The 105,187-nt window shown below is 47.3% G+C and overlaps 6 protein-coding genes across 15 annotated transcripts in view; 4 read left to right on the forward strand and 2 right to left on the reverse strand.

Moving 5' to 3' along the window:
• The window catches only part of Ikzf3 (IKAROS family zinc finger 3), a 77,431-nt gene extending 68,404 nt beyond the window's left edge, over positions 1–9,027 (reverse strand). For both annotated transcript variants that reach the window (XM_048366215.1, XM_048366213.1), the window contains exon 1: positions 8,672–9,027. In XM_048366215.1, the coding sequence (XP_048222172.1) occupies positions 8,672–8,678 (7 nt within the window). In that variant the 5' untranslated portion in view covers positions 8,679–9,027. The remainder of the gene's footprint in view (positions 1–8,671) is intronic.
• A 5,065-nt stretch (positions 9,028–14,092) lies between these two features.
• Positions 14,093–27,882, forward strand: Zpbp2 (zona pellucida binding protein 2). 8 transcript variants are annotated; one of them, XR_007213756.1, is made up of 9 exons: positions 14,111–14,296; positions 14,410–14,475; positions 15,907–16,032; positions 17,923–18,084; positions 18,927–19,145; positions 21,284–21,366; positions 23,014–23,194; positions 24,388–24,545; positions 25,427–25,772. XR_007213756.1 is itself a non-coding variant. In XM_048366237.1 (9 exons), the coding sequence occupies exons 1-9, from the start codon at positions 14,248–14,250 to the stop codon at positions 27,770–27,772; spliced, it is 981 nt and encodes a 326-aa protein (XP_048222194.1). In that variant the 5' UTR covers positions 14,111–14,247; the 3' UTR covers positions 27,773–27,882. The 8 variants fall into 8 exon arrangements, 7 of the variants coding, with proteins under 7 accessions (XP_048222195.1, XP_048222194.1, XP_048222193.1 ...); XM_048366237.1 differs by lacking the exon at positions 25,427–25,772 and adding an exon at positions 27,760–27,882 and having other exon boundaries at positions 24,388–24,469; XM_048366238.1 differs by lacking the exon at positions 25,427–25,772 and having other exon boundaries at positions 14,093–14,125; positions 24,388–25,083.
• A 10,261-nt stretch (positions 27,883–38,143) lies between these two features.
• On the reverse strand, positions 38,144–44,300 carry Ormdl3 (ORMDL sphingolipid biosynthesis regulator 3). Its single transcript, XM_048366413.1, has 4 exons — positions 44,169–44,300; positions 40,112–40,311; positions 39,263–39,414; positions 38,144–38,863 (listed from the first exon to the last, which is right to left on the reverse strand). Exons 2-4 carry the CDS (start codon positions 40,283–40,285, stop codon positions 38,728–38,730), a joined length of 462 nt encoding a protein of 153 aa, XP_048222370.1. The 5' UTR covers positions 40,286–40,311; positions 44,169–44,300; the 3' UTR covers positions 38,144–38,727.
• Positions 44,301–57,117: 12,817 nt separating this feature from the next.
• On the forward strand, positions 57,118–58,358 carry Lrrc3c (leucine rich repeat containing 3C). Its single transcript, XM_048366686.1, has 2 exons — positions 57,118–57,147; positions 57,557–58,358. The coding sequence occupies exon 2, from the start codon at positions 57,594–57,596 to the stop codon at positions 58,356–58,358; it is 765 nt and encodes a 254-aa protein (XP_048222643.1). The 5' UTR covers positions 57,118–57,147; positions 57,557–57,593.
• Positions 58,359–71,030: 12,672 nt separating this feature from the next.
• Positions 71,031–80,042, forward strand: Gsdma (gasdermin A). Its single transcript, XM_048366243.1, has 11 exons — positions 71,031–71,244; positions 71,608–71,788; positions 73,946–74,111; positions 74,955–75,051; positions 75,850–75,897; positions 76,347–76,373; positions 76,882–76,902; positions 77,456–77,610; positions 78,014–78,128; positions 78,949–79,022; positions 79,800–80,042. Exons 1-11 carry the CDS (start codon positions 71,031–71,033, stop codon positions 80,040–80,042), a joined length of 1,341 nt encoding a protein of 446 aa, XP_048222200.1.
• A 4,216-nt stretch (positions 80,043–84,258) lies between these two features.
• On the forward strand, positions 84,259–98,970 carry Psmd3 (proteasome 26S subunit, non-ATPase 3). Of its 2 annotated transcripts, none has more exons than XM_048365862.1 (13): positions 84,259–84,648; positions 88,568–88,758; positions 88,849–88,986; positions 91,364–91,500; positions 93,209–93,399; positions 93,534–93,637; positions 95,566–95,680; positions 95,764–95,883; positions 96,000–96,103; positions 96,305–96,460; positions 97,353–97,403; positions 97,543–98,581; positions 98,753–98,970. In XM_048365862.1, the coding sequence occupies exons 1-12, from the start codon at positions 84,435–84,437 to the stop codon at positions 97,618–97,620; spliced, it is 1,599 nt and encodes a 532-aa protein (XP_048221819.1). In that variant the 5' UTR covers positions 84,259–84,434; the 3' UTR covers positions 97,621–98,581; positions 98,753–98,970. The 2 variants fall into 2 exon arrangements, with proteins under 2 accessions (XP_048221819.1, XP_048221820.1); XM_048365863.1 differs by having other exon boundaries at positions 84,266–84,648; positions 97,543–98,365.
• The last annotated feature ends 6,217 nt before the right edge of the window (positions 98,971–105,187 follow it).

Genomic DNA, 105,187 nt, shown 5'->3' on the forward strand with positions numbered 1-105,187 from the left:
TGCCTACTATAAAATTAAATTTATATGGAATTCCAGAACAAGTAAAATAAATTAATGATAATAGAAGTCTGTATAGTGTTTAACTGGGGGACAAAGGAATATTGACCATTAAATGAGCACAAGGAAACTTCTTTCTGTTTTGTCTGAGACTGGAATTCGAACTTGGTATCTGATACGTATAGGTCTTTGGCAAGGACCTGAGCCATGCCTTCAACCCCAAAAGGAAACTTTTTAAAGTGATACAAATTATACTTATCTTGATCTGGAAGGCCATATATATGTAAAACAGAATCAAGTTACATACATAATGCATGTACTTTATAATATATGCTACTACTTAATATTCTTTTAGAAGTCTAATGAACACACAGCCTCAAATATTTAGATTTCTAAACCTTAGAAATATAATTATATCAGCATCTTCCCCCTTTGAAGAAAATATAAAATGTCAAGCATTTTTCATGGCTTTGCTACAGACCCTTTATTATATATACACTATCCACCCACCAAATGCTCCATGAAGCTTAAATTGCTCCCCTACTGTGGACATTAATTTACAGATTATTTGGATGTGGCTTGAATGTCTCCACAGGACCATGTGTTAGCAGCTTGGTTCTCAGGGTGGTGGGATTGGGAGATTGATGGAACCATTAAGAGGTAGGGCCTAGTAGAAGGTTCTTAAATCACCAAGGACACTGCCCTAAAAAAGGATTCATTTGGCTTCCATGGAATACCTAGGTTATGAAAGGAGAAGACCCACCCCCACTCTTTCTGGCTGGAGGCACGACCACTTGTTCTTAGCAATGCCATGCACCACTCTCACCACAGCTGCCTAATCCTGAACTCTAAACCTCTAAAACAATGAGTGAAATAAACTTTTCTTCCTTAAAAAAAATTTGTCTATTGTTCAAATTTTTTATTGTTCAAACTGGATTCAAACTTGGTATCTGACATTTTTGCTCATTGGCAGGTGCCCTGCCACCTGAGCCATGCCTCCAACCCCAACCTTTTTTCTTCTTAAGTAGCTTTTTGTGTGGCAGTGCCACAAAACTGACTATACCCCAACCACATATGAAGCTATTTCTGTGATAGTTAATTTTCAAACCACCCCTGAAAATTGGGATGTCAAATCTGTTTTAATTTAGATCTTTTTTTTTTTCTTTTTTCTTTTTGCCAGTCCTGGGGCTTGAACTCAATGCCTGAGCACTGTCCCTGGCTTCTTTTTGCTCAAGGCTAGCACTCTACCACTTGAGCCACAGCGCCTCTTCTGGCCATTTTCTATCTATGTGGTGCTGAGAATCAAACCCAGGGCTTCACATATATGATGGAAGCACTCTACCACTAGGCCATATCACTAGCCCATTCATTTTTACTCTTTTTTTTTCAATAAACTTAAGATTCAGATTGTGCAAATGTTACTCATCTATAGAAAAAAAAATCATCTTAATCCACCTTTGCCTCCAGCAGTACCTGCACTGATTTCTTTATTTCATAGCCAAAGTTCTGGAAAAACTGGCCTATTGTCAACATTCCTACTTCCTCTATTCCCATTTCTACTTTAACTACTTCAATTGAGTTTCTTTCCCTATTACTCCCCAGAAACCCTCTTTGACAGGATTACTAGCAAATTTCATGTGGCCAAAGTCAGCTCACCCTTTTTAACCCCATTTTCTTAGCTACATTCAACATAACTAGCCACCCACTCCTTCGTGAGTATGCTCCTCCCCTGAATTCTGTATCAGTTTCTGTACCGGTACTGGAATTTTCACATAAACTTGTTCAGGCTAAGTGCTGGTGGCTCACACCTGAATACTAGCTATCCAGGAGGCTAAGACCTGAGGGTTGCAGTTCAAAGCCAGCCTGGTCAGGAAAGCCTGTGAGACTTTCTTTTTAAATTTTTTAAATTAAATTAAATTTATTTATTTGCCAGTCCTGGGGCTTGAACTCAGGGCCTGAGCATTCTCCCTGGCTTCTTTTTACTCAAGGCTAGCACACTGCCACTTGAGCCACAGTGCCACTTCTGGCCTTTTCTATATATGTGGTGCTGAGGAATCAAACCCAGGGCTTCATGTATACAAGGCAAGCACTCTTACCACTAGGCCATACTCCCAGCCCCCTCTTTTTAAATTTTTTAATTTACTTTTTACTGTTACTATAAAGGTGATGTACAGAGGGGTTACAGTTACCTAAGTCAAGTAAAGAGTACATTTCTTTTTTAGAAATGCAAAACTACCAAAAAAGCCAGAAGTGGAGCTGTGGCTCAAATGGTAGAATGCTAGCCTCGAACAAAAGAAGCTCAAGGACAGCACCAACGCCCTGAGTTCAAGACCCAGTACTGGCACACACACAAATATATAGATATATACATATATCTATAAATTTATTCAATTGTTAATTGTTAATTCATATAAATTAAATTTCGCTATTTTTAAAAATGCATTAGGTCCCTGAGGTATATTATAATGGCCATCTATGGGGTCCTCTCAGAAACTACAAATGACTTTCATTGAATTGTGTTTGGCTTGGTACATGTGCTTGCCTGTGAATTCTAGTCCCCTAACACCACTAATTCACAGTTGAGAAGAAGTACACACACACACTCACACACACACGCATGCACACACAAATCTTTCTAGGAACTATTATATTACAAATTATCATGTATTATGTTCTTCCAAGGCAATCTGCAAAGGCTCCAAAAACAGCTGGTCACATTCGTAAATGTCAAGGGTCTATTTTATATTGATGTCTTGCTTTTCAAGTTTACAACTTTTATTGCTAGGATGTATGAAAAGTGCTAAAATGCTATTTCATGCTAATTTTTTCATCTACTCACCAAGATATTCTCCTTCATTCTAGGAGGTTTTGTTTTTACAATAGCAAGCAGAAGTAAATGGGTTAGGATGGTCAAGGGACTCTTGTGTCCTACAGCAATGATTCACAAATCAAAGAGGTAGAGAACCAGTCATGGGTATAATTTCTCTTTCCTGACCCCTCTGAGTCCATCAGGACAAAATCGCTTTAGATGAGTATTTCTTGTGAGTTAATGGCCTATTTCTCAACTTTGGTGTAGCCTGACATCCACAACACCAAAATGGAGTTATAAAACTTTATCTAGGCTGGGATGTAACTCAGGGGCACTTGCCTAGAAAGTACAACATCTTGGGTTGTACTGGGGGGGGAGGGGACAAAAAATAACAAAAAAAAACCTTTATCTACTCTGTACATCCCCTTCATAAAATTTTTCAAAATTTACCTTTAAAAAGTTGTTTAGGGGGCTGGGAGTATGACCTAGTGGTAAAGTGCTCGCCTTGTATACATGAAGCCCTGGGTTCGATCCCTCAACCACATATATAGAAAAAGACAGAAGTGGTGCTGTGGTCCAAGTGGTAGAGTGCTAGCCTTGAGCAAAAAGAAGCCAGGGACAGTGCTCAGGCCCTGAGTTCAAGCCCCAGGACTGGCAAAAAAAAAAAGTTGTTTAGCTGTAGAGATCATGGCTTTAATTTCTACAGCTGTATTGCCTGCTGGTATCAGTAGTTTTGAGCTGTGTGTGTGTGTGTGTGTGTGTCCGCGCGTGCCAGTCCTGAGGCTTGAACTCAGGACCTTGGTGCTGCCCCTGAGCTTTTTAATTTTTTTTGCTCAAAGCTAGTGCTCTACCACTTGAGCCATAGCTCCACTTCTGGCTATTTTGGTAGTTTATTGGAGATAAGAGTCTCACGGACTTTCCTGCCCAGGCTGGCTTTGAACCATGACCCTTAGATCTCAGCCTCCTGAGTAGCCAGGATTACAGGCGTGCGGTGCCTGGTGGAGCCTTTTTATTTTTTTTTAAGGCATTTTGTCTTTTCAAATAAAATCTTAGATGTATTACTGTATATAAAACAGGTAAAGGGGCATCTTAGTAATCTATAATAATATTAAATATTACTGAGGTGTGGCTCAAGTGGCAGAGAACCAAGTGAGCAAGCCAGAGACTTTGAATTCATACCCCAGTACCACCTTTTCTTTTTGAAATAGGTAATATACTAAAAAGTCAAACAATGAGAATAGGAAGATTGTTTTAGTAGACAAAAACTTGAACCTAGTGTTAATTCTAGATTTAAAAAATTCAGCTTTATCCATCAGTTTCCACACATTAATCATTTCTGAATTTTGTCTTATTTGCAAATGTGGAAAACAGAAGATAATACATATAAAACACTCTTGCCATTTACGAGTGCTTCACCTTATTACTTCAGATTTTTTTATTTTGCAGTGTTGAGAATTTGGGGTGTTTTGTTTTTGTTTTTTTGGCTTTATAAATGCTAGGCAAGTGTTCCACTGAGCTCACAATGAGTTTTAATTAAACAAGACATTTTGGGGGGGAAAAAAAGAAAGATAAGTAATCGATTTGAAAGTTGAATCACTAAAAATACTTAACATTCATCTTCTTTACTTTTGAACATGAAAATCAAGCTGGGGCTGGGCACTGGTTGCTCGTAGCTACAATCTTAGCTATTCAGGAGGCTGAGATTTGAGGATCGAGGTTTGAAGATAGCCTAGGCAGGAAATTCCATGAGACTCTCATATGTAATTAACTACCAAAAGGCTATAAGTACAACTGTGGCTCAGTGGTAGAGTACTAGCCTTGAGAAAAAAGAAAAGCTCAAGGACAGGGCCCAGGCCCTGAGTTCAATCCTCAGGGCCGGCATACACATACACAAAACAAGACAAGCAAAGACCCTCTAACCTCTGCTCTCCAAAGCCTAAAGACCAGAGAAGGAATAAATACCAAATCAATAAATAGTTTTCCCTTGGTGCAGCTAACACATGCATACAGGTGCATGTGCATGCACACACACACACACACACACACACACACACACACGGAAAAACAGAAAACTAAAACAGGTGGGCACCAGCTGGAGAAGGGAGGACTAAAAAAGTAGGCGAATAAGTATGAATATGGTCCATATAGTTTATTCTCATAGATGAAAAAAAAAGAACCATGAAACCTGCTGAAATTTTAAGTAGGGGCAAGTGATAGAGAAGGTGAGAATGCATTGATGCATTGTATACATGTGTGGAAATGTCCCAGTAGGAACCCCCTCCCCTTATACAACAATGGATGCTAATAAAATAAATGAATATGTATCCACAAAAATAGAACCTCTTCCCCTGGGTGAGGGAGGTGAGGGACTCGGAAGGGGTCACCATCATAGAGTACTAGGAAGAGGTCATCAGTAGAGATTTGGTAGCCATGATGCGTGCCTGAGTGGAGTCCTGAAAGATCAACATGCAACCAACAGTGCATATGGTGAAAAATGTTAGCAGAGATATGGAAGTGTGAAGTAGCTTGGTAGACTACAGGAGGTGTGAACAGAAACTTTAACAAACTATTTTCTACCCCAGCACCTCATGGCCTTTCTGTGCCCATAGTTCCCTAAAACGCTGCCATTTCAACGCCCATACACTCACAACGGAGGGCAAGAAAACACCACCTGGAAGTTAAATCTGTTCATCTCAACCATCCAGAACATAGAAAAGGGCCTGGAAATTAAAAATAGCTACCCCAGGCATGTGCAAAAGTTGATATCAAGAAAAGAAGTTGGGCACCACTGGCTCACGCCTGTAATCCTAGCTACTCAGGAGGCTGAGATCTGAGGATTGTGATTTGAAGCCATCCCAGGCAGGAAACTCCGTGAGACTCTTGTCTCCAATAAATTCTCAAAAAAAAAAAAAGTAGGAAATGGCACTTTGGCTCAAGTAGTAGAGTGCTCACCATGAGCAAAAGAAGCTCAGGACCAGAGTTCAAGCCCCAGGACTTGAACACACACACACATACACACACATACACACACACACACTAACTGGGAATATTTAGTGTAGAGCATTCAGCTCTGCACAGTTTAAAATAACCCATAAGAATAAACTAAAGAACAATATATTACCTAATCATCTTAATTGTGACCCACAGAGACAAAGGATTACTGAAAATGAAGGTATCTGCTCTATACCTAGTTTATAAAGCAAGAGGCTACTCAAACTGTTAAAGACTGTATATTAAATGAGAAATCTGCTACTATCTGTGACATTCGATATTGTGAACCATCTAATTTCTCAATCATACCTGTTAAAGTGACATTAATATAGCACAAAAAAGAAAATTTACTGGTGTGATCTTTGGATAGCAAATGTTTTAGGTCACTGTGAGAAAAGACAAAAGTTATAGCTTTTGATACTCTTCGTGAATGAAAATTACAATAAATTAAAAATGTTTTTATATTACTGAAAGAATGACTGTCCCTAGTCTTACATTTTACAATAAATTAGTATGTTGGTTCAACCACCAAATTAGGCAAGGATATAAATGCCTCACCTCATACATTACTGAAAGAGGTGTATTTTACAGGTCAAATCTCTATGCTAGAATGAGATGAAAATATCAAGATGTTATTAAGTATTTTAAGTGTGGAAAATATGAGTTGGAGGTGACTACAATGAACTTTTTATATATTTTTTATTTTACTGTATCCAGGACTTAGTGCTAGAATTACCAAGCCCAACATTAAGCTCTTATTTTTCATTGTGATCATTAAGTTTTTGCATGAAGCACACTATATACCATCCACCATTCTGGATCTACGAATCTCAATATAATTACCTAAACTCATAACTTTTAAAATTATTGACCTATATTCTGTCCCTTTTAAAGTCTATAAATTCCTCACTCCTTCCCTCTTCAGAGTCTTTATGAGTCTTATCTAAAAGTCTATTAGGACACACCATAAAAGACTTTATTTAGTTTAGTTTATTTTGCCTTGGATAAATGAATTTGGCAATATTTATAGTTTCTATGGATTTATATGACTGTATGTTATTTTGATAAATGATGTGCTTAAAACTAAGAAAAATAGTGCTAGAGTTGATTTATAACTTCACAAAGGTAAATTAATTATTTGTAATAATTAAAGCATGAGAGCTTTTGAAAAAAATAATTTTCCCACACCCCAACCTTTTAAAACTGTTCTTAGCCAATAAAAACTTATAGGTGTTAAGAATTATACTTCATAAGCCGTTATTTAAATATCCAAAAGGTGATTTTTTAAATATCAGCATATATTAATTGTACAAAGGAGTTTCATTCTGACATTTCCATAGGTGTGTAAAATGTACTTGGATAAAATAAAATGCAAACTTTTTAAAGTTTTTTTAACCCTGATAATTATAACACAAAAGACATAGAGAATTTTCCACACGAGAAACTACTTGAAGCATTATTCAATAATGTCCATTTAAAAGTTTCTACTCAGAACAATGAAACCTGCTGAAATTGTTTTAAGAAGTAAGATACAGGACAGTGGTAGGGTGCGGTAGATCAGGATACGCTGTACGCTGTGTAGAAATGTCACAATGAAACCCCTTACAACTAATGTATGATCACTTTTTAAAACTTTCTATTTGCTAAGTATGCACTACTGTTCGTTGAATTATCATTTAGCACTTAGAAGAAAAAATACTTACAGGGGTTAAGGCAGTGCAAAACAAAAAAAGTAAGCATGACCATGTACAAACTGAGGGTTTAAGATTGCACTGCTACATTTATATAGTGCAACGAAACTACCACTTTTGTCCATGAGCCAAAGTACTTAATCATGTTTCCATTAACTCTAGAACTAAAGATATCAAAGCTCAAGCAAGGTTCACTGTCAATGGGGAGATCCTGAGATTATTGTGAGGAAAATACCCAGTATTTTCATAATATTTGTCGACTTTACATTTTAGTTAAGCATCACTGCCCAGTTTTTTAGTATTTATATATATATATATAGTATATATAGTACATATAGTATATACTATATATGTATATACTATTCTCAAATTCTGTTATTCTAAATTGTACCTCCTCCTCGAAGTTGAGATACAGCTGCCATTTTCAAAATTTTAGAAACACTTCTCGAAAAACACGATGGAAGTCCCGCAGCGGTTGGGAAATGGTAGTGAACCCAAGGAAGTACATAACTCCCCCAAATTGTGTGCAGCAAGGAGAGTTTCATAGACGTCCTAAATTAAGTCGAATGCAGCCCTGAACTTGCATCTGATTATCTGCTCAGTTAAGAGCAGATGGGAGTTTCAAGGTCACCGGACCTGGCCATCAGTGTAAAGCGTGCCTCTGGGCTAGGACAGTGTTTGCCCCTTGGAAGAAAGGCCAGGGGGTGGGGGGCAAGTTACCTTCCCTTCCGAGCAAGCCACTCCGGCTCCTCTCCTTCCAGAGGCCCCGAATGAGAAAAAAAACAAAAACGGCCTTGCCCAAGCACGGCTGGATTCCCACCTGCGGCCAACTCCGGGGCGCCCCACACGCGCCCTTCCTTCCCCGGCAGACTTAGGGCTCGAGCTCCCCGAACCCGCGAGGGCTGACGAACCGCCCTCAAGAACGAAAACCGCGGACACAAGCGATCCCTTTGGCCGGGTTGGGAAAGGAGGTGTGTTGAGAAAACGACCCGCCGAAATACTTTTTCTTCTTCTTCTTCTTCTTCTTTTCTTTTTTACTTTTGACAGAAGAAATAGACAGAAGCAAAACGATAGCCGCAGGAGGAAGCCCGGCGGCGCGCACCGCTGGAGCTTCCCCGAGACCATCCCCCCTACCCCACCCCACCCCACCCCACCCCCGGGGGGCTGCAGGAGGCTCACCCACCTTCCATGTCCACGCCGGGCTGCCGCGCTGGGCTGGAGCTGCAGCTCAGGCTCCCCGGCCGCTCCACGTGCTCCGGCCCCGTGGTTGCCGGAGATTCCCGGGGCGGGGAGTCCCGGGGTCCCGTGGCGCGCGTCGGAGCAGCGGGCGCCCTGCCGGTGCGCGAGGTTACAGCGGCGCTGGCTGGCGGAGGCTTTAAAGGACGCGGGTTGGGCACCTTCAGCCCCTTTTCTGGTCACACCGGAGGAACCCCCAAAGCATGGAAACGGTGCATCAGTAACTGCCTCGGGGTGTCTATTTTAGGAGACTAACGGGTGAACGAGGGCCGGGATCCCGTGGCGGGGGGGGGGGGGGGGGGGGCGGGATGGGATCTGCATCCACCGCGCGCCCTGGGCGAGCCCGAGCTCCAAGCCAGTGGTCTTGCTTGTGAAAAGCCTGGAACTTTGGGTGTGAGTTGGGGATGGTAGTAGCTATGAATACCATTAATGAGAATTCGCTTCGCTGCAAGTGTGGCTTTGGGGGTGTGGGAAGGTGTGGGGTGGGCAGGGTTCCTTTTTCTTCTTCGGATCTTCACTTCACAGGCATCCAAGTTCTTGGTCCGAGTTTTCAGGAAGAAAAATATACTTGGTGCAGAAGCGTTTGGGGGAAACTTTATAATCAAATCCAATTTTGTAGTTTGGGGGAGCAACTCTCTTGTGGGTTGATTGGTTTGCCACGACTCACAAAGTACAATTCGATGTGCTTTCTTTTAAATAGGACACCTTACTATATATATATATATATGAAGTATTGGAAAAGTAAATAAAGAAAGTGGAGGTTGGAGGGAGTAGTTAAGCCAAGAGAAAAATGGTGGTCCATAGAGATGAACCAGTCAACATCCCCCATCCAACACCCTACTTGACTGGACTGTAGGAAGGAGAAAGGATAAATACTACCATTTTTAAAAGCAGAATTTCTCTTCACACTGAAGAATTAAGACACTTTATTCTGTTGAGTCCTTCCAATGTGTTAAGAAGACAATCCATATACAGTTCCACTGGCATCTTTGTTACAACACTGTATCTTTAGTGTATAGAAATATATTTGCGACTTAAGGTTGAGGGCTAAAGAAACTCATACCTAATAGCAAAAGTATACACACTGTAATTTTATTAATTTTGGTTTTTAAATAGCACTTTGGTGTAGGTTGCTGTATTATACATATGTAACATATATGTATGTCATTATGTACATGACATCTCATCTAATGATATATCTAATGATGTAATATGTGTAGATATGTACATATCTAATACATTTATATACACAAATATATAAAGTGACTGACTTGCACTGGCTTTGCTTTAAGATCACATCACAGTAGCATTTCTATAGCTGCATGAGATAGAGTTCCTAGGATAATATGTTTCAGAGAAATACTCTAAACATTGGCTTTAATTTTAGTACTGAAAGAGGAAATTTGTTGTTTGTTAGTTTCTAAAAGCAAAAATAGCACATCAAATGCAGCGGAAGAGGAACTATAAGCTTTCACAGGGATAGTGAGGATGAATCGTTAATTGGTTATTTTAAAAAGTTATAAAGAAGCTGGACACTGGTGGCTCATGCTTGTAATCCTAGATACTCAGGAGGCTGAGATCTGAGGATCGCACTTTAAAGTAGTCGGGACAAACAAGTCTATAAGACTCTTATCTATGACTAACCACCAAAAAGCTGGAAGTGGAGCTGTAGTTCAAGTGGTAGAGTGCTAGCCTTGACTGAAAAAAGCTCCGAGGCAACACCCAGACCCTGAGTTCCAACTTCAAGACTCACATACACGCAGTTACAAAGAAACTTTATCTTCCATTACCGTGTTTATATATATAACAGTGGAATGTGTTACTACACTATACTTAGTTTACTTAGTCCAATACTTACTATTCCACACTGCACAGAGAAACTCCCAATTAGATAAAAAGTAGATGGGTAAGCCAGACACAGGTGGCTCACGCCTAGCTACTCAGAAGTCTGAGATCTGAGGATCATAGTTTGAAGCCAGCTCTGGCAGGGAAGTCCATGAGACACTTATCTCCAAATAACCACCAGAAAACTGTGGAGCACTACAGTGCTCAAACTGGTAGAGCGCGGGCTGGGGATATAGCCTAGTGGCAAGAGGGCCCTAGGTTTGATTCCCCAGCACCACATATACAGAAAACGGCCAGAAGCGGCGCTGTGGCTCAAGTGGCAGAGTGCTAGCCTTGAGCGGGAAGAAGCCAGGGACAGTGCTCAGGCCCTGAGTCCAAGGCCCAGGACTGGCCAAAAAAAAAAAAAAAAAACTGGTAGAGCGCTAGCCTTGAGCACACAGAGCTCAGGAACAGCACCCAGGCCCAGAGTTCAAGCTCTGTGACCACCACCAACAACAAAAAGCAAATGAGTAAAATGTTGTTTTTTGTTGTTTTTTTCCTGGTGGTCAATAGGAGATAAGAGTCTCTCAGACTTCAGCCTCCTGAGTAGATAGGATTAAAGGCATGAGCCACCGGCGCCAGCTAAAATAATTTTTGTAGCTACCCCATGTGAAAAGAGATGCTATATAAATCCCCACTCTTTAAGTGTAGGTTGTATAGAATTATATAATTATGTTTATAGTATTTTTCCAAGGAATATAGTATGAAAGAGGAGAGGAAGTAACTATAGTAGACAAACCTGACAAACACTACTACAGCCTGGTGATCATGGTTAAAATCAATGATGATAAGGCAAGTTTCAGTGTATATACCCTTGATAAGATGTAATGAGAATGTCACTGTATCTCTGAGGCATTCTTCTTTAAAAAATGCTTAAGCTAAGCTTTGATAATCCACCCCTATTCAGGAAGCTGAGATCAGGGAGATCTCAGTTTGAAGCTAGCTCAGCCATAAAATTCAAGAGACTGCTTCTCAACCATTAAAAAGCTGGGTTCAGCCAGGCACTGGTGGCTCATGCCTCTAATCCTAGCTACTCAGGTGGCTGAGATCTGAGGATCACAGTTCAAAGTCAACCTGGGCAGAAAAGTCCGTGAGACTCTTTTCTCCAACAAACTACTCAGAAAAAGCCAGAAGTGGCACTGTGGCTCAAGTTATAGAGCACTAGGCCTTGAGCAAAAGAAACTCAGGGACAGCGCCCAGGCCCTCTATTCAAATGCCAGGACTAAGGAAAAAAACAAAAAAAAAGCTGGGTTCAGTGGCGTGGCATTTCCCTGTCATCACAGTTACATGGGAAGCTAAGATAGGAAAGATAGAGGTTCCGAGACAGTCCCCGCAGAAAAAGTTTGTGAAATCCTATCACAGTGGTAGAAACTGAGTTTAATGTTACGCACTTGTTGTCATCCGGGCTACTGAGGAAACATAAATGAGGGGATTTTGCAGTCCAGGTGTAGGCTTGGGCAAAAATAGAGACCCTACCTCAGCTAGTTCCCAAAAGAGACTGGAGGCAAGGCTCATCTGTAAAGCACCATTCTAATAAGCACAAGACCTAAGTTAAACACCAGTACAACAAACAACAAGAAGAACAAAAATCCTATTTAATGAGAAGAAAAATATCAGACAAGTTCCAATAGAGAGGCTTTCTACAAAATACTTAACTACTTAAGGCTAGGTCAAGATCATCAAAAATAAGAAAAATCTGAGAAATTGTCACACCCAACAGAAATCTAGACAAACACAACTGAATATAATGTGGGATCGTAGAGGGGATCCTAGTGCAGATAAACTAAGGCAAAGTCTAAAGAAACCTAAACAAGTATGTACTTTAATGTGTCAAAATTGGTTAATTATGAGAAACAGTACTAATGTAAAGCTGGGCGCTGGTGGCTCATGTCTGTAATTATAGCTACTCAGAAAGCTGAGATCTGAGAATCATAGTTCAAAGCCAGGCTGGGCAGGAAAGGCCTGTGAGACTCTTATCTCCAACGAACTACCAGGAAACTGGAGGTGGTGCTGTGGTTCAAAGTGGTAGAGCACTAGCCTTGAACAGAAGAGCTCAGGGACAGCACCCCAGGCCCCAAAGTCAAGCCTCATGACTGACAACGGAAATAATAATAGTAGTGTAACATGTTAATATACTAATGTAAGATGCTAATAATGGGAAAAATTATTGGGAGTAGGAGGTATGAGAGAATCCCATACTATTTTTGCACTTTTCTGTGAGTGTAAGACTTCTAAAATGCGAAGTTTATTTTTAAAGAGTGGGTATTTTCAAACAATCTACTCATGTGGTTGAGATTCATAAGGATCAATTACTTTACAATAACTAGGAAGTCAATAACACACTGTGGATGTATAATGAACTTTTATTAAAACTGGAAAGACAAACATCAAAAATGTAAGGGAATGTCTGTTTGTCTTCATTATTTATCATCACCCTAAGGAGGCAACAGTTGAGACTAAACCCTGAATCTAGACATAATAACTGACACTGGGTGGATCTGACTCACTGAATCACATTTCATGCTTATGCTATACAAGTAAAATTAACAATGACTAAAACTGAAATTACTGACAAAAGCTGCTCCTGGACCATCTGAGATATTCTAAATACTGACTCGGCTCAAAGGAAATAAAACTGAAAACTCTTGATGTCACCCAAAATAACCATTTCGCACCCTATCTGAACTTAGGGCTCTCTACCTAGGCAGCCTACTCAAAACCACTACTGGGGTTGGTGTCCCAATGCTAAGAAATAGATAATATAGAAGAACTTTCAGGCAACCAAATCCGTAGCCTGAAGAAGCAACCATGAAACAAACGTAGGGCAGGCTCTCTTATGGACCCCCAGATGCATTCAGCATGCACCCCAGGGAAAGAAAGCAGATGCTGAGGTCTTCTGACCTTTCAGTGAGGCCCAGGGAGGAGAGGTTTTCCCCATCACCCCATACTCCAGGCTGAAAAATAGGTTCTCTTGTGTGGGGAAGGCCTGGAGGCGCCTCGCTGGAGCACAAGGTGGCTCTTCGGGGTCTTGGTGTTGTGGACAGAAGAATGCACTTCGGCCCAAGCCGAGCGTGAGTGTGAAACTGATGGAGCGCAGCTCCAGAGTTCAAGGGAAGACACCCAAGAGAGAATTCCCAGGCGACCTTCTCACAGGCTTCTCACTTCCTCAGCTCTTTAGGTGATGCATCCCTCTAGCCACCCAAGGCCATCACCGGCCTTCTGGAAACTTACAAGGCCCTCTCGCCGAATACAATCCCCGGATGCACTGGGTTCCATTAATTAGTCTTCTCCCCTTCCACACGACTCACCGAGTCCCGGCCTCACTCAGTAAGCGCGGGAAAAGTGGCGCCCGACGCGAGGCTCCCAGGCAGGGTCGCCCGACACTGGCGCGCGTGCGCCAGGGGGCGGGGCTCTGGCCGCGCTCTCGCCCCGCCCCGCCCCGCCCCGCCCGCGAGGCGGGAGCACGCGCGCACGCGCTCTGTGGCGAGCCGCCCCAGCGGTAGCCGCGGAAGGACGGGTAGGGGACCCTGGCGGTTTGCTCCGCTCTGTGGAGGAGCGATGGGGAGGCGTTGGGCTAGGGCTGAGGTAGGAAGGAACCCAGCCGTCGACGCCTCCTTCGACATTAGCCCCTGAGCCGTGATGCGAGCGTGGGTCCTACTCTTCGCGGTGCTCTGCTCCCTCTCAAGAGGTGGGGCTGGGCCCCTCGGCCCGCCCGAGGGCCCCTGTCCCGCCGCCGCCTCCGCTTCGCCCCGTCCCGCCTCCTCTTCTAACTAAAATGTCCATGGTTTCTTTCCTCCGCAGTCGGATCGCTACGTTCTTCTTTGCTCAATAAGAAAGGCTGTGTTTATGGTATAGTAGGACACCCAGGTAATGAGAGCTCTTCACCCCGCGAGGCCTAGCGTGCGACCTGGGGGGCGGGGTGCTGGGTTGGGAGCAGGCCTGCCCTGGGCATCTGTACTCTGCCCTGGTCACCTGCTCTGCCCTGGTCATCCGTACTCTGCCCTAGTCACCTGCTCCGCCCTGGGCATCTGTACTCTGCCCTAGTCACCTGCTCCGCCCTGGGCATCTGTACTCTGCCCTGGGCAGCTACGCTCTGCTCTGGGCATCTACTCTGCAGTTCTGAAAGGTTGAAGGACTCTATCCTTAACAGCCACACCAGCCTTAGCTATGGCACATTGCTTAGAGCTACACAACTCTTTAGGGAGACCAGATTCAACACAAATCTCTTCCTGAAGTTGTGCTGTTTTGCAACCTCCCCCACTCCAATCCTTGAGCTTGAACTCTGGGTCTTTGCACTCAAGGCTAGCACTTTTACCACTTGAGCCACAGCTCCACTTTCGGCTATTTTACTGGTTAATGGAAGATAAGAATCTCACGGACTTTACTGCTCAGGCTGGCTTCAAACCACCCTCCTCATTTCTCAGCCTTCTGAGTAGCTAGGATTATAGGCCTGAGCCACCCACTCCTTTGGTATCCATTATAGGAGTAATTTCCAGAGCCGGAAGTCTGTTAGAAAGCCTCTTATCTCTCCTCGTATTTGTGGGATCTACTGTAGAGTTACACACTCGTTAAGGTTGAGCTCAAATGTTATTCACTGTATTCGAACTTACCCCATATTCCTTTAGAAAAGCAAGTCACCTGGCTACTTTTAAGTGAGCTACTTCATGGTATTTATGTTTGGAACATCTGTATTTGAACCCTATCTCCCTTATCTGTGCCATCACTATACCAACAAGTTGGAGAATAGTGTCTTTTTTATATTCACAACCTGGCACTCAGTGGCCTTTGAAATAATCTTATGGAACTACACCAGTTCCAAGCATACTATGACTACTGCTACCAAATCTGAATCCCAATAGGTAATTGCAGAACTCTTTCCTAGCATAAGGCACTTAGGCTTAGTTACTATTACCAACAAAGAGAATTTACAGTGTTGGAAGCCAGGTCAGGAATTATCCCCTCCTTTCCGTTAGGGGTAATGGTTATAGTTAAAATAGTTTTGTAATCAAAACTTTTTCCCTGGTCTCTGATTCCGTTGTCCCTTCAGAAAATATGATTAGAGTTCCAAATTAGATGACTAAATGTGTACATTTTAACTACACTATGTGAAAAAATTGCAATTGAGAGTAATAAGGATGACTTTGCTAGTCATTTTCTAAAAGAGGGTTAGCAAAATGTTTAGATTATAATTTTTTAAATACTGAAATCCAAAACTAGTACCCTGGGGACAAAATAATACAATTGTATTTCCTGATTTTGCTATGTCATTTAGTTACACATTATTTTATTTTGTCATAGTGAAAATATATGTAAAATTACGCCAGAATAGCCCATTCCTCGTCTGTATGGATTTTAGTCGTGCCAATAAAGAAACAGTGGACCCCAACTACTTATGGATTGGGCCTAATGAAAAGGCATTAACAGGTAGATTATTTGACATTCTTCTTTTTCTTTGGTGTGTGTGCCTGTCTCTGTGTGTGAGTGAGTGTGTTTTGAGGCAAGATCTTGATACGTAGCCCAGAGTGACTTATAACTCCACCTGGAACTTGAAATCCTGCCTCTGCCTTTCAAGTGCTGGCATGTATATGTTCTTTTTGGGGGGTTGTTTGTTTTTTTGACCAGTCCTGGGCCTTGAACTCAGAGACTGAGCACTGTCCCTGAGCTTTTTTGCTCAAGGTTAGCACTCTACCACTTGAGCCTCAGTGCCACTTCCATTTTGTTTTTTGTTTTGGGGTGGGGTTTGTTTTTTTTTTTTTTTGGCCAGTCCTGGGGCTTGGACTCAGGGCCTGAGCACTGTCCCTGGCTTTTTGCTCAAGGCTAGCACTCTGCCACTTGAGCCACAACACCACTTCTGTCCTTTTTTATATATGTGGTGCTGAGGAATCGAACCCAGGGCTTCATGTATATGAGGCAAGCATCTTGCCACCAAGCCATATTCCCAGCCCCCCCCCCCTTTTTTTCTATTTATGTGGTACTGAGGAATCAAACCCAGGGCTTATGCATGAAAGGCAAGCACTCTACCACTAAGCCACATTCGTCCCCCCAGGTAGTCATTTTTGAAAGGGAGAAATTAAATTTTTAACTATGATTTTTATTATTCTACACTTAAATGTTACACGTTAGTTTGTGCCTTATGCACTATTTATGCCAACACTGGAACAGTGGGTTTTTTTTATTTGTTTGTTTGTTTGGGTTTGTTTTTTGCCAGTCCTGGGGCTTGGACTCAGGGCCTGAGCACTGTCCCTGGCTTCTTTTTGCTCAAGGCTAGCGCTCTGCCATGTGAGCCACAGCATCACTTCCGGCCTTTTTTCTATACATGTGGTGCTGAGGAATGGAACCCAGGGCTTCATGTACATGAGGCAAGCACTCTTGCCACTAGGCCATATTCCCAGCCCGGAACAGTGGTTTTTATGTGTTTTAATTGCAGTGATAGAAATGGAACCCGAGCTCATGTAGGCAATTGCTTTACCATTGAGCTATATACCTCCTCTAAAACAGTCATTTTTGTATTGTACTTTTTTTTTTTTTTTTTTTTTGGCCAGTCCTGGGGCTTGGACTCAGGGCCTGAGCACTGTCCCTGGCTTCTTTGTGCTCAAGGCTAGCACTCTGCCACTTGAGCCACAGCACCACTTCTGGCCGTTTTCTGTATATGTGGTGCTGGGGAATTGAACCCAGGGCCTCATGTATACGAGGCAAGCACTCTTGCCACTAGGCCTTATCCCCAGCCCCTGTATTGTACTTTTGTAAGGAAAGGTATTGGGGTTTAAACTCAGGGCCTCACTTTTGCCACACCTCCAGCCCCCCCTTTTTTTTGCACTGATTATTTTGAAATAGGGTCTCATTTTTTGACCAGGCCTGCACCTTGACCAAGATACTGCTATTTTAGGCCTCTTGCCTAGAATAACAGACATAAGGCACTGTGCCCAGCTCAGAAATTTTTTTTATAAAACTTTAAAAAAGTATCCTTGTGGCACCAGTAATATGAAATATTTAATATATAATTTTTGTGGTGTTAGAATGCCTTGGGTTTGAGCATTATTGATTTCTGTGAAGAAATAATATCTAATTTACTGAGTTACTGGTTATACAATTTGGAACTAAGTAGCAAGAAATGAATCAAAGAAAACATGTATAAATTTCAAAGGTGTACCTATCAGGATTTTTCATAGAGTAAGAGGATAGAATGAATATTTTGTTAGATTCTTGGAGGGAACATATTTTTTCAAAGTTGGTGTTTATTTGTAACCCCATTTCCTGAATAATGCTTGCATTATTATTTGTTAAACAACCATATAATTTACTACTTCCACCTAGGAAATAATCGAATAAGTGTAACAAACACAGGACAGCTGATGGTGAAAGATTTTCTAGAAGCTTTGTCTGGACTTTACTCATGCACTCTTTCTTACAAGAGCATCAAAGCAGAAACTCAAGAAGAAACTATTGTAAAGAAGAGATATGATTTTATGGTCTTTGGTAAGAATACAAGCACATTATTAATTTATACATTTAGCCTGAGTCAGAGTTAAGTATAAGGTTTCCTCCTTTAGTAAAAATGAGTCTATTATAGGTAATCACTATCACATAAGTATTTTGATTAGGCAAACTCTTAACATCAAGATAAATGCATATTGAATGCCCTTTTTTCAAGTTTTCATTTCCCACTGCCTTTGTATGTAAACACAAACTATCACAATTCTGACAGGTAATTTAAAACTGATACTTGATTTTACAAAATCAAATTAATGATTCTTTCACTGGTGTGAGCTGACAGTAGTAACATTTTCTGTGAATTAAGAAGTTCCTCCAGGGCTGGGGATATAGCCTAGTGGCAAGAGTGCCTGCCTCGCATACACGAGGCCCTAGGTTTGATTCCCCAGCACCACATATACAGAAAACGGCCAGAAGCGGCGCTGTGGCTCAAGTGGCAGAGTGCTAGCCTTGAGCGGGAAGAAGCCAGGGACAGTGCTCAGGCTCTGAGTCCAAGGCCCAAGACTGGCCAAAAAAAAAAAAAAAAAAAAAAAGAAGTTCCTCCAAATATTCGTATTTTTTTCTTGGTACTGTTAACTTATCATATAACCAATCCATAGAACCATTTTCCTCTTCTAAGTAAATAAAATATCAGATGAAAATAACATTTTTATTAAGTTTTGAAAATATTTTATGAAGACAATTTAATGAACCATTTTATTAAATAAATTCCTGCTGATTTGCACAATTAGTGAGATTTAATATTACAGGGTTTGGGGTTTTTTAATTCTTTGGTAGAAGAAATTAATGCTAGCCACATTTGTTTTTATTTTCATCTTTTTTCAAAGCTTATAGGGAACCTGATTATTCATATCAGATGGCTTTGCGTTTCACCACAAAGTCTTGTATAGGAAGATTTAATGACCTGCTTTTTAAAGTGCTAAAGAAAATCTTGGATAATTTAATCTCTGATTTGTCATGCCATATCATAGAACCATCATATAAATGCCATCTTGTTAAAGTTCCAGACCGTGGCCTCATAAATGAGCTATTTATAGCCTTTCAAGGTAAAAAAATTAATATTATTTTATGAGTTTAGGCCTCAACTCTGATAGATTACAAAATTAATTATCATATAAACATGAGCTATCTTATAAGTAATAAGTTGTAAATGTTTGTTAAGCAGTAAAGTATATTGTTGTCTAGTTCTGGTTTTAAAAACTAACATGCTTCTGGGTACCAGATGCTCAAGCCTGTAATCCTAGCTTCTCAGGAAGCTGATATTTCAGGTTTATTGTTCAAAGCCTGCGTAAGCAAGAAAAGTCCAGGAGCCTCTTATCTTGAATTAATCACCAAAAAGCTGAACATGGATCTGTGGCTCAAGTAGTAGAGCACCAGTCTTGAGTGGAAAAAGCTCAGGGACAATGCCCAGGCCCCGAGTTCAAGCCCAGTACCGGAAAAAAAAAATAAAATAAATAAAAATCAACATACTAAGCCCAGTATGGGGAGGGGAGGCAAGCCTGTAATTTTAGGGAGGGGGAAGGAGGTAAAGGAAGGAAAATTCATGACTCAGTTCACCTAATCTGGAGCATCAGGAGTGAAGGGGAGCCTGGTGCTGGGCCGGGTCATGGGGTCCAATGGAGGAAGGCAGGCTGGGTGGGAGCCACGTGTTTCCTTGGGGGCTGATTTTTGAACAGAGGAGGGACTATAAGGTATGCCAGTGCTTCTCTTTATTCAGATACCTCCCCAGCTGCACTGGCAGCCTATACGCTTTTGGGTGGGGCAGAAGGTGGCACTGCCCATATCTGCACTGCCACATTCAAGGACCAGAGGACTTGGGGACACAGAGGGTCTGATACTTGTCTCAAAAATCAACTCAGATCCAGGAATATGGCTTACTCTTATAATCCTTGCTCCTTAGGAGGCAGAAATGAGGGAATCACTGAAGCCAGCCTAGGCAAAAAGTTTGAAAGACTCCATCTCAACCAATGGCTAGGCATAGTGGAATGAGCCTGTTATCCCAGCTATGGAGGAATAACAGGACTGGGCACTGTGGCTGGTGTGGTCATAAAGCAAGACCCTACCTCCAAAATAACCAGTGCAGGGCCGGGATTGTAGCTTAGTGATAGAGTGCTTGCCTTGCATGCCTGAAGCCCGGGTTTGATTCCTCAGCACCACATGAACAGAAAAGGCTGGAAGTGGTGCTGTGGCTCAAGTGGTAGAATGTTAGCCTTGAGGAAAAAAAAAAAAAAAAAGCCAGGGACAGTGCTCAGGCCATGAGTCCAAGCCCCAGGACTGACAATCGGCCAATCAATAAATAAATCAATAGTAGCCAGTGCACAAAGGGGCTGGATGTGTGGCTTCAGTGGCAAAGCACCTGCCTAGCAAGCATGAAGCCTTGGATTCTAATCCCCAGCACCACCACCAATAATAATAAAAATAACATACTAATTGTTTGCTTTCAAGTACATATAGCTACTTATTTAGAAGTCAGTATCATTTATGAATATATCCTTTAACCATGCAGCTAATATTCCACTTTTTTTTTTTTTTTTTTTGCCAGTCCTAGGGCCACTTGGGGCCCTAGCACTGTCCTTGGCTTCTTTTTGCTCAAGGCTAGCACTCTGCCACTTCTGGCCATTTTCCATATATGTGGTGCTGGGGAATTGAACCCAATGCTTCATGTATATGAGGCAAGCACTTTTTGCCACTAGGCCATATCCCCAGCCCCACTTACAACTTCTTATAGAATTTTAAATGGTTTATTTGAGAATTTACAGACAGAAATAACCAAACCCAGTTTGCTTCCATTTTAAAGAGTTGTAGACGCTGTTCCAGCTCCCGATTCTGGGCTGCACGCATGCGGGCGGTTCCAGCTCCGGAGTCTGAGCCCTGATCCGGCACACGTGGTCGGCAGTTTCGGCTCCCGAGTCCGGGCTGCGACCAAGGCCGGTTGGTTCACTTTTTACTTCCCCAATAAATCTGTCTTTTTGTCAAAAAAAAAAAAGAGTTGTAATTACTTCCATTAACCCCAAGATGGAGTAAATTCACATGTATAAATTATTCTGATTGTGTACCTTCATTTACTATTAGGATTAGTATTTAGATTCAGTGTATATATGAATGCATACTGAATAAAGCTTTATTGAACTTTTGAGAACTTTTAAAAATCCTTTTGTGAACCTATTATGTTTTCAACCTCTAGTTAATCCTTTTGCACCCGGGTGGAAAAATGCATGCAATGTGTCTGTTGACTGTGAAGATATCACGAACCATAATGTCCTCCAGGTGAGAATCTCATTGTAAGTGCCAAATACAATAAAACTTTTTATAAATGTTTGGAAATACTTTATTTCAATAATTAAAATTTTCTTTCTTCACAAACTGTCTCTATGTTGTGACTGTTTGTCAACAATAAAAGCCATTTCTAAAGAATAAATTTCAATTTCTCTTTGTGTGTGTGTGTATGTGCCAATATTGTGGCTTGAATTCAGGGCTTTCTCTCTGGCTCAGCTTCTTTACTCATAGCTGGTAGTCTTTTGGAGCCACACCTCCAGGCCAGCTTTTTGCTGGTTAATTTGCTGTTTAGTTGGAGATAGAGTCCCATGGATTTTTCTGCCCAGGCTGGCTTCAAACCACAATCCTCAGATCTCAGCCTCCTGAATAGCTAGTATTACAGGTGTGAACCACTGACACCCAGTTTAAATTAAATGTGTAAGTTACATATATCCCTTAAGTATATGTACATATATATTGTTTATATATGTTGTGAAATTACTGGCTATTTTAGTCCATAGCCATACCATCTCGAACACACCCAATTCTCATCTAATCTCAGAAGCTAAGCAGGGTTGGGCCTGGTTAGTTATTGAATGGGAAATTGCTGGCTATCTTAAAATGTATTATTTTGTAGTAGTACATCTGCAGTATTATATAGAGCTCCCCAGATTAATATGTATTCTATTTATAACAGAATGACGGAACCCTGGTCTTTGTGTCCCATGTGATGATTAAACAGCAGCCTGAAGAACAACCTCACAACCATTTCATCCTAGGTTAAACCAATAGTTCTTCAAAATTATATCTATCCTAATAATAACAGCTGCTCTCTCCTCTGCCCTCTTCACTGGCTAAGTAAATAGTCTTGAAAAATCCCTTTATGCTTCTAGTCTTGTTCCTGAGCCCATACCTTTATAATCTATACCTTTAAAGCCATACCATGTTATACAATGGCTTATTGAAAGTACAATTTGATGTTATTATTAAATCTCTGAAAGTAAGGCAAAATTCATGCATGATTAGTTTTTAATGGTGATTGAAGGCTTCCATTTTATTTGTTTCTCTTTTTCTTGACGATTTGTGATATATGCCTATAATCCCAGCTCTTAGAAGGCTGAGGCAGGAAGATCACAAATACTGAATAAAGGTAGTGAGACCCCATCTCCAAACCAATAAAATGCTAGAGGTGTGACTCAATGTGATAGAGTACTTGCCTACCAAGCCTAAAGCCCTGAGTTCAGACCCCAGTACTGCAAAAAAAAAAAAAAAAAAAAAAGGGTTGGAAGTATAGCCCAAGTGGTAGAGTCTATGTCTAACAACCATGAAGCCCTGGGTTCAAATTCCACTTGGGCAAGTAATAGTAATATTTAACTCCAGTTAAATAGATAGCTCCAGTTATCTACAATATGGAATAGACATAAATAATTGAAACATTTTATTTGATTTTTTTCCTTAACCATTTTACATATGTATTGACAGTTGATAAGTTCAAGGCTAGACTAGGTTTAGCCTAATTTTTTGTATTAATATGCAACTGCTAGAGAATTATGTATACAGCATGGCAGGTTTTCACTATATTTCATTGCCTCTGACAAAGGAGATAGAATTTGTTTCATAGTTTAGTAATCATATTTTTCTCTGGTATTTAAATCTTAGGCAAGAGATCGGATAGAAGAATTTTTTCGGAGCCAAGCATATGTCTTATACCACCAATTTAATAGAAGTATACCCGCTATGCATTTTGTGGACCATAGCTTTCAGGTTGCACGTATGGATAGCTGTCGACCAGGCTTTGGAAAAAATGAAGGCCTACATAGCAACTGTGCTAGCTGTTGTGGTAATTATCAAATATAAAAACCTAGGTTATATAACCAATAATCTTCTTACTGATTTATTCTATGAAATATATTTTGCTAAAGATGTAACAAAATTCTAAGCTCAAATACTACAATTATCTTATTGTATATTTATTCTTAGTAAAGTACACTCTTGTATTATAAAACATTCTTGGGCTAGGAATATGGCTTAGTGGTAGAGTTCTTGCCTCACATCCATGAAGCCCTGGGTTCGATTCCTCAGCACCACATAAACAGAAAAGGCTAGAAGGGGTGCTGTGGCTCAAGTGGTAGAGTGCTAGCCTTGAGCAAAAGAAGCCAGGGACAGTTCAAGCCCCAGGACTGGCAAAAAAAAAAAAAAAAAAAAAAAAAAAAAACACAAAAAAACAACCTTATAGTGTTCTACTTAAGGTTAAGCTTCTGTACTATGAAGGAAAACAGAATGGTCCTACTTATAAAACATCAAGATGAGGAAATAAGTACTAGAAAACTGGAAATATGTGTCACTATAGAAGAGATGTCAAAAAGCTATTTCTAACATATGTATGTATGTGGGTGTGTATGTATTAGAGGTTTTAGGGTTTGAACTCAGGGCTTCAGTCTAACTAGGCAGGCATTCTACCACTTCAGCCAATTCTTTTTTTTTTTTTTTTTTTTTTTGGCCAGTCCTTGGACTCAGGGCCTAAGCACTGTCCCTGGCTTCTTCCCGCTCAAGGCTAGCACTCTGCCACCTGAGCCACAGCGCCGCCTCTGGCCGTTTTCTGTATATGTGGTGCTGGGGAATCGAACCTAGGGCCTCGGGTATACCAAGGCAGGCACTCTTGCCACTAGGCTATATCCCCAGGCCCCCTGGCTTCTTTTTTGCTCAAGGCTAGCACTCTGCCACTTGAGCCACAGCGCCACTTCTGGCCGTTTTCTGTACATGCGGTACTGGGGAATCAAACCCAGGGCTTCATGTATTCAAGGCAAGCACTCTTGCCACTAGGCCATATTCCCAGCCCCACTTCAGCCAGTTCTTATTCTTACCTTTAAGGGTCATCAAATTATAAGGCTTAAAATTCATAAATAATCTTCTACAACTTAGTTGGTTTAACAGGTGTAGGTAAGGGTATAGAAATGGTATGATATTGAAGACATTAATAATATGAGGTGCTTCTAAATTATAATAATCTTCTCCATGTGTTTTCCTTTGCAGTGGTTTGTAGCCCTGGGACTTTTAGTCCCGATGTTGATGTAACGTGTCAGATTTGCATTTCTGTCCATACCTATGGAGCTAAATCTTGCCCATAAACAACAGACAAAACTCCGCAGTGTGAAGACTAGAGGTGAAAGCATTGCTACCTGCTTGTGGAGGTAGGAGACATAAGATGACTCAGTCACATCCTAGAGCAACACAGATAACTCCATAAAATAGAACCAGTAAGACCAAAACATTGGAAAGCAAACATTTTAGAAAGTTCTAAAAACCTTGTTGACATGGCAACAGTTAAATGCTAAGAAAGCATTTGACCCAATATCTCCAGTGTACAAAGGAAAGTTTTAAGTATTGGTGGATGATTTTTACTGAAATATGTTTTATTGTACACAAACTGAATCTTGCTTTGTACCTAAGACTATATTAAGGTCAAGAAGAGTATAGCAAAGCATACTATAATAAAAAGTTTCTATTTTCCATATGTTAATCTGTTTGAAATCACTCTTATGTAAAGTTATGTATATTACCTTTGTAATTAGACTCAAAAATATCTAGTCCCTGTGCTTTTATTTTTAAATAAAAGAATTATGTTTTTTAGTATAGGCTTAGATTTACAGAGTAATCAAGCAGGTAATACATAGGATTGTATGCAGTTGTCCTATATCTTCATCCTTCCCTCGTTTTCCCCTAGTGTGAACAAACGTACAACATTTGTTTTTTTGTTTTTTTTTTTTGGCCAGTCCTGGGCTTGGAGTCAGGGCCTGAGCACTGTCCCTGGCTTCTTTTTGCTCAAGGCTAGCACTCTGCCACTTGAGCCACAGCGACACTTCTGGCCATTTTCTGTATATGTGGTGCTGGGGAATTGAACCCAGGGCCTCATGTATACAAGGCAAGCACTCTTGCCACTAGGCCATATCCCCAGCCCCAAACATACAACATTTGATGTGGCACATTTGTCACAATTAATGAACCATTACTGATACATTATTATTAACTACAGTCCAAGGTCTACATTAAAGTTTTACTCTTTGTGTTTTAGGTATTGGCAAATGCATAATGACATGTCAGCCATTACAGTTTCATACAGAATAGACTCACCACCCTAAAACTCTATCTCACATATTCATCCTTCCCTCCAAGTCCCAGTCCCTGGTTTCCACTGTCTCCATAGTTTTGCCTTTTTCAAAATGTCATAGTTTAATTATAAAGTTTGTAGACTTTGCAGATTGGCTTCTTTCACTTAGCAAATATACCTTTCAGGTTTCTGTATGTCTTTCCATGACTTTAGTAGCTTATTATATCCTAGTGTGTTTATCCACTCACTCATTACAGAAATTTTGGTTACTTCCCATCTTGGGCAACTATGAATAAAGCTGCTGTGAACATTTGTGTGCAGGTTTCTGTGTGAATATAAGTTTTTAGCTGAACTGGATTAATACCTAGGAATGTGATTACTCAGTCATATAGCCTGCCAGACTATTTCCCAAAGTGGTTTGCCATTTTTGCATTACCAACATCAGTGAGTAAGTGTCCTTGTTCCTCCTTTCCAGCATCTGGTACTGACAGGTGTTATATTTGGGCCATTCTAATATGGGAATAGTGGTATTTCACTGTTGCTTTAATTTCCAAGTTCCCCAATGACATCTAATATTGAGCATCTTCCCATATGGCTAATTGTGGTTCTAAGATATATACAGATATATTTATACATATATGTGTATATATATATGAAAATCACAATAAGAGGATAAGTAATCCAATTTAAAACACAAATTCTAAAGACACGTCGCTAAAAAAGATACACAGGTGGCAATGAAAAGATGCTCAATATTAGATGTCATTAGGGAATTTGGAAATAAAGCAACAGTGAAATACCACTATTCCCATATTAGAATGCCCCAAATATAAAACCTGTCAGTACCAAATGCTGGAGAGGAGGAACAAGGATACTTCAGGAAGTTATAGAGTTTTGTACTTTTTATTTAGTTCTTAGTGGGGGTTTTTGTTTTTGTTTTTTGGGGGTGTGGCAGAGATAGTCTCACTCAAGCTGAGCTGTAACTTCCTGTGTAGCCCAAGCTCATCCCAAACTCAGTCCTCCCGCCCCCACCCCCCAACCTCCTGAGTACAGGTGTGTACTACCACACCTGCCTGGTAGGGTGTTCTCAACTAAATTCCAAGTGTTCATTGTGGGCTTATAGAGAAACAATGAGCTTTTATGTATATTAATCACATATCCTATAACCTAGCTAGAATTACATATTAGTTCCAGAAATTCTTGTAAGTTCTTTGGGATTTTCTTTTCTTTTTTTTTTTTTTTTTTTTTTTTGCCAGTCCTGGGCCTTGGACTCAGGGCCTGAGCACTGTCCCTGGCTTCTTCCCGCTCAAGGCTAGCACTCTACCACCTGAGCCACAGCGCCCCTTCTGGCCGTTTTCCATATATGTGGTGCTAGGGAATCGAACCGAGAGCTTCATGCATAGGAGGCAAGCACTCTTGCCACTAGGCCATATTCCCAGCCCCTCTTTGGAATTTTCTACATAAGCAATCGTGTCATCTATAAAAAATGTCATTCTTCTCAATCTGTATATATTTTCTTACTGTATTAGCTAGATATCTTCTTAGTCCTTGTACAGTGTTGAACAAGAGAAATGAAAGAAGACACCCATGCCTTATATTCCAGATCTTAAAAGGGTCACATCCAGAATCTTGCTATTAAGTGCACGTGTGATGCGGGTCCTGGAGCTTGAACTCAGGGCCTGGGCACTATCCTTGAGCCTCTTTGTACTCAAGGCTAGCATTCCATCACTTGGGCCACAGTGCCACTTCCAGCTTTTTCTGAATAGTTTATTGGAGATAGGAGTCTCATGGACTTTCTTACCTGGGCTGGCTTTGAACCACAATCGTCGGATCTCAGCATCCCGTGTAGCTAGGATTGCAGGCATGAGCCACTGGTACTCAGCTGAGTCACACATTTTTGACTGCCTTTCATAAACATTTTCTAACTAAAAATTATAGTAGTGTTCATAGGTGTTCTAATGAAATTAAACATAATATTGCTGTAGATAGACTTTTCTCAGGAAACAACTTTTAAATATTTGTTTCTTTCTCACTTAATATCTTTACAAAGATTTCTACTTGGGTTGTAGCTGCTGAACCATGAAACAAAAAAAAAATCATTCTTTCTAACTAAAAAACTATCTGTACTTTACAAAACACAAATATCTGTTATACAAGAAAAAGGTTTGCTTTTACAAAACAATGGCAGTAGCATACTTAGTTCAGATGATAGATTTAGTATAATTTTACTGTCCATATTGAAATGTTACTGAAGTAAAAGAAAATCTCCAGAGCCAGATACTGATCTTAGGCACTAAATCTTGCCCATAAACAACAGACAAAACTCAGCAGTGTGAAGACTAGAGGTGAAAGCATTGCTACCTACTTGTGGAGGCAGGAGACATAAGATGACTCAGTCACATCCTAGAGCAACACAGATAACTCCATAAAATAGAACGAGTAGGGCTAGGAATATAGCTTAGTGGTAGAGTTCTTGCCTCGCATCCATGAAGCCCTGGGTTTGATTCCTCAGCACCACATATATAGAAAAAGGCCAGAAGTGGCGCTGTGGCTCAAGAGGTAGAGTGCTAGCCTTGAGCAAAAAGAAGCCAGGGACAGTAGGCCCTGAGTTCCAAGCCCTCAGGCCAAAAACGAAACAAAAGACACAGAAAGCTGTTCAATTTAATAAGCCAATTTATAAATTGATCTGCTCTGCTCTGTAATCACTATTAAATAAGTGATTTAAAAAAAAACAATTGTGAGGCTGGGTGCCAGTTGGCTCACTCCTGTAATCCTAGCTACTCAGGAAGCTGAGAGCTGAGGACTGCAGTTCAAAGCCAGCCTGGGAAGACCCTTACCTTCAATTAGTCACCAAAAAGAAAACCAGAAGTGGAGATGTGGCTCAAGTGGCAGAACACCAGCCTCAAGTGAAAACGCTAAGGGGAACAGAGCCTGCCCCTGAGTTCAAGCCTACTGGCACCAAAATAAAATGAATTAAAATTTAAAAAAATAAATAAAATAAGAGTTGTGAGGGGGGCTGGGAAAATATGGCCTAGTGGTAAAGTGCTCGCCTTGTATACATGAAGCCCTGAGTTCAATTCCTCAGCACCCATATATATAAAAAAAAAAATGCCGGAAGTGGCACTGTGGCTCAAGAGGTAGAGTGCTAGCCTTGAGCAAAAAGAAGCCAAGGACAGTGCTCAGGCCCTGAGTCCACGCCCCAGGACTGGCAACAAAAACAAAACAAACAAAAAAAGAGTTGTGAGGAAGTTAAAGCAGTCTCCATTTTTACTATGCCTAAGAATGACCTGGGAGCCTTTACAAACCCCGAAGTACAGGTCACACTCCAGACCAAGTCAGAATTTCACTGCAAGTTTTAAAGTTGCCCCAGGTAATTTCAACATACAGCCTATGCTCTACCACTGTGTTTAGAGGGGGGTCGGGGTTTGGGGTGGGATTTAGCTCAGCGGAAGAGCTAAGGCCCTGAGCTAAGGACCAACAAGCTCAGGGCCTTAGCTCTGAAAAAAAAAAAAAAAAAAAAAAAGGCAACTAAAAAAGAGATGATCAACCTCTATACTAAAGACAAAAAACCTTTTGGCACTACCCTTCCCCCATCCCATCCATGCCACTCAGCTGTGGCAGTTTTGGAATAAGTGGGCCCAGGTGGAATACACTCAGTTACCATCTCCTCCTCACCTAAACGGGAGGCGTCACCACCCAGCTCTGCAAAGAGAGGATAAAGCATTCAGGAAGTCTTCAGGTCACCTCTAGTCCCTGTAACGTTTTCTTTCCAGTGATGGAAAGTTTTACTCTGGACTCTAAGCCCTCAATGCCCATGCCAGGGAGCTGGACTCTCATCGTTGTATCTAAATGACAAAGCACTAGACTTGCAGACTCCTTCCCAATTCTCAGGGGGTAGACAGACATAGGATTATACCTAGAAGATTCAAGCTGTAGCAGCCAAAACCCGGAATGGGTTGAGACCTTGCATTTTAAAGTCAGAAAAACCAGAAATTGGGAGGAAGCGAAGTTACCAGAGCGGGACTAGCCCTGAGAGACTGTTCCAGTCCAGTTCTCTCTCCACAGCCAGTGGCCAGTGCTGGCTTACATGGACTGGCCAGTGTAAATCAACTATGCTTCTGAACCAACAGGCCTTCACTGAGGGGCCACAGTACATCCAAGTCTTCTTTAGAGGAGCCTGAAACCCAAGGCCAGCATTCTATCCTGACTGTTTCCCCAGCAAGCAGATTTTTTTTTTTTTTTTGCCAGTCCTGGGGCTTGAACTCAGGGCCTGAGCACTGTCCCTGGCTTCTTTTTGCTCAAGGCTAGCACTCCGCCACTTGAGCCATAGCACCATTTCCGGCTTTTTCAACGTATGTGGTGCTGAGGAATCGAACCCAGGGCTTCATGTATACGGGACAAGCACTTTACCACTAGGCCATATTCCCAGCCCCAAGCAAGCAGATTTTCTTCCTTACTGGTCCCTACCTGTGGGTTGACCCAGGGCTTGGCTGAATGTGCCCCACACCACTCTTGTATGGAGGGAGGAACAGGAGCTCCTGCTCCCCCTAGGCCTTACTTATCTTTCCTTATTGAAGATAAGCTGTGCTGCAAAGTTACTCAGTAGCCCAGGACCTGTTGTGGGGGGACAGTCACTTCCATTTGGTGCTAAGAAACAAGAGCTCACATCAATGGATCCCCAGGTACGCACACAATTATCTTGCCTAATTTCTCAAATAATCACATGAGATCCATGTTTTGGATCCCCATTTTACAGATGGGAGGACAAAGGCCAAGGCAGGTCTCACGGCTCAAAACCATTGCAGAGTTGACCCTTGGGACCCACTTCACACTCAGGCTGTTTCCACCCTACTGGTTGCTCAACAAATGTTTAGCGCAAACCCACTTAGTTTTAGGCATCATGACTCCTTTTGTAAAAGGAGAAAACAAGCAATTAAGTAATTAAGAACTGAGGGCTGGGTGCTGGTGGCTCATGCCTGCCTAGCTACTGAGGAGGCTGTGATCTGAGGCTCATAGTTCAAAGCCAGTCCAGGCAGGAAAGTCTGTGAGACTCTTACTTCCAATTAAACACCAGGAAACTGAATGTGGCACCATGGCTCAAAGTGTTAGAGCACTAGCCTTGTGCTGAAGAACTCAGGGACAGTGCCCAGGCCCAGAGTTCAAGCCCCATCACACACACACACACACACACACACACACACACACACACACACACACACACACAAAAGAACTGAGGAATTGCTGGTGGCTCATGCCTGTAATCTGAGCTACTCAGGAGGCTGAGATAGGAGAATCAGAGTTTGAAGCCAGCCTGGGCAGGAAAGTCCATGAAACTTTCATCTCCAATTAACCACCAAAACTCCAGAAGTAAAGCTGTGACTCAAAGTCGTAGAGCACTAACCTTGAGCAAGAAAAGCTCAGGGACAGTGACCAAGCCTTGAGTTCAAGCCCCAGTACCAGCACACATAGAAAAAGAACCAAGGAAAATGCTATGATGAAAAAGAAGAGGGCATTCTAGAGAGAAATGTCAGGAGTCCATGAGCCCCCCGCACCCTTCCTAGGCTAGAAAGCCAAGGAGCAGCTAGGGATGCTCTGGGAGGTCTGAAAGGAGAGCTAAGGAAGCCAGCTCTGGCTGGCACTCCTATCCCCCTCTCCCAGGATTTCTAAGCTTGTTTTCCAAGTTGAAAATGCTCTTGATGTGGTTAAAGAATTGGTTCCAAATTTCAAATTGCTCTACTCTTTTCAGAGTTTCCATTTGTACTGCCTCCAGAGATTCTGTCACCAGAAACAAGTCTTCATTCACGTTGACTGACAGGAATGAAGGGGGCAGTTCCTCCTTCAGCTTCCTGGGGAGAGTGAAGGGCTCTAAGAGCTCAGGATGTTAGGGTCCCTGCCTCACAACGGATGCCTCTGCCTATCACCAGCTAGGACAGTGTGTGTGAGGCACACAGCCCCCATCATAGTGTGTTTCACTCCTGTGGGCCAGGGGATGGGAGTGGAGAGTGGAAAAGGGCTCACTAGCATGCATGGCATGTGCACACACATCGTAGATGGTGTGACGCTCTATACAAAATGTCATTTACTCCTCAACACAACCCTATGATGTAGGCAAAAGTACATCCATTTTACATAGGAAGAAATTAAGACTCAACAACAGGTTACCCACACAGCTGGTAAGCATAGAGCTAGCGTTCAAACCCCAGTCTGTAAAAGTCCAAAGCATGAGCCCTTCCTCAGACACTGAGAAGGGCATCTGGAAGCCTGGCAGGCCTTCTCTGAAGAGAGGATCCAGGGTGCATTGGCCACTGGATCCCACCTGGCTGTGTTACATGCCCTTGAGCTCGAGGCATCTCTGATTCCCGAAGGAAATGCATTTTGAGCTGAGTGGTGGTGGCTCATGCCTATAATGCTAGCTACTCAGAAAGCTGAGATTTGAGGCTCAAGGTTCAAAGCCAATCTAGGCAGGAAGATCCACCATACTCTTAATCTCGAACGAAGCAGCAAAAAGCTGGAAGTGGAGCTCAAATGTTAAGAGTGTCAACTCAATGGCAGAATGTGGCTCAAATGATAGAGTATCAGCCTTGGGCAACAAAGCTAAGGGACAACACCCAGGCCCTGAGTTCACATACCAGTATACACACAAACACACACACACACAGAGACACACAAACTCACTGAGAATCTTTGGGTCTTGAAAAAAATATTAAAAAGGTAAAACTGTACCTACTCGGGGCTGGGGATATGGCCTAGTGGCAAGGGTGCCCTGGGTTCAATTCTCCAGCACCACATATATGGAAAACAGCCAGAAGGGGCGCTGTGGCTCAGGTGGCAGAGTGCTGGCCTTGGGTGGGAAGAAGCCAGGGACAGTGCTCAGGCCCTGAGTCCAAGGCCCAGGACTGGCCAAAAAAAAAAAAAAAAAAAAAGTACCTACTCTGCTGAGGAAGACCTAGTCCCAAACACTGTGGGTACTTTCCCCTGAGCTGCTACTCAGCCTCCAGAAATTCCAGCCAGGAAAGAAAAGACGAACACAAACAGGGCTATCGCTGGAGCTGGCTGTGTCCCCTTAATTGGATACACCATGCTCTCCAGATGTCAGAACCTCTGGGGCATTTGATGGGCACCCCCAGTGGATGGCACAGTGGTACTTTTTTACAGGAAGTATTCTTCCCCGGGAGTTGTTCAATTGCCTTGCGCTTCATTGCAGTGAAAGAGTAGAACCAGAATGAGTACGGGAGTGGGCTGAGGGGTCGGGATGCCCCTGGGGACGCCCCTAGTGCCTGAGATGGGCCTCTCCCCTGCCCTCCCTCTGGGCCAACCCACAAAGGCTGCCTGCCCAGCAGCCAGCATCCTGGCTCACAGTCACCGTTGGAGCAAATGTCTACAGTACTGCTTCTGTGTCAGGCACGGTGCTAAATGATTAATGTCATTTATTTTACAACAGTCTTCTAGAGTTGACAAGATGAGGACACTGAAACTTAAAGCAACTTGTCCAGAGGCCAGCAGATAGTATCAGAGTGGGCTTCAAAACCAGGTGACCCTAGCTCTGAAGTCTGCAAACCTCCTTTGCTGTTCAGCCAACCACCCACCCAGTCATTGTGGTTGATCGGGGTTGGAACTCAGGGCCTTGCACTTGCCACATCTCCAGCCCTTTTTGTGTACTGGTTATTTCGAGTAAGCGTCTCATTTTTAGCTAGGCCATCACTTGAACTCCTTAGCTTTTCTTCACTGAAGGTTGCCACTCTACCATTTAAGCCACAGCTCGGTCCCATTCCTTAGCTTTTCTTCACTGCAGGTTGCCACTCTACCATTTAAGCCACAGCTCTATTTCTGATTTTTCGGTGGTTCAGTAGAGATGAGTTTCACAAACTTTCCTGCCTGGGCTTTGAACCTTGATCCTCAGATCTCAGCTTCCTGAGTAGCTAGGATTACAGGCATGAGACACTGACACCTGGCTTTTGTTGTTGTTGTTTGGTTTTGCAGCTTGAACTCAGAGACTGGGTGCTATCCCTGAGTTTTTTCAGCTCACAGCTGGTACTCTCCCAACTAAGCCAAACCTCCACTTCCTGCCCCTTGCTGGTTAATTGGAGATAAGTATCTTTCAGATTTGTCTTCCTTGGATGGCTTTGAACCAGCTCAGAGATTACAGGTGTAAGTAGGATTATAGGCCCAAACCACTGGTGCCTAGCAGATCCTATTTTTAGGCTTCCTCCATAACTGGAACAATAAATGTTTACCACCACTCTGTTGAGATGTCTCCCTGATTTTTCTGCTTAATCTTAAGTAGATCCTCAATTCTCCTGATCTCAGCCTCCCAAGTAGCAAGGATTATAAGCATGAACCACCAGTGCCTGGCTTCCATTCCTCCACTTAAATGACAAACATATAAACACATGACTAGCGAATCTAAGAGAAATTAAGGGAAAAGATGGAAAAAGAAGTCTCTATAGGAATGGTTTCCAATATAAATCCATACTTCTCCCTCCCCTGTTCTGATATAGCTCTTCTGCACATTTCTCAAATGGAGGTGTTCAGACGTGTGCAAACTGACTGGTTGATTTACCTCATATTCACCTGTGAACCTTCTATGCATCAAGAAGGCCCTTGACTGGTCCTCTTCTCCCTCCAATGTGTCCCACAGGGTAAAGCCAGTCCTGCAGTCATGTCACCCGCAGAGGGTCCTTTTCCCCTTCACCAAATAGAAGCAATCAATTCTGTCAGCATCTATCAAGCTTCTGGAAGCAATCATATCCCCTGCATGATCCATCTTTTGAACCAGAGCTCTTGTGACCTCCTCAAAATATGCTGTTGTCCATTGTGCCTGGACCAACCAGGAATGAAAAGCTAGTTTAGGGAAGGAGGGTATTGGCACAGGTTTTTTGTTGTTGTTGTTGTTGTTGTTTTGCCAGTCCTGGGGCTTGGGCTCAGGGCCTGAGCACTGTCCCTGGTTTCTTTTTTTGTTTTTCTGCTCAAGGCTAGTACTCTACCACTTACTCTACCACTTGAGCCACAGCGCCACTTCCGGCCTTCTCTGTTTATGTGGTGCTGAGGAATCGAACCCAGGACTTCATGCATGCAAGGCAAGCACTCTACCTCTAAGCCATATTCCCAGCCCCTTGGCACAGTTGTTGTTGTTTTTTGGCCAGTCCTGGGCCTTGGACTCAGGGCCTGAACACTGTCCCTGGCTTCTTTTTGCTCAAGGCTAGCACTCTGCCACTTGAGCCACAGCACCACTTCTGGCCATTTTCTGTATATGTGGTGCTGGGGAATCGAACCGAGGGCTTCATGTATGGGAGGCAAGCTCTCTTGCCACTAGGCCATATCCCCAGCCCCTTGGCACAGTTTTTTAAATGTACTTTTAGCAGCCTTGGGTCAAAGGAAAGTCAGCTTCCAGGGCAATCAGAATCTGAAACGGTTCACCTTCGTTGTTTTACAGCAAGTGAGGCAGCCGTGACATGGAAGAATAAACCTCACAGATCCCAGATTCTCCTCTGCCCCCATGGAGCCCAGCTGGACCAAAGATGGAGGAAAGAATACCCCAAACAGGAAACACGAGACCTGCTTTCTGCATCTCCTAGAGTTGTTTCCTGTTCTAAGGGGATAAGGGCTTCGAAGACAGGCCCACTACCCTCCAGCCAGATTCTCACTCATGTTGAACAAAGGAACAGTTAGGAATGTAAGCATATTTGCCCTGCCTGGCTATGTCTTCCCTTGGCTCTGATACCTGGGCCTTCCTCCTTTGTGTATTCTACCCAGTTCCCAATGAGCCTGTACTGTCAGCCTCAGAAGGGAACAAAAGCTTCTTAAGCTCCAATTCCCTATTCTACCTTCTGCTACCTTATTCTAAGTCCCTTATTCCTAGTCCATGCGCCTACCTTACCCACAGCTCTTTTCTCTGCCCCTGTCCCCTCAACTCTCTCCCAACCTAGGAACTCCAGGTGCCTGTTAAGACAGTACCCAGAACCAAAGACCCCTCAGATAGGCCTCTTACCTCTTCTCTGACCCCAGCTGCTCAGAAATGGGAGCTACCAGGGGCTGGGGATATGGCCTAGTGGCAAGGGTGCTTGCCTCGTATACATGAGGCCCTGGGTTCAATTCCCCAGCACCACATATACAGAAAACGGCCAGAAGTGGCGCTGTGGCTCAAGTGGCAGAGTGCTAGCCTTGAGCAAAAAGAAGCCAGGAATAGTGCTCAGGCCCTGAGTCCAAGCCCAGGACTGACCAAAAAAAAAAAGAAAAGAAATGGAAGTTACCAGAGTCAGATCTCCACACAGTTCCTGGCCTCTGGGTCCGAGGAAGCTGCCATCAGGAATGTGAAAGTTCTCCAGATAGAGTGTTATAAAGGCTAGCTAGGACCATGATGTACTTCTCAAGCTAGATTAAGCTACATTATGGCTGGCTGAACACAGAGGCCAGTATATTCTTTCTTCTTTATGTACTCCAAGAGTAGAATGAGAGATCTAATATACAGCATACATGTGTTTGGACCAATGTTGTGCAAGGCACCTGGGCCATGCAATTCACTGAGTTGGAATAAGGAAACCAACTATAGGTGGTGATCAACCAAGCAATGACCATGGCCGTGCCAAGTATGGGTGACTTTAGAACCAGGTCCCCAAATGTCACACTAGGCTGGCACAGCAGTGAGACCCAGGACAACTGCAGCTAACATCTATAGGGAACAGGCTGGATCAGGAAGAGGACTCAGCCTCCTACACCACATCCTGCCTGATACCCTCTCTCGGGGGGGGGGGGGGGGGAGATGCTTTTTATCTGGATACCACCTAAACTCTTTACCCTCCTCTGGTAAAGAGGGCAGCTGGTCCTACCCTTCAGACATAACCAGCACAGCTTGTCTTCTATCTCTACATCCTTCCATTCTGGAAAAGCACTGCCGTGGTGATTATCAGAGTAGGCATAACAGCTACCATGTATTGTGTTTTGAGGGGAGTATGAAGAAACTGAAACTGAGGAGTAACTTGGTAAGGTCCTATCGCCAGTAAGTGACAGAGCTGGGATTTGAACAAAGGTTACTATCTGTGTGTTCCACGCCTCACCCTGGTTGTACTCTTGAAGGCATTCCCACAGAAGCCAGAGGAGCAGCCCACTTTCAGTACTGAGCTATGGGAGGGGAGCAGAGGCTGGACTTAGGCAAAGATCCCATACTCACCTTGACAGCCCCCGCCTTACCCTCCATACACATACTCCAAGGATGTTGTGAGGCTGGACGGGGCTAGGGTAGCAGCCAGGCTGCTGGAGGGAGCTCTTGCTGCCAGCCTGAGACTTTGTACCTGTTCTAAGAACCTGATAAAACTGTACAGAACACCTGAAAGGCAATGTCCTCAGAAGATAAGGATTCCTCCACTAGAGATCTCCTCCCTCTCCTAGCACTGGGAGCCTCAAGAAGTCCTGGCATATCTCTTGGCCTCCCACTTGTGTTCATGGCAGCTCTTCCTGCCAGCCTGAGATTTCATACCTGTCCTAGGAGTGGCAGGTCATACTGCACAGAACGCCCTAAAAGGCCAGTGTCCACAAGAGATAAGGATTTCACCACTATGGGGATCCTCCTCCTCCTGGCACTTGTGAATCCATCTCTCCCTCCCACTCATGCTCATGGCTGGGGAACTCCCTTCCCTGGCCCTCAATTCCTACCCCCACCCCCTATCTGTCAGAAGCACAAAGCCATCCAGGAGCAGTCAGGAAAACACAGAATTCTGCTACTTGCCAAGGTCTTAGCCAGCTCCCTCAAGCCCCATTGGGCTCTGCCAGGCCACTAAGACCAGCAGTCCTAGAGTCCCCATTACCCTCTCAGGCCCTCCAGGAAGCAGAGGCCAGACACAAGGGGAAACAGGAACACATGGCCCTTTATTTGCATTTCTTAGAATACTGTACAAAGGGAGTAAAAATCCTATTCACACTTTGCTTAGAAAGATTGTTGAGGTGAAAGTTACCTATGATACACCGGGGGTGGGAGTGGAAGGCCTGTAGGCAGAAAGTAGGGCAAGTGGGCCTCTGTCCCTCAGGCCCACAGGAGAGGGCTCAGGCTACACCCTTTCAAGGAACCGCATCCCCAGTGCGACTGGGGAAGGAGGGGGCACCCCTCTAGCCTCTTCTCAGGCTGAGGAGACTTGCCCTGCAGGCCCTCCCTGTCCCTTCCATTGCCCTGCTTGGCAGGGGTACTGTAGAACCCTACGGCCACCAACCTCATGTGAAGGTGGCCTCACAGCCCCTTGTGTACATGCCACACGAGGCGCCCTGTCCCAGCACCGGTCTGCATGAGGTCTCAATGTTGGGGTGGGAGAGCCCCAGCACCGGCAGTTTCTGTCCCAGCTTCCCCAGCCCTCCCCCCTCACATCACTGCGGAGGGTGGTGTCAAACCAGACCTGTGTTTATATTGCCTCCTCCACCCTTGTTCTCCCCCCACACCAACCCAGGAGCTTCGAGCCCAAAGCAGCCTCCCTTCCCTATCCCCATCACCATTCCGTGGGTGAACTAACTAAAGCTCCAAGCCAGCCGCCACCTCTGCCCCCATCAAAGAATTTGGGCTCTCACTTTTGCCTCCCCCCTCACCCCCCCATCCCCCCCCCCCACCACCTTCACATCCACCTGCATGGGCTGCTGTGGCTGCTGAGGCTCACTTCTAAGCCTCAACTCCGTGTCCCCAACCTCCATCAGGGCCAGTATGGCAGAGCCTATGCCCACCCACCCCACTTTCTCTCTCCTCACCCTCCCCACTCCCAACCTATCCCCAGGGTGGGCTGCAGGGGAGTCACCAAGACTGAGCCTTGGATCAGACAACTCTGCCCAGAGGGGTGAGGTGTCATCACACACTCGCTTTGTTATGTACAAAACACAGAGCGTCCCTCCACAGACCAAAGAACTGAAGCTGTACCGTCCCTCTACTCCCATACCGAGGTTAAAGTGCTTTGCCACCTGAGGGTAAACAGTGAGCAGGGGTCTGTCCCTGGCCTGTCCCAACCTCACAAGTCCACACTACTTGGGAGCCCAGCCCCTTCCACAACCACCCCATGGAGTCTCTACTCAAAAGGCAAAAAGGAAAAGGTCAAAAAAATCTGCATGGGTTTGAGCCCAGGGGCCCACCCCCAACCCCACTACAAGCTACTCCAAGTCGGCTACTGGGGATGCAGGGAGCCAGGCCAGGGCATGACCCCATCTCCGGTAGCGTCCGGAGGCTCCTGTCTTCAGCATCACAGCAAAGGCTTTCCACCCCTCCCCTGCCATCGCCGGCTGGGGAAGGGGCTGCACCCTCAGTACTTATTGATTCCAAAAATCCGGACTCCGTGGAGCTGGGGCAGCTTGGGGATGAGCACGCTCATCAAGGACACCGTGTTGAGGATGAAATGGATGTGGTCGTACTTGGTGTAGAAGCTGGTGAGGAAGTACCTGGGAGGAGAAGACAGTGTGAGATCCAACACTGGAGAGCCCTTTCCTCTCTCCCCCCAATCCTGACTGCTGAGGGAGCATGGCAGGGGTCCCCAAATCAGAAGCAGGGAGTCAAGATGTCTCTGGCTAATGAGGCGCCTCCTGACCCAAGCCCGCATCATCCCCAGGCCTGTGGGACTGTCTCATTCACAGGAGAAAGCGCTAGTGGAGGAAAGATGACCCAAGGACAGAAGCCAGTGTTAAGATGCAGAGATGCACCACTTCCTTGTCTCTGTTCATCTCTATAAACAAAAGGCCAGAGCCTGGGGCAGGGCTTGGGGGGAGAGGGAGACTGATGTAGGACCAGACTTCCCAGGGTTGCTTTGCTTACTGATGTCTCCCTCCAGCAAAAGTACTCACAGCACAATGGGTGTGATGGTCAAAAACTTTCGAGAGGCGGTGAACTGGACCCCGTAATCCATCTGCTCCCAGTGGGTTAATAATCTTGCTTTACCCTGGTCCGGGGTCTCGAAGGGTGTGCCTTTCACTGTGTGCAGGAAGATGTACATGCCCTGGAGAGAGGGGCTATGGTCAGAAGGTATGAAAGGCAAAAGTCTCCAGCTCAGCTCCTCCCAAGTCAGGGACAGGGTCTCCAGTCTCCCTCTGCTGAGCAGGGGGGTATGGCAGTGAACATGATGGAGCGGCAGGGAACCTGGGACAAGAACAAGGGAACCCAGGGGAAAAGGCAGGCCGGGCATGAGGTCACACAGGAGGAGTTAGTGGTAGTATCTCCCTGGAGCTACTCCAGCCCAACTGGAGGTGCCAGCCTTCTGCCAGCCCCAAGGGACAAAGACTAGACCCCTGCCTGCCCACCAACAAGGCACAAGGCAGCAAGTGGAAAGAACACACAAAAGGGCACAAGTGGAATACAGTGTGAGAGCCTAACTTGGGAGAGGAGCCTTTCCACAGCACACTGGGCACCAGGCTTCCTGGGCCCCCGGCACACTGGAGCAAGGGTTCAGTTCTCAGGTGGGAACTCAGTCCTCCAGATCTACAGCCACCCACCCCATCCTGGAGACACAGACCCATCTGCACACCGGATTCTTCCTGGAGACATACGCACAGGGCTGGAGCTCAGAAGGGGGAGTGGGGCAGAGAGACAGGAGCTGCCCTCTGGTGACAGATGTTGTCAGGACACCACCAAGCTATCTACCCCACATCTGGCAGGCTCCCCCCAGCCCTCAGCCTGGGCAGCAGGCAGCGTCTCACCATGTTGTGGATGAGGTTGGTGAGGGTCCAGACGACAGGGACACTCACGAAGGGGATGCTGAGCAGTACGACATGGAGGAGCCCGATGGCCAGCACATAGGAGAGCCAGATGCCGCGGCTGTTCATCACCCGTGTGTTGGGGTTCACCTCACTGTGCGCTGTACCCACATTCATCCTGCCTCCCCTCTCTGATGCTTGCTCTGCAAACAAGCAGCACAGGTGCAACAGGTCACACTACTTTTCCTGCCCCTCACGCCCTCCGGTGCCCTAGAACTCCACACAGTCTATTACTTGGATTCTCATGCACAGAGGCTGGAGAGTCCACGTGATTTCCCAATGCTGAGCTGCATCAACATTGGGCCGTCCCACATGTTATGCCATCAGGACACTGCACCCACAGGGCCTGGGAGGGACAGGCCATCAAGGAACTTAGCCCCAGATCAGAACCATCAATGCACATCTCCCAGTCTCACCCTCAATAGCATAAAATTTATTGTCAAGGTGATGTACAGAGGGGTTACAGTTACATAATAAGGTAGTGAGTACATTTCTTGTCATATTTGTTACACCCTCCCTCATTTTTCTTTCCCTTCCCTAACTCAGATAAACGTGTACACAATACCCAGTGTACCAAAATCATATACAGTGACCACAGGGGATATGCCATAGGAAATTCACCTAGTACATTAAAAACAACAACAACAATAAAATCTTCTTGTTTCCATCTCTTGGAGTTCATTTTGCTTAGCCTCATATCTTATATAATCATATGTTCGGTAGCATTTCTATAGGGACCTCTTCCTGCTAGGAAGCGGAGAAGAGGCTTGCTCCCCTAAGATTCTCACTGAGCACAAATCTTGCTGTCTCCATCTCACTGAGAACCTAAGAGAAGACATCTGCCCCAAACCCCTCCTATATAAGGAGTGAAAGGAAATGAGCCTGTGGGTAGAGCCAGCAGTAGATGAAACACTTTGAGGTCCCTATGTCCACTCACCTCTAATTCTTCAACCCTGGATCTCCTCAAACCTCAGCCGAGGACTGACAACAGGGCAGGAAGGACAGAAAAAACAGCAGACCAAGGACAACCTTTGCTCAGACTAGAAGACTCCTTTCTGACATCACTAAACTCAACTGGATGTTTTGATCCATTTGGCAGTCACTCAGGCTAACCCTTGGGATGTTATCCATTCTGCTGCCAAACTACCAGAACCCTTTACCCTACCAAAGAGAAGGGAAGAAGCTGGCCGCCAGTCACTCAAGCCTATAATCCTAGTCAGGAGGTTGAGATCTGATGGTTGCAGTTGGAAGCTAGCCTGGGCAGAAAAATCTGAGACTCGTCTCCAATTAACCACCAGAAAAGGAGAAGTGGTGCTGTGGTTCAAAGTGGTAGAATGCTAGCCTTAGGCAAAACAGCTCAGGATCAACCCTGAGTTCAAGCCCCACAATTGACCAAGGGGGGGAAACAAAAAAAGAAGAGTGGGATGGAAGGACAGAGCAGCTGGCCACAAGCTACAGCTTCCAGGAAGGATGAGAGGCACATCAATCTACTCCTCCCACAAATACAAAATCATACCTGTGGCCTCCCTCCTACCACCTGTTTTCCTCCCATCAGGTGTCTCAGCACCTGTTTATAAGTGTAAGTTATAGCACCATAACTTCTCCTGCCCAGTTCCAATAGTAGAAACCCTGAAGCAGGAGGAATCAAAGGAGCTGTTCTCAATGCCCAGGAAACAATGAAGCAACAACTCCAAGTAGGCAGAGACTGGGAGGGAATGATTTGCCCATCTGGAGATTGGCTGTTCTCAAATTCCCTGAGGGCCCTGTGACCAGCAGAAATTAGATGGGAACAGATTGCACCCATGTAGTGATTCGCCTCTGTCCTGACTCTAAAAGACCCTTAAGATTGTCACCTTGAAAATGGCCCTTTTCCCATTAAGAAAGGAGTCCCAGATGGAGATATTCTGGAAATTCCCAGATTACCTCTCCCTTACCACCACTGTGACCAACCCCCTCAGAAGCTGCCTGTCTTGGGCTAGGATTCCAGCCAAGTCTCCATAAGCATGAGAATTCTCACGGGTCAGTCCCTTATTTATAGGATAATGAGAATGAGTTTCCTCCTCTCAGACAGCTCCAAGCCTAGAGATCTCAGGGAAATATGATCCACAATGGTTTCCCAACACACAGACAGGAGCTGGCCTGGAGTGCACCCTGGTGGAAGTGAGGCTCCTGGGGCCCATCACCTAGCCCATTAAGTCGGATAATTGGTCCTAACAGAAACTCAAGGAACTAGAAGTGTCAGATGTTTACTTTCTCAGGGCCTTGGGGTTTCAGTTACCCTGACACAGCCCCTGAGACACCTACTACGCAAAGCCTAGGGGCAGAGTTGACTGAGGAGAGTTCTGAAATACCACTAAGGAAAGGCAAAGGCAAAGAGCTTCCTAAATCTCATCAGAAACCGCTGCCCTGAGGGCTTGAGTGCAGACCCATACCCTCCCTAACCCTTTATCCAAGACAGCCAAAAGCCTGCCTGAATCCCAGACCATGAGACTTCACACCCCCTTTTGGCTGTGACAGCCAAAATAAACAAATAAATAAGTTGGTAAGTCGAGGGAAGAGAGAAAGATGGTAGCTCAAGACTGTAATCCTAGCTACTCTGGAGGCTTAAAATCTGAAGGGCTGAGGTTCAAGGCTAGCCCAGGCTTCATCTCCAAGTTAACTAGCAAAAAAATGGGCTGAAGACATGGCTCAAGAGAGACAGCTGAGCAAACTTGCTGAGTAAGCAAGTTCAAATCCTGGTACCTAATTTAAAAAAAAAAAATTAAGACAGGGCTACCAAGGCCCTAGCTCACCCTGAGAAACTCTTCCCGGTGCCTAAACACTAGATTCTCTGAGGATAGCCTAGGAGACGCTCCCTTAAAAAGATCAATAAACTAAAGAAAGGACTGGGAGCACTCTTGAGACATGCAAGGTACATGTGCATGCCACTTCCATTAGTAATCCACTGACCCTTCTACCAGAAGCGGAGATGAAAAGCTGGCAGAGGTAGAGGGATCCCCAAGCAGCTTGAAACTGAAAAGTTTTACTGTCACAGCTGGCAGGTGGCTGTTAGCAAGTACCAAGGCCCAATGTGGTTTCTTCAGGACCTGACCCAAACCAGAGCTCTGTTGACCACTTTTTTTTTGCTGGCAGCTCTTTCCCCAGCCCTCCTCACGGAATCCATACACAAATATCCCGTACAGTCCATCAAACACTTCGACCAAAGCCAAAGTACACCACTGGGGTAGCCGCCAGGTGAGTGCTTCCCACTGCGCGCCCCCCCAACCCCGCCGCCTCCCCGGTTAAGAACAGTCCTTTAAACAGCAAATCTCCAGCCTCTGGGTAGTGAGCACAACCATACAGGCCAATCCCGCTCCGCATCCCCCTCCTCGCAGGGACCCCCCCCCACACACACACACACGGGGGAGTTAGTGGCAGCGCGCCACAGAGTTTCTTATGCTCCAACTCCCCGCCCCGCCCCCCCAATCTGCAGGACCACAAACTGCTCACCCACCTCCCAAACCCTGATGGGGTGGGAAGGGAAAGAAAGCAAACTCTCACTAGCTCGCCCGCAGGGAAGAAAGAGGAGGCGGAGTCCTCACTATTGTTGGGGCTGGAGTGAAACCTCGGGCTGGGGAAGGGAGGGAGGGACGGGGGCCTCCCGTTCTGCTACCCAAGCACTCGGGAGCCCGGCCAGACCCGGGACCCAACCCTCCTTTCCACGCGCTCACCCTGCCCCGGAGGCAACCAAACCTTTTACACCCCAAAGTCCAGCCGCTCCCCGCCCCCTACTCCCAGCCGACGCACTCCACGCCGGCTTCCTGCCCCCCCGGCCTCCAGCGACCACTTTCCTCCACCCGCACCTCCCCGGCCGACGCACCCCCTCCACCGCCAATCACCCCGCCCAGGGCACCTCCAGCCCCGGGGCGCCTCCTCAGAAGCCCCCAGCTCCCCTCCCGTCCCTCCGCAAGCTCTGGGGCCTCCCCATCCCGCCACTCCGAGGCTGCCAGTCCCGACTCACAGGGTCCGAAGGTCGAAGGTCCGAGAGGGATACGAGGGAACTGAGGCTGCGGCTGCTCCAGCCGCGGCAACAACCAGCGGCGGCAGCCACCCTGCTGGCAGCTCCGGCCGAATCAGCGCCCCGCGCCCGTGCCCGCCCCTGTGACGTCACCGCCACGCGCCCGCGGCGCGGCTCCTCCTGGGAGTTGTAGTTTCGGTGCTGCCTCTGAAGTTTTCACTACCACCACCACCACCCTCCCACCCTCCGCTCCGCTCCCCTGCCCGGCTCCCTCCGGCAAGTTGTAGGTTTCTCTCCCCTCTCGCCCCCGAGCTCCAGCGCTGTCCTCGCTGCGGCCTCACTCACCGCGGAGCATTTCCCCGTCACCCGATAGCGAGATCAGATGGTATCACTTTCGTGCCGAACAATTCCAGCGTTTGCCTCGGCACCTTGCAGGTGTGGTTTTACCCTTGCCCGGATTTTGCAGGTGAAGACATTCAAGAGTTTTAAGTAACTTAGAGTAGATCCTTGCTGGGATAGTTTGACCCCCATTGCAGAGCTTTAACCACAACGCCTCACTCACTGCCTGAGCCCTGGCTCCAGAGTGGATCCTCCAGACACCGACCACGCTGGCCCTTCACTCCGCTAGGCCCTCCTGGGGTCAGATTTCCTGGATGCTGGCTGGGGTGAGGGTCTGGAGGGTCGTGAAGAAAAAGCCCTGTGGACTGCACTGGTTCAGGACCTGGTCACACCTAGTCGCAGCTTCTTCCTGATCAGATTAAGTCAAAATGAGGCTACATGTGGTGGAAAGAGTTCTTGATGAGCAGTTCAGAACCTGAGCTGCTGTCTCTGGTCTGTGTAGGTGGTTTTAGGTGGGCTGTGCTGGGTCACCAATCTTAACATTTGGGTGCTCTAAAGGTAAGGGCACAGATTTTACTGCCAGGCAGGCATAGTGTTGACACTCCTTTATTGGTAGTATGACCCTGGACATGCTGCTTCTCTTAATCTCCAGCTCCACACATATGACATCCTACCTGCAAAGTGTTGTGAGAATTCAAAACAATGCATAGGAAGCTGCTGGACTAAATAGCTCTTAAGGTCTCGTAAGTCACTCCTATTATTTAACCAGAGGGCCTCTTCTGGGTAGTTTCCACTTCCCCGCCCAACTTCTAAGTCTATGCTATGCATGGCAGGGCTGGAATAGCAGGATCTGATGATGTCATGGATGCTGACCTGGCTGGTCCTAAGTCTACCTTGAATGGAATACACAGGGGTAGAAAGAAGGCTAGCCCAGGCAAGTTGGTGAACACTTCCTTCAGACCACCACCCATTCTGAAGGGGCTGCCAAGAAAAAGTTGGCACAAAGAGAGGGTCTTGGAAGATATCTAGTGGGTACCAACCAGGTATCTGAGTGTCCCAGAGCTGCAGACAGTTCCTCAAATAGTTCCCAGGCCATTGACCCAAGAGTATATGTCCCGAGATCTAACTAATCAGATCAGCTGAAAAGGTCTGCCTCATGTCCCCTAAAAGGGTGTCCTGAGTAATGGAAGTTTCTTGTAATCAGCCTTCTTCAGATGGAAGTAAACAGCTTGAATGATGTGTTCACAGAAACCTGTGCAGCATTGAGGTGAAAAAGATGTCTATACTTTTCAAAGTGCCCCTGCTTGACTCCTTTTTCTATTCTTTAGGATTCTTCCATCTTCCGCCAAGCTGGTCACACCTCTGGCTCTTTGCCAACTTCCCCACTGCTCTGAGACACTCAGCAACCAGACAAGGCCAGCGTTTCAACAAGACCGATTAATACAGAGTCTAACGGAAAGGTCACTGGATAAGGCATGGCTTATTCATAACTCCTGCTATCAAGATAGTGTGTTGTTGTTTTTTGAACAGTGAGAATGAGCAGAATTCTGACTCACCCTGGGCTTGTGACAGTTGTTAGTCACGTTCTGCTTTATTTAGCTGGAGGCCCTTTCATGATCTTTCTCCTTCTCTAACTCTTTGCTCTCATAATTACCATGTCTTCATCAAACATCCGTCCATCAGCTGTAACTAGGCCTGGACACCATTCTAGATGAGTGACAGCAGTCTTACATAATGCCAGGAAATATACAACTACTTAAGACAAGTGGGCTTTATGTCCCAAGAAGCTAAAAAAAAAATTGTTCATGCTTGGAAACCATGATTACACGCATGGTAGGGCATTTTAAGGAAGCCATCCATGTACAGGAAAAACTATTATTTTTGAGCCTGCCCATGCTAGCAATATTCAGAGTAGCAGAAAGCTAAAAGCAACTTAAGTCCTCGAGAAAAGAGTAATGGTCTAGATACTGAATGAGATAGAATGCAGCCATGTTGTGTGTGATTGTGAAATCTAGTGGCAGTATGAGAATGTGTTTCCCAACTTATAGAAAAGATCAGGATACAGCCTCCATCAGAATTCCTCCAGATGTAGTCAGAAAAATTTAGAACATAGAAATAGCTGAGTGTGATGACAAACAACCAGTTATCTTGAAACTCTGAGAAGTAGAGGCAGGAGGATCACAAGTTCAAGGTCTGCTTTGGCCACATAGCAATACTCCATTCAAAAAAAAATCAAAGAAGACAGGATGCTAGTGGCTTAGGCCTGTAATCCTAGCTACTCAGGAGGCTAAGATCTGAGGATTGTGGTTGGAAGCTAGCTGTTATCTGATGATTATGATTTGAAGCTTGAAAAGTCAGGGAGACTCTTATCTCCAATAAACCAAACAGAAAAACCAATCAGAAAAAGATAGCACTGTGTGCTAGCCTTGAGCACAAAAAGGCTCAGGAACAGAGCCCAGGCCCTGAGTTCAAGTCCCAGGACCAGCAAAAAAAAAATCAAACGGAGTATCATCCAAAAGCTTTATTTGACCCTGATTCAAGCAAATCAATTTAAAAACAAGATTTTCTTAAATTATCAGCAAAACTTGAATACTGATGTATTTGATCTTAAGAAATTGTATGTCCAGGCTGGGAATGTGGCCTCGTGGTTGAGTGCTTGCCTACCATGCATGAAGACCTGGGTTCGACTCTCAGCACCACATCTACAGAAAAATCTGGAAGTGGCACTGTGGCTCAAGTGGTAGAGTGCTAGCCTTGAGCAAAAACAAGCCAGGAACAGTGCTTAGGCCCTAAGTTCAAGCCCCAGGACTGGCAAAAAAAAAAAAGGAAAAAAATTATATGTCCTAGATCAGGGTCCTAAGGGTCCCTTGAAGATAGTGGCATCTTTAATGCCAATGGGCACTAAATAACAATAGCCCATCTTTAATGGGCCTCAGGACCCATTGCATCGAAGACAGCAGACTAATGGGAGATCTTCAGATTATTAGGCATGTGCTTTTGAAGGAGATCATGGGACCTTAGCCCATCCTTCTTTTCCTCTTTCTGTCTTTCCCTTTCTGGCCATGATGTGTGTGTTTTATTCTGGCATAGGTGCCATCTGGGCCTTGCCACAGGTCCAAAAGCAACAGGACCAAGTGATTATGGACTGAAACCTTCAAAACTATAAGTGGAAATAAAGCTTCTTAGTTTAAAAAAAAAAGAAATTATATCTTCTTTTTTCCCCCTCAGTCCTGGGACTTCAACTCAGGGCCTGTGCACTATCCCTGAGCTTCTTTTGCTCAAGGCTAGCACTCTACCACTTGAGCCACAGTGCCACTTCTGGCTTTTTTTTTTTTCTGTTTATGTGGTACTGGGGAATTGAACCCAGAGCTTCATGCATGCTAGGCAAGCGCTCTACTACTGAGCCACATTTCCAGCCCGACATTATTTATTTATTTATTTATTTATTGCCAGTCCTGGGCCTTGGACTCAGGGCTTGAGCACTGTCCCTGGCTTCTTTTTGCTCAAGGCTAGCACTCTGCCACTTGAGCCACAGTGCCACTTCTGGCCATTTTCTGCATATGTGGTGCTGGGGAATTGAACCCAGGGCTTTATGTATATGAGGCAAGCACTCTTGCTACTAGGCCATATCCCCAGCCCCTGACATTATTTTTTAATACTGGAGATTGAACCAAAGGTCTTAGATGTATAAGGTCCACTGAAAGGAGACTGCCACATGGTTCAGGCAGAAAATAGTTTATTGAGGGGAGGGGGGAGCGCAAACTGCCAGTCCACATGAGATGGAGGCATTCATCTTGAGCAGAAAAGCTCAGGAACAGCACTTAGGCCCTGAGTTCAAGCCCCAAGATTGGCTGGCATGCATGCATGTATGCATGCATGCGCACACATATACACAAACACACACACACACACACACACACACACACACACACACCACTGTAAGTGGAGAGAATCAGTCTTGAGTGAAAAAGTTCAAGCCCCAGAACGGGCAAAACAAAATAAAAATGTTTTAATCCCCATACACCTTAATATGAACCATTCCCTCCCACTGATAAAAGCAGTTTAGAAAACTGGAAATATATTACAGAGCACAAGGGCAATGGATAAAATCTGTAGCTTCCAGACAAGACGGTCCACCCATCCACCCACCCCACCCCCACCCCACTCCCGGCCTCCTCACACCCTTTCTAAACATAGATGGTGATGATCATAATATCCACCCCATTTGTGAAGATACAACTCATGAATAGATATGAAACACTTGGAACAAGCCCTAGCACCTAGTTAAGTGCTCAATATGCATTGCCTTTTATTCATTATTTCCACATTTGAATGGTCCTGCCTGTAACCTCCACCAGCCTATGGAAATTCAGTAAAACACAAACATCTGGTATTAGGATGGATGGGTTCAGGGCGATCTTTTACATTCTCTAGTTTCAAACTTTGTGTAATCTGATATTACTTTTAAATATTTCATGAAATGCGTTTTTAAAATAGCCTCTGTTCTGAGCATTCTGTCTGTGTCTGTGTGCGCATGCGCACTCTGGAAAGCTGCTTCGTCTGCTGAGGTAGACACATTCCCCAGCTTTGGGGTGTTCCCGTCTGGGGTGAGGGGGTAGTGGGGCCTCTGCTTATAATAGAAAAGGAGACATAGGACACATTGCCAGCAATGGCAGTAGCTGGGAGGGAGGGACATCAGAAAATGGCACCTCTTACCCTCAACCGTAGGGCAGATAATGCCACCTCTCCCTCCTGCTACCCTCCAGCTCTCCCACCTCACCCCTGCTACCAGCAAGGGAGGCGCCGCAGTCAGCCCAGAGCAGGTGCAAGGAAGGACAGAGTTGTTTGTTCCACTGACATCAGAGTTTGTTTACACAAGGGCACCCTAGGCATGAAGGAAAATGGAGGACAGGTTACCAAGCAGACAGAAGAGACCTGAGTAAGCCTCCTGAGAACCAAAAAGCGAGAGGGAAACTGGAAGGGAGGCAGAGACAGGTGGCATCCCCAGCAGAGTCCCAACATCGGCAATTTGGGGCTTCAGAAGCAAAGGCCTTTAGGCCCTCAGCCAGGACATGGGAACCAGAACCTCCTCACTCGAGGAACCAAGGGCTGGGAGATACTGCAGGAACCCTTCAGCTGGGCACTGGGGGCTCATGCTTGGAATCCTAGCTACTAAGGAGGCTGAGATCTGAGGATTGCAGCCAGCCTAGGTAGGAAGGTCCAAGAGACTCATCTCCAATTAACCACCCATAAGCCAGAAGTAGGGCTGTGGTTCAAATGGTGGAGCACTCCTCTTGAGCAGAAAAGCTCAGGGACAGCATTTAGGCCCTGAGTTCAAGCCCCAAGATTGGCTGGCTTGCATGCATGCGTGCATGCGTGCACACATGTATACACACACACATACATACACACACACACACACACACACACACACACACACACACACACGCACCCCACTGGAAGTGGAGAGAATCAGTCTTGAGAGAAAAAGTTCAAGCCCCAGAACAGGCAAAACAAAACAAAAAATTTTAATCCCTATACACCTTACTATGAACCATTCCCTCCCACTTTAGAAATATATTACAGAGCACAAGGGCAATGGATAAAATCTGTAGCTTCCACCCCCACCCCACCCCCAGCCTCCTCACACCCTTCTGAAACTAGTAGGTTTCACCTAGCTAGAAATTCTGGGTGGGCTTGTCCCCAGACCAGCGACCTCTGCCTTCTTCAGAGCTTATAAGTGTTCCACAGGGCACAGGGGGCTTGAGAGGAAACGCTCCTCCACATCTGCTCTCTCTCCTTCTGGGCTGCTTGCTCTGCAGTTTACTCCCATGTACATTTCCTGCACAGAGTAAATGCTGGACCATGATTAGCTGAAGCAGGCCACTGAGCACACATCCAGAACAGCCACAGGGAGACACAGCCATGCCCGGAACACCTTGCTCTCTTTGGCTCCTGTCTCAGCCTATAATGTTTTGCCTCTTTTCCTTTTCTCTCTAGTAGACTCCTTTTCTTTTCTTTCTTGAACTCAGGACCTGGGGCTACTTGCCCTCATTGGCTTGTTTTCTACCAACCCAGCCACGCCTCCAACCCCTAAAAGGGTTAGTTATTTCTCCCCACCCCCCCTCCTTTCTGGCCTTCCTGCTAGACTCCTATTCATCCTTCAAAGCCTAGCTCACCTGTTACCTTCTCTGTGAGGCCTGCCCCAAAGCCAAACAGAGCCCACATCTTTAATCCTCTAAGCTCCTGGAACCCCTTCAGACACCTCAGCTGGAGCATATCAGGAAGTATATTTGTACACACACCAGTCCTCTCCAGTGTCTGAGAAATATTTAACCATGACCTTCCTACCTATGGTCTCCCATAGAGCTAGCATCATAGGGCTTACCACTGGCCTATTTGTCAGAGCTGACCTCAAAGCAAGATCCTCCTGATCTCTGACCCCTGAGTAGCTGGGATTACAGATAAGAACCACCACACCTGGCCTTTCACTGAATTTCTTTTCCCCAAAATCACATCTTGGGGATATGGAATTACTACCCTGCAAGGGAGGGAACTCAAATGGAGTCTGTGGGGGTGGGGCCCTGATACGATTCCTTTCCTGAGTCCTGAACTTGGGAAGCGGGCCCTGCCATGAGTCAGCCTCTCCTCTCCCATCAGGCACACATCCAGTTTAAGGGATCTTGGAGAATTCTAGGTCCCATGAACCAGACTCAAATGGATTGGAGAAGGACGTACCTGTGTCCAGTGGCACAAATGTCCCATGGTATTGGGCCCACGCAAGGGTGTTCCCATGCACACCTCAGGCCATAGCCACTCAAGGAATGCCCCAGCCATACCTCCCTGAGTCCCGTGCTCTCTGTCCCAGTGACTGGGCCTCCTTCTGCCAATCCATCTCCGCACAACCAGCAAAGCCATCCAGAATATCAAATCTACTTTGAAATCCTTTTAATCCCTTATCTACTGAGTCCAGTTTCCCGCCCCCCTCCCCCGGGGTGCCTGAGATAGAACCCAGGGCCTCATTCATGCAAGCACTCATAATTCCCTAACCCCCTCAAGTCCCAATTCTTACACAAGGATCTGCTTCTCTTCTTTAGTAGTAGCTTTCACCACCTGCCCCACCCACTCACTTTATGATCTAGAAGCAACATCATTCCATGCATGCTCCCTGGCTCTGCCCACTTCCTTCCCAGCCTTGAAGGCCTCAAAAAGTCTTCCTTTGTTGGAGCCTCCTGTGATATCCAAATGTACCCGTAAACAATGATACCAGCTGAGAGAGGGACAGAAAACCAACACAAAGCAACAAGTCTTACCCTGGGCTGCCATTAGGATCCCCTAAAGAGCATTTAAAATCCCTATCACTGGACACATACCAAATCTTTGCTTCAGAATCCCTGTGGGTGGACCCAAGCGTGAATAGTTTTCACAGCCTCCAGTATCCTAATGTGCAGCCTGGGTGAGGGCCGGGCTTACCATTCTCACACAATGAATGCAGAGGGAGACAGGTGCTGGGGAAGTTGAGAAGCTCAATGATGTCCAGGCCAACCTCTCAGTGAGAGGTTCTGCTTTATTGTCTTGGGATCCCAAGATGGCTAGAATTGACCTCCTCTGTGCAAAGTAGGAAGAAAAGAAGGGCCTAGCCCCATTCCCTCTTTAGCAAGTCAAAGACTGTCCCAGAAAAACCTTCAGCCAAGTCCTCCTTAGTTGCCACTGACCAGAATCGGACCTCCTACGGCCCCAGCTGCTGAGAAGGTGGGAAACATGAGTGGCAGGATTTCTGATACCTGAGGGACTAGTCGAGCTCACTCACCAGGGATGAGGTACATGATAACTCCCCAATGCAGATTTATCACAGAAGGAGATAAGGAATGAATACCAAGTGGGCAGTCAGCAGGTTGAGGCATATTACTTACCCTCTCTGTGTGTTTCAGAGCTCCTGGTATGTATGTCACTTACGGCAGAAATGGTACTTATGCATGGTGATGATATGTGTCAATGTGCCATGTCTCCTAGACCAACAGGTCACAATTCAAACTGCTCATTAAGAACATCTGGGAAGCTTTATTTATTTTTGCCAGTCCTGGGCTTGGACTCATGGCCTGAGCACTGTCTCTGGTTTCTTTTTGCTCAAGGCTAGCACTCTGCCACTTGAGCCACAGTGTCACTTCTGGCATTTTCTACATATGTGGTGCTGAGGAATGGAACCCAGGGCTTCATGTATACGAGGCGAGCACTTTACCACCAGGCCATATTCCCAGCCCCTCTGGGGAGCTTTAGAAAGAGGCTAGAACCCAGACCCCCATCCATGGAGATTTTAACTTGATTGACCTAGGGCTTAGTATCACAATGCACACTTGTAATCCCAGCTACTCAACAGATGAAAGTAGGAGGATCACAGTCTACACATACCCAGGCAAACAACAAGAGCTGCTTCCTGAAAAAAAATACATAAATCAAAAAGGGCTGGGATCGTGGTGAAATGGTAGAGCATCTGCCTAAAAAGCATAGGGGCCCTGAGTTCAAACTGCAATACTTCTAGAAGATTTTTTAAGTTGGTCCAGATAAATCACCAGCAAAAGTGATTTTAAAGTGCTCCTAGTGATTCTAATGTGCAGAGTATTTTGAAAACAGCTGCTATAAACCCAGCACCCTAAGAGCAGCATGTGTGCCCCATTCAACTAGCACAATACTTGGGACATCGGGCTTCAGGAACTCCACACTGAATAAGGGAACAAAGGAATGAATGACAGAGAATTTCTGTTCCGACCTCTCAGGGCCCAGCCTGCAGTATGTGCTGTTCTAACTGCAGTTCCTCCTTCCTCAGGTATCCTGTTTCTTGAGCCCTGCTCTTAGCCACTCTCCATTAAACACACCCACAGCTCCGGGGCGACTGTCCAATATCCAGGCTCAACTCTTAGGCCTTAGCTAAATCCCTTGCCAGTGTAAGAAAAAAAAAAAAAAACTAGTAGGAGGGGAAGGGTTCCCCAAGCCCTCTCCTTCCACATTCAGCCACAATCCCAAAATGCATTCCCAAGCATTTAGTGGCACATTGATGGCCTTACTAACAGGGAAACATTTTTTGCTTCTCCTGTCTAGGTGTAGAAAATGTATTTTCTCTGACTCCTTGGACAAATGTGAATCTGAGCACTGTCCCTGTTGATGTCACAGGAACGAGACGGGGAGAGCGAGCACATTACTAGAGGTGATAGCATCTGGTATCTGATTCTTGCTCTGTGAAGCTTCTGAAACTTCTTGCTCAAGGGTAACCCACAGTGTCAGCTCCATGGACATGCAACCCACACCACCACAAAGCCCCACATCACTGCTCAGAAGGACTTCACGCTAGGTTTGTACCCTGCTACCACTGCCTTGAAATCCCTAACCATTTTAAAACAAAAAGTCCAACCCTGAGTCCTACAATTATGTGTCTGATTCTGCCCAACCATGATCTCTACCAAATTCAAGCAAGGAGACTGAGTCAGAAGGATCTTGGATTCAAGGCCAACCTAGACTACATGGCAAGACCTTGTCTCAAAAAAAAAAAAAATCACACACACACACACACACACAGGAAGGAAGGAAGAAAGCGAGAGAAAGAAAAGAAGAAAGAAAGGAAAGAAGGCAAAAAGGAAGGATGGAGAGATGAGGAAGGAGGGAGGCAAAAAATAAGGGAGGGAAAGGTAGGGTTGTTTTTCTTTTTGTCGGTTGTGGGGCTTGAACTCTGGGCCTGAGCACTGTCCCTGACAGACAGCTCAAGGCTAGCGCTTTACCACTTCGAGCCACAGCACCACTTCTGGTTTTCTGATGGTTAATTGGAGATAAGAGTCTCATGGACTTTCCTGCTCTGGCTGGCTTTGGACCATGATCCTTAGACCTCAGCCTCCTAAGTAGCTAGGATTACAGGCGTGAGCTACCAGCACCTGACAAAAAGGTAGATTTTTACAGACCTGTTCTCTCTAGATGGTGACACCCCACTTTCCTCTTCTCTGCCACCTCTCTGACCTAGTGGGAGTGAGCTAGGGTTTCATATGATAGATCAGGGATCAAAAGAAAATGACACAGCGTATTGGTAAGTGTGACTTGGAGCTGACAGAGGTGTGAATGGGAATAGGAAGTGGTCGGAGCAGGAATCAAGCATCTAGGCTATGTTCTGTTGAGTCATTGATTCACTGTGAAATCCTGAGCCTCAGTTTACCTATCAGCAGTCTCTAAGAGGACCAGGTGGTCCTTTCTTTTGACCTCTGTGAATCGCTGGGCCTATAAATCCAGCACCAACCTGGAGATTGTATGAATACATGAGGCAAGCAACCAACAGGGCTGGACATGAAAATAAAGGGAATTATGGAGGAAAAAGATATTTGTCTCCATGACTTATTGATAACTCTTCCCCTGCAGAGCATAAACGATACAGTGAAGAGAAGAAACCTACCTTGGTTGCTAAAATGAGGACAGGAAGCCATAGTATATTCTGGAAGACCATGACTATGACAACTGGCCTTTGCAGAGCAACTTACACAGCTCATTCACGTCCACTTAACCCTAGTGGAACCTCTCATCCTTACAGCAGTATTCTCTCTTGCAAAAGCAGATGCCAGTAGGGCACTGGTAGCTCATGCCTGTAACCCTAGCTACTGGGGAAGCTGAAACCTGAGGAACATAGTTCAAAGCTAGCCCGGACAGAAAAGTCTGTGAGACTCTTATCTCCAATGAGCCATCAAAAAGTAGAAATATGGCTCAAGTGGTAGAGCACCAACCTTGAGCAAAAAAGCCAAGTGAAGCCAGGTACCGGTGGCTCACACCTGTAATCCTAGCTATTCAGGAGGCTGAGATCTGAGGACTGCAGTTTGAAGCCAGCCCAGGTGGGAGAGTCCATGAGATTTCTTATCTCCAGAAAAAGCCAGAAGTGGTGCTGTGGCTCAAGTGGTAGAGCGCTAACCTTGAGCACAGAGAGGCTCAGGACAGAACCCAAGCCCTGAGTTCAAGCCCCAGGACTGACAAAAATAAAAAGCCAGGGGCTGGGGATATGGCCTAGTGGCTAGAGTGCCTGCCTCGTATTCATGAGGCCCTGGGTTCAATTCCCCAGCACCACATATACAGAAAATGGCCAGAAGTGGCGCTGTGGCTCAAGTGGCAGAGTGCTAGCCTTGAGCAAAAAGAAGCCAGGGACAGTGCTCAGGCCCTGAGTCCAAGCCCCAGGACTGGCCAAAAAAATAAAATAAAAAAAATAAAAAGCCAGGTGAGAGTACAAGGCCCTGAGTTCAAGCCCCAGTACAGGCGAAAGAACAAAATGAGAGAGAGAGAGAGAGAGAGAGAGAGAGAGAGAGAGAGAGAGAGAGAGAGAGAACATGCAAGAAAGGAAAGAAGGGAGGGAGGAAGGGAAGGAGGGAGGGAGGGAGGGAGGGAGGGAATAAGAAAGGAAGGTGAATGGAAAGGAAGGGAAGGGACAAGGCAAGGCAGACACCAGTGTTCAGAGGGATGCGGTAACATGCTTGAAGAACACAAAACATGTTTTCTGGCTTCAAAGTCTTCCCACCACTCAGTTGCTATTAGGAGAGGGTAGTGAGATGGGGTGACATGGGCTACAAATGATGGTCATTTCAAGAATCCCAGGGAACTAAGTTACCCATGCCTGGTTCTCAGGCATGAGGAAGAGTTCACAGTGCCAACCCCAGAATAATGAGAAAAGCTGAGTCAGTTTCAGCATAAAAATTGGCAGCAAAACTCATAGGCCACCATATCAGATTTGGGCCTGAAGAAGAACCCTTTCCAACTCCTAAAAGGCACCATCAACCAATCATAGCAAACAAAAATTGGACCACAGCGCCCCCTGGCAGGTGAGAGAATTGGCACCATGAGAAACCAGGGGAGGTCTTCAGAATCAAAGGCCCAGGGAAGTTTGCACCCTTCTATGGCATGCTGGGAGAAGGGCCTTTGGGGAGAAGGATAGAGGCTTTGGAAGGTAATGGGTTTGAGAAGTTGTGTCCCCCCAGGCCTGCCAAGCAGTGATCCTTGTGCCCAGCCAGGCTCTGGTCAAGGAATGGAGGCTCTGGCAGGCAAAGTCTCAATGTCAGCTAGGAAAGCAGAGATGGAAAAGGGAATAGGGGCAAGGAATGGAATTGGGGCCTGGTCTCCCACACAGAGTTCATCAGGGTCTGAGATCTGCTCTCTCAATTGGCATTTCCTGACCAGGCCATGGCTCAGGTATCTGACACCTGGGGCCCAGAGTCACATGCCAGGAAACCCAATATACTTAGGCCCCAGGCCCCAGCTTCCAGCAGCCATGAGCAAACAGGGCTTCTGGAGGAGGAAGCAGGTCTCCAGAGCTAAGCAGCAGGGTGGCTACTTCCGGGGAGAGGGCAACCGCACAGAAGACTCTGCCACCAACCGGGTGAGAGACAGGGAGGAGAAGGGAGGGGAAAAGGGAGGTTGATCAGGGCAGAGAGTACAGGGACTGGCGGAGGGGTGGATGCTCCGGAGAAGGGGTTTGATGGGCATAAAAGATGGGAGCAGAGGTACTCCCTGCCTAATTGTCTAGCCTAGCTGGACACTCTGGAGTCTATTGCTAACATGTACTTCTTGTCTCCTTCATATTAGTAACAACTAGACTTTCTGATGCCTATCTGCCCACCCGGCAGCCATCCAGGTAGGTGGGGGAGGGGGTAAATTAATATTCCAGTAAGGGGAATTGAAAGGATATGTCCCAGCCTTCTTCTCCTGTCTGTGATTATCTCCACATGGTCCCCTGGGATGGCTGGGACATATCCTTTCAGGAATCAATACCTAGTCAGAGGCATACCTCACTGATTAACCTTATAGAATCAATAGATCATAAATAAGTCCAAGGGATCCTTTACCCAAAGAACCCTATTGAAAAGCTCCAGATAACTTCCCCCAGGGAAGAAGTAAGAAAGTGATGTAGGCCTGAGAAAACCCCAAAAGGAGAGTCCCTGGACCAAAGAGAGTCCACAAGGGGACCCAAGATGAAAGAGCTAGTGATGGGGAATGGAGTTCTCTTTGCTCTTCCTTTATGGGTATGGTCTTCTCTTCTCCAGATCCTATTTCACTCCAGGATTATGCCAACCTGTGGCCATGCTTCTGTCAGCTGCCTCCTTCCTGCCCCTTCTGCTGGTAATAAACATAGGGGGTTCTGTGCCCAGCCCCCAGACGCCTCCCCAGGGCTGTTACATGGCTGAGGAAGCCGGTGAGCGAACCTTCCGCTGCAGTCAGGCAGGCCTGAGCTCTGTGCCCACTGGCATCCCCAATGACACCCGCAAGCTCTACCTGGATGCAAACCAGTTGGCATCGGTACCAGCTGGAGCTTTCCAGCACCTGCCTGTCCTAGAGGAGCTGGATTTGTCCCATAATGCCCTTGCCCACCTCTCAGGGGCTGCTTTCCAGGGCCTGGCAGGCACTCTACGCCACCTTGATCTCTCTGCCAACCAGCTGGCCTCGGTGCCTGTGGAAGCCTTTGTGGGGCTTCAGATCCAAGTGAACCTGTCTGCCAACCCATGGCTCTGTGACTGTGCTCTCCAGGAAGTCCTCCGGCAGGTGAGGCTGGCACCGGGCACTGGGGCAGGCATCGTGTGCGGCCCAGGAGCCCGACCAGACCATGTGGGACAGGAGTTCCTGCTGCTGGCCAGGGAAGAAGAGCTGTGTGGGACAGGGCGAGGTGGGGCCCAGAAGAACACGGATGTGGCCCTGCTGGTCACCATGGGAGGCTGGCTGATCCTGGTGACAGCTTATCTGATCCACTACGTGTGGCAGAACCGGGATGAGACCCGGCGTCCCATCAAACGGGCCCCCGTGCTGCCCGTGCACTCCGAGGACTCCTCCACCCTCAGCACCATGGTCTGATGAGCAGAGTGTCCCTCACTCCCAGCCCTGTGCCCTCGTCTTTCCTTTGCACCCTCTGTTCCCTGGACTGCCCCATTCCATCCCAGCCCTCAGTTCACCCCACCACTCTGTCTCCCCTATATAAGTCATCTCTCTCTTGCACAACACCATTTCTGGTAGCTGGATTTGGGAGATACCTACTCTGTACCTGGATTGTGCTAGACTCAAAGAACAAAGTTGCCAAGCCCTCCGTCCTCCCCAGCCCACTTGTCACAAGGAGGTGATGGAACAGAGAATGACCCTAGGTGATTTGCGCAGGTCGGAGCAAATGCCTATGGGAACACAGTGGAGGGAGCCTGGGCCTGACTATGGGTGACCTCAGGGGCCTTGCCATAGACCTGTGTGAGCTGATGCTCAAAGAATGAAAACACACACACTGGCTCACACCTAAAATCCTAGCTACTTGGTAGGCTGAACATGAGATGATCACAGTTGAAGGCCAACTCAGGCCTGTTATCTCAGGTTACAAGGGGCTAAGATTGAGAGAATTTCTGCATCAGACCAGCCTGGCCCATGAGACTGTCTTCACAAAGAGAATCTGGACAGGTGATGCATGCCTGTGGTCCCAGCAGCAAGAAGAACCCCAAAAGTAGGCAGATAGTGGCTCAGGTATGCACCTGAGTGGGAAACAGGGCCCTATCTCAAAAATAACCAGCAAAAACCAGGGCTAGAGCCATGGTTCAAGTGATAGGGCACCAACCTAACAAGAATAAAACTGTAAATCCAAACCCCAGTATCACCAAAAAAAGGTGGAAGAGGAGAAGGATGACTTTGGGCACAAAAGAGAGAGGGTTGGAAGGCTATGTATCTAAGCAAAGAAGAGAGTTAGACACCAGTGGTTGTAGAGGCTGATAACAGGAGGATCTTGGTTAGAGGCCAGGTGGGGGCAAAAATATCCATGAGACTCCACAGAGTGAAGCTGGGTAGTGATAGTGCACTCTTGTGCACTATGACTGGGAAAGCTAAAAGTAGGTGAACTAAGGTTCAGGAATAGGAAATGAGACCCTATCCTAAAAACAACCAGTGAAAAACAGCTGGAGGTACTGCTCAGCAATATTATCTCAGCCTAGCAAGCTTGAGGCCCTGATTTCAAACACCAGTGCTAGGGACAGACAGGGCGTGGGGGGAGAAAAAGGAAGATATGAGACAAACTGAAACATTTGAACAGTAACAAGACCTCCCTTGGAGCTGGAAGACAATGGTACAGTGAGGTGAAGGGTGAGGGGAAGTTAGATTAAGCTATAGGTGAGGCCAGAAAGCTAGGGTATGTGGGGCTGGGAATGTGGCTTAGTGGTAGAGTGCTTGCCTAGCGTGCGTGAAGCCCTGGGTTCGATTCCTCAATGCTACATAAACAGAAAAAGCTGGAAGTAGCGCTGTTGTTCAAGTGGTAAAGTGCTAGCCTTGAGCAATAGAAGCTTAGGGACAGTGCCCAGGTGTGCACGCACCCCTTCTTTTTTTGTTTCTAGTAGCAGGACTTGAACTCAGGGTCAGCTTGCTCATGGCTGGCACTTGACCACACGAGCCCCACCTCCTCCCCACACTTCTGGCCTTCTTTGTCCACAGGCTCCTCCCAATGTCCCCTCGCTCAAGGTCCTCCACTTTCTTTCTGCCCTCTTCTGTACACACTAAGCCCTTTCCCTTGAGAGAAAGGTAGATTCCTCTAGGACTGAGCTGGAGATCAGGGACTGAAGAACCAGGGTCCAGGGGGTTGACTCCCAACACCGCTGAGCAATTCAATAAAGTCTGGCAAACGCCCCTCACCTCTTTCTTCTTGTTCGTTTTTCTGAATGTGTGCTGCCTGGCTGCGGGGGGGGGGGGGGGCGCGGGGCAGTGGGAAGAATGTTGAGCTATTTCCCCCCACTTTCTCTCCTCCTCTATGCTGGGGTGCTCCCACTGGGCTGAAGGCCAGCTCCTCCATGCCTGCCTCCCAGCCCCCAACACCAGAGTCTGACTATCCGAAATCCAGGGTCTGTAGGGCATTAGGGAGGATGACACTGGAATGATGGAGGCTGAAAGGAAGTCTAGAGGGAGGGCCAGCAAGAAGGAGGGTGGGGGGGGGGCATCATTTGTCAGTTAGTCTGCAGAGTCTGCCCAACCAGCTTCCCCAGAGCTGGGACGAGAACAGGAAAGCTCTTGGTAGTCTGTCTTTTCTCTAAGTGGAAGTGTGAGTAGAGTTCTAGGAGAAACCAGAAGTGTATTAAGTTAATACACAAGGGGCTGGGAATGCGGCTTAGCGGTAGAGTGCTTGCCTAGCATATATGAAGCCCTGGGTTTTGGTTGGTTGTTTTTTTTTAAAACTGTATTTTTTTTTTGTCTTTTCTTTTTTGGTACTGGGGATCGAACCCAGGACGTTGTACTTGCTAGGTAAGCACTTTGCCACTGAGCTACATCCCAGCCCGAAAGCCCTGGGTTTGATTCCGCAGTATCACATACACAGAAAACGCCAGAAGTGGGCGCTGTGGCTCAAGTGGCAGAGTGCTAACCTTGATAAAAAAGAAGCCAGGGACAGTGCTCAGGCCCTGAGTCCAAGCCCCGGGACTGGCAAAAAATAAAAATAAATAAAGTTAATACATGGCTCCTTGGTCTGGGGAGGCCAGGGAGGCTAAAGAAGGGGGGCATGAGATACACCCCTACTACCAAGGAGGCTTCTCTAGAAATGGAAAGAGGTGGATATGCTCTTCCTGCCTCCATTTAAGTTGATCTACCTACATGGCCCCTGTGAAAGCCTCTTTCTTGGGGAGGCACAAGGGAACCACATAGGAAATGAAGATATGATCCATTGAACAATGTTCCAGCTTGGGGCAGACATGGGGACCAAAAAGGATCCATCACCCTCCCTGGTCCCTCCGCCCCAGCCTGGCTTCCCTGACTCCTTGCCAGCATCCCCTCCACTCTAGATCACTCAAGCACACACAACCCCAAGAAGCCTGAGCTCCCTGCAGTCAGCCAGGAACCCTCAGCTCGGCTCAGAAAACCCTGGGATCTGCTCCCTATCATCTTTTCTAACATGGTCCTCTTCGAGTCCAGGGATACTCAGGGAACCCGGAGTTCTTTTTACATGTGGGTGTGGCTACAGCCACACCGTGACCCTCTGCCCTGGGATTTGGGCCCCATTCCTATCAAAGCCACCAATCATCTGCCACTGGCAGAATCTGCCCCTCTGCTCAGTCCCCTTGCCTCCCTATCAATCTGGGACTCAGCATCCTGGTTTGGGAAAGTAGGTTGTGGAGTTCTTTGGAGCCCATATCTCCATCCATGCTGTTTCTGGAACCTTCTGTGACTCTGTTGTCCTAAGCAGCAAGAACTCCATCTTTAAGGTCTGCAGAGAGTCAGGGCTCATCTTGAGCCCTGGATAAATGCTTCAGTTCCCCTTGTTCTTCCGCCAACGTTGACTCCTTTGCCTCTCTGTGGGGCTGGGGGGACAAGAAAGGACAGAGAGAGGACAAGGTGGACAAGGTGGGAAGAAAGGAGGAGCTGGTGCGGTAACAGAGGAAGTTTCACTAGTTCTCCCCAAGAAGAAACCCCGTCTCCTTAGCCAGTGGGGAAACTCTGAGTCAAAACTGGGTGGGAAGAAAATACCAGAAGCTGAAGCTAAAGCTCAGCTCACCACAGAAGATTTGAACAGGCACATGCCTAGGCCAACAGTCACAAGAGACCTGGAGCAACAAGGCACATACTACCCAACTGGGGAAACTCCCAAACTAAAAGAAGTACCCGAGTTCTTCCTGCCTGGGGAGTTCTGAAGCTGATTAGACACAATAATGGAGCATGATTCTTTTTAAGTTGCTATCTACAAAAAGAGCAAATTAGTCCAGTATGCTGGGCCTGAGACTAGAGACAAGATTGCACAGGAAGTCAGGAAGAACAAGAGGAGATCCCAAAAAGCCCCTGCCCCTGTGTGACACTCACCCCTCTAAGGGAACAAGAGGAGGAAGGGGTAGAGAGAGAGACAAAGGTGAGCCTAGGGGTGCAGCTGAGACAGGAAGAGAGTCCTACACAGAGAGATTCATCCAGCCTTACTCCATCCACCACAGGACACTGAAGAAACCAGAGCAAGCACACTTTGGCAAAAGCTTTGGAAGATAGAGAGAGCCTATCCCATAGTGGCCATGGTTGTTGATAGGCTGAAGGAAGCCTTACTGGAAAGGCGGGAGCAAGACTTGGAGGCAGATCTCTGAGGCTCTGCCCTGGCCATCAGGGCATACCTGTCTGCTCCTTCCCACACAGCCGCACCCTCCCGGCATGCATCCTTGGTCTTTTCATGCCACCTCCATTACAATAGTACTTTTCTCTGTTCTGAGGACTTTCCCATCTATCATCTCACAGGAAACCTGTAAGGAAAGCTAAATGGCTATTACAACCCATTTCATAATATTTAGGAAATACCCGAGGTTTCAGATACTTAGGGAGGCTGATCAAATCCTGATGAGTTTTGCAGATTCCTGCCTGTCAGTTTCTCCGGTGGGTCGGGGCGGGGGCTCCCATCTCTATCATGTCCTCCACCTCCTTCCTCTCTCTGCCCCCTTGACTGTCTATTTCAACATCACCATCAGTCTGTCTCTGGGAGCCTCCTGAGCCTTTGACCTCTAGCAACTAAACACCAGGAGAAGGAGGTACCAGGCAGGACCCTGTGGGATGGCGGGGGGGGGGGGGGGGGGGAGAGGAGGAGGAGGGGAGGCAGTTAGCCCAGAAGCAGTTCCACACCTCAGGGCCAGGCTTCAGAGACTCGCAGAAATAAGGGAGATGAGATGGGGCGGCGCGGGTGCGGGGGGGGGGGGGGGAAGGAATCCCTTCCCGCTTGGGCTCTGCCCCTAAAACCAGCTAGTCTCCTTATGTCTGACTTCTTTCCCTGGCTAGGAGTGTGTGAGGGAGGAAGCCGCCGGAGACTCCAGACCTCCCGGGCCTGGGCGAGGGGAACCCCGCTGAGGAGAATCACATCCAAGTGGATGGAGTGGTGGGGGGGTAGCGTCCCGTACTCAGGGCTCCGCTGGACCCGGGAGGCGCTGCCGCCGCCGCCGCCCACCCCGCCTCGGAAGGCACACACGCGGTGTCTGGAGCTGCAGTCTCAAGTAGAGGACCGAGGGCGGGGCTGGAGGGCCTCGACCCGGAGGTGAACCGCAAGGCTGGGGCGCGGGGAGGCCGGGGCCGGAGCGCAGGCTGAGGGCAGGGCTGGAGAAGGCCGTAGGGAACCCAGGCGGTGGAACGGCGGGTTGCGGCTGCCGAGGCTGCGGGCCCGGCTACACTGACGGCCGGAGGCGGGCTGGGCAACGCTAATGAGGCGGGAGGCGGGCTTAAGATGCAGGGAGGGGCGGGGCTTAGTATGGTTGAGGCGGGGCTTATTGCCCTGGGGCGGAGCTGAGGGAAAGAACTAAGGGGGCGGGGCTTACGGCGCTAGGGGCAGGGCTGAAGAGGGGAGCACGAGGGCCTTGCTTATCACGCTGGGGGCGGGGCTGAGGGGGGGAAAGAACTAATGGGGCGGGTTTACGATGCTAGGGGCGGGGTCTGGGGAGGGAGCATGGGGCGGGGCTTATTGCCCTGGGGGCGGGGCTTAGGGGAAGAACTAATGAGGTGGGGCTTAAGACGCTGGAGGGGGAGGCTGAGCAGGACGGGAAGCACTAAAGGGGCGGTAGGCAGGATTTAAAACTGGCCCCGTGGGGGCTGGGGATATAGCCTAGTGGCAAGAGTGCCTGCCTCGGATACACGAGGCCCTGGGTTCGATTCCCCAGCACCACATATACAGAAAACGGCCAGAAGCGGCACTGTGGCTCAAGTGGCAGAGTGCTAGCCTTGAGCAAAAAGAAGCCAGGGACAGTGCTCAGGCCCTGAGTCCAAGGCCCAGGACTGGCCAAAAAAAAAAAAAAAAAACTGGCCCCGTGGCAAGGGCGCTCGCCTCGCATACATGAAGCCCTGGGTTCGATTCCTCAGCACCACATATATGGAAAAAAAAAAAACCAGGAATAGCACTGTGGGTCAAGTGGTAGAGTGCTGTCCTTGAGCAAAAAGAAGCCAGGGACAGTGCTCAGGCCCTGAGTTCAACTTGCCCCAGGACTGGCAAAAAACAAACAAAAAAACCCTCGAAAATGCTGGATTACAAAGGAGCTTCAAGGATGAAGAATAGGAGATAGCTAGAATTTAAAATTGTATTGCAGACCACCTCCGAAGCCAAGAGTTTGGGAATATCTTGGGCTTCAAGATGATTTGGGTATTTGTGAAGAAACCTCAGCATGATTTGGGGAATAAGGACTGAGGTATAGTACTTACCTATCATGTGTCGGTCCCTGGGTTTGATTCTCAACACTGGGAGAGGAGGGAGGAGGGAGGAGGGAGGAGGAGGCTGCTGAGTGTGGTTAACATGTCTGTAATCCCAGGTAGTAGAATGGTGAGTTGGAAGCAAGCTTGAGCTACATAGACACTCTCAAAAACAACAACAATAGGGACTGGGAATATGGCCTAGTGGCAAGAGTGTTTGCCTCCTACACATGAAGCTCTCAGTTGGAAAACGGCCAGAAGGGGTGCTGTGGCTCGGGTGGCAGAGTGCTAGCCTTGAGCAAAAAGAAGCCAGGGTCGCTGCTCAGGCCCTGAGTCCAAGGCCCAGGACTGGCCAAAAAAAAAAAACCTAAAAAAACAAAGGGGCTGGGAATATGGCCTAGTGGTAGGGTGCTTGCCTCATATACATGAAGCCCTGGGTTCAATTCCTCAGCACCACATATATAGAAAAAGCCAGAAGTGGTGCTGTGGCTCAAGTGGTAGAGTGCTAGCCTTGAGCAGAAACAGTGCTCAGGGCCTGAGTTCAAGCCCCAGGACTGGCAATAATAATAACAACAACAACAAACGAAGGGAAGGAAAGAGGAAGAAGGAAAGAAGAGAGAGAGAAAAGATGAAAAGAAGAAAGTTTCTCTACTCAGAAAAAAAAATATGAATGTATTGGTCACAACCTACAATCTGCAACAAAACTTCTCCGCTACCCTGTGAACACAAGGACCCCTCAGGAGCATTCTCCCTGCCCCTCCAACAGACAGCCACTCTACCTTCTGCTCAGAGAAGGTCTATGTGAGGGGTCACTGTTTCAAAACACATCAGCCACCCACAACCTACCAAGGTCCCATAGCCTATAAATGTGCTTCTGAACCCTCTATTTGACCCCTAGTTCCCAGAGTGCCAGCTTCTTCCTGTTCTTGTTAAAGGTTGGTGACTTCCACTCTTTCAGGCTCTTCTTTCCTCATTGACTCCTTCAAGTGAAAAATCAACAAGGATTGTTAATAAGAAAACAGTACCCTTGTCTGTGTCTTCAGAGCACTCTGTGAGTCAGACAGACTCTAAGAGCGGTGAGTTAAGGTTCCTCCATTAACTCTGGCGCTTTCTGAGTCCCATCGCCTAGCAACCTCACACAAATCACAAGCTATGGGCTCATCAAGGAAGTGTCTCCTGGCACTTACTTCAATTGACCACTAGAGGGAGATAGAGAGCAAAGGCTGCCAGCCGTATCAACAACAATGTCCCCACAGTCTCTGGTTTCAGTGTTACTTTTAATGGAATGAAAGAGTTCTTAACAGATAAATCAAATTTAAAGCTCTTTCAGTGAAATATAAATTCTGCCCCAGATTCTCCTTCAGGAGATAAACCAGCACTCTATGGAATGGCCTATGGAACCTAAAAGGACACTAGGATCTATGTCTAACATTATGGGAGATAGGCGTATAAGAGAAGGGGTATCGGGCTGGGAATGTGTCCTAGTGGCAAGAGCACTTGCCTTGTATACTTGAAGCCCTGGGTTCGATTCCCCAGCACCACATATATAGAAAAGCCAGAAGTGGCGCTGTGGCTCAAGTGGCAGAGTGCTAGCCTTGAGCAAAAGGAAGCCAGGGACCGTGCTCAGGCCCTGAGTTCAAGGCCCAGGACTGGCCACAAAAAAAAAAAAAAAAGAGAAGGGGTATCCTGGATAGGAGGAAGGAGTAATTCAGGGACAAGCATAAACATGGGCATCTCCACTACATTCAGGCTGGCCCCACTCCACACCCCCTTACATCTCTTTCTTTGAGAAATATGCTATCTAGGCCCAGCATCTAGAGTCCCATGAGGCAGTTAAGAAGAGGGGTGCAGTGAGGTGGGACAGGAAATTGAAGAAAGGCTGGAGAGATCAGAGGGAAGCAAGGAGGGAAAAAAGGAAATGAAAAGGAACAAGACTTGTAGGTCAAAGAGCCGGCTATCTGGATTTTCTGGGTCCTCAAACAGAGCACACATAACTTTGCTAAACCCTTGCTTTCTAGATACTTAGAGATGAAATAGACCAGAAACCTTGGCCCTCGGCCAGTGGGAGGAGTGTAGACACTAGAAAGAAACTGAAGAGTCTGGCAGATGTAATTGAGTTGATGAGAGGGTGGGGAGAGGGGCCCTCTTCCATTGAAGCTCATTAAGGGATGGGAGACATACAGCCTCAGGACTATATGCTGGCTTGCAGATGACTTATCAGTGCAGAAATTCAGAGATAGAAACGGGGGGTGGGGGGAGGCAGAAATCCAGGAAAACAAAGAGAGATACAGAATGCATGTAACACACATGTACACTTGTGACAGGGACCTAATGACCCACAGTAGCTTTCCCATCCTTGCCTCTCATCCAAGCTCCCATCCTTGCCTCTCCTAAGGAAAGAAGGGAGAATTATATTAAGGGAAGTTTCTCTTCTTCTTTTATCTTGTTTGTTAATTTGTCTTTGGGTGGGTAATGGGGTGGGACGCAGAAATAGAGGGACAAAGGGTAGACAAATACAGCAGTGGTACCTAGACACTATGTGGAAAATGAACTGTACAATTTGTGGATAGGGATGGGAGGGAAAAATTGGAAGAGAAAGAGGGAAGGGATGACATGTTTCAAAAAGAAATGTACTCATTACCTGATTGATGTAACTGGAACCCCTCTATACATTACCTTTATAGTAACAATAAAATATAGTTTAAAAAATAAAGTTAAGCCAGGTGCCAGTGGCTCACACCTGTAATCCTAACTACTCAAGAGGCTGAGATCTGAGGATCACAGTTCAAAGCCAGCCTGGGCAGGAAAGTCCATGAGACACTTAATTCCAATAAACTACTCAGAAAAATCCAGAAGTGGAGCTATGGCTCAAAAGTGATAGAAGGTAGCGTCATAAACAAAATAAGCACCCAGGCCCTAAGTTCCAGCCACAGGAGTAGCATGCGCACATGCACACGCACACACAGTGGAATAACAAGGATTTTGAGAGAGTTGTGCCGATTATGAGACTGTCTAATCTCCATACTGGCCACCAACCCCTCAAGAAAACCTCCAGGAAAGATCAAACCTACGCTCCATGTCCTTTAAGCCTTCTAGGTGAGGGTGTGAAGGCTCACGTGGGTTCAGGTTCTGTGTGTACACATATATGATCTTGTGACTCCCTTAATCTGTCATCGACAGCCCTGCCTGTGAGTAAAGGCCCCTTTTTTTTTTTTTTTTTTTGCCAGTCCTGGGCCTTGGACTCAGGGCCTGAGCACTGTCCCTGGCTTCTTTTTTGCTCAAGGCTAGCACTCTGCCACTTGAGCCACAGCGCCACTTCTGGCCGTTTTCTGTATATGTGGTGCTGGGGAATCGAACCCAGGGCCTCATGTATACGAGGCAGGCTCTCTCGCCACTAGGCCATATCCCCAGCCCAAGGCCCCTTTTAAATTCCTTGCAAGTAGAAACTGAAGAGCAAGATCTAATGACCTATCTGGAGATATCTGAGTCTCCACAACAGGCATCTTCACTACTATTGCTGCTATGACTCACCTCTGTGTATGAGCATACACATATTCAGTATTCCATAACAAGCAGAGATATGGGACACTAAACAACAGGAAACCATTAAAGCCCATGGCTCATACCTGTAATCCTAGCGACTCAGGAAATTGAGATGAGACCTGAAGGATCAAGGTTCAAAGCCAGCCCAGGCAGAAAAGTCTGTGAATCTTCATCTCCAAATAACCAGCAAAATGCTGGACTGGAGGCATAGCTCAAGTAATACAGCATCAGCCTTGAGCTTAATGAAGAGTGGGAGGCTCTGAGTTGAAGCCCCAGTACTGATGAGAGAGAGAGAGAGAGAGAGAGAGAGAGAGAGAGAGAGAGAGAGAACTATTTAAACTAGCTCTACCTCTATCTATCTGAGACCTATGTGTCTTTACCAAAGATATGTACATGTAGCTAAAACAAGTGGAGTGAGGGAGGTAGGACTCTTCAGGCCAACAACACGGGATGATGAAAGACAGCTCGGACAGCTCTTCTCGGCTAGAATCTCTAGAAATCTCTGGATTTCTTATGCCCTTATCATGTCTGCAAGGACTATCGTGAATCCCAGACACTTCCTGATAGACCTAAGCAATGGTTAGAGCTGTCAGAGAGAACCAAGTGTTGGATAGCTACAGGAAGAGCATAGGGTGAAGAGAAAGGGAGGAACCCAAGAGATAAGGAACAGACACAGACATGTCCCGTGTCACTCATACGGACATATATGCACATACAGACTCATGGGCTCCTGTATCGCCCCCCCACCCCAACTCCCACTCCAAATAGTTCCACGGGCCAGTCTTCATGTCACTACCTCTCACTAGACCCTGGCTGTCCCCACCTACACAGGCACCTGTCTGCCACCCCCTCATCCTCTAGGAGGCCCGGGCCCAGGGCCCTGAGGGAGGACACACCTGGAACAGGTTGTTGCTGTTCTCCCGGAAGTAGAGCAGGAGGGGGGTGGGGTCACTGGGGCAGGCGGGGTCCCTGGAAGCCGACATCCCTGCCTCCACGGAGGCATAAAGCAGTCTGTCCTGACAGGGGACAGTCATTTTCTCAACCGACCAAACCAGCAAGTCCTGGGCCTTCACTCCACAGCCAGCCAGCCCACAGGACCCAACATCATTCCTGGTAAGAACCCGATGACAGCCGAGGGGGCAGGGGACATTCTGGGGCTGTAGAGATGGCTGAGACCAGAAGGGCATGGGAGTCTCATGGAACCCAGTGAGTTAGGTATCCAGAAGGCAGGCTTTGGGGAAGGAAGAGGGTGAAGAGCCCTTCGGTGTGCACCCAGCCGACCCCAAGAAGCTATCCTACCCACTCCTGGATGTACATTGGCATGGGTAGAATGACCCCCCCCCAAATTAGTGCTTGTGCCCCCTGAGTCCTCACATCTGTGAGGTACCACAGGAAATGCAAGTCACTGTCAGGAAGGCTGGTGTATCTTCTTCCACCCATAGGTTAATTGGGGTGTGTCTCCTGGCCACCCATATAGAACACCTTGACTTGCACTTCAGAGACCTAAGATGGTGACTCCCAAGCTCTCACAGGCTCTGCATTCTCCAACACCCTCTTAACCCCAGCGTGTATCTCCCAGTCATCTCTTCCAGTCATCTTTCTTTGCTTCTTGCCACACACAGTTCGCCAAGCTCAGTCTCAGCACCAGGCCCTGTGCTGATGCTGCAGAGGTGACTCAGATCCATTTCCTGCCCTCAGGGAAGTCACAGTCCAGTGGGCGGGCAGGAGGGTCAGGTGCACAGATCATAACAGGTGTTCCAGACAGGGATGTGCTTTGGGAACACAGGTGGAGTCATCCATTGGATGCCCAAGGGAGGGAAGGAGTGCCCAAGGTTTGACCCAAATTGAGTGTTAAAGGATGAAGAATGACTCTTGCTATTGGGAATGGGGTATTGTAAACAGAAAGAACAAAGGCAGAGAGCATCCATAAGCTTGCGTCTGTGGGACACCTGGGAGAATGGTCTACACATAGCCATGAGTTAGGAGGCGGGTGTGAGGGAAAGATAAGGTACAGGCAAGTGTATCTCCACCAAAGGGCAGGCACTGGCCAGCTGTGTGAGCTCTGGGGTTTCCTAGTCATAAAATGAGGACTCCTGCTCACGCCTGTAATTCTAGCTACTCAGGAGGCTGAGATCTGAGGGTCATGGTTCCAAGCCAGCCCAGGAAGGCAAGTTCTTGAGACTCTTATCTCTAATTAACCACCAAACAGCTGGAAGTGGAGCTGTGGCTCAAGTGACAGGGCACTAGCCTTGAGTAAAAAATAAAATACAATCTCAGGAAGAGCACCCTGGCCCCAAGTTCAAGTTTTAGTACTGGCATACTGGTATCCTGGAGGATAAAAACTCAAAGATAGTAAGGACAGTGTCCAGGCCCACAGTTCAAGCCCCAGGCCCAAGGAGGCAAAAAAAAAAAAAAGGACTCCTACTTGGTCCCAGTAGCTCAAACCTATAATCCTAGCTACTCAGGAGGCTGAGATCTGAGGATCATGGTTCCAAGCCAGCCCAGGAAGGTAAGTCCTTGAGACTCTTATCTCCAATTAACCACCAAAAAGCTGGAAGTGGAGCTGTGGCTCAAGTAGCAGAACACTAGCCTTGAGCAAAAAAAAAAAAAACAATCTCAGGAGTAACACCCTAGCCCCAAGTTCAACTTCTGGTACTGGCATACACACACACACACACACACACACACACACACACACACACACACACACACACACACTCGATGACTCCTTGGCTTCTTGGAGGCTCTAGCATTTGAGAATCCAGATGACCCCTCACTGCAGAGGTCTTCCCAGGTGTCATGGTGTCCTTCACCATCTCCATCTCCCCACTGACAGAGACAATGACCATATTTGAAAACGTCACCCGGGCCCTGGCCAAGCAGCTAAACCCTCGAGGGGACCTGACGCCGCTAGACAGCCTCATTGACTTCAAGCGCTTCCATCCTTTCTGCCTGGTGCTGAGGAAGCGGAAGAGCACCATCTTCTGGGGTGCCCGCTACGTCCGCACTGACTACACCCTTCTGGATGTCCTGGAGCCTGGCTCCTCACCCTCAGGTCAGCCTCGGGCAGGGCACAGGGCTGGGCTCCAAGGGATCCAATAGAGTCACAGCCAAACCACCTGGCCCACAAGGAGGGCCCAGTGTGGGACTACATGTCATCTGAAAGTCCTCAATAGGGCTAGAGGGGTGGCTCCTGTGAACAGAGCACTTGCCTAGCAAGCCCGAAGCTCGGCATTTAAACCCCAGTACAAATAAATAAATAAATAAATAAATAAATAAATAAATAAATAAATAAATAAATAAATAAATGAATGAATGAATAAATGAATGAAATGGAAGTTCTCACTAGTTGCTGAGAGAGTGGAAGGTTTAGGGTTGCCTCTCCAGATTGCTCTTTTTTGTCTTCTCTCTCCTACAGATCCAACAGACTCTGGGAACTTTGGCTTTAAGAATATGCTGGACGCCCGGGTGGAGGGAGAAGTGGATGTGCCCAAGACAGTGAAGGTGAAGGGAACTGCAGGGCTGTCCCGGAACAGCACGCTGGAGGTCCAGACGCTCAGTGTGGCACCCAAGGCCCTGGAGAACCTGCACAAGGAGAGGTGAGAGTGGACAGGGCTGGGAACAGCCGCCTGGGGCCTTGCGTCTTGCGTGGGGAAAGCAAAACCCCTGGCAATGTTGTCACCATGGGGGAGGCCTTGATGTTGACCCTTTTGGACTATGGAACCTCCAAGCTATTTCCTAGCTACTCCTTCCAGTACCTTTGCTACCACCTCCCTCCCCACAGCCCTCCCACCTCATTCCACGCGTGAGGGTGAGGCTATTTACACCCGTTTGCTGAGGAAACTCACTTCTCCTAGAACCACAGTGTTCTTTTCTGTGGAATCATGGTGTCACATGGTAATTTCTTTATGTGGTACTTGGGAATCGAACCCAGGCCCTTGGGCATGCTAGGCAAGCACTCTACGGCTTGAGCTACTAGCCCCATCCCTGCATAGTCATTCAACTTGAAGGCTATGAAATATGCTAGGAGGCGGGGCATGTGGACTCAGCATTCTGCTTCCACAAAGAAAGCCTTCAAGATGGCCCCACCCCAGACTCCCCCTTGGAGGATGCTGGCTCTAGGGGTGTGGCTGAGGGGACATTGGTGCTAGACACCACATATGTTTGTCTTAATAAGGGACCTGACTTTTAAGTAATTAAGTAGGGGTTGAAATAAACAAATGAGGACTAGGGAGGCCAGAAGGAAAGATTGGAGTCCTTGGGAAGTCACTATCTAGTGAGCTTTTTTTGAATGTAAAGTATCCTACTATGTGCTGGGGTGTGTCTAACAACTTTTCCTAAAAACTTGGTAGTCTAGGAGAGTGAAAACTACTGTGCAACAGTAACAACAATCCAAAACAAGAAGTGGTAAAACCCGGTGCTGCTGGCTCACACCTATAATCCTAGCAACTCAGGAGGCTGAGATCTGAGGATCTGGTTTAAAGCCAGTCCAGACAGGAAAGTCCGTGAGACCCTTATCTCCAATTAACCACTAGAAAACTGGAAGTGGCTCTGTGGCTCACAGTGATGGAGTGCTAGCCTTCAGCTAAAGAGCTCAGGGATAGTGCCCAGGCCACAAGTTCAAGCTCTACCACCACCAACCACAAAAGAAGTGGTAAGTGCCATGGCAAAGGTTTGGCTGAGTCTCGTGACAGATGGAAGGGGCTTCTGGCAGGGAAAAAAAGGAAAGGATTTACAGAGGTGGTGCCCCACCACCTCTAGACCTTGTGTGATGGGCAGAAGCTGGGCATACAGGGCTAGGAGAGGACCCAGAGGAGATATCGCAAAGCCAGTGAGGGACCGTGAATTATAAGGCAACATGGCTGTCATGGAAGAGGTGCAAGTGGAACATGCAGGAGTTCGAAGGTGGGCCCAGAGCATGCAGGAACCAGGTGCCAGGTCACAGAGGTTGACCTTTAAGCACCAAGGACACTCTTGAGGGCAGAGCTCTGTGTCTCATGACCAACCTGGCCAGATAGAAGAAGTATGTTCCATAGAGGAAGAAGAACAAGGGTTTGTTGTATTGTTGGTGTGGTGCAAAATTAGAGAAGATCGTGATATTGCCTTTGATGGGTGAGAGTCGATCGTCATTTCACCTACATGGTGGAAGCAAAAGCCAAATTATAAAGAATTCAGAGTGCGAGGTGCGGAGGTAAATATTGGGCAGGGGCACATCTTTGGAAACCCTTGGCAGAGAGGTGGAAGAAGGAAATAGGGTGGCAACCAGAGGGAGTAGTAGGATCAAAGAAAGTAAACTTTTGAGGAGTGGAGACATGTTTGTAGATGGAAGCAGACAGAAGGAGCAAGTGAGGGGAGGAACTGGTGTTAATGGCACGAGAGGGGATAGAGATGGAGAGGAGTGATCCCAGGAGACATGAATAGGGAAACAAGGTAGGAGTCTCTGCCCCTGTACTGAAGAAGGAAGGAAAGGAGGGAAGGAGGGAGGGAGGAAGGGAGGGAGGGAGGGAGGGAGGAAGGAACAGGCCCTGGCTGTGACCAGCTATTACCCAGTTTGTCCCCACACACCTGGAGGTAGGCATCATCACCTTGGTCTATAGGTGAGGCAAGTCAGGAAATCTGAGACAGGAAATCTGAACTTTAGCCTCAGTCTGACTTGAGTTCTCACTGCCAGGATATGGCAAAAAAAAAAAAGTGGGGGGGGCCTGGCCCCCATGAGGAGGAGCTCTTATAGTTCCTTTATGCTTCTCCTGCCTCAGGAAGCTGGCAGCAGATAACCCATTCCTGAAGGAAATGCGGGACCGAGGAGAGAACCTGTACGTGGTCATGGAAGTGGTAGAGACGGTGGAAGAGGTCACTTTGGAGAGAGCTGGCAAGGCAGAGGGCTGCTTTTCCCTCCCATTCTTTGCTCCACTGGGGCTACAGGTTTGATTCAAACACACACACACACACACACACACACACACACACACACACACACACACACTTCCCAGAGGTCTCATTTTTTTTATGCTATCAGTGCATAAGGATATGAAGAAGACCCTATCCCTTCTCTTTGCTCCTCAAGGTCCCAACTCAACTGGCCAGATGTACAGCTAGGCCCTTTTCTGGCCAGTGGCACCCAAGGTGGGCATAGCCAGAGATAGCTGGCACAGAGACTATGGGGGGAGGGAGGGGGAGTACACTCATCCTTTTCCCTCATGGTGTGAAAGATCAGAGTTCCTTGCCCACAGAAGTTCTCAGGCACAGGCACAAGGCACATAGCTTAAAGTTTTCGTGGAAATAGTGAGACTCTGGCACCTGTTTCTAATGAATCTAATCCACCCAGAGTGTCTGGGAATTTGGAGCCAAGAAATCTTAGTCATGGAAGCTTTCCTGAACGAGGTGGGCATGTGGGACCGATGGTGACCAGGAAGAAGGAACCAGGGCCTGGATGGGAGGAGGAGGACAAGGAGGAGGATGGAAGTTTGGAGGTGGGAGAGGATATTGCACAGGCAAATGATGGAGCAGGTCTGCCCAGTTCCCTACAGATGTCCAAAGCAGGAAGAGATAAAGCTTGTCAGAGGATGATCGCCAAAGCTGAGTGAGGGAGCCAATCCCACAGAGTCCAGACTGGGGAGAAAGATGACAGAGGCCATCGCTGATGGCTTTTCCATTGGCTCTTTCCACACTAGCTCTCAAGCCTGGTCCTGTCCTCCCACCCCCCAGCCCCAATGTCTCATACAGAGGATATCTGCAGACTCACAAACTCCCACTGTGTAATCTTAGGGCTCTGTAAACCACAAAGAGGCTGTAACCATCCCCAAAGGCTGTGTCCTGGCCTTTCGAGTGAGGCAGCTGATGGTGAACGGCAAAGATGAGTGGGGTAAGCAGAGATTAGCATGTTCTCTCCACAAAACAAGAGTTAATCCCACCGGTATGGAGGTATGAGGGTCCCCTCTTGCGACAGTGTCAGGGGATAGGGGTGGGAGCGTATTGTATCAGCCAATGCTAGAGACAGAACACTAATGGCTGGTTCTAGAGGGAAGGTGATGGGGCTCTTGGGTTCTGAGTATCTTGGAGTGCTGGACATGGTAGAAGCCATGGGCAGGGGTGCAAATATCAGCAAGCAAAGCCTCTATTCTCAAGAAACCAAAGGAGGAAACCGACCCCGATGCTAGTACAAAAGGGCAAGGTTGAAAACAATGCTAGCAAAGAAGAGAAGTTGCTGGATGCCAGTGGCTCACGCCTGTAATCCTAGCTACTCAGGAGGCTGAGATCTGAAGATCATGGTTGAAAGCCGGCCTGGGCAGGAAAGTCCACGAGACTCTTGGCTCCAATTAATGCTGACGTGGGACTGTGGTTCAAAGTGGTAGAGCACTAGCCTTGAGTGAAAAAGCTCAGGGACAGCACCCAGACCCTGAGTTTAAGCCCCATGACTAACAAAAAAGAGAGAGAAAGAGAGGGAATTTACAATTTACAGCAGTCGGGGGGTGTGTGTGTGTGAAGAGTTAGACAAGGCATTTGAGGGGCAAGACCCAAGCCCTTGGGTTTGAGGCTGGAGAAAGAAGGACAGGGCAGTTGATGTCCTAATGGACAGGACCTAGCCCTAAGCAAGACTCAGGGCTTGAAGAGTGAAGCAGCTGGTAATGGCCTCCTGGTCTCCCTCATTTGCCCCTTACAGATATTCCACACATCTACAACGACAGCATGCAGACTTTCCCTCCTGGAGGTGAGTGAACTGCTCGTTGGCTCCCCACATCTCCTGCCCTCCAACATTATCTGCTAAAAGTCTCCCCATTCTAATAGCAGATAGTCTAATCCTCCTGGGAGTCCCTGTTTTTGTTTCCCAGGTCCTCAGGAATAGCCATCCTCAACTTTAGGAAAGATAAGAGTTATATAAATATCGCCCAAGACAAAGAAACAAAAAGACAGAGACCGGGTAGAGATTTATAAATACTGCCCAAAAGAGACAGAGAAATATAAAGACAGGAGACAGAGGTGCAAGCAAAAGCAGAAGACTGGGAGGCTGTGTGTGTTCCCAAGTTGTGGGGTGAACGTGCTAACAGGATCTCGTGTGATTTTATAATGATCGCTGGCGAAGCTGCCTTGAAAACAGTTTTAGACCAACAGGCAGAAATGAGATTTATTCTGACAGATGTGCATTGTTTCTGTCTTCAGAAAAGCCAGGAGAAGAGAAGTTCACATGTAAGTATTCCTTTCATTCCACTGCAATTTTTTTTTTTACTCGTTTGAAACTCCAGTCTTCTTTCTTCCCTACTGACAGGAAAAGATGGCAGAGCAGGTCAAACAGCTGTCTCCGAGTGTGGCAGACAATCCAGTAGCTTAGGAAAAAGATGTGGAAGGGGAAATCTCTGGAGAAGATGACCCAGCATTTAGACACTTCAAACCTGAATTCCCCCAAAGCTTTGGCTGCTATGTCCCACGTGTCTGCCACTCTGCCACCCAGCACCTGGGGCAGGAGCAGCTGAGTCACAGGGACGCCATCTCAAGCTAGTGCCCCGTTAGCTCTTCCTATGACCCATTCCTCCATCCCAGGAATGAGGCAAGGATAGCCTGTTGGGGTCTCCCAGGACAGCGAAGGAACATGTTGCTTCCCCCTTTAGTGCTTTACCCCTGGGGGATGGCTGTCATGCTGAAGGACTCCATTCTAATCCATTTTTGTGTTTGGTTTCTTTCTCTCATTCTCCTTCAGTTATCCAGGCATCTGATGTTGGTAAGGAATTTTGTGCTTGTCCCAAGACTTTGGCAGGGAGGTGGGGGGAAAATGCCTGAGGGTGGAGGCAAGGGAAGACAAGGGCTGAGTTCCAGGTCCTGGGATTGGATCCACTCTTTCTAGCATAGGCTGGGTATATTTTAGAATATTAGGTCCCTGGAATGCCAGGCACAGGTCACTTATCCAGGATACAGATCCACGCTGACCTTCACTCAGTCACCAAGGTCATTCTTTGCCAGTTAGTTCATGAGAAGGGGGAAGGGACCTTCCCTGCCCATCTTTTTGAGAATGGGAAGTCACTTGTGTGCTGAGGAAGGATGGGGCCTTTTGAGTTGGATGATACTATAGGGCCTGGCCCACATCCTTACCCCACGCTCGTGTCAGGGTTGGAAGACAACGTAACGTGATTACAAGGCCAGGCCCCTGTGGGAAGCAGAGCCTGGGTCCCCTGAAGAGCGTGACTGAGCCAAGAAGCCCTCCTTCCTGTAGGGAGAACATGCTGAACTGGGAGGCTCTGGCAGAGGACTGGTTGCATCACCTATTATCTCCATAGGAGAGGCACATGAGGACTTCAAGACACTAAAAGAGGAGGTTCAGAGAGAGACCCAAGAAGTGGACAAGCTGAGTCCAGTAGGGAAAAGCTCCCTGCTCAGCTCCCTCAGTAAACTCCTTGGGAAGAAGAAAGAGCTTCAAGACCTTGAGCTTACGGTGAGGCCACAGTGGGAGAATCAGGAGATGAAGAGGGTTGTTTGTTTGGTTTTTTTTTGGGGGGGGGGTGGGGTGGTAAGTGCAGATGGTGGGTGGCTCTAACAGTAGTCCAAGGTGGCCAGAAGCCAGGAGAGTTGATAGATACAATCACCAAGGCTGGCCAAGTTCCCCCAGGGTGCCAAGCCCACCATTACCTCTTAAGGGAATGCTCCCTCTGATAGAGGGTGGACAGCAGACCATGAGAGCCTCCTGCTGCAAAGGAGCTGCAATCTTTCCACAGCTCAAAGCTCAGCATCCAAGGAGAAATGGAGACATGAAACAGTTTGAGGGGCTGCTATGTACTGGGTGCTGGCTGTGTCTGGCCCTCTGCTTTGGTATCTTCACTTCCCACCTTTCCTCACAGCTTGTAGGGGCTCTAGACAAGGGACATGAAGTGACCCTGGAGGCACTCCCAAAAGATGTTCTGCTGTCCAAGGAGGCCTTGGGTGCCATCCTCTACTTTGTTGGTGCCCTAACAGGTAAGAGGGGAATAAGATCTTTCACTTTTTCACTTGAGTGAATTCCCAAATGAATGAATGAGTGATTGGCAAGTAAATTATACTTCACATTTTCTTTAAATAATGGGTTCCTTGGGAAAGATGTGAGAGGACATTGGAAGGGGTGACATTGAGCAAGATGTACTGTGCTCATAATCTGACCTCGAATTGAAACCCTACTATACAACCACTTAAAATTAATCAATAAAGAAAAATAAACAAAAGAAAAGGTTCCATTCCTAAGGATTTCCTTGGTCAGCACGCATGTCCTGAGAGCCTGCTAATAGAGGTTGGCAAAGAACTCAAAAATTTTCAACCATAAACTGAAAACCAAGGTCATTGCTTTCAAAGACACCTACTTGTTAACTTGAATCTCAGAAGGGAATATCTTCTGGCTAGCCCCTGTATTTTCTCTCTCCCTCTGCATGAAATATTCCACTTAGAAAAATTCTGATATTTCAGGGATAAGTTGTTTGTTCCCCTAAGAAGCCTGCCCCCAAATGCCAAGACAAAAGACTTCCAAAAAAATACATAGGCCCTCTCAGCTGTACCTTCCTGAAGATTCTGCCTCTTCTCCAGACTGCAGGTTCGCTGAGTGAAGGAATTATCATTTTTATTAACACCTAACAGAAATGACTGGCAGAGAACAGGCGAACAGGCGTTGGATCACAAATGAAGGAATGAATGAATGGATCCATCAATCGATTCTGGCTAGAATTTTAGAAATGTACTATTTGGAATTTGTAGTTCTCTCTGCACCAGCAACAAACATATCTTTCTCTGCTTTTTTTTTTCTCCCTAGAGCTAAGTGAAGCCCAACAGAAGCTTCTAATAAAATCCACAGAGAAAAAGCTTCTACCGGTACAGCTGAAGCTGGTGAGAAAAAAGAAAAGAAAAAAAGCACAAGTTTGGGAGGAAGTAGTTGGAAGCAATGGGAAGACGTAGATTTAGCACGATGGCAGACACATTCTCAAGGGCCCTGCCTTATCCCGGGAGTTCGTGCCCAATTCTCTGTTCTCTACTTCTTTCCTCTTATTATCTGATTACAAAAGGCAGAAGGAGACATTAGGCTCTGGTGGCTCATTCCTATATTTCTAGATTCCTAGGAGGCTGAGATCTGAGGATCAAGGTTTGAAGCCAGCCTGAGCAGGCAAATCTGACAGATTCTTATCTCCAATTAACCAGCAAAAAAGCGAGAAGTGCAGAGGTAGCTCAAGGAGTAGTAGTAGTACACCAACCATGAGCAAAAACAAAAACAAAGCTAAGGAAAAGTCTGAGCCCCCAAGTTTAAGCCCCAGTACCACCCACTCTCCAACCCCATTTAAAAAAAAAAAAAAGGCAGAAGGGTAAATTTCTACCTACGATGTGAGTCTATCAGCTTTTTCTTGGGAGGAAACCCAGAAAATTCTTGCTCTACTTATTCCTAACCAAGTGATGTGAGCAAACATTTAATGTCTCTGAATCTGTTTATTCGTCTGTAAAATGGGGCTCTAAATCAACGCAGTGGCCACTATCAGACCCAAATGGAGTTGTAAGGGAAGCAAAAGAGTTATGAGGGAAATGTAGCCCTAGGTCATGATTTGTATGATTTGGAGAGAAGGAGAGAGCTTACCAGATCTTTTGTAACTTTAGGCTGTTTTTGGTTCCTTGCAGGTGGAGAGCACAATGGAACAGAATTTCCTCCAGGATAAAGAAGGAGTTTTCCCCCTGAGACCTGACCTGTTGTCCTCCCTTGGGGAAGAGGAACTGACCCTCACTGAAGCTCTAGTGGGGCTCAGTGGCCTGGAAGTACAGAGATCAGGTCCCCAGTACATGTGGGACCCAGATACCCTCCCTCGCCTCTGCGCCCTTTATGCTGGCCTCTCCCTCTTCCAGCTGCTGACTAAGGCCTCCTAAGATGCCTTTTCTGCCTGCTTCCTGTTTCCCTAGGCCCCCTCAGTCTCAGTGTGCCATGTTCTTATCACCTCATTTCAGAGCCCACAGGCTAGGGCTGAATGAAATCCCAGCCTCTCACCCTTGAAAACCAAACCCACCTGCCCCCACAACCTGTCTCCCTCCACCTGCCTTTTACCACCACAGCCCACCCCCACGTGCCCATCTGCTGATGCCTAAATCCTGTAGATGTAGAAACGCTCAAACTTTAAAATTTTGGGGGGCTGCAAATGTGGCTTAGTGGTAGAGTGCTTGCCTAGCATGCATGAAGCCCTGGGTTCAATTCCTCAGCACCATATAAACAGAAAAAGCAGGAAGTGGCACTGTGGCTCAAGTGGTAGAGTGCTAGCCTTGATCAAAAAAAAGCCAGGGACAGTGCTCAGGCCCTGAGTTCAAGCCACAGGACTAGCAGCGAAAAAAAAAATCTTTGAGCTATTTCAACAACAAAAAAAATTAATTCCTAATTCTTTGCACTTCCAAAAAATAAACTTTACTGGAATTAATGGGAACTAGTAGATTGATACCTCAGGATTGAAATGTCTTTGGTGTGTGTTTTTTTTCTTCAAGAATTCAGCTTAAGGATCCAGCTGCCAGTAGCTCACACCTATAATCCTAGCTACACAGGAGGCTGAGATTTGAGGATCACAGTTTAGCACCAGCCTGGGCAGATAAATCTTCAGGACTCATATCATTGATTAGCTAGCAAAAACCCAGACATGGAGGTGTGGATAAAAAAGAGTTCCAGCTGGTACTGAAAAAGAACAGTCCAGCTGGAGGCCCTGAGTTCATGCCCCAATTCCAACACATAACAAAGAATTTATCATAAGGAGATTATTAGTTTGAGCCAGTAGACACATTATTCTACTGCCTGCCTGTGGATAACGTGTACATAATACTACTCTACACTGTCCTCAGGGCAGCAGGAAAATGCACAGAACACTATGAGGATCCGGATTCTAAAGTGAGAAGAACATCAAAGCATTTTGTCTTCAAGACACAGCATTTGGGGCTAGAGATGTGACTCAAATTGTGGCCTGCCTAGTGTATTCAAGGCCTTAAGTTCAAACACTAATGCTTAAGGAAAAAAAAATTACAGCAAAGAAGACCATTTGTAGGCCTAGGTTGAAGGATTGGGCTTGGGGCGTGGTGGGGGGGGGGATCTTAGAAATATTGAAGCCTGGGCTGGGGATATGGCCTAGTGGCGAGAGAGCTTGCCTCGTATACATGAGGCCCTGGGTTCGATTCCCCAGCACCACATATACAGAAAACGGCCAGAAGTGGCGCTGTGGCTCAAGTGGCAGAGTGCTAGCCTTGAGCAAAAAAGGAAGCCAGGGACAGTGCTCAGGCCCTGAGTCCAAGGCCCAGGACTGGCCAAAAAAAAAAAAGAAAGAAAGAAAGAAATATTGAAGCCCAAAATAAAGATAACAAATCTCAAATCTGTCCAATTAAAAGATAGGCTCCCACAGTTCTTGCCTGTAATCCTACTCCAGAGACTGAGATCTGAAGACTGAGGTTGAAAGCCAGCCTAGGCAGGAAAATACAAGAGACTTTTATCTCCAATTAGCCACCAAAAACCTGGAAGTGGAACTGTGGACTGGAACTGTGACTCAAGCGGTAGAATACTAGCCTTGAGCAAAAGAGCTCAGGGATAGTTCACAGGCTCTGAGTTCAAGCACCAGGACTGGAAAACACACAAAAAAAAGTTCGTCCAATTGAAAATGTAGGTAGGTCTTTAAAAAGTGGGAAGACCCAACAAGACTTATCCAAAATTCTAAAGATAGTAATATTTTCTTTTACCTTTTATCTTCTTTTATCTACCCTTAATAGAGGATGGTTTGGGAGAAAATGGTGTGTACAGGATTCACCTATGTACCTGCTAACATGTCTAATGTGATTTAACCAAACTGCTCCTGTTTAGTTGGGCTTTAACATCTTTTATCATTCTTTTTTTTTTTTTTTTTTTTTTTTGCCAGTCTTGGGCCTTGGACTCAGGGCCTGAGCACTGTCCCTGGCTTCTTTTTTGCTCAAGGCTAGCACTCTGCCACTTGAGCCACAGCGCCACTTCTGGCCATTTTCTATATATGTGGTGCTGGGGAATCGAACCCAGGGCTTTATGTATACGAGGCAAACACTCTTGCCACTAGGCCATATTCCCAGCCCTATCATTCTCTTTTTTAAAGTACTTTTATGGGTAGAATAATTTCTCCAAAGCTTCAAGCCCTAGCAGTCAAGTTCTCCCCCTTATTACGACCTCCCCTCCACCCCCAAGCTAGTTTTCTCACTCACTAAGAATTCATGACCAACTGCCAAAAGCTTTGTGTTAAACCTTCCTCGCCCATATACTGGGCTACTTCCAAAGCCTTACTATATTGCTCATAGACACACTGGGTTGTTATCTGCAGACTTGATTGCTTTTTTTCCTTGTGATGTAAACTTTAGAGAGATGAGCTAACCTCCTAACTATGCAGAAGGGTTACATCTTTGATCATAAGGATAAACAACAAAACAGGTCTGATTTCTGCCTTTACATGGCTCATCCACCTCAGTTACAGATACCGTGTTATTAAAAAAAACACTTTCATAGTTTGTTCCAGTAATGATTCAAAAGTCCTGTTATCCAACTCCTAGCTGTGGGGGTGAATGGTTGATACTACAATTAGGGAGGAATAAGTCTAGGCATGTTCTCTAAAACTGGGACACACGTTTTTTCCGTTTGGCAAGTGGCTGCTTAAGGCAGATAATTGCTTGCAATAACAGTATGAAAACAAGAACACAAAAGACACATGGAACATAGTGTGTGTGCGTTTGTGTGTACTTATATCATTAGGCACAACATTATTGTGTTGCCCATTTCACAAGTGTCTGTCTGGGTGAATAAAGTGCCCCCTTCATGTAGCTCCCAAAAGTCTTTTTTTTTTTTTTTCCAAGTCCTGGGGCTTGAACTCAGGGCATGAGCACTGTCCCTGGCTTCTTTTTGCTCAAGGCCAGCGCTCTGCCACTTGAGCCACAGCGCCACTTCTGGCTTTTTCTATATATGTGGTGCTAAGGAATCGAACCCGAGGGCTTCGTGCATGGTAGTCAAGCACTCTACCACGACGGCGGCGGCCCTATTCCCACCCCCTCCCAAAAGTCTTTGCCATCACAATATACATCAGCTCTGAGCAGAATGCCCTCCTATCTATAGACTCCCCCATACATTACATTCTCAAGCTGCGTTGTTCAACAGCCCACCCACCAAGTGCTAGCCCACAGAGTGGGTCTTTATCATCATCACCATCCCCATCATCACCACCATCCCCATCCCCATCATCATCGCCTACAGTAATGGGACCGGGCTATCCCTGAACTCAAGGCTAGTGCTCTGCCACTTGAGCCACAGCGCCACTTCTGGCTTTTTTTTTGGTGTTTACCTATGCTTATTTATTTTTATTAGCTACTTGTGCAAAGGGGGTGTCAATTCTGTGTGTTGGGTTATGAATGCAAGCATCTTGATCAGTGTCACCCGGCTTTTTGGTGTTTAATCGGAGCGAAGAGTCTCATGGACTTTCCTGACCTGGCTGGCTTCGGTCCTTGATCCTGGATCTTGGCCTCCTGAGTAGCTAGGATTACAGGCGCGCCTCTAACAGTGCCAGGCGGCAGGGATTTTACACCCTTTTCAGCACTAAACTAAAACCTGACCAGGAAGTCCGGATCCCACAGGGTTCTCCCTACTCCCGAATTCCGTTTATCCTAAGCCCAACAGTTAGCTCCTCGGCGGCGTCGCATCTCCCCTCGCGCTGGAGGCCCCGGGGTGGCGGTTGAGCTGAGCCAAGTAGATTGAGGGTTGTCGAAGCCGACTCAGCCCCCGGGGCCAACTGGGCCAACCAGGGCTCAAAACCCGCCTAGCAACTCATGACGATATACGTTCTCGCGCTCTGATAGGTCCACTTCAGGGGAATGCTTAACAAGTCTGTCATACCCAACGTTAGAGCCTGAAGGGACCTCTCGTGGACATCATCAGAAATGCACTCTAGAGGAGGATTTTTCCTTTTTTAAGTCAACACAATTAAGTACTTCAAAGAAAGCTCCACCAACTCACACTGACTCCTCCCCCGCTCCTTCCTCGAAGACCCGCCCCCATCCTGAACCTCGGCAGTTGATTTCTCTCCCCTTTGTTGATTCGGCCATCGGCCCTCCAGGCCTGGCATTTCCCAGAAGGCCCTGCGCCGGGTAGGGGTTTGCAGCTGCTCCGTCATCGTGCGGCCCGCCGCGAGCCCGCGCCACTCTGCAGGCCCGCCTTGGTTCCTGGTCCCTAGTGCGAGGGTTCACGCGAGGCCCCGGTCTGGGTCCCCGGACTAGGCCGCGACCCCAGGCGCCATGAAGCAGGAGGGCTCGGCGCGTCGCCGAGGCGCCGACAAGGCAAAGCCGCCTCCGGGCGGAGGGGAACAAGAGCCGCCACCCCCCTCGGCCCCTCAGGATGTGGAGATGAAAGAGGAGGCGGCAGCCGGTGGCGGCTCCACCGGGGAGGCGGACGGCAAGCCGGCGACGGCGGAGCACTCCCAGCGAGAGCTGGACACCGTCACTCTAGAGGGTACGGGAGCGGGGGTCGGGACGCGCGGCACCACCCACCGGTGACAGTGACCTGGTGACACACACGGCTTCTGTCCGGGACCCCGGCGCGGCCTCCATTGGCCCCGGCCCCTGGGATTGGGACCGGTAGTGCCGGGCCCCACCACCCCGTCCCCCGGCCACTCCAGTCCCAAACGAACCTTGCTTCCAGCCTGTGGACGACCCTTACATCGCCTTGTCCTATCGGAGGCTGGATTTAGGTCCCACTGGGTCTGGGGCCTCCCCATTCTGAGTCTTCCCTTCTGACCTACTCCAGCTCCATCCTACCTGCCTGATTTTCAGTGCCTTCTATGTGTGACTATCCCTTTAGAAAGCAGCGTGTATGAAGAAGGTCGGAGGAATCCGTTTATTTCTAAAAGTTTATGGAAGATGTCTATTGGCTTAACTACCTTAGCACAGTCCCCTACAGAGGACCATTCCTAACCTCTTGTCTTCCCCCCCCCCCCTTGTTGGTCAGGAGGCTTGAACCCAGGACCTGAGCTCTTTCTGCTCAAGGCTAGCGCTCCATCACTTCGAACCACAGGGCCACTTCCGGTTCTCTGGAGATAAAAGGTCTCGCGGACTTTCCTGCTCCGGCTAGCTTTGAACCGCGATCCTCAGATCTCAGCCTCCTGAGTAGCTAGATTTACCGATGTGAGACACCAGCGCTGGGCCAACCACCTCTTGTCTTCCTTCATAATTTCTCTAGCTGAAGTTTTTGTTTTGTTTTTTACCCATTCCCTTCAGGCCTTTACTCCCTTCTCTCTTGAACCTGGTATCTTTCTGTACTCTGGATCCAGTTGGAGCAGACTCCCTACCTGGGTTTTCTTTACTGCAGGAGAAACTACCTCAAAACATTGAGACTAGAAAGGCTATGCCCTCGGGTGGTGCTTTTAAGAATGTTACAATGTTGACTACCTCAGCTGCTACTTTAGCTGCTACTCTAAAGTCAGGCAACATAATCAGTATCTAATAACGATCCTTTTACCTAATGTAATTATAGCCAGCGACAAAGATGCCAGTCAGCATTGCCCTCTGTTTAGTTTGTGTTTATTTTAGAAGTTTTGGGAAATATGAAAAGTAACAGTGAGATTCGCCCAAGGTTAACATCCCCCTCCCCCATTGGTAGTATTAGGATTTGAACTCAAGGCTTCATACTTTCTAGGCAGGCAATCACTCTACCACCTTAGTCATGCCCCCAGCCCTTTTTATTTTGGATAGGGACTGTACTTTTTCCCTCTGGCAGTCTGGATTGTGATTGTCCTCCCTATGCTAATCTTGCAGCTAGAGTTACAAATATGGGCCACCACTTTGGACTTTATTGGTTAAGACAGAGTCTTAACTTTTTGCCTGGACTGGCCTCGAACAATAATCCTTCTGTTCTCTGCCTTCCTGACTACTGAGGAGCTGGGATTACAGATGTGAGGTGCTCTAACTGGCCAGGTTTTTTTTTATGAATTTTCAAGCTGTTCTTCCATAATTGAGATTGTTATATAGAGAGTTTGGATCAAAGTATGACTAAATATAGATGATTTTGCCTTTTTCACTTTTAGAATATGAACATAACATTCACTTTGTTCCATGAACATTTGTTGGTAGTAAACATAAACATTTGTTAAAAGTACAAATTTCGGGCTGGGGATATAGCCTAGTGGCAAGAGTGCCTGCCTCGGATACACGAGGCCCTAGGTTCGATTCCCCAGCACCACATATACAGAAAACGGCCAGAAGCGGCGCTGTGGCTCAAGTGGCAGAGTGCTAGCCTTGAGCGGGAAGAAGCCAGGGACAGTGCTCAGGCCCTGAGTCCAAGGCCCAGGACTGGCCAAAAAAAAAAAGTACAAATTTCATCTGGGCGCCGGTGGCTCATACCTATAATCCTAGCTACTCAGAAGGCTGAGATCTGAGGATAGTGGTTCAAAGCCAGCCCAGGCTTAAGACTCTTAACTACCAAACATGGTGCTGTGGTTCAACTGGTAGAGCACTAGCCTTGAGCTGAAGAGCTCAGGGACAGAGCCCAAGCCCACAGTTCAAGCCCCATGACCAACAAAAAAAAAAGTACAAGTTTTGGAATTAATCGCCCCATGTGTATGAGAGTAATAGCACCTCATTTATTGTTGCAAACATTAAAATGCTTACAACTGTGCCTGGTATATGGTAAATGCATATCAAGCCCTCCATAAATATTAGATGTTCTGTGTCTCAGACACCCTGGGCTAAGTGGAAAATATACAAAGGCAACCAAGAAACTATGTGCGTATGTGTATGTATATTTCCTTATTGCTTCACAGTTAAAGTAGTTCCAGTTTCTTGCTGTATTAGCTTTGCAGCCATCATCTTTGCTCAGGTTTTTAAATCTACTTGTATAATTTTTTCTTAAGTGTAGGTTCTCAGAATCAAACATTTCTCCCCCTAACCCCTTCCTTAGGCCAAACTCAGTGCTGTGCAGGCTTGCTTGCCCATAGCCGAGCTCTACCACTTGAGCATGCCTCCTGTCCACATTCTGCTGATGAATAGGAGATAGAATCTCAAGGACTTCCTAGGCTGGCTTCTAATCTTTATCCTCCATGTCTCAGCCCCCTGGATAGTTAGGGTTACGGATGCAAGCATTTCTAAAGTGTGTGTGTTTGTATGTGTGGGTGTGTGTGTGTGGTATATGCCAGTATTAGAGCTTGAACTCAGGGCTTGAGCTTAGCTTTTTTACTTAAGACTGGAACCACATCTCTACTTCCAGCTTTTTACTGGTTAATTGGAGATAAGAGTCAGATTTGTCTGTTTCGTCTGGCTTCTAACCTCCATCTTCAGATCCCAGCTTCCTGAGTAGCTGGGAATACTAGCCCCCAGAGCCAGTTTGCACATTTATAGTTTTTCATGCATATTTTTCAGAAAATCTGATTTATATTATAGTAGAAGAAATACCTTTTCACTGTACTGTCTTTTTTTTTTTTTTGGCCAGTCCTGGGGCTTGAACTCAGGGCCTGAGCACTGTCCATGGCTTCTTTTTGCTCAAGACTAGCACTCTGCCACTTGAGCCACAGTGCTACTTCTGGCCTTTTCTATATATGTGGTGCTGAGGAATCGAACCCAGGGCTTCATGTATACGAGGCAAGCACTCTACCCACTAGGCCATATTCCCAGCCCATGTACTGTCTTTATTTTCATCTTTAAAATACTGCTAATTTTAGTAGTATAAAACCGTTTCTAGGGCTGGGGATATGGCCTAGTGGCAAGAGTGCTTGCCTCGTATACATGAGGCCCTAGGTTCGATTCCCCAGCACCACATATACAGAAAATGGCCAGAAGTGGCGCTGTGGCTCAAGTGGCAGAGTGCTAGCCTTGAGCAAGAAGAAGCCAGGGACAGTGCTCAGGCCCTGAGTCCAAGCCCCAGGACTGGTAAAAAAAAAAAAAAACCGTTTCTAATGAAGTCTACTCTTTATGTCTATTAGCTATTTGTGTCCCTCTTCTGGTTAAGTCTATGGCAGTAGATTTTCTTTTAAATATATATATATATATACATATATATATATATATATGAGCTCTTTGTAGAATAAAAATAGGAGGAATGAAGTCAAAGTCATTTGTGTCCGAGATTTCTCTCATTGTTTATGTTTAGAAAGTGTTTCTTGTTTTGAGATCTGTGTTTCTTCTGCTTCGTTTCTTTTTTCCCCCTATTTTTCTGTCACCCTTTACCCCAGCCCTAGCTGTATTTTTTCCTTATCTCTTAGCTGTACCTAAAGTTCAATGTGCCTACTGCCTTCATAAGTATTACTGACCCTTTTAGGCCAAAGGTTGTGAGTCCCCATTCTGACCCTGCCTACCAGGCCCCTAGAACTGTGTGGCTGGAGTGGTAGGGAATGGGAGCAGCTGGACACAGCATTAGCTTTTTCTCCTCTGGTGTTCTGCAGACATCAAAGAGCATGTGAAGCAGCTGGAGAAGGCCGTCTCGGGCAAGGAGCCTCGATTTGTGTTGAGGGCCCTGCGGATGCTGCCGTCTACATCACGCCGCCTCAACCACTATGTCCTCTATAAGGCCGTGCATGGCTTCTTCACCTCAAACAATGCTACTCGAGACTTTTTGCTACTCTTTCTGGAAGAGGTGAGTGGGACAGGTCATTTTATAGGGTGTGAACTCTTTCCTTCCTGAAAACCTCTCTTCTTACTAGCGATGTCAATTCTGCTCTCCCAGCCCATGGACACAGAAGCTGATTTACAGTTCCGTCCACGCACGGGAAAAGCTGCATCAGCACCACTCCTGCCTGAAGTGGAGGCCTATCTCCAGCTTCTCATGATCATCTTCCTGATGAACAGCAAGCGCTACAAAGAGGTATCCAGGATGCTGTGATATCAATGGGTCCCAAGCTGTGCGAGGAGTTTGTGAGGGAAACTGGCCTAGTGAAGAAGAGCTGTCCCCCCAGGCATAGTAACACGCACCTATCATCCCAGTGCTCAGGAGGCTAAGACAGGAGGATTGTAACTTCGAGGCCAGCCCGGGCTACATAGCAAGACCTGTCTAAAGATGGAGCAACTATCCCCAGACTCTTTCTTCCTGTATTCCTACATGCTAATGTGCTTGACCTACATCTGGCACCATGGGAAAGGCCTGGCGATGGTCATACTGTTCCATCTGTGGCACAATAACAACATAATGGATTCCTTGATAAAAGTAAGGAGCTTGGGGACCGAAACACTCGGTTTTAATCCTGTCTGTACCTTAGGCAAATTAATTTCTATTAGTTACATGTAAAATAATATTGCCCACCTTACAAAATTGTTAGTACAACATAAAATATTGTGTTTAAAAATACATATCATGGGGATGGGAATTTAGCTTAGTGTTAGATTGCTTGCCTTGCATGCATGAAGCCCTGGGTTTGATTCCTCAGCACCACATTTACAGAAAAATCTGGAAGTGGCGCCATGGCTCAAGTGGTAAGAGTGCTAGCCTTGAGCAGAAGGAGCCCAGGGATAGTGCCCAGACCCAGAGTTCAAACCCCAGGACCTGCCAAAAAGAAAAGAAAACAAATATCCTCTGTACAGCAGAGTAGCCTTTGCAGTACTTTAATAAATGTCAGCTACTTCTATGATACTAAATAGCTCCATTTTGTAGATTTTATATTTTTCTGTGTGTGTGTGTGTGTGGTACTGTGGTACTAGGATTGAACCTAGGTCCTCTACTTACTAAGCAAGTGCTTTACCACTGAACCACACTCACTCTTGGCCCCTCCACCCCCAAAGAACAGTTTCAAATCAAACACGTGCTGAGCATTCCTAATCCAAAATGCTCCAAAGCTGGAACTTCGGTACATCAACATGATGACACAACAGGAGAGTGTCACATCTGATCCTAAGTGACAGGGTCCAGTCAACACACAGGCACCCTAAAATTACTGTGTAGAATTACCTCCGGGTATGAGGTGCAGCCCAAAGATAACTCACATGTTAATATCCTGCAAATCTAGGTGTAGAAGAAAAGAGTCCTAAATCCAAAACATTTCTGGTTTCTAGTATTTCCATTAAGGGATATTCACCTCTGGAGGACTTCTGCCATTTCCCCAGCTCCAGCCAGCTTCCTTGTCATAACCTCTTCCAAGAGGACAGGCAAGAAATGACAGTGCCCCTCTTCATTCCCTGCTTTGTTGTTTCCTTTTCTCCCCACCGTTTTGTTGACTTGTTGTGGAAGTGTTCAGCTCAGCAGTTTTTACTATACCCACAGGTGGTATAGCCATCACTACCAATTCCAGGGTATTTTTCTCACCTTAGTAACACTACACTTGTCCATCTCTTCTCCCCCAGCCCCCAAAAACCATTTGTCTGTTTCTAGTATCTATGGAGCATTTGCCTGTTACAGATATTTTATCTAAATAGAACTCTATGATATGTGGCCTTACGTCATGCCTTCTTCTACTTATGTGAATATTATGTGAATGACATCCCAGTGATGTATCACATTGTAATTTGGGGGGCTTGTTTTTTTTTGGGAGGGGGGCAGTCCTGGGCCTTGGACTCAGGGCCTGAGCACTGTCCCTGCCTTCCTTTTGCTCAAGGCTAGCACTCTGCCACTTGAGCCACAGCACCACTTCTGGCTGTTTTCTATATATGTGGTGCTGGGGAATTGAACTCAGGGCTTCATGTATATGAGGCAAGCACTCTTGCCACTAGGCCATATCCCCAGCCCCTGGGGACTTTTTTTGTTTTGTTTTAGTGGGGGGGGGGGCACCACATGCGTGCGTGCCTGCATGCCTCTGTGTGTGTGCGCGTGTACCTGTCCTGCGACTTAAACTCATGGCCTAGGCACCATCCTGAGTCTCCTTGTGCTCAAGGCTAGCATTCTACCTTTTGAGCCACATCCAGCTTTTTCTGGGAAGTTTGTTGGAGACAAAGAGTTTCATCGATTTTCATATCCAGACTGGCTTCAAACTATATTCCTTAAATCTCAGTCTTGTGAGTAGCTAGGATTACAGACATGAGCCACCAGTGCCCAACGAGTTTGTTTTTGATTGAGACAGGGTCTCCACATGTACCTAGGCTGCCCTTCAACTTACAGTCTCCTGTCTCAGCCTCTGCAGTGCTGGGATGTGCCTGGCTATGTGTGTAGGCTTTTGTGTGAACTTGTTTCCTGGTCTCTTGAGCTTGCTGGCTCATGATAACTGGGTTTAACCTCTTGAGGAACTGCCAATTGATTCTCTTCCCTGTCTCTTCAGGCACAGAAAGTCTCTGATGACCTGATGCAGAAGATCAGTACTCAGAACCGCCGGGCTCTGGACCTTGTGGCTGCAAAGTGTTACTATTATCACGCCCGAGTCTATGAGTTCCTGGACAAGCTGGATGTGGTGCGCAGGTACGGGTGGCTCTTGGGGTCAGAGCCTGGGTCATCACTACCACAGAGGTTGAGGAGCTCATAGATGGAATGTGCCCAGCGGGTAGTGGGGCAGTGGTCAGCCTGCCCTGAGCTAGGCACAGGTAACAATAAAAAAATGGAGGTGATGGCTGGCTCTAAGAATTGCCCCCCAGCTCTTCACCCCACAGCAAGGAAGGACTGAGTGGTAGGCCAGGGGAAGGGCAGGCTGGAAATGTTTTTTCTCTGCTTAAAACCTCCCTCTTTCCTTCAAGGAGAAGCTCAAGTACTCACAGGAGCTCATGAGGCCTGACATGCGCAGCCTGTTCCTGCCTCCTGCCTCACTTCTTTCTGCTCCCGAGCTCACTCGCCTCTGAGCACCGCTGACCTCCTGCAGGCTTTGCTGAAGGCAGCCTCAGGGAGTCCTGCAGGGAGCAGCTGCTTGGAATAGCTGCCCATTCCTCCCCTGTGTCCCACTGCGCTTCCCCTGCTGGCATCTTAATCCATGCTACCTTCTGTCAAGTTGTCCACAGTGCACTTACTGTGGGTCCTCTCTCTTCTCCGCTAAAGCTCCCTGAGAACAAAGTTTTATCCTTTGTGCATCTGGGAAAGCACGTCATTCAGATGACTGTTGATATTTGTTTCTAGGTGTGTTGTGTGTGTGTCTGTGTATGTGTGTGTGTTTGTGTTGGTCCTGGAGTTGAGCTCAAGGGCTGAGCATTGTCCCAGAGCTTTTGTGCTCAGGGCTAGCACTCTACCACTTGAGCGCCACCTTCTGGCCCTTTTGGTGGCTAATTGGAGATAAGTGTCTCATAGACTTTCCTGCCCAAGCTGACTTTGAACCTCCGTCCTCAAATCTCAGCCTCCTGAGTAGCTAGGATTACATGTGTGAGCCACCAGAACCAGATGACCATTGATATTTGATAAATTTGGTGAAGAGACAGTAGTCTTTAACCCATAACTTTTTTTCTGGTCCCAGGGCTTGAACTCAGGACTTCTCACTTGGCCTTTTTTGTTCTACCACTTAAGCCACGCCTCCAGTCTGTTTTTGTTTTTTTGTTTTTTTGGCCAGTCCTGGGCCTTGGACTCAGGGCCTGAGCACTGGTGTGTCCCTGGCTTCTTCCTGCTCAAGACTAGCACTCTGCCACCTGAGCCACAGCGCCCCTTCTGGCCGTTTTCCATATATGTGGTGCTGGGGAATCGAACAGAGAGCTTCATGTGTAGGAGGCAAGCACTCTTGCCACTAGGCCATATTCCCAGCCCCTGGTCTTTTTTTCTAATTAATAAAGATAAAGTCTCACATACTTGTCTGCCCAGGCTGACTTTGCCACTCCTCCTGAGTTGCTGGAATTATAGGACTGAGCCACTGGTGTCCAGTCTCTACATCTTCTTTTTCCACATCACTTTTTAAAGGACTTCAGAACGAATGATGTTGGGGGCAGGGGAGTTCAGAGTTGTAGTTTAAGACCTTTGATATCTTTTTTTTTTTTTTTCCCCATCCTGGGGCTTGAACTCAAGGCCTGAGCACTGTCCCTGGCTTCTTTTTGCTCAAGGCTAGCACTCTGCCACTTGAGCCACAGCGCCACTCACTTCTGGCTTTTTCTATATATGTGGTGCTGAGGAATCGAACCCAGGGCTTCGTGAATATGAGGCAAACACTCTACCACTAGGCCATATTCCCAGCCCCTGCCTTTTTTTTTTCTCCTTAAAGCTTCTTGCATGCCCGGCTCCGGACAGCCACCCTGCGGCATGATGCTGATGGGCAGGCCACCCTGTTGAACCTCCTGTTGCGAAATTACCTACACTACAGCTTGTATGACCAGGCCGAGAAGCTAGTGTCCAAGTCCGTGTTCCCTGAGCAGGCCAACAACAATGAGTGGGCCAGGTACCTCTACTACACAGGTGAGCAGAGGCCCTGGTCAAAAAAGCAGGTGTCTCACCCCCATTTGTTGCAAACTTTATAAGGGTTGATCCATTTGGTGCTCCAGTTCGCCAGGATTTTAGTTTCACCCGCTCTGCTTTTCTTCCACCTTCAGGGCGAATCAAAGCCATTCAGCTGGAGTACTCTGAGGCCCGGAGAACCATGACCAATGCCCTTCGCAAAGCCCCTCAGCACACAGCTGTTGGCTTCAAACAGACGGTGAGCCAAAGTTAGCATCATCTCTTCACCTCTTCCTCGTCTTGCCCATCTGATACTCCTGAAGTTGTGCTTTCCTGTTGAGGGGCTGGGAAGGGCTTTGGTACCCTGCCTTATCCCAGAAGCTGCTCCAGCTGTGAGGGTCAGGGTCATGTGTTGGCACTGTCATCAAACACTGTCTGCACTTCTGGCAACTTAACATTCAGAGCATCCTCCCAAAGAGATGAGTTTCAAGCACTGCTGACTGTCTGTGTGGGACTGGATGCTGATAAACCTCAGGCTCTTATCTGCTCCCTCGCATTTCTAGCTGGGATAGGTACACATCTTTGTGCTCCAGACTTTGTACCCAGTCTAGCCTCAAACCAAAATTCTGTGATCCTACTACTACCTAGGAATCTTGGGAGGCTGAGATCTGAGGATTACAGTTTGAGGCCAGCCTGGGCAGGAAAATCCATGAAACTTTTATCTCCAATGAATCATTCAGAAAAAAACAGAAGTGGCACTGTGACTCAAGTGGTAGAGCACTAGCCTTGAGCAAAAAGAAGTTTAAGGACAATGACCAGTGCCCAGGCTTGAGTTTAGACCCAGGACTGGCAAAAAAAAAAGCTGGATAGAATTTTCACAGAAAGACATGACTTTTCAGACACATGGTATATGCAGTAATATATTGGATTACTTCTGGAGGCTGCTGGCATCCCTTGTGGTGTGATCTCCTTCCACTTCAAAGCCAGTAGCGAGAGACTGCGCCTCCGCATCACATCACCTCACTGCAACTTCTGCTTCCCTCTCCTCCCTCTTCTACTTTCAGACACTCAGATCTTGGTCTCACCCATTACCTTAAGTCTGTTCAAGTTTCTCTCTCTCTCTCTCTCTCTCTCTCTCTCTCTCTCTCTCTCTCTCTCTCTCTCTCTCTCTCTCTCTCTCTCTCTCTCTCTCTCTCTTTGTCAGTTGTGGGGCTTGAACTCTGGGCCTGGGCACTGTCCCTGAGTTCTTCAGCTCAAGGATAGCACTCTACCACTCTGAACCACAACGCCACTTTGCCACTTGAAGTTTTCTGGTGGTTAATTGGAGATAAGAGTCTTCACAGACTTTCCTGCCTGGGCTGGCTTTGAACCACAATCCTCAGATCTCAGCCTCCTGAGTAGCTAGGATTACCAGAGTGAGCCACCAGCGCCTGGCTAGCTTGTTCAAGTTTCTATAACCAGCTGTCATACTTTGGCTAGGCGTGGTGGTATACACGCCTGTAATCTCAGCACTTGGAAGGCTGAGACAGGAGGGTTGTGAGTTGGAGACACCTGAGCTGCATTCTGAAACCCATAATCTTGAGCAGTATATACAAAATAAAAGCTTATTTCTCCCAGGTCTAGAGACTATGAAGATCACCTAAGCCCAGGAGTTCAAGACCAGCCCGGGCATAGCAAGACCTTATCTCAAGGGAGGGGGTGGGGAGGGCTTTCCCCTCTCCCAGAATTATTCGAAGGGGCAGGCGACCTCCTGGCTGAATGTGGAGGGCTGAGGTCTTTGGCTAGCTGTGGACATGATCACACTATCACCTCTCTAACAGCACTGGGTGTCTTGTGCTGCTCTGGCTCCTCCTTGGACAGCCTCACGTCGCCCCCTGTCTGTTGTTTGCCTTGCACAGTGCTGAACTCACCTTGCCAACATGAGAGGCCCACTTAGTGGACGCCATTCTGAAACACCTCATAGTTTTCCAAAGGAGAAAAGGCCTGGTTTTCTATCCACCTCACTACAGAATGGAGCCCCCTGCCCCATATTGGGGTTTGAAATGGGGGCCTTACACTTGCTAAGAAGGCACTGTACTGTTAAGAAGGCTCCTTCACCCCTACACACACACATACACACACTCGCTCCATTTTCTTCCTGCACCCGTGGGACTCCCTGTCCACTGTGTTCTCTCACCCCCTGTCCAGGTGCACAAGCTTCTGATTGTGGTGGAGCTGCTTCTCGGGGAGATCCCGGACCGGCTGCAGTTCCGCCAGCCCTCCCTTAAGCGCTCTCTCATGCCCTACTTCCTCCTCACGCAAGGTAGGCCTGTTCCCTCCCAGGACCCTCCACTGTAGCCTCCGCTTGTGCTCTGTGCGTCAGCTCACTCGCTTGTCCCCCCACAGCTGTCAGGACAGGAAATCTAGCCAAGTTCAACCTGGTCCTGGATCAGTTTGGGGAGAAGTTTCAAGCAGATGGGACCTACACCCTAATTATCCGACTACGACACAATGTGATTAAGACAGGTGCGGACCCGGGGTCTGAGCAGGACCCAGTTGGGACTTCCAGGGCCGGGGCTAACCTTGTGGGATACATGGGAAGGGCAGGCCCCCTGCCCACCCAGTGCTCCTTTCTCTCCCAGGTGTGCGCATGATCAGCCTTTCCTATTCCCGAATCTCCCTGGCTGACATTGCCCAGAAGCTACAGCTGGATAGCCCAGAAGATGCAGAATTCATTGTCGCCAAGGTAGGCTGGGTCAGGGGCAGGGAATGGGGAGAGATTAGGCAGAAGGGAATGCAGAGAGAGCAGTACCAGGTCTCCTCAGCAAGTGCTAGTGCTGTGCATCAAAGCCAGCAAGTAGCTAGAGAGGGCAGAGGTGGAACAAGAGGTTCTCAGACCTAGACAGTGGGCTTTCTTGTGACCCTTCCTCCCTGTGGGGGCCTGTAGGCCATCCGGGACGGCGTCATTGAGGCCAGCATCAACCATGAGAAGGGCTACGTCCAGTCCAAGGAGATGATTGATATCTACTCCACCCGGGAGCCCCAGCTGGCCTTCCATCAGCGCATCTCCTTCTGCCTGGACATCCACAACATGTCGGTCAAGGTGAGTGGCCCTTGCTGTGGTGTTAGGCTTGGCAGCAAGTGCCCCTCCCCGTGTACCCCTGGATTCCTAGGGAGACTGACTGGGTTTGTGGCCCAGTTTCCAGCCCATTTCTAAGCTGAAGGGCCAGACAGGGGTGCAGGGGGAACTCTGTCCAGGTCCAGACAGGTGCAGGAGGACTCCGTCCAGGTCCAGACAGGTGAGGGAAGACTCCGTGCAGGTCCACAGCCAACCTCTTGCTGGTGGGCCTGCAGTGGCTTCTGTAGTTCAGAAGGGCCGTGGCCAGCAGGGAGGGGTTCTGTGCACTGTGGAGCTGATGGGAAGGAAGAGTCCCTGCTCCACCTGCTTGCTGGGTGGGCGAGACTAAATTGAAGTTCCCTTGTAAAGGCATTTCAAAGCCCAAATCGTGTAAAATGTAAGGATGCGTTCTGGTTTCACAAAGGTTATAAGTCTCTGCTCTGCCAAGCACTGAGTGTGGCGCTATTATTTTGCCCCGATGTTTTTGGGGATTTTTCCCTGTCTTCCAGTAAACCGGGGATGTTTGTCTTGCTTAGATCAGCCAAAGCCGCACTCAGCATGATGCACAAGGCACTTTAGATCTGGTCCCAGCTCCCAGTGCCTCAAGCTGGGCCTTTCCACATGGGAGCCCTTGGTCTGGAAGGCTTCTCCTTCATCTCTAAACCAGTGTGTCCTTCCCCCTCTCCTTCCTGCCTAGTCAGCAGGGGCAGTCATTTACCCCTTCCCGGTACTCATTCTCGCTTCTGCACCCGGCTTGCGCCATGCTTCCCGCAGTGGGGGAAGGGCCTTCCCGGGCCTGGGGTGTTGGGGACACGGAAGGGGTGTGTCAACTGACTGCCCTTCTCTGCTCCTCTCCTTCCATCCTGCTGCCTCCCAGGCCATGCGGTTTCCTCCCAAATCATACAACAAGGACTTGGAGTCTGCAGAGGTGAGCATCCCTTGGGCAAGACCAAAAGGTTGACCTTCCACACCGAGAGGGAGAGGGGCCTGGAACTGGGCAGCCTCCGGCCCTGGGGGAGGCGTTCAGGGAACAAGCTGGACCAGCCCTCATCCCGCTCTCTCTCCAGGAACGGCGTGAGCGCGAGCAGCAGGACTTGGAGTTTGCCAAGGAGATGGCAGAAGATGACGACGACAGCTTCCCTTGAGCTGGGGGGCTGGGGAGGGGTGAGGGTGAGTGGGGACCGGCTCTGTCTTTCCCATTTGGGCATTTGGGGGGTCCCTTGCCCAGGGAGCTGGCCCCCTTTTCCTCCACACAGTTCACAGACTGCATCCATGCAAGGGTGAAGGGTGCTGGGAGCCGGCCACCCCGCCTCACTCCCGTGCCCCTCTCCAGCCAGTGACATGGCCCGCCACGGGCAGGAGGGCGGGTGGGCGGGCGGGCGGCCTCCAGGGCAGGGGCCTGCCTGGACGCGAGGGCAGAGGAGGGGACGGACAGACCCATGGATTAGGGCCTGCAGTTGGGAAATGTTGGGTTGTATGTTTTCTGAAGCTTCAATTATGATTTTTAAACAATAAAAAGTTCTCCAAAGCTCTGTACATCTCATCGTTTGCTATGCCTTGCTCCCTTGTGGCTGTGATATTGACAGGCCCATATTTTTTTTTTTCCTTTTCTTTTAATGCCAGTACTGGGACTTGAACTCAGGGCCTGGGCACTATCCCTGAGCTATTTCGCTCCAGGCTATCACTCTTCACGTTAGGGGGTTTTGGTGTTTAATTGGATATGAGTCTCATGAGCTTTCTTGTCCAGGCTGGCTTCAAACTGCGACCCTCAGATCTCAGCCTGAATAGCTAGGGTTACAGGTATGATTTTTTTTTTCCCTTGGTTTCCAAGTCCTAACCCCAAGTGTGGTCTGAGAACCCAGTTTGTCTGCCAGAAGAAAAGCCAAGGAGGTAAGGAGGCCTTAAACTTGGGTCTGAAGGGTAGGGTTTGCTCTTTACCTAACTGGCCCTCAGGCAGTAGGCAGATTGCTACACATTTGCCCCTTTCCCACATGTGTCAAACACAGGAGGGGTGCCTCCTAGTTCCTAAAATCAGGAGCCCTGCATGAGGTTCAAAAAGAGCAAGCATGAGACCTCACACAGTGTACAGAAGTGAGCAGAGAGCAGGTAGAGTGGGAGACCGTGGGCTGGGAGATGGGCTGCTTGCTAACTAAACATGGAGTCAGGAGGGCTTCCCGTGTGCTCCCCACCAACCCCAGCCACAAATGATTGCCAGAGTTACTCCATTCTCTGGCTGGCCCTTAGAACACTGATGTACATCTTCTTTTTTCTTGCCAGGCCCAAGCTACTCACTGAAACCCTGGTTTCTATCTCTCCCCACATCCTTGAAGCTAATGCTGCCTTGGATTCATGGAAGTCTTGAGGTTGGCAGGAAGCGACACCACTTCCTGTTACCCAGTTCCCCCTGTGGTCTGCAGAAGACAGACATCATGCTATTGAATGTCTTTCCCTCTTTATCCTTTGATTTTTGCTGACCCAATAAAAGATTCATTACATCTCGAATTCCTTTCCAGGCGGGGCAACTCAGGGGCATGAACATCAGGCTCGTCCTGAGTCTTCAGGACCTGCGTGTGAGTTGAGGTGGGGCCGGGGCCCCAGGCATGCTGGATGCTGACAGCACATTCTCAGGCCTGTTAGATCCTGTGATCAGGGAGGAGGCTGGTACACACAGGGCAGGTGTGACTGCCCTAGCTCTTCTGCTTAACACTTCCAGTTATATAATATTCTTGGTGCCCAGCGCACTGAAATCATGTCTTAAAGTTACGTGAGCCAGTGTCTCAGCCCCTTTCTTGGTTGGGAAGGTACATTGTCATGGAGTTTGCCATGATTTTCTAGTTCTAGTGTTCTGGAGTCTAGGCTATCTTTCTGATTACTCATTCACTGTCTGGAAGTTTGGGTTTTGTTTTGTTTCTTTCCTTTGTTTGTCTTGTTTTTGTTTTTGTTGTTGTTGTTTTGTTTTGTTTTGGCCATCTTGGGCCTTGGACTCAGGGCCTGAGCACTGTCCCTGGCTTCTTTTTGCTCAAGGCTAGCACTCTACCACTTGAGCCATAGCACCACTTCTGGCTTTCTCTATATATGTGATGTTGAGGAATCAAACCCAGGGCTTCATGTATATGAGGCGAGTACTGTAGGCCATATTCCCAGCCCTGTTTCTTTCCTTATACTTTTTTTGTGCTGGTACTGGGGCTTGAATTCAGGGACCTGTGCTCTTGGTTGGCTTTATTCCTCAAGGCTGGTGCTTGACCATTTGTACCACATCTCTACTTTCAGCTTTTTGCTGGTTAGAGATAAGGGTCAAGTTTGTCTGTCTCTGAGCTGGCTTTGAACCTGGATCTTCAGATCTTAGGCTCCTGCAAGCTGCTGGTACCCAGCATGGAAATTTCTTGTCATTCCTTCCCACTAGCCTGGTTTTTTATTTCCTAGAGAAATTGAGTATCATTTTCATGTTTGGAGAGTTCTTTATTTTCTACCTTTTGTTTTGGGTTTTTATTTTTCCTTAATTTGAAAACTATATGAAGTACAAAAGTTAGGCTGAGCCAGACATCTGTGGCTCACACCTGTAATCCTAGCTATTCAGGAGTCTGAGCTCTAAGAATCATGGTTCAAAACCAATCCAGGCAGGAAGGTCTGTGAGTCTCTTATCCCCAGTTAATCACACACACACACACACACACACACACACACACACACACCCGAAGTGAAGCTGTGGCTCATAAAAAAGCTTAGGGACAGCGCCTTGGCCCTGAGTTCAAGCCCCAGGACTGGCACAAAACAAACTAAACAGAAAATTATCCCACAATAATAATAAAGTAATCATTTTGAAGGCTAATTTTTGTATTTCTAGTTTGTTTTATTTTATTTATTTTTTTTTTTTTGGCCAGTCCTGGGGCTTGGACTCAGGGCCTGAGCACTGTCCCTGGCTTCTTTTTGCTCAAGGCTAGCACTCTGCCACTTGAGCCACAGCGCCACTTCTGGCCATTTTCTGTATATGTGGTGCTGGGGAATTGAACCCAGGGCCTCAAGTACACGAGGCAAGCACTCTTGCCACTAGGCCATATCCCCAGCCCCTTGTTTTGTGTTTGTTTTTTTTTTTTTTTTGTAGCAGGGATTGACCCTAGAAACTGGTGTATGCTAGCTTCGAAGTGTGATCCTCGGGTCTCAGCCACCGGAGTAGCTGGGATCACAAGCGTGAGCTGCCGCTGGCACCCTGCTGTTTGTTTTTTTGTTTTGTTTTGTTTTTTGGCCAGTCCTGGGGCTTGGACTCAGGGCTTGAGCACTGTCCCTGGCTTCTTTTTGCTCAAGGCTAGCACTCTGCCACTTGAGCCACAGCGCCACTTCTGGCTGTTTTCTGTATATGTGGTGCTGGGGAATTGAACCCAGGGCCTCATGTATAGGAGGCAAGCATTCTTGCCACTACGCCATATCCACAGCCCCGTTTCTTGAGACCTGGTCTCACTATGCACCATCAGACTGGCCACCAGCTCACAGTCCTGCCTCTGTCCTCTAAGGACTTGGGTAACAGATGCACCACACCCAGCTGTGCAATCTATTTGTTTTGGGGCTTTTTTTTTTGCCAGTCCTGGGGCTTGAACTCAGGGCCTGAGCACTGTCCCTGGCTTCTTTTTTGCTCGAGGCTAGCACTCTACCACTTGAGCCACAGCACCACTTCCGGCTTTTTCTGTGGAGCTGAGGAATCGAACCCAGGGTTTCATGTATGCCAGGTAAGCACTCTACCACTAGGCCATATTCCCAGCCCCCTGTGCAATGTATTTTTACCAACAAAGAAAACATTACAGATAAGCTGGAAGTCCAGGTAGTTTCCTTCCCGCAGGCAGCCACTCCTGTGAATTCTGTGGGTGGCCTTAAGTGGTTTTATATATTTTCACTGCCAAATAGCATATTGAGTTTCTCAGTGTTTATAGATGGGGTGTCACCCAGAAGGAACTCAGTGCATTGTTCAGAGACCTGAGCATGTTGAGGCCCAGGCTCGGCACTGAGAATACGGCTGAGGAAAACCAGCCAGCCCCTTCCCCATGGAGGCGCCACCATGGGGAGGAGGTGGCGGCAGGGAGGCAGATGTGCTGGGGAAAAGACCACCACGTGGCCCCTTCATGCCGAAGGACTACAAAGAAGGCTGCAAAGAGCAGCTTTGTTTGCCTATTGTCACACATACCCTGTGCGCAGTCCTCCAGGTAGAACTGTGAAGAACCGTGGAGGCCACACGTATGACACTGTACGCATCCTCCCGCAGCTTGCAGTCCTCTCTGAGTAACTTCCACCCACCAGTACGCTGCAAATGCTATGCACACGTGCAGCCAGGTGAGTATATGATCAGTATCACCTAATTTTTCCCAATATTTTCCATCTGAGGTGGATGGAACCCCCAGATGCAGAGCCCAGGATACAGAGCAAGCCGAACATAATGCAAACTCAAAGGGACCTGGCAGCATTTTTTTTTTTTTTTTGCCAGTTCCAGAGCTTGAACTCAGGGCCTCAGGTTCTTGCTCAGCTTTCTTGCTCACAAATGGTGCTTGTCCACTTGAGCCATACCTCTAGTTGGGCACTTGAGCTGGTGAATTAGAGATAGAGTCCCATGGGCTTTCCAGTGCAGGCTGACTTGGAACCACGATTCTCTAGGCCTCAGCCTCCTGAGTAGCTAGGTTTACAAGTGGGAGCCACCAGTGTCCTCCGCAGGTAGCGAATTATTTAGGCCTGTGGGGCCAGTCTCTGTGACAATGCCTCAATTCTAGCTTTCTAGCACAAAAAGCTATAAACAGTATGTAAATGAATTCTTTTTGGACACAAGAATTTGAATTTTAAATGATTTTGCATGTTATAAAATATTCTTTTGATATTTCCCCTAACCATTTTAAAAATATACAAGCCATTCCTAACTTTGGGTGTACGTAGCTCAGCTCAAAGGACCTCGTCTGCTCTGAGGAGTGGAAAGCCTCAGCTCCCACGGCACTCTTAGGCTGAGCTCCGGGATTGGGATGCCAAGCTAGCTTGAGTAGGAAAGCCTCCATGAGATCGTTATCTCCAATTAACTACCAAAAAGCCAGAAAGGGGGCTATGGCTCCGCTGGTAGAATGCAGTGCTGACCTTGAGCAAAAATCCTCAGGGATAGAGCCAAGTGTTCCATTCCTGTAATCCTAACTACTCAGAAGGCTGAGATCTGAGCATCGAAGTTCAAAGCCAGCCCAGGCAGGAAAGCCCCCCCTGAGACTTTTATCCCCAATTAACCACTCCAAAACTGGAAGTGGTGCTGTGACTCAAAATACTAGAATGCTAGCCTGAGCAAAAGAGCTCAGGGACAGCACCCAGGCCCTGAGTTCAGGCCCCATGACCAACTAAAAACAAATCTCCGGGATAGCACTCAGGCCCTGAGTTCAAGTTCCAGGACCAGTGCATGCACACATACTCATGCATACACACATACAAACACACACACACACACAAGTCCTCATCATAGTTTATGCTTATTTCCAATCAAGGTGACTACAAAGAGGTTTTGCAATCCAGACTCCAGCAATCAATAGGAGTTTCTCCAGATCCCTTAGAAAAATGCTGAGTCAATGGGCTGGGAATATGGCCTAGTGGCAAGAGTGCTTACCTCACATACATGAAGCCCTGGGTTCAGTTCCTCAGCACCACCAGAAGTGGCGCTGTGGCTCAAGTGGCAGAGTGCTAGCCTTGAGCAAAAAGAAGCCAGGTACTGTCAGTGCTCAGGCCCTGAGCTCAAGCCCCAGGACTCGCCAAAAAAAAAACAACCTGAGTCGAGTATCAGATGGAAACAGGAAAAGTAAGGGGAGGTTCCCAGGAATTCTGATTCAAGTATCTGAAGCCAGGCACTGGTGGCTCCTAATCCTAGCTACTCAAGAGGCTGGGACTCAAGGATCATAGTTCAAGATAGCCCAGGCAGACAAATCCATGAGACTCTCATCTCCAAGTAAGAATGTGAGGCCTTGGGTTTAAGCTCAGTGTTGGCACACACACATGCACGTGCAGACACACATATCTGAAAGTAAACTTGGAAATGTAGCTCAGTAGTAGAACACTGACATGATAATCAAAATGCCCTGGGGCTACTCAGGCACCAGTTAGCTCACATCTATAATCCTAGCTAGTCAGGAGGCTGAGTTCTGAGGATCAGTTCAACGCCAGCCCTGACAAGGCAAGTCTATGACTCATCTCTAATTGACCACCAGAAAACCAGACGTGGCACTGTGGCTCAGCGTGGTAGAGTGCTAGCGAAGTGAAAAAGATGAAGGACAGCGCCCAGTTCCTGAGTTCACGCCCATGACTGAAGAGAAAAGAAAAGCCCTAGGTTCAATGGTTAACACTACAAAAATATTGCGAATGCCTTTGTAAAGTTGGAACAGTGGGACGCTGTCAAGCCAGGCCCTGCCTCTTTGTAGATCCTTTTACCCTCTGAGCGTCCAGTCCACTTCTGCCCATGTGTCACAGAGATTGGTAATTAGTCTTTGTTCTCTGTATTCTTCCACAGGTGGGACTCTAGTCTGGATTGAGTGATCACCTGAGCTGCACCTGTGTCCCAGCAGCATCACAGGACAAACTTGCTTAGGAAGACTACCCACTCACAAATCCTGCCTGAGTAGCTCTGTGGCCCTGTGCAAGGCCTCCCCTCTTCTACAACATACCAGCTAGTTGAGAGGATGAAATGACAAAAGGATAATGATAAACACACACACACACACACACACACACACTGGCACCTGACATATAAGAGGTACCCAGTAGCTGAAGAACGGAAATCTCCTGTTCTCCGGGAAACTGACATTCTGTTAATCACTCTTCTAATCTGAAGGAACTGGGCACCCACCTAGCTGAGACAGAGCAATAGGATTGGGGAGACAGATTTCCCCAGGTGATGGCCCTGTCAGCCATGGCCACCAGAGGGCACCCCAGACCCAGGGATGGCCCCACCCATACACATTATCCAGAAATAGCTCTTCCTCCACATGAGGAGTGGGTGGAGGTAAATTAGTTCAGAAAGTGACAGCCTGGGGTGCAGTCAGTCAGACTAGGGAGGCCCCATGGCCTGCAGCCCATTAAAAAAACAAACAAACTGAGGCAGAGGCCAGATTGTAACTCCAATTTAGGGCAAACACTTCCCTCTCCAGCCCCGGTTCACAGGTTGGGCCAGAATCCCTTGCAAATAACAGGAGCACTACAGGGTTCCAGAAGATGGGGGCTGTTTCTTCTTTCCCATTCCAGTCCACATCCACATCCACCTCTGGGCTGCCCACTTTGGCTGCCAGCCTCTCAAATGGAGTAGCAGCTACCAGAGAAGCCAGAGGTCCCAAATTCCGAATTCCAAAGCCCCAGGGCTGTGGTGACATAGGGGGTAAAACCCCCAGGGTGTAGTGTGCAAGGGAAGTAGAAGGGCAAGGCCAGCAGAGCAGAGAGCCCCAAAGGGTCTTGATTCATTCATTCAGGACAGATATCCGGTTTCCTCTGACTGGTCTGCCGGGATCTAGGGGCTTAGCCAAGTGAGTCATGGGAGGGAGGGGGGATATTGGGAAGTTCCCCGGCTAATCAGCTCCAAATGTGTGACCGTCCTACCCAAGTGTGGGGTGGGCACAGGAGACCCCACTATCCCCCCCTTAGGCCCTTGCTACTGCAGGAGACTGCCTCCTGGCAGTTGGTGCACAAGAATGAGGACAACTAGGCTCTTCCCTTCCACCTAGG

This window comes from Perognathus longimembris, chromosome 17 (genome assembly GCF_023159225.1).
Source record: "Perognathus longimembris pacificus isolate PPM17 chromosome 17, ASM2315922v1, whole genome shotgun sequence".
Taxonomy (NCBI): Eukaryota; Metazoa; Chordata; class Mammalia; order Rodentia; family Heteromyidae; genus Perognathus; species Perognathus longimembris.

What these genes read in the sequence shown, in the direction of transcription:
- Gsdma (XM_048366243.1), top strand. Translation starts at nt 71,031, where the DNA reads ATGACCATATTTGAAAACGTCACCCGGGCCCTGGCCAAGCAGCTAAAC. An exon ending in GCCTGGCTCCTCACCCTCAG is followed by an intron (nt 71,245 to 71,607) that starts GTCAGCCTCGGG and finishes TCTCTCCTACAG; the next exon opens with ATCCAACAGACTCTGGGAAC. An exon ending in GCAGACTTTCCCTCCTGGAG is followed by an intron (nt 75,898 to 76,346) that starts GTGAGTGAACTG and finishes TTCTGTCTTCAG; the next exon opens with AAAAGCCAGGAGAAGAGAAG.
- Ormdl3 (XM_048366413.1), bottom strand. Translation starts at nt 40,285, where the DNA reads ATGAATGTGGGTACAGCGCACAGTGAGGTGAACCCCAACACACGGGTG. An exon ending in CCAACCTCATCCACAACATG is followed by an intron (nt 39,415 to 40,111) that starts GTGAGACGCTGC and finishes CCCTCTCTCCAG; the next exon opens with GGCATGTACATCTTCCTGCA. An exon ending in ACCATCACACCCATTGTGCT is followed by an intron (nt 38,864 to 39,262) that starts GTGAGTACTTTT and finishes TTCTCCTCCCAG; the next exon opens with GTACTTCCTCACCAGCTTCT.
- Lrrc3c (XM_048366686.1), top strand. Translation starts at nt 57,594, where the DNA reads ATGCTTCTGTCAGCTGCCTCCTTCCTGCCCCTTCTGCTGGTAATAAAC.
- Zpbp2 (XM_048366237.1), top strand. Translation starts at nt 14,248, where the DNA reads ATGCGAGCGTGGGTCCTACTCTTCGCGGTGCTCTGCTCCCTCTCAAGA. An exon ending in TGGTATAGTAGGACACCCAG is followed by an intron (nt 14,476 to 15,906) that starts GTAATGAGAGCT and finishes ATTTTGTCATAG; the next exon opens with TGAAAATATATGTAAAATTA. An exon ending in CGAACCATAATGTCCTCCAG is followed by an intron (nt 21,367 to 23,013) that starts GTGAGAATCTCA and finishes TTTAAATCTTAG; the next exon opens with GCAAGAGATCGGATAGAAGA.
- Psmd3 (XM_048365862.1), top strand. Translation starts at nt 84,435, where the DNA reads ATGAAGCAGGAGGGCTCGGCGCGTCGCCGAGGCGCCGACAAGGCAAAG. An exon ending in CTACTTCCTCCTCACGCAAG is followed by an intron (nt 95,681 to 95,763) that starts GTAGGCCTGTTC and finishes GTCCCCCCACAG; the next exon opens with CTGTCAGGACAGGAAATCTA. An exon ending in ACACAATGTGATTAAGACAG is followed by an intron (nt 95,884 to 95,999) that starts GTGCGGACCCGG and finishes TTTCTCTCCCAG; the next exon opens with GTGTGCGCATGATCAGCCTT.